Below are 115984 nucleotides of genomic sequence, written 5' to 3' on the forward strand. Positions count from 1 at the left end.
TCCTCGAGAAGGTCCAGCTCGAGCTCGACCGCTTCGGCCTCTTCATCTACAGCGCCAACGTCGTCAACAAGCAGCTCGTCGACGTGCACAAGGTGGGCGTCCACACGACCATGGCCGAGGCGGAGGCGGAGGCGCTCGATCAGAACGAGAGGGACGCGGTGGTTGCCGCGGCCAAGGCCGACCTGGCCACCAAGATGCCTTGGGTGTTGGGCCTCTTCATCGCCTCCGCGGCCGTCACCCTCGTCGTGTACGAGGCGCCGCCGGGCGTGGACAAGGGCGCTTACTACCTCGCGGTGTCGGGCGCTTTCTTCGCTGCCGTGGCCGGGATCATGGCGGCCGTCCTGGCGGCCAACTGATACCCGCGCCACACACACACACACACACACACCCACACCCACACACACACACACACACACACACACACACACACCCCGGTCACGGCCCATGGATGTCTGAGTGGATACGCCTGCGCCGTCGTCGTCGTCGGTCTGCCTGGTGCCTGCCGGTGTCGGGGAGAAGATGCAGAGTACTCCTATACTACTCCTATACTAGTACAATCAATAAAGGGGGGACAAGCAGCAGTTTGCATCGGAGTTTTAACCAACCTTGTGTGATGTGTCTCAACCGCGAAAACCATGTAAACAGATCCGGTTGCTGAGCAAGAGAGATGCAACACACGTGCCATATGTCGTTGCGTGGATGAGTGACTAGCATTTCCTCGTTCCGTTCTAAATGCTACTACCTTCATCTCAAACTACAATTCATTTTAGCTTTGTAATACATATATTTTGTTATGTATCTAGATATACACTATATTAAAATACATAGCAAAAAATAGTGTATCTAACAAAATCAAAACGAATTGTAATTTAGAACGGAGGGAGTATATAGCATCATTGACACTTTACTCAAAATTTAACCAACAATATCTATTTAACGGTTCAGTGAATAAAACTAAAACAAGTAGCGCTATGTCTACACCAACATCAAATAGTTAAATAAACTAAAAGATCGATATCATCATATATTTAATTAAAAACGGAGGTAAAATTAGATAATTGTATGCAACTGACCCACATACGTCCACTGGATCTAACTCCTACTAGCATTTCTTTCAACATTTATAATCTGGCGATCAGCGGACGATCCAAATTTGCCGACACAACTGCAAGGAATCTCTCAAAAAAAAAAGTCGCAAGGAAAAGCGAAAGCACATGCGGGGATTGCCTGGTACTGCTAGCTGGTAGGTATTCCCATTTCCTAGTTTGGACCGGACGTAACTGTCGTCGGCAAGGAATATCAGCGGTGGGCCTGCACACGTGTCAAGGCAGCATTCTGTAGATGATCTGGTCGTGGTCCGAGGACAAACGGGGATGCTGGATTCCCTCGTTCTGCGCCAACTGAATTTCTGATATTGTATTTTTTTTGAAAAATGTTCATTTTACGTCCTCCAATAATTCACTTTGTCCGTTTAATTTCCTTAAGCAACATTTAGACTCAATTTACTCCCCAACAATTTAATTAGTCCAATCTACCCTCTAATAATATTTTTTCTTTTTTATTTCTCCGCGTACGAATTGAATTTTAAGTTTAAATTTTGTGAGTGGATAGAGAACATAATTTTATATGTTAAAAAATATATTAAGAATATTTTATGGTTATTTTCATAATTTGGAAACATTTAACACGAAATTTATCAAAAAATACAATTATGCATGAAAAATATTCATGAAAAAATCATAATATATTTTTTAGCATAGGGCATCATATTATAAGTTACATTGCAAAATTTAAAATTCAAAATCGACTTGTAAGTGGAGATATAAAAAAGAAAAATCTTATTAGGGGGTAGATTGGACTATTTGAAATAGTTTGGGTAGTAGTTTAACCCTAAATTTTGTTTAGAAGATTAAGTGGACAAAGTGAATTGTTAAGAGGACTAAAATGGACATTTTACTATTTTCTTTTGCCGCTTACTATACTCCAAGTTCCAATCCATGTATAAATATAAACTGATTTGCTTCCATATAATAAAATCGAACAAGGGCTACAGTTGAGGTCAAGGAGGGGCGAATGGACCTTTTACTTTGGGCTATAGTTTTTTTAAATTATAAAGTACAACTCAGACAATGATAAAGCACGCACACTCATCTTTATGAACACGTACGCAAATCCTATTCTTATGAGCATCTTCGAAGACTGAGCTGGCAAATTTTTAAATTTGACGAAGTCATCACAAGCACCTCGTTATCAACGGGAACATTGCCTACCACTGAAAGCACAACGCCGTTAAAATCTAGAAAATTTGTTGAGTCGAACTCAGAATCTAAGATGTTAGTTATGCTTATGCTTATGCTTGTTGTTGGCGGACTGGCGGTTGGCCCATGCCAGACAAGAAGGGAACTGTGCGGCTGGTGGCATGCTCGGCTCGGGCCATTGCTAGCCGCCTAGCCCAGCTGCTTGGGTGAGTTGTGTGTCGGGCACCATGCAGCGACGCGTGAGTGAACCGGCCTAGCAACCACGCCGGGTGAGGATTTGGGCAAGGTATTCCGTGCGACCTGCGGGGCCCACGGGGCGGTGACAACATGCAGCTTAGAAAGGAGGCGGAGTCACCGATCAAGGCGGTTCCTCCAGTTTTGACTTCGATACTAAATATACACTCGACCATAAGTTCTAAAACTTACTGGTCGATCCGTCTCCCTAAAACTCCATCTCCCTCTTTTTTTTTCTCCTTCCCCTTCCCTTTCCTCTTCTCCTTCCTCTGGAGATGGCGCAGAGCGGCGGCGAGCCCCTCGGGGGGAGCAGCGGCACCCTCCCCCGGGCGAGCTCCCGGCGGAGCGGCGCGGCGCGGCGGGGCGGAAGCTGCGGCGACCTCCCTCTTTTTTTTATTTTTTTCAATTTTTGGATGCAAAAGTTTTTTACAAAAAATTTTTCCCAAACTTTTTTTTATGCAAAAGTTTTCACAAAACTTTTTTCTACAAAACTTTTTTTTGGTTTTGTATGCAACAGTTTTTTCTTCAAAAAATTTTCAATTTTTTCTCAAAACTTTCTCTTTCAAACTTTTCTCATCAAAGTTTTTCCGCACTCTCCAAATTTTTTCTTTGAAAAGTTTCTTCAGAATTTTTTTGTCAGAAAACAACAAAAAGTTATTTAAAAATGAAAAAAATGGTCAGAAGATCAACCGTACGGAGCCCCTCACTAGGTCGACCGTAAACTAGCAGGACCCAGTTTTGACTATGCCGTTGAAGTTCTGCGTGAGTTTTTTCTCGCATGGCTTTATCACAATGGTTTCTCGGAGCATCTTGAATAATTTTTCTTTACTGAATAAACTGTTAATATTAGAAAAAAAATATCGTGAAGTTCGGAACGCAGGTATGTGTGTGCCTGATGATTGAGGCAGATGCCTTGCGATTTCTAGGTTTCAGTCGTCGATCTCATGGACGATCAGGTGTTGCTTTCTTCTGCGGGTGGAAGACTCCAACGCGGCACAGTTTCGCGCCATGTCAATCCAACACAGCAACATTGGTGCCATTTCGTTCATCAGCATCAACGTGACTGAGATTCTTTCTGAATGTGCGGCTCTGACCGATCTCTAGCTGGTACCGCATGACCTTCTCCCGCCCTTCCCGAAGGTTCCGGCGACGAGTCCAGCGCCTCCCTCAAGAAGCTCGTGAAGATGTTGCTGACCATGGTATTCTTCACGCTGCTCATGGCCGTGGCGACGTTGCTAATTCGCATGTCCCCGGTTGTGTTTAGGAAAATTCCCATGTTGTGGCTGGTTATTTGTTTTGAATTTACAATGTATGTTCTGGAGTACCCTTTTCATAGTGCAGAGAAGAGCATTTTTGTTTGAGGCTTTGTTTTGTTTTGTTTTACTGGAACTTGTTCCCCGTTTTAAGGTGTCCGATTGCGGAAAAAATTTGGTGGTGACGGTATGCAAACCTGCTCCTTTGCAACCCTGGTCCAGATGCTTGCCTCCTGTCCACCAAGACCATCGTACGTAGGGCCCTGCACCTTGATCTGCTCGGCTAGCTCCTCCAGGCTCCAGGCTGCAGCCTCCGCCCTGTTCACATTTTGGGCCCCGACCCGCATCCCCATGGGGAGAATTTGCCCCATCCCCACGCCGTTCGGGTTGAGTCTCCGCGGGGATCCGCCCTCGTAGGGAAAATTGCCATCCTGATCTCCAGTAGCACGCGTTTGGTACATGGGTATAAACGATTTTTCATAGTCCGTCACTCTTAGGTCCAGGGAATAGCCGTTGCCATATTCTTCCTCGAGGTTCGCCTTAGTTCATCACACCTCTTCATCAGCTAAGGAAGCAGCTTAGAGGATTAATGTGAAGGAAGATGCTTCTGGGATCGGGAAACGCAGCCAGGGGGGAAGAGGAGGCGGAGGGCGACAGTGCGTCAAAGTTCCATCATGAGTTGGGGGGTGTTAGGAGTTATACGTGTGACTAGCAATCGAGTCGAGGTATCATAGGAGCGAGAATGAGTCACCCTCGTGGCCCAAAAAGAAAGCAAAGGAATATAGCAAGAAAAAATTTGTATTTTTCTAACCATAGATCCAAATCAAAATCCGACTGCACCATTGTGTTTTCATGATGAAATCTTCAAAACAAGATCACATTTAAATATATTTGAATAATATTTTTGGTGGAACAAATTTTTAAATGCAGAATAATTTTGTTGTGAAGTTAGAACAATTGTTTCAATCTAACAAAAGAATTATTCCGCTTTATGTGACAGATCACCTCCAGATCACGCGGGCGACCTGGATTATTTCGGAACTAGTCAGCCTCGCCATCTCCGATGCAAGAAATTCGAATTGTTAGATCCAAACAAATATAGGATCAAATATGCTGCCGCCGCGCACAAATATAGGCCCGAACTTTTTAGTTAGATCCAAATAAAAAGAAAGAAAAAGATCTTTTTTATCTCCATGAACTTTGGGATGAATCCGCGTTTTCTTCATAGATAATGAAACAGTCCGCCTGGACTCCTCGGACTCGTGATACCGAATATATCACCTTCCGGGTTGGTTTCTCTCAGTGGTTTTTCTCTTTTTTATATTTATTTTTGCTGAATCTTTAAAAAAATCATAGTAAATCATAAAAATTTATAAAATAAAAAATTCAATTTTGTTGGACTCCACATAAGTAGATCTATGCAACGAACATATGATATGATATAATTTCATAAAAAAGCTTTGTTGTACTTTTAGATATATAATTTTCTGATAATTAATTCATAGCTACAGTTCCATGGTCCAATTATGGTGCAATTTTTATGGTGGGATAATCATTATATGCTTGAGCTGTAGTAAAAATTTTATTCACTGGATTATGTATGCTAAAGCAACTGAAGAGTCTCTGATATAGCTTCGAATTTAGTTGCTCAGGCATACATGATCCAATGAGCATGTAATCTTTACTATAGCTCAAGAATATAATGATTAGCCCACCATAAAAATTTCACCATAACTGGACTACGGAACTGTAGCTATGAATTAATTACAGAAATATATATATCTAAAAGTATAATAACACTTTACTAAATTATATCATATGACATGTTCACTGCATATATCTGCTCATGTGGAGTCTAATAAAGTTGGATTTTCCATTTTATAATTTTTTTATTCACTATAATTTTTTAAAGATTCAGCTAAAATAAATATAAAAAGAGAAAAACTACTGAGGGAGATCATATTTCCGGTATCGCGAGTTAAATGAATCCAGACGGACCATTTTATTATCCAGGGAGTAAACTGGATTCGTCCCAGAGTTTAGGAGGTAAAAAAGACTTTTTCTAAAAGGAAAAAGGGTCTTAACTTCCTATGACTGATGGGCCGGGATCCGTGGGCTGAGAGGGCCTGAAAGCCCACAGCTCAGCCCATCTTCCTTGTCCGGCCGGCTTCCCGTCGCCTTCCTAACAAATCCTTTTCCTTCCCATCGCCGACTCGATCTCTCCATCCTCTCCCCGACGACTCTCCTTCCTCTCCTCCCTCCAGCTCGTCCCACCTCACCTAGGGTTTCGACTCCCAGCTCACCGCCGTCGCCATGGACGACAAGTAAGTATCCCGTCAGCTCCGTCGCCCTCATGCCTCTCCCCCTAGGGTTTCGCCGCCTCACCCTGATTCCCCTCCTCGATCCGCGTCCGCAGCTTCTTCGACGAGGACGGCGAGGCGCTCATGGACCCCGACGCGCGGGACCCGTCCCCCGAGCCGCAGCCCTACGAAGACCTCGACGACGACCTGGGCGACGACTGGGCCCGCGAGCGCTCCCCGACCCCTGCCCACGGCGGCGACGGCGGGGCGGGGTCCTCCAAGCCCCGGAAGCGCCTTCTCAAGAAGGGCGGCGGCGGCGGCGGCATGCCTGGCGACGACGGGCTGGAGGACTTTGGGTTGGAGGACGCGGACGCGGACCCCGCGGCGGAGGCGAAGAAGAGGAAGGGCTCGTCGGCGCTGAGGGACCTCGCGAGGGGCGGGGCGGGCAAGGAGAAGAAGGAGAAGAAGAGGAGGAGGGAGGACGACGGGAGGGGGAGGGACAGTGGGATGGCCAGGGAGAAGCGGGGGTCAGGAGGGAGGGGCTCTGGCGGTGGGGAGGACCAGGATGATGGAGAAAGGGAGATCCAGGAGCTCTGGGATACCATTGCGGGTGGTGACTCAGAGGTAATTTTGATTGTGAGGAATGCCTCAATTTCATCCAGCTATTTTTCACTTCTTGTTTGTTGAACTTTACTGTTTCAATGCCCTTTCCGTGCACTTATAACTCTGCTAGCTCGTTAGGAGTACCCTGAGCTTAATGTGAAGGGTTACTGGAATATTGAAATTCTGTTGACAATTGGAGAGATCACTCCCGTCTTTTGAATGAGATCATAATGCTTTACTAATGTCCATGGAATGTACTAGCTATTTTTGATCTATCAATTGACTTTCGAATTGTTGCTTCTGGTGATTGGCTGAGCTTCTCTTGATGGTGAGGTAACCATTGATTTAGTTTGTATAGCAGTGCTGTTGGTTCATCCAGATGCTATTGGTTTCTTAGGGAATCCAGATTGTTGTTCAAGTATTAGTAATGTTTATAGCCAACACTTTGTTCTCAGGATGTATTTTAGATAGCATCTCAACAGTTTTGCTTGTAGTATTTTTAAAGTGAACTTTGTAGGCTATTGAGATGTCAAAACGCGGTGCTTGGTTTTATAATGGTCTATTTATATGCCTCTCGATTAATTTTGTCAGTTAGGATTTTGCTTATCAGAGAACTGGTATAGAGCTGTTTAATAATCTGTTTGTGATATCTTATTTCTAAGGAAGATAGTATAACTGGAATGCTCTGTTGATTTCTCTTTATGGAAGATATCTTAACTTCATTTCTTAGATGACGTAGCAATTGAAGGCTTGTTTGCTAATACCTTAAGATACGGGACAAGGAGATAAAGCATCTAGTGGGTCATCATTATTAGTTTTCTTGTTTTTTTAGTCTCCGCTCTTGCATTTCTTTTTGCTGCATGGAAAATTGCTTACTCATATTGGGTTGTGTAAAAATGTTGGGTTCATATGGATTAATAAGTCAGATCGTTGTACCTTGTTAGCTGCAACACCACTTCACCAGTTTTTAATTCCTTTTAGTCTACTACTTCCATTGTCTTGGACAGACTAACACTCACAGCTGCCATTTAATCTGGTGGAGCAGGATGACCAAGAAGGCGTTAGAACTGTAGATGATGATAATTTCATTGATGACACTGGGGTTGATCCAGCTGATCGTTATGGCAGTGATAATGAGCGGCATTCTCCTGGACGTTATGCACAGGTATTATTCTTTATTGCTCAGGTGCCCCAGAGCCTTTTCTTTTGCACTCTTCTTGAAGACATTGTCATACATGTTGAATCAAATGTCCATTGGCACATTGTATCATACTTTTCTTGTGTTGCATGCCAATTGCTCTAGTGAGTATATTAACTATAAGTATATTAACTATAGGAATTGGCTGCAAGTCACCATTAACCGAAGTATGGTGTTAGAGATCCACTTCATAGTCTTTCTGGATTTTGTAGAAGCTTTAGGGATTAGTCCTATGATGAAGCTAAAACCATGATCGTGTTGGCCCCTTGTTGGGTCGACTAGGTCTGCTGATTTCTGGACCATGCCACCAGACCATCTCATGCGATGTCCAAATCAATACATGTGCTCTACAGAATACAGATGGTTATCTATGTGCTCTTCAGAATACTGATGGTTATCTTTATCTGTTATTTTCTCTAATCACTGATAATATGAATTGATTCTTTACTATAGGCTGAGGAGGGTGAGGAGGACGATGAAATTGAGCGACTCTTCAAGGGTAATAAAAAGAAGAAGAAGAATGATCGCCCACGTGCAGATATTGGTCTGATAGTGGAACAATTCATTGCTGAGTTCGAGGTAGCAGCTGAAGAAGATGCGAACTTGAATAGGCAGTCAAAACCAGCCATTAACAAACTTATGAAGCTTCCACTGCTCATAGATGTTCTCTCCAAGTAAGATATCTGGAGCCTCACCTGTATTTCCAGTGCATATTGCCATTTGTTTATAATATTCTTGTTCATCTCCGTTTCACAGGAAGAATCTTCAGCAGGAATTTCTTGATCATGGAGTTCTCACTCTTCTAAAAAATTGGCTCGAGCCATTGCCAGATGGAAGCATGCCAAACATGAATATTCGATCTGCTGTGCTTAAATTATTAACTGATGTAGGCATCTTTATTTCCTTCTACCTTTTTGCATGTAGAACATTGCTCTTGCACAAGAACCTACTTGTCTGTTGTGTATGTTTTTATGATGGCTCCTAAAAATTTGATTGTTAATGGAAGTTTTATGCCTCTTGTAGTTTCCAATTGACTTGGAGCAATATGACAGAAGAGAGCAGCTTAAGAAAAGTGGTCTGGGAAAGGTACACTTATTTTGGCTTGTGTGGTTGCTCTGATGTATTGTTTTTCAGATTATGTGTTATGTCTTTTGTGTGCTAAATCTATCTAATGATGCATGTTTAGGTCATTATGTTTTTGTCCAAATCTGATGAAGAGACTACTGCAAATAGGAAACTGGCTAAGGAGTTGGTTGACAAATGGGTAAGTCTGTGTTCACAGTGCCCATATATGTGTGCTTGTTTACTGTGAAGGGTTCTTTAGTTGGTACTTATTGTTGTAAACAAAATTCAGAGTCGTCCAATATTCAACAAGAGCACAAGATTTGAGGATATGAGGAGATATGACGATGAAAGAGCGCCTTACAGGCGGCCACAAATGAAGAAGTAAGTGCATGCAGTTATTGGCCATCTGAAGACTGTAGTCTTCTTATCCTGTATATTATTGCTGTATGTTGTATTTTTATTGGTTTTCTTTTCCTTTCATGAAGGCCTTCGTCAAGTATCTCTGGAATGGAATCTAGAGATGATGATATTGATGCTGACTTCTCACAGTAAGTCTGATAATTCATCATTTTTTTACCTTGGATGCTGGTTTTGTGACAATCTCGTAATTGTTGGATTAATCTATTTTATGCTTTGTACTTAGACGCAAGTCTGGGCAAAGTAGTTCAAGGCAGCACGCTTCAAGGCCAGAAGCCTCGCCTTTGGACTTTGTCATTCGTCCACAGTCCAAAATTGATCCTGAGCAGATACGGGCTCGTGCTAAGCAGGCTGTCCAAGATCAGCGCAGGCTGAAGGTTTTCCTTCCATCCTTAAAGCTGCTTTAGCGTTTGTCAATCCTTGTTAAATGTTGAAATAGGACCGACTGAGCGACAATTAATTGCTCTTGTTGAACATGCAGATGAACAAGAAATTGCAGCAGCTGAAAGCGCCCAAGAAGAAAAACCTTCAGGCGTCAAAGCTCAGTGTGGAAGGCCGTGGGATGATCAAATACCTGTAGGCCATCCGCTCTGGCATCCGCAGCCAGCAACTCCCCCTGCGCATGACTGATTGTGCCTGCAGGGATCACTGAGCTAGTATCACCCTACCACCAGTTGGGGGCCAATAGCTCGGCGCTCAATAATTGCTTGGATCTTTTATCCAAGTATTTTTCTTGCCTGGTAGGGGGCAGCAGATGGGCTTCAGAAACTCGATGATCTGGGCAGTATTCATTGTGGAGGGCTTATACTATGGTGTGCATGAATATAGCATTTTTCAAGGAGAGTGGTGCCTCTATACTGTATAAATGTTCTGTCAAGCTTATAAGTTAACTGGATCCGATCAGCTGTATGTTGAGTTGGATTAAATTTTTTATTTGTTTGTACTTGAAGAAACGTTATATCTTATGAAATCAAAGCATTGTGCGATAACTGGTTAATTGTGCTTAATGGTTACTGCATACGGGTCTGTAACTTGATTTTGATAGGTGATAATGGTTTCATGAGTTGTCATCTTGCTGCATGGAAGGATTAGTTGCGGCAATGTGGATTACTCAACGTTTTGCATTATTTGTGGTAATCCTAGCAGCATAGGAATATTGAAGCCTTCACCATCAAAACTCATCTCTTTTTCGCCCTTGTGCTGCCAATTGTCGAAATGAAGATCGATGATTAGGTGTGTATATCCATGGATGGACCATGTCCTGGCAGTCTTTTTCAGGCTGTACCAAGCACATTGTGATGCGGACAGGCAGATCTATCTGATCGGGATATTCTCTGTCACGTACGTCCAGGAAACGTAGTTCACGGACCAAGTCGTTAGCTGACAGCGACATGGTGGTTTGGCCATCTTTATTTGTGTTCCGTAGCGGTTAATGGAGTTGATTGTACGCAGCGCAGTGATCTCGTAGCAGTCAGTACACGAATAAAGTGACGGCGAATTTTGAGATGGACGATAGGTCCATGTGTACATCTTTCAATTGAAATTTCAAATCATATTATCCAAATTTTATGCTCTCATTTTTTTTTGCTCTCAGTGGACGCACGTAACAATTAAACGGTCGCCGTTAGAACGTTGGGATCTAGGACTAGGAGTATGAATTTCAATCTAATTCGAAATTGTTTATTTTTTCGAATTAAACTCAATGCAACACGATTAGGCTCGATCAGCTCTGCCATTTCCGCCCGCTAAGAAAAACACTAAAAATAGAGGTCATTCCCCTTCTGCGTCCTTTCCTTCCGAGGTCGCCACCGCGTCCGTCCTCCCCCCTCCGCACCACCTCCACCACGAGGCAACACGCGCCAACGATCCTCCCGAGCCGCAGAATCCCGCCCCGCGCGCTCGCACTCGGCGCGCCGCCACCCAGGTCCAGCCGGCCACGCGCCCGCGCCCTCCGCCGCCGGCCGCGCCATGCCGCGGCGGGGCGAGACGGCGGTGGTCCCCATTGACGCGGCCAGCGGCGAACGAGGAGGCCAGGAGCGGCCCAAGGGGGAGCGCCACCGGAGCCACGGCCCGGGACACCACTGCCGCCACGGCCCGCACCGGAGCCGCCCGCCGCCGCCGCCGCCGCCCGTGTTCCGCCCGTTCCGGCGGTGGTTCCCGTTCCTCGTGCCGCTCTTCATCGTCGCCAATGTCGCCCTCTTCGTCCTCACCATGTACGTCAATGACTGCCCCGCGCACGCCCGGGCCGCCGGCGCCGCGATAGGGGGATCCGTCGGCGAGAGCGCCACCGCGCAGGGTTGCTGGCTCGCGCCGGAGCTCGGCAGGTTCGCGTTCCAGTCGTTCAAGGAGAACCCCCTCGTCGGCCCCTCCTCCGCCACGTAATGCGCTATTCAAATCTGTCCAAATTTTGCATCTTTCTGCTGTTTGCTCGGTTTAGGCTATTGATTTAGATGTATGCAGTGTAACAGATTATGACGATTTTATGAAATGTACTTCCTTTATGGCCTTCCGTTTCGAAGTGTGCATTATTTTATTAAATTGCTTATATCGACGTCTTTTCAGGCAGCAATTTCTGTCACTTTTCCTTTTATCTTCCAGCGAGAATCCTTCTTTGTTCTTTTTTTAATAAATAATCCTCACAGTTTATTTGTATTGGATTTTATCCTAAACATTAAATTTTGTATTAAATGAGGTTGGAGGTTTTGAATGTGATGCTTCTGACACACTTGTTGGTCTAAACGATTCCTGATGCAATGTTCTAAACAAGAGAGAGAGAGCGAGAAGATAGTATTTTTGTAGGGTTAAATTACTAAAGTTGGTCTAAGTGGATGATTTTATTAGTCAGCTACTTGTTTCTATCTTGTTCATATTAACGAAAGAAATTTTCTTTGTTTCACTTTTATGTGGTTATGTTTGAATTACTAGCTATTGGAAGCATGGTATATGGTAGAGATCCTGACAATACCTTTTATGTATCATGGATTGAATAATCTTCTTCCTAAAATAAAATAGTTGCTCATATCCAAATCTTAGACCAGTGAGGAAGCAGTAGCAGTGATACAATAACATTGTGTACTGTTCTATAATTTTGTTAAACAGTATTGTTTGATAATGTATTTAGGATCGCTTTTCACTATTGAGATTTTTTTATTAAGCCCTCAAGTGGCAGTCCTGTTGATTTTTCTCCTGCTCATTGATATAATCTTGATAGCTTGGAGGTTCAACTAACATATTCAATTCCCCAGGCTGTTGAAAATGGGGGCACTGGAAACCAGTAAAGTTACCAAAGATCACGAAGGCTGGCGCCTCATTACATGCATTTGGTTGCATGCTGGAGTTATCCACATACTCGCTAATATGTTGAGTCTCGTATTGATTGGAATCAGGCTCGAGAAGGAATTTGGCTTCAGTAAGTGTCATTTTCTATTTTGAGGGAAACAGATTCTTAATACCCGCACACTACATTTTTATTATCTGGAGTTCATTTTGACCCCTGTACACTGAACTTCTATTATCTGGAGTCAGATGGTTCCTTCAAGGCCCTGATGATCATATAACTTGACCATTGTTGAATGATTGTCTGTTGCAGTGAGGATTGGTACACTGTATGTGATCTCTGGTGTTGGTGGCAGCTTGCTGTCATCTTTATTTATGGTGTCAAATATATCTGTTGGTGCTTCAGGTGCACTATTTGGACTATTGGGCTCCATGCTGTCAGAGCTCATAACAAATTGGACGATATATGAGAACAAGGTTGATTCTAAATATATGCAATGTTTTCACAAATTATTCCATATTCTGTGTTTCTAATTATGTTCTTGTTTTAAAAAATTCAGATCGCAGCACTCATGACTCTAGTTATGATCATTGTCATCAACTTAGCTGTTGGAATCCTTCCACATGTTGACAACTTTGCTCACCTCGGAGGATTTACATCAGGGTTCTTTCTCGGTTTTGTGTTGCTAATGCGACCGCAGTTTGGATATATTAACCAAAAGAACTCTCCTCTTGGATATCCCATGGGTGTAACTAAACGGAAGTTCAAGATATATCAAATCATACTTTTTGTTATTGCGCTAGTGATATTAATTTCTGGGTAAGTACCATACTGATCAGAAGAATGATAATGATCTAATCAGCCTTTGCACTTCAACTGTTTTTTTTTTTGCTAAACCTTATTGTTGGCAGGTTCACTGTTGGCTTGGTGTTGCTTTTTCAAGGGTTCAATGCTAGTGAACACTGTTCTTGGTGCCATTATTTGAGCTGTGTGCCTACTTCAAAGTGGAGCTGCAAAGCACCAAGTAACTATTGCATGGTAAGCCTTTTTCTGTATCTACGGATCTGATACTTTTTAACTTGTTAGTTGGGACAACTTGTGTTTAAGAGAAAACCTTAATATATATTAACACAGGATAAGCACAAATGCCAACTCTTGAGTTTTTTTTTTAACTTTATGTAAATCTCTTAGATAAAATCATGAAAATCATCAGAACTTCAACCACAAGCTGTAACAGCATATTATGATAGTGAAAATATTGCATTGATTGGTTTTCAACTAATATGCTGTTTGCAGTTTTGCTCTGCCTTTCCTGTAAGCATAATGAGAACTTTCTTAGGGAGATCATTTACTTTCAATATGATGGTCATGTTTTCATTGCAGCCATTAAGTGCTTAAATTCATGTTTCATTTTTTATTTATAGCCTCGCTGTAAGTTTACTAATATAAGCTTTTTCTGCAGTCTTCACAGCTTGGAAATCAATTAAATCTGACATGCCAAAGCACTGGAAAGGCCGCAACATATGTTCTCAGCAATCCAAACAACACGGAAGCAATTAAAAATCTTTGTGTTGGCCTTTGCAGTTAATGGTGAATGTATGTACTTTCTAACATGGAATTGATGCCAGCATATCTATGGAAAAGATGAATAGAAGCTGATGTTGACATTGAGATTCTCTGGTAATGCTTTTATGGGCGTCTTTGGTTTTTATTCTTCTTGTGCATGCTGTGTATTATGATTGTCAGTTGGCAATTATAAAAGATGGATAATTTAAGACAGTAGTTTCTGCGACAAAGATAAAGAGGTGTCAAACATAAACTTATGTTGAGACTTGAGAGAATGATGACTTGGTGGATCTCCTCATTTCTCAGAAAGAACAAAATAGAACAGTAGATGGAATATGTGTACATACTTAGATTGTTTTCCCAAATATTAGCTACAGAGAGGGAGATAGGGGCAACCATGGCAAACATAGAAGGAATTAGGAGTTAGTCCTGGTTAAAGTAAAATTGTTGCATCACATATACTGAAGAAAGATGCTTACACAAGACCCAAGCCAAGCGTCGAGTCATGAATGCTCTCTAACTCCTATGCTGTGCTATTTCTTCCTAGGTTAGCATCCCTCTTCATTGTTTCCTTCCACTTTTGACATAGATATCATTTTATATCCCTGGTTCCCCTGCTCTTGCCAATGGTTGTTCCATGGTGTCAGGGATGCATTCTTGCACTTTGATTTTATTATCTCAATCCATCAAAGATACCAAGTATTCAACTGGATGACATGGTCTGCACTCATCACTTTATATAGACTATTCATGTCTATGATTTCCTACATCATTTACATAGTAGAACTATTTATGTGTTCTTGTAACTATATGTTTATGGAGTCGAGAGATTAACCACTAGGTCCATAGTGAAATAAGTTCTGACATGGGTCCATCTTTTGGAATGATTATTTCATAAGGAAATCTCCTTTATGAGGCAACTACTAACACTGGACCAGAAAAGTTAGCGAGTGTAAACTAACCAAATTGCACATGGATAATAGTATAAAAACGGGAACAAGATACAAAGTTCCATTAATGTTTCAGCTTTCAGGTTAGGAGGGAAGTAGCATAATGTTGCAGCCTACAGTGGTGTGACTTACAGATACATAGCAGATAGGTGCCTGTCACTAATGTGCAAGAGCAAAACAGACATAGCCTACAGGACATTTATGTCAAGACCTCTAGATGTGATACATGCCATAGCTTCAACCTGTATACCGCCACTAACTGCTTGTCTTCAGCTGCTCGAAAATATAATTCACCACCTCTGCCATTGTTGCCTTCCTCCCTTCCCTGAAATTCCAGAGCTCATTCACAGCATGCCGTCCTTGAGGACTGTACTCGTTGAGCTCTCTCAGGGTAACCTTCACTGCATTGCAGACAATGTCACCATACTCAGTCCATAACTGTCTCAATTTTGGATCGTCTTCATTCACAACGTCCTGAAATCATCCAGATGCGAGGCTTTTTAAGTAAATGACTCTTCAAACAGAATCGAGAACATGCAACTGCAGATATCAATGTATATAAATTGGACAGGTACCTTTTCTTCTCCATCGACCAAAATAGTTGTAAAGGGATTCCAGGATTTGTTCTCGAGTTCCTTTTGCCAACTTGAGACCAAGCTTGCTGCTTTGCCCTCTGGGTCGTCATCCCTGTACTTCCTCTTGCATGCATGGTGGAAGGGCTTTTCATCAAGTTGTCCCATTCTTTTGATCCCTATAACTGTGCAATCGCCAATCACCATGCTCTCCAAACACTGAGCATTGTGATCATTCGGTGGAGGAAACTTTTTATACATAGCGTTTCTCATACAGTGGAATTGGAAATGTCAAAAGGAACGCGTTTACCTTGATCACTTCTTGGTGGGTCTCTTGAAGCTCATTTCTGTTCAGGTGATCTCGTTGTGTTAGGTCAACGTATGCATTTTGAAACCTTTCAGATTTTTGCTCTAGACACTCCTTCAAAATTGTAAGTAATTTATAAAGATGTTCATATTCTTCCATTCTCAAGTTTTCCCCTGCCTGTAGTTTCGTGTTCAGCAGACATATTGCAGACTCTTGTGCTTCCTTTTGCTCCAGCTGCTTCTCAAGTTGAATTACTTTTGCGTTAATGGCTTCCATCTCTTCCTAAAAAGCAGACATGTAAATGCATTCGTATGAATTGGTTGGTTTGGTCATTTGTGAAACAGCTGATGCAAACAATCTTGTTAACTGTTATATCCAAATAGAAAGAAACCTTATGTTTATCGTGAAGCATTTGAGCATTGTCACTCGCCTCGGGATTTATATCTGCCATGTCCAATGAATTGATCTTGATAACTAGCTGATTGAATCAACGCATCAGAAACAGCAAAAGCTAAAGTGTTGCATTGAGAAGGTTAGACGGAGGTGGAGAAAACACAGAAAATGGAACAGATTGTGTGACTACTTGTGGCGTAATAAGCAAATTCTGCCAATATTGGCCTTGGGTGCCTACTTTTGGTGGGTGCTGGCACAAAAAAAGAAATGCTGATGCTATAGCCTAACACATGGCGGTAAATAAAGGTGATGTTAACTGATGCTATTTTTTGTTTCCAGCTGCTCGTAAATTTAACTACGGCAGGGGACGAAGCTGGTAGCATGGCAATGCAGTGAACCGTAAAATTCTCTCTTAGAAGGAGAGAGGTGATACTATCATATGGAATTGTATAATGTATTCTTTCAGGCTTCTCCAGCTGAAGATCCATACAGAACTCTGTAATCCAGATAAAACGAGTATACCTTCTCCACTTTGCTGAAGTGCAGATCTGTTCTGCATTCCTTCAGCTCCTGGATTCTGTCCACCCGCAACTCGATCTCTCCCTTGATCGCATCCAGTTCCGCCCTCAGCTTCTCGTTCTCCCCATCGACGCCATGGTTCATCTCTGGCAGGGAATTGTCAGCTACGGCTTTTAGCTCTGCCAACAATCACAGGAACATTGCTGCAATCAGGTTCTGACAGAAGTCTCAGATCGAAATTCCATGGAATTAACCCTAAAGCGCCGTGGATCCATGGATTAACCTTTGAGCTCGCCGCGGAGCCAGCTGCTCTCCTCCTCCATCCCCTGGACCGCCCTGACCATCTCCTCGTTCTTGGCGGCCAAGAACCTCTCCCTCCTCTCGTACTCGCCGGCCACGGCGCCAAGCGTGACGGCGACGCTCGCCTCGTCCTTCTCGACGTCCTCCACGATCCTCGCCGCGGCGCCGGACTCCCTCATGAGCCTCCCGACCGCGCCGTCGCCGAGCAGGTCCTCCCCCACGGCCGCCCAGCCGAACACGCCGCCGGCGCCCTCGCTACCACCCTCACGACCGCGCCGCTGCCATTCCCTCCTCCCGGCGCCGGCGAAGTGGGCGGCCAGCGACATGGCGTCCCGGAGGCCCGCCCAGCTCTTGCCGAAGTGGAGCAGCAAGAAGTGCTGCTGGCGACGCTGGTGGTTGGTTGGCTCCTCCTGGAGCGCGGTGGTTGCGACGCCGGCGAAAAGCTGGTGAGCGTGGAAGGCGAGGGCCGTCGCGGCATCAGCGTCCTCATCGGCGGCGGCCATGGCGAGAATGCCGGTCCATGGCCAGACGAAGAGCTCGCCGGCATCGTCAGCTTCCGCATCAGCCATTAGTACGTCGTCGGTCGACATGGGAGTCTTTTGGTCGCAGAGGCTTCAACGCACTGGGGTTGGGCGGGGCTCTGCTTGATTTTATCATCTAGATTGATCAGCAGAAGAAAAAGAACCTTTACGCACTAAGAGTAGATAATGCTAGCAATGAGTTGGAAATACGCAAAACAACTGCAGGCTGCTATTCAACCAAAACAATGACAAGACACTAGTGTTTCAAGCATGTATATCCAGTGTTCATGTGACGTTACTAACGTAGACAGCATGATTTAAACAAGACACTAGTGTTTCGTAGGAAGCTTACATTCTTTCTAAGTTGCTCATTCTCAGCTTTCAGCTCTTCATTCTCCTTCCGCAGGGACTCCATCTCCTTCGCCTTCAGAAGCAACTCTAACTTGAGCCTACGGTTCTCTTCCTGCTTGAGCTCGCTCGTCTTCTGAGCCAGCTGCAACCTCAGATTCTCATTCTCGCCATAGACCTGTTCATGGCCCTTAAGCACCGGGCACGGGCTCTGAGCTGAACATCGAGAAATTTCACAAACTGCATGTCAGAAGGTTCACCTGCCTTACTGTTTGAGAAACAATTTCTTCCTAACTTGACTCATGGCATTCTGGACCTCAACTCCATCGCCCTTCAGCTTGCTGCGCTTCGCGATTGCCTTCCTCTTCCTTCGTGGCAGTTCCCCAGGCAAAACATAGTTGCCTCCGGAAATCTCCTCTGCATTTAAACATGATCAATGAAAATGCAAGGATACAAAAGGAAATGGAAAATTCTCCCCTGCTCTCTATAGTACCATAACGCAACAGGGGAGAACTCAAGTTTTCTGTAACACTGATTCATCATTCATGTCTCACAAACTAACACGAATGCAAAAATGTCACAATGCTAGGTTATTGAAGTTCAAGGATGTAATCCTTGTCCTTCATGAGAATGCTCTGAGCAGATGAGTTAATAGCTGCTGCCCTTCAGTAGTCCCCATGACGAGAATGCAGCTATGAACTTGAGATCGCTCTGCTCCTAAAAAAGTAAAAATCCCCTTTCGTCGGCACACTCCGCTTTCTCCGTCGACGAAGCAGGTATGAACTTTGCGATGAGAATGCATTTGCCGATCTCAACTTTTAGGGGGCAAATGATGGGATGGTCCAAGTAACTAAAAACCCTCGAGCGCGATGAGAAATAACAGACCAATGTGGTGTCAATCAATTTCGCGAACTAGGACTCCCGCTCATCATCGAGGTCGGCGCGACCAGCGAACCGCGGGCTGCTCCGCCTCTCGCCGCCGGCGCCCGCCTCCGCTTTCCCGCCGCCGCGAGCGACCATCTCCGCCTTCGCGCCCCTCGCCACGGCCGCGACCCTCCCGTCGCCGGACCCCATCTCCGCCTCCTCGTCCCCGGCAGCCGCGACGCCTGACCTCCCGCCGCTCACCGCCATCCCCGCCTTGCCGCCGGCACCCTCTCCCGCCCCCTCCGCCTCGTCGCCGCTGTCCGCGGCGTCGGCGTCACCAGCGGGGACGCCGTTGTTGAAGCGCAGCCACCACTCCGCCTTGGCCTCCTCCGTGACGCCGGCAGCAGCGCCGGCGCGGCCCTTGGCGATGCCCGTGGAGGCCATGTCGGCTGTCGTTGGAGCCGCGAGGAATGAGGAGGGTATTGCGTGCTTGCGAATGCGAGGGGAGCGGTTTTCTCCGGTGATCTCCCCCACGTAATGAATTGATTTTATTTTCTTGTCGCGAAAAAACAATTTGTTTTCCCGCTCTCCCCGCCCAAATATTTCGCTCAGCGCAAAAGGGTAAGAAAAAATATTGAATGAAACTAACGGTAAGAATGAAATACACGTTTTTTCTAAAAAGATATAAATATTAATACGTGTCGCACAGGAATATAAGATGCAAGTGGGTACTCAATGGTATTTTTTGGATCAACTAATTAATTACAACGGCACGCCGCTCTAGTTTATTTCTCCCTCCAAATTATTTACATAGAATATCATTCTAATTCATTTTATCAACTTTTTAATCGACTCAATGATCTAAAATATATATAACTTGCATCCCTAAATATAAGCATATCTATTATTGTGCGGATGTAAAAACTTGTATGGGCACGGATAGAAAACACACCTCATGGGTATAGAACTGAACGTATGGTTTGCAAAGAGCCAGCTTTGAAAACTTACAAGAACTCTTCCTCTGCCTTGCAAGTAACTCAACCTGCATGAACGGCCAGCTAGCCCCGACAGCCGCTTTAGATGCTTCTGCCTGCCTAGCTACAATTTCATCACTAACAAACCTAGCCCAACTAGTGCCCATTCAATTAGCATCATTGCATAGCAATTTAGCGTAGCCTTGTGCTAGCACGCAACGCATGCATGGTGCCATATATATGGTTTGCAAAGGAAGCCAGCCTTGAGAGCTTACAAGAACTCACCACATGGTTTGCAAATGCCATCGTCTCAGCCTATTTCGCTTTTCACCTTGATTACCGCGCCGTAAACAATATACTATCATTCTCAAATGTCACATGACATAGTAGGTAATGTTGTTTTAACATTTTGGCTTCCTGTAAATAAATGCGGTTTCAGGTTTTTAACATTGTTTTTATTATTTCCTAATCAAAGGGGTATTGGACGGTGGTGTTTGGTTTCAGGTTTTTAACATTGTTCTAATTTCCTAGACAAAGGGGTATTGAACTGTGGTGTTTGGATTGAACCAGTACGGTGAATTGCGTATATATTAATCTAATGTGTTGATTGTTTGGATTGAACCAGTACGGTGAATTGTGTATATTAATCTAATGTGTTGATCAGACGAGCTTGATCGAAGAATCGATGGCTACATCATCTTTATGCGTTTGGAAGCTAAAAGGACGTCTAAAACATATATAGCTGACGGAGCATAATAATTGCTCACTCCAATCATATAGATGCGTGGCACTTTGATAAAATTTGGATCAAACTTTTAAAACTTTCACTACTAATAGCTTTAAAGTTTTGGTTTGGAAATATAAAAATGACATGTGTATATTTTCTTTGGAAAGCACATTCATAAGCTCATATATTTAATAGATCTTAGAACCATATATATATCCTAATAGAAAAAAAAACAATGGTAAAAGTTATAGACCATAAACGCTCAACAACGACATGCCTCGCGTGTAGCTTCCTACCATTCCATCTACATAACATATATAATTTTATATGGGACGTTTTCCTTATGAACTAACCTGTGGAGGACCTTTTAGTCCCGGTTGGAAGCTCCAACCGAACTGAACTAAAAGGTGCCAACATCAATAGTCCCGTTTGGAGCCTCCAACAGGAACGAACATTCCCTTCGGTACCCTAAGCATTAGATCCGGAACTGGTGCCTAGGACCTAAATATGGCCGGAACAAATGCACGAGAGCAATAATGTGCCTCTCTCTAGTAGCAAGAGGGACAAGTAGGTGGTGCATCAGCACGTACATGCGTAACTAAGATCCAAGCAAGGTCAATATGGTCAATCACCGTACCTTACCTTAAAGGAGAGCTACTTGCATAACTACTTGTTCTGTCTGTACAGCCAAACACACACTAAACTAAACAGGCAAAGTCCACGAATAAGGACGTCGTCCGGACACCACTATGTGCATGCAGGCAGCAACAGTGTGTGCCTTCGTACACAAAGACAACCATGGAGCCACCACATGCACCACGACGAATACACGGCCATCACGTCCACGTCCATGCATCACGGACACCACAATGCAACCGCCTAAGAGGATATACAAAACGCATGCATAACGAGATGATATATCTTTCAAATGGTTCTAATATAAAGAGAAATTACAACGCTAGCTAGTACAAATTTTAATAAGGGCATATAGAGAAATTATTCTACCTAACCCATCAAAGGGGAATTCTATGGAGAGATATTTGCAGAGATTTGTTATACTGACTTGCTAAACTATTGCAAGTTGATCCATTTCAGACCTTGCTAAATTATTCTATTGCGAGACCGCACATGGCGAGATCTGAGACCTTATCAAAGAAAGCTTCTACAATAAATTAAAGACCATGTCAAAGAAAAAAAAAGAATGGCGAGATACGTACTACATATCATGTCACCTAGAGAGGGCTTCCTGGGCTCGACGGCGGGCGTGTGTAGCGAGAACAGAAAATGGAGCCGATTTTTGCGAGTGCCTTGTCCACATTGGCGAATGTTCTCAAGGAGTCCCTCCAACTTCAGGGCGCTCGAGGGCTTGACCTGGAACGAGCTACCAGCGGGGACACTTCCGACGAGGAGTTACCGGAGGAGCTGCGGCTCAATGTCTGCTTGGTAACCGAAGTCTTCGTGCAGATCCTTGCCACGGGGGTCGGCACCCTCGCCTTCATCTGGGCCACCGTCGTCTTGCTCGGAGGCTTCTCCACTTATCTACATAAGGCTGATTTCTGGGTAATCACGGGTATCGTCTTCGTCCAGGCTGCCAAGTAAGAACGAAGCTTCATCCCAACTCATCTTCCTAAAGTACAGTTGGTATGCAAATATTCGAAAATTTCAAGGGAAATCCTGTTTTTTCATCGTCCGAGGCCCAGGCTCGACTCACGCCCCCACGTCGTCCTGCTGGGCGACACGGGCGAGCGGCGAGGAGGGCGGCGGCGAGGCCATCAGCTCGCCCCCCTCCTTTCCCTCCTCTCCCAACCCCTTCCTTCCTTCTCCTCCTCTCTCCTTGCTGCAGCGCTGTGGACATGACCGGCGGCTTGATCCTCGCCGGAGATGGCCGGATCCGCGTGGGGGAAGGCCGGATCCGCGAGTGTGGACGCCGGATCTGCGCTTTTCCGGGCTCGAACGCCGCGGGCGCGAGGCTGCTCCGCTCGCCGGTGAGCGCGCCCGGGCTTCGCGGCGGGCCTGCTCCTCAGCGTGGCCGGTGGCTGACGCAACCAGCTTCGCGGGCGGCGCCTGGTGTCCGTCGACTGCACGGCCCAGCGGCGACGGCGGAGGTTGGCGCGGCCCGACGGGGACGGCGGTGTCCGCGGCTGGCTCGGCCCGGCTTCGCGGCGGCGCCGGTGTCCGCGGCTGGCTCTTCGCAACGGTTGCTTGGTGACGCGGCTCGGCTTCGGCTTCGGCTTCTGGCGGTGCCTGGGTTTTGCGCAGCGGTGTGTCGGCAGCGCCGTGGTGGTGTGTGCTGATGACGGTTTGCTCGGGCGTATCCCAGCGTCGCCGTGGTGGCGTCGTTGGATGCGACCGTGCAGTGGCTGACCAGCAGCACCGTGGTGATGGGGATGGTGGCGCCGGCTGTCTCTTGCACCGTGGACGATGCTGGTGAAAATCTATCCCTTTTTGGGACAGCGTGGATGGCGCCACTGATGTCATTTTCTTCCTAAAGGCAACGTCGGACCGGACCTTTTTGGGGCAGACAATTCCAGCGAAAAGCTTCCTCAGCAATGGCTGCAGCGTTTTTCTTTCTTTTCTTTTCTTTCTTTTTTCCTTTCTTCTAAAAAAAGAGAGGTCCCAGTTGATTTCTGTGGTGGCTGTGTCGACATCCCAACCCGGGCAGAGTTCGTGGAGGTTCGGTCGATATCCCAATCTGATCGGGCGGAGTTTTTTCGTTAAGGTTCTCGTCGATGTTCCAATGCAATCGACCAGAGTTCGGCCAGAGTTGAGAGAGTTTCGGTTGATATTCCCATCCAACCGGTTGTTATTGTACGTTGGAGTTATTTTTAGCGTGGCACGGCAGATGTTGATGTTCCGATCTAACCGGCCGGTATTGTTTCTTTATTATTTGCTCAGTCTAAATTCATTCTTTTTTAATATAATCGGTAGTTGCCTGGTTCCTTTAAAAAAAATGGCCCGAGGCCCAGATTACACATAGGCTCTGGGATGCCACTGTGTTGACATATTTTTATCCTTGTAGACGGTGCTGTTGGGAGCCCAAAATAGTTTTGGCAGTTTGAACTGATTAGCCTTTGGCTTGTACAATAAGCCTGAACGCGACCCTTCGACTAGGCATAATCAGTATCCACAAATTAAATATTCTGACCTTTAAACCCATTGTAAGTTTCTTGGTCTAGGGAGCAAGAAATGTACATTATAGGCACAGTGTGATGGAATTTAGACTGTATAGGCACCAAAGTGTCAAGTTCTTGCATTGAATTAAGTAGATTACAAGTTCTTGGGACTTGGAGTAATTTGCACCCACATGTCTAGTTCTTGTATTTTGGATGCAATCTGGTCTATATCACTGTAGTCCGATTTTCAACCCTCAAAATCCGATTTTCAACCCTCAAAATGGTTCTTGTATTTACCAACAAGGAAAAAAATAAGGTAAAAGTCCACCCCTCCCCCCCCCCCCCGAATTATCAGGATAGTTCGATTTTCAACCTTCAATCATAAAATCAAATAATATGATAATGTAATTGTTGAAACCATGATAAATTTAGCTCTTTGGACGGTCTTAAAGGTGGTTTTTCAGTTTTCATAAATTTTTAAAATAATATCTGATTTGATAAAAAGATTCAAAGTAATTCATTTTAAATAAAAATATGAAACTAGTACCAATTTTTTAAATGAAACCTATCTATTAGCGATCTTTTTGATCTTATTTATTCAAATTGTAAACATAAAAATATAAAAAATAGAAATAAATTTAATAAAATAACTGACAAGTAGGTACCAATAGTTAGGTTCCATTTTTGGAGAAAATGTTGGTACTATTTCTATATTTTTCTAATTTAAAATGAATTGTTTATATTTTTTAGATTAAACTTGAATTTCTTTAATGTTCACAAAATAGAAACCAGCTTTAAAACTGTAAAACCGTCTAAAGGGCCAAATTTATCCGGTTTCAACAGTTGGATGGCCACTGTCATCCATTTTGTAGTTGAAGGATAAAAATAAAACTTTTATTGAAGGGTGAAAGTTAAACTTTTTTCTAAAAGATAACCATTGATTTTCAGATCAGAGCTCTGACTTTTAAGGCTGAAGCCTAAATACAGGTCCTAAACATTATGTACTCAAGGCTGATTAGTTTGTGGTTGCATTTGCTGACTAACAGGGTCGTTGGCGTAAACTCAAACACTGAAGCAAAATTTTTTGCCCAAGTTCCGCCGGCCTTCCTAGAATTGGGAGCCGAACACTTCACACGATGGGGGAGCCGAAGGCCGTTGACGGGCGATGCATCAGGCCAAAAGATCGTGTACTACATCATGCTGGGATTTGGAAATGCAAGGGATCTCATAAGCTTTATGGCCTTGTTAACATTAGGGCTACTGCTCCTCCCGCTCGTCGCAGCATCCGCCTGCGTCGGCCTCTCCATCTTTCGCCTTGTGATCATTACGCGGCACAAATACGAAGGTGGCAGTGACGGCGGCAGCAATTCCAATGTGTTGCGTGCACTCATCTTCTTCTATGCTTTGGTGCTTGCCCAAGGCGGATTATTCCTCGTGTGGCTACGCATTCTGTCCTATCGCTTGGAAGCGAGGGATCGAGTGTGCTCACAGTATCTGTTTGAAGGCATGGACAAGAAACAACTGATTGACAAATATATCAACAGAACCTCAAGTGCATGCATCAAAACAGGGGTGTTGAACACCATCAACAGGAAACTGGTTACCTTTGCAGTAGACTTGCTCCAATCTGAGTACAGTCAAGACCGTATCTCTGGAGTCCTACTGCTGCACACGTTGACTTCCAAAGATGCCCCTAAAGCTCATAAAGCAAGAGCGCTTGCCCACATTCAATCCTCACCAGACTGTATTTCCAGGATGCTTGCTCTGCTCAGCTCAAAAAGTGCCATTGATGAAGCGAGCAAAGTACGCCTAGCACAGATTGTCGCACTGCTTGCTAGCGATTTGAGGCTAAGTGATATAGACAGAGCAACCGAGTCCATATCATCCTTGTTGGACCCCTATTTGGTGAAGATATCAACAACAGCTAACAGTGTTAGCAATGGTCAGCAGATAACAATTGAAGTTGGAAATGGCCAACAGGCAAGAAACCAGTCTCCCAACACACCCGATGGAGAAAATAGCATACCTCTGATAATTCATGGGCTGATGATTCTTGCCAAGCTTGCTGGAAATCCGGACAACTGCTCAAAAATTTACGAAACCAAGAGTCTCTTCTCCAAGATCACTGTGCCTGTTAGTAATAAGATGTATAAAGTCTTCAGCCATGATGATACCGCAATTCAAATAGCAAAACATTCACTGCAAGTTCTGAGCAAGCTTGTCAAGGGGGCAGATGAAATCAACAGAAATATACTCCAGGAGATTCATAGAACTGAATTTGAAGCGAAAAGCATCCGCCCAATCTTGCGAGATGACCAAAGGTACAATGAGCTAAAGGTTCCAGCAATAAAGATACTTACAAAGCAAGCTTTGGCTAATACCACCAGAGACACCGTTGGAGATGAAGCCATGGTTAATTTCATCAATTCCTTGATAGGATTATTCTTTAATGATCACAATGAGAGTCATCTCAGGAAAACTGCAGGGAAAGCACTGGCATTGTTGGCAATAGCTAGTACGTCGTATTGTGCGACGATCATGAATGGCAGCACAGGGACAGCTGATTCAGTTGTTCGGAAGCTCTCCGATATGCTTGCAGATAGGAGCAACAAATCATATCGAACAGCCATAGCGCAACTGTTGAGGCAATTCTGTATTGGTTGTTGTGATGATCAAAGGGAGCATCTCGCATCGGCCAAGACAATTCTGCACGAGGTAGCCCTAACATATATCTTCTGATGTTTGTCTGTTATCATAAATTAGGCTGCGCTTAGAATTCCTGCAACCAAGATTACTATATATTTTCATCTATTTACAGCCTCGGATGGTAGTATATAGTTTATCAGTTTCTCATGCAATATACACTTATTTAAAACCGAAATCAAGTTATGATGAGAATGTGTTCTGAGAAAAATCTATACTTAGCGTTCGTAATATGCATCTAGAAATTTATAAATGTATTGTTGATCCATGTTAAAGAAATTTAATTGCATTGTCTTCTAGAATGACAACATTTAATGGTCCTAAACCTAAAAGATTCTTCTTTTACATACTTTTATTCTGACATCCCAGGTGCTCAAAGTTATATGCGATGTTGATCAAGAAGTTGAAACAAATCAATCAGATTCTCCTCAGCACAACCCAAGCCGAGGCCTAGTTATCCTGCAGTTTTGCTTGCCGTGCATAGACACGTCATCATTTCCTAGCAGAAGCAACCAGGGCGGACACAACCAGCGACCAGCTACAGCGCTGCAGTATCTGTTATCCTGCCTTGGCACTTCATCGCCAGCAACCAGACACGACCACAGAGAACGCAACCGCAACACTACTCCCCAGGCGCCAGGCTCACGAAATGAAAGACGTGAAGGGCACAACCAAGGCATGGTTCAAGGAATACTATCAGCAGCACTCCAAGTTATCAACAGATTTGTCAATGTTCCCATGATTTATCATGCCGATAGGCACAACAGGAATATTCACAGTGACAATGTTCAATATCATCAGCTGGCTGATGCACCAATTGAACCTGGCAGGAGGAAAGCACTGGTAGCCTTCCTAGGCCTTGCCGTGCAGATGTGTGAAAGACTGATTGACGCAAGTGATTTCGATGCAGCAGTTTTGCAGATTCCCCTTTCCGAAGCTGAGGTCGTGGAGAAGCTCAAGGAGATAATAGAAATATGCATCAAGGATTCGGTTGGTCCTTCGATGGGAAAAGGGCCCTCAGTTGATTACCTAGTGATGATTCAGTCAGTAACAAAGTTGTGCACATGGGTTATGCGGACCAAGCCAGGCTATGTCAGATTCTTCCAGGAGAAGAATGTTGGCCATAAACTTAAAGATGCAGAGGAGACCATGAGAGGGCTCGAACTGGCTGTGCTTCTGACTTCCAGCATAGATGAGATGACCAATTACGAGACCCTTTCATCCATCGTGGGAGATGCTAGAACACTCATCCCATCCCAACATCCCAATATGCCAATGTGAGTAATGAGAAACCGCTGAGTTGTGAGGCTTCAGATATGCTACCTCCGTTTTTAAATATGTAACGTTTGCGTGGGTGGTGGTTTACTTGTTTGTGTGTGAACATTTAGCTGATTGATTGTAGTCCCCTAGTTGTACCATGCTTCTGCAAGACACTTGAGTTGGATTGCGTCTGCTCCCGTTTGCTCTGTGAAAGAACAGTTCATTGTTATGATTTTACTGCTATCCATATCGCAGATTTGATTCCGTCCAATGTTCTTGTTATTTACAATGTCACTCTAGATACATTATGCTTGAGCATAGGTTTCTCTGTGTCACGATGAAATATGTAAGTTCGAATTTGAACAAGATGGCATGGGAGGTAAAAACAGCAGACAAATGCACTGTTGAGCAGACAACTGGAGGTGGATATGGATGAAGATGCAAAATAGGAAGAGAAGAAAGCTGATGATGTATAGTATAATTGGGCTGCGCAAGGGTATTGTCCAGAATGCGATAGAGGCCTTAATACAGTATTCTGCGAGTATAATAACCCGGCCACTGACTACTGGACACTCGGGCTGGCGCACGGTGAGAACTGAGAGAATGCGAACCATGGGAATGCTGCCACAAACAAGAAATTGCTGGCACTAATATTTGGCAAAATCTCCGCAACGTGCAAAGCTGAATTAAACATTTGGATACTTAAAACCGAGGCTAGGCTATGGATCGAAGCAATCACCAAATTGATGTAACGTGCAATAAAATAAGTAAATAAGCGTTCAAATTCGGTTGAGGTGTAAACCATGGCTCTAAGCTAGGTGGTCGTTTAATTAGTATTTAGCTTGTTCATTGGTGTGTATTTGCAAGGAAAAAACAAGGAATACTTGCGTTTCATAAAATTTTCTTAAGTAAAACATAAGTATTGGAAACCAATAGAATCTTTTACTATCTTAGGAATTTGACAATAGGAAAAAATTAAAAAAACATTAGAAAAATCTCCTAGAAATTACCACATTAAACAGAAAAAAAGATAAAAAATAACCCAAATACGCCTTTATCCAGTAGAATTATTCAGAGGCTGGGCAGCTCAAAGTACTTGCATACATACACGGAACTAACACCAAGAAAAAGGATGAAACAGTGGTATTTATTTATTTAACATTTTCATAACAGAGGGAAGGTTTCATTACGACTTGATTGCTTTGTCTATAGTAGGCTACAGAGCTCCCCCTGTGTGTAGCAGCTGCTGCGTGCCGTAGTCGCCCACACTTGAGAGATTGATTAGCTCATCAGCCGGCGCTTCTTCGGCTCGAGCTGCCTGACAAACTCCCTCAGAGCCTCCTTCACCGTCGCCTTCCGCCCTTCGCCGTAGTTCCAGAGCTCGCGCGCCAGGTAACCTCCGCTGGCGTTGTGCTCGTTCATCTCGGCCACCGCGGCCACCACCGCGTCGCACACGTCGTCGCCGTGCTCGCCCCGCAGGCGCCTCAGCTTCGCGCCGTCGTCGTCCACGACTTGCTGCAACGTAGTATAACATCCCGATCAACGGTGGCTGATTACATTGCTGCTCCTCAACGAACACAAACTACACACGGTTACCTTGGTTTTGCCATCGGCGTCCTCAACAATCCTGAAAGGGTGCCAAGATGGATTCCTCACTTCATCCTGCCAAACTGAGATCAGCCCTGCCGCTCTGAACTTGTACTCATCGTCAGCATACTTCCACCGGCAAGCGTCTTCGAAAGCTTTTTCGTTAAGTTGACCCATCATCTTTATCCTGATATATGCGTGCTTGAAGGTCATCCCCATGAAAACCTGCGCCATTTGTATTGATGACTAATGTTATGGAGCAAAAAAAATCGTTCTACTAATGAAATAGGTGAAAACAATATGTGCCAAGTGCTCAGCATGCAGTCCAAGTGAGGAGGGATACCTCTATCAATTCTTTTCAAGCATCTTGTAAGGCTCTGGTTGGATCCTAAACTTTAAACTTTAGTCCTCTCTTTTAACACTGATTAGATAAAGTAAATAAGGACTAATTGCAAAACTAATTGCCTAAGTCGTGGCTAATTGTCGAGACGAACTTAGTGATACTAATTAGCCCATGATTAGCATATGTTTACTGTAGCATAATATTATCAAATCATGGCCTAATTAGGCTTAATAGATTCATCTCGCGAATTACTCTCCATTTATACAATTGGTTTTACAATTAACCTATATTTAATACTTCTAATCGGTGTCCAAATATCCGATATGACTGGACTAAACTTTAGCCATAGGGATCCAAACACCCCTAAATCCATATTGGTTTCAACATACTTTGACAACGCTGATGAGAACAACTCATGAGACAAGCTTCCCTCCAACATCTCACTCAGCTTATGCATCTTGCCGTCTATTTGAGCATCCAGTTTTGCTACTTCCTGCTCAAGTTCCTGTTCAACAATATTTTTAATTAAAGAACGGAGCCACTAGGTTTTGAAAGAAAATAGCTAATGCATAAGAAACACACACTGGACACTAGGTTTCGACGGAAAATAGCTAGTAGTGCACAAGAAACACACTGACACTGGGAATAAGGGTACCTTTGACTTGTCAACTTTCATGGCGACACCGCTTTTGTTAGTCAATGATTCATCTACCAACTTGGAGCTTGAGCACAGTAGAGCCATTTGTGTTATTCGTATGCTCTTCTCAAGCAGAGCATGTCCAGGTTCCACTGTGTCTAGTAAGCTCGCCAGTTGATGCAAGTGCATTTTCTTGACGCCAATCTGGGTTTTCAATATATCCACAGCCTTCATGGGCAGAAGGGAGATAAACTGAAGTAAATAATAGTAAAACAGAGACTTCTATATATCCATATAGCATCCTAGCAAAAAAAAATATGCATCTATATAACAGTAAATCAGAGTTGTATCAATAAATTTTATTTGAGCTTTTTTATCAATTGAGATTAGAGTTTTGAACTTCACCTTCGCAGTTTTACTTCAAATATATTGTCTATTGAAGTACGTGATGGTACGCAACGCAATAAAAGTATGAGCAACATGAGCACCACATATCTTCCTAAGATAAACCAATATTTGGTTCATTTTATTTACTCACTATAGAGGAAAGTGACAGATTTACAACACAGTTCACGATCTTACATCCTTACGGGAACCCCACGCTTTAGCTTTGAGCTCCTCATTCAACTTCATAGTAAAGTCCATCTCATCAGTATCTTGATCTGCACACAGAAAAAGAAAATCTCAAGCCGTATAGTATTCAGAATAGTGGTTCTCCTAAGCAACTTTTCTTCGGTATGAATCTTCTACAAGGAGAAAATAAAAATCGAGGGGTAAAAAACATCTCGCCCGAGACCCCGCGTCGTCCAAGGGGGCGACTCCGGCGGCGCTGCCCTCCTCGCCCAAGCGGCCTCCTCCTTCTTCCCTCCGGCTTTGCCGCCGCCGGAGCTCGCCGACGGAAGTCCGTCCGGCAGCGATGAGGGCAGCGGCGGGCGCACCCCTTCCCTTGCCTTCTCCACAAATCCTTCCGCCCCCACCTTTTTTCTTACTGGAATTTGCGGCAAAACTTGTGGCTGCCGCCGTCCCTTCTCCGGCGGCGCCCAGATCCGCCCCTGCATGCCCGGATCCATTGCCTCCCGATCGATTGGGGCCGGTCCTTGCGGATCAGCTAGGGGCGCGGCTGATTATTGTCGCCGCTGCTCTCCCTGCTGGTGCGGGCACTCACCCCCGAGCTCCCGGGCGCTGGGTCCCGAGCGCAGGCCTGCGTGGGTGTTGGGAGGGGTGGCTCCGTCTCGCTTCCTGAATGCAGGCACCGGCCGGCGGCCACGCCTGGCCGGTGAGGCTGGATCTGCATGATCTACGGTGGGAGGATGCGGATTTGTGGCGTTCTCAGTCACATCGCTCGTGCCTTCCCCTGATGCAGCCTACTTGTTCTTCGTCGGCTCGCCAGTTGTTCATCCACTTCGTCGGCGAGGGCCTGCCACTTCTTTGCGTCAGCTTGCGGCGATCCACAGGGTGAGTAGCTCTGGTAACCCAGGGATGCGGGCGGTGCAGGTTCTGTGGATCCCGAAGTTGAGCTTGCTGGTCTGCGTCAGCCCTCGGCAGCTTGTGGGATTCCCTGAGCTAAGGCAAGTTGTTGGAGTTTCACCATTGCTGCACAACGGCGTGTGGGAGGTGCCCCACCTCCACTTGGGGAGGTGCCCTACCTCTGCTTGCAGATCCAGTGAACTTCTTGGTGTCCTTGCCTCCACTCGCTGCCTTGCAGCCGCTTGTCTTCAACAGCGGTCCGACAACGAAAGCGTCGCACCTGGTGCGTGGGGAGGTCTAACCTCCGCTCGGCCTTCCATCTTGCAAGCATTTGGGATCAGCCTAAGTTTCAAGGCCTTCGCTCCCACTGGTCATGGTCCTTGATTTGTGCGGTTGTTGGCTTCATCCATGGTTCGATTTGTGCTTGCTTCTGGCGCCTCTATTTCGTCGTCGCTCTTCTTGTTGGTGGTCTCATCAAATCAAATGCCGGCGTGCTCTTTGTTGCCGACCTTCTCTCCGTCGAGGCTTCCTTCCCTTGTTGGGCGTTGGATGGCGGTAGACGGGGACCCGGATGTGCGGTGAAAGGTGCTGCCATTAACTTGAAGGGAGGTCGGTGTTTCCGGGGAAGCTTTGATTTGTGTTCTCCTTCCACCATTTGTCCTCTTTCCGTTGCGGCGGTCCCTCCTTCCTTCGGGGCTTCCTCCCCTTTTTGGATGGTGGAGGGCGGCAACGGTGAGGCATAGCTACAAGGGATGGTGGGCAGCACAAGGGTTTTTTGAAGCCGACAAGTACATTGTTTGGTCGCGGTGCTCGATAGAGAATGATGGGTTACCTTCGGCCTGTGCAAGTCTTAAGTCTTTGTTTCTTTTGGTAGATGTGTTTCATCTTTTTGTAGCCTTCTTCTTTAGTTGTTGCGTTGATCATGCAACTTCGGATGAAACTTTTTGATGCTCTTGTGTTGTGCCAGCTGCTGATGTAATTTGTGGTTTGCCATACCTTATAATAGTTGTTTAGCTTGATAGCTTGCCGGCCGTAGTTGATTAAAAAAAGAAAACAAAAATCAACATCCACTAAACTATAGTATGCTAGAGAGGATTAACAGGAAGAACATTGAAGTAAATCAGAGTGGATTTGGCGTGTATCTGAATTTTTTTTCGTACCTATTAATATAATGACGTGCCGCTCTCCCGCGTGTTTGTAAGAATTAAGGTGGATTTATCATGATTATAAGGCACAAATGAAGATCATATATCAGAGCATTAGATTCATAACACAGAACACTGGATTACGCACATAGTAGGCTACTCCTACAGGCTGCAGAGTGACTGATGGTACAAACTGCTAGCAACCTGCTCTCTTACCACCACCAACGGGATACTTAATTATTTGAAATCTTTACGGATGGCACCTGCTCATTTGCAATCCTTATTTTAGTTTCTATATTTTATCACCCCTTTATATATGAAGCTAATTATTTGTCAATTTTGTTGACGTGGCGTGCCAAGTCGGATGGCCAGTGTGGAAGAGGAATGCAATTGGACTTCCCTACCCCTACCTTATCCCCGTGCTCTATCTCCTTCTATTTGACTGGTGGGTCCCACCGATCTTCTTCCACCTGGGTCTGTCTTCTTCCTCCAGCCACCGAGTCGCACCCCTCGGCTGCCATCTCTGTCACCAAGTTGCGCTGGACATGGGAGCTGCGCCGACGCCCGATCCGTGCGCGAGGCCTTTGAGGGTGTGCTCTCCGCCGCCCATGGCCGTCGCGTGAGCATGCCCGCCCGCCCAAGCGCTGCCAGCCACCACCATGGGCAGCAGCTCCATGTCCGGTGTCCCTGCTAGCCAAGATCACGTGCAGATCTTGACACCGCAGGGATCGCGGTCGCCGAGCACGGCCATCGACATCTCGAGTCCCTTGCCGTAGCAGGCGACGACGCGTTCGAGGACGGGGATCGCGTCGGTGTGCCGGCCTAGGCTGCAGTGGATGGCGACGGCGACGTGGAGGGTCGTGGCGAACTCAAGCTCGGCGCCCTCCCCGCGGTACGCTCGGCGAACTCAAGCGTGTGCGCGGCGCCGCCGCCCTCCCTGCTCGCCGCCGCGCTGGCCTGCCGCAGCGCCCGCCCGGGGATCCGCTGCCGCGCCGCGGCCGGCATCGCCAAGGAAGCTGCGGAGAGGCCGGGCTCTTCGGGTCCGCCGGCGCCTCGCCCAAGGACACCGCCGCCTTGGCCGCCTCCGCGGCTGTCTTAGGCTGCTTGGCTGCCCTACGGCCCCTAGCGCCCCTCCCTGCCGCGGTGAGAAGCCCCTCTTCACCTTCAACTGCCGCTGCCCCTCCCTGCCTCCTTCCCCGCCGCGCGCGCGCAGGAGCGCCACTGCGCCGCCACTGGCACCATTGCCGAGCCGAGCCGCACGCCGCCGGCCATCTACGGCCCAACTCACATGCGATCGATGCGCTTGAAAGCAAATTAGAGAAAGAAGTGTGCCTTCGTGTGTTGCCGTGCGTGCGAGAAATCAACGCGAAGAAGCTTAGCTAGAGCTAGCCAGGCGACTGGCCGGGCGGCGGGCGACACCCTCCCTGCGCCGCGTGCACTCAGTCTAGGAGGTGCTCGTGACTTGCACGGGCCGTCGGAGAGAGGGAAGCGGAGGTGAGAAAAAAGAGAGCTGGAGCTAAGAAAGGCAGGGTAAAGGGGTCTTTTCACGTGTCTCTTCCATGCTGGTGTGGTGACTTTCCTTTTCTTCCGAACCAGATGGTTGCCCGGATTCATCACGTCTGCAAAATTGGTAATTTATTAATTTTGATGGCAGAGTAGTGGTAAAAATATAGAAACCAAATTAAGGATGACAAATAAGCAGATGCCATACCTAACGATGGCACATAATTAAATATCCCGCCGTCAACGGCAACAGGCTGAATGACGCCGCTACCGCGCACGCTCTGGTCGCCGAACCCACCAACCCACCTCGCCGTCTCCGCCGGCAAGGCCCGCCGCTGCAGCGGAGGAGGAAAATGCCATCAGGAGATGGTTCTTGGTAAGGTGAATGCGGTGGAGTTTGGAGCAGTGGTGTTGCTTTATAGGCCACTTCGTCTCCGTCCTCTGGCCTCCCAACCCTCCAGCTTCCTGCATTTCTTTCTCTGTTGAACGCGGTTCAGTTTTTGTGGCAGCCACAAATCTCGGAAACTGTCAGCATGTTCAAATGCTTCTAGCAGTAATTACTAGTAATTAGCTAGTGGAATAGTATTAGTAGTATTTACTAGAACTACTACTTGCTTACTGTAGAAAATTGAAATGAAAAGATGAAGTATGGGCCAAGCAGAAATAACTACCTAACTACAGTTCAAAGAACCATCAGAGTATCACATCACAAGTACATTGTTAGAGTAAACAAGAAATGCAGGATCGGTCACAGCCTAAAATATACTCAGACTGGCGATGTGATGGAAGTTTTACAGTAGCCACACCGCCGCATGCAGAGAAGGTGAAGAGGTGATGCATACAGGATATCCACGCCCTGGCGGCCTGCCCAAACAGGTACTACTCCATCTTTTTGGTTCTTTGACACCCAAACAGGTCGGTTCTAACGGCAGGAGAGGTATGGAGGAAGTTGCCACAAGTATGGTAGGTTTTTGCTGGTGCTCCGTGGCAACGGGCCATCAACACGGTGCTCCTGTAAGACCACAAGCATCCGAGAAACTGTCGAATGCCGATTGCTAAGGCGACGGTCTAAAAACAAGACTGAAAAGAAAGAATGAGAATACGCATAGAGCAGTAACTGCACATTTTACATGAAAACGATTGAGGGCACCATAGACAACATGTTTACCAACATAATCATTGTGTCAAGCTCTAAAACAACTTACCAAATATATTTGAAGTCGTGGGGAATGCTTTCTAGGACAACCAGTTTAAATTGCAATCGTTCGCTCAAACAAGAAGAAAGGCGACGTTGCCTTGGTTGGATGCAACATCTCACAAGATTACACCTCCTCGTTCATCTTCCTCGGGGGGTATGTCCCTCGAGCTATTCTATCTCTTCCATCTTCAGAGCCAGGAGAGTTTCTAGATAGTGGTTTTTCCAGGGAAACCCAGGTATCCATAACGATATTGCCGGCCCAGTTCAGTCAACCAAATTCTCAGCTTACATCAGTAGGCATCAGGGTAGCCTTATCAGAGTTTGCTCCAGCAAAAGCCATCACCACATCAAATGTGACACCTCAAACATCGCAAGAGGGCACTAAGTCAGCGGAGCCAGTCACTGGGAAATGCTATTGCACAGATTTTTTTCTAAACAAATGAACACAAGCATCATTAGACCAACATCAGGTAACTAAAGTACGGTACAAATGCTGAAAACAGACATCATGATTAACCGATTACAAGAGGAGCCAAGCTTGTCAGCACTTGCACTACTACATATGTACACCTCCAAATATACAGACACCTAAGAAGAGCACGAAAGCCACGGATTGGTACCATTCAGTTAGCAGATCACATCAGTTTTTAGGACGGAAGCGGCAACAGCACCACATGCACATATCACATATGCTTGTAATGTTGTTACACAAAGGAACGCAGAGGATACGTTTCCTATGTCAGGAGGGGATCCAGCAGCGCGGGCTCCCATAACGGTACCAATGGCGCTTATTAGCTTGGTGGTCACGCAGGCCAGGGTGCCTCAGACCCTCCTGCGCTTGGTCGTCATCTCCATCTGTCCGAACAGGTAGAGCACCTCCTTTATCGTCGCCTTCCGGCCTTTCCTGAAGTTCCAGAACTCGGGCACCAGATCCCGCTCACTTGGGTTGTACTTGTTTATCTCCATCAGTGCGGTCTTCACTGCGTTGCACACATCGTTGCCGTACTCAAACCGCAGGAGCTTCAGTTTTGCATCATCATTGTCTAGAACTTCCTGCGACAAACGAGGATGGCTATGATTTCTGAACAAATACTAACATCTATAAAGGACAAAGATATATAGAACCTTAGTTGGATAGAAAAACACACAAAATACCTTATCCTCTCCATTAACCTGAACAACCAGAAAAGGATGCCAGGATGGATTCTTTAATTCATCCTGCCAACTTGACACCAGCTCTGCAGCTTTGGTCTGGTAATCAATGTTTCTGTATTTTCTCTTACATGCATTTTGAAATGGCTTCTTGTCAAGTTCTCCCATTCTTTTGATCCCAATAGCTGTCTGCCCATTTAACTTGTCCTCCAAACCCTGAGCATCACGATGCTCAAAATTTCATCAATAAAAAACATCTTATGGACATCAACTGATGGAGAACAAGATAGGTGCATGGTAATTGCTAAACTATAAACATATATAACACATATGAAATGAGCAGTACCATAGTCAACTCTTGTTGGGCTTGCTGTAGTTCATTATCACTTTGACGGTCTTTCCTCACAAGACTTCCACTCAAATCTTCCAGGGCGTCATTCTCGTCTTCCAGCTCCTCAATCAACTTTGTCAGGTTGTCATTCTTCGCTTGCAGATCCTCATTCCGCATACTAAGGGCACCATTCTTGGCTTGCAGCTCCCCATTCCGCCTGCACATGCTGTCATTATTGGCGTGCAAGTCCTCGTTCTGCTTCACCAAGCTGACATTCTTGGCCTGCAGCTCCTCAATCTTCTTTGTCAGGCCATCATTCTTGGCTTGCAGCTCCTCACTCTGCTTCTTCAGGCCATCATTCTTGGCTTGCAGCTCCTGATTCCACTTTGTTAGGCCACCATTCTTGGCTTGCAGCTCTCCATTCCGCTTACCCATTTTGTCTATATTGGTTCTCAGCTCCTCATTGTCCTTCACCAGGTTATCATTCTTGGCTTGCAGCTCCTTATTCTGCTTCGCCATGACGTCACTCTTGGCCTGCAGCAAATCATTCTGCTTTCTCATTCCATCATTGTTGCATTGCATCTCCTCATTCTGCTTCCTCAGGCACTGCATCTCTTTCGCCTTAAGAGCCAGCTCAGCTCTCAGCTTCTGATTCGCCTCACAGTATCCAAGCTCTTTCACATCCTCATCTAATTCAGCCTTCAGGTCTTCAATCTCCTTTAAAATCCTCTGATAATCATCGTATGCCACCTTATGTTCTGCCCATGGGTGACAAAAATTAAAACCATGGCATGAAGAAGAGCGTTAAATATTGAAGCACGTTTTCATACCTCCAGTCCCATCCAGTTTTATCAAATTTTTGGACATAACTGCTGCTTTCATCTTTCCAATACCAGATTCTGTCCCAAGATCCTGATCTGCTGCCGCTGCAAAAACAAAGAATGTATTTCCCTTCAGCAAGATTGCCCACCACAGGTACAGCAAGGTGAGTGATAAATCACATTCTGTTCATGTGAACATTACACATCACGGTTGAACACAAACAAATATATAGTGAAAGGAATGAGAGAACGAGATAACTGAACACAAAATGATTTCCAACCCAAAAAAAAGACTAAACAATAAGATGTGTCAACAAAACTGATGATCCAAGCAACCAATTAGAGTTGACATAGTGTGGCAGCCTGCAGAAACTCTGCATGTTGTATTTTGACTAACTGTCAGTTGATTTCACTAAAAATTTGCCTTAATTCATGTTGCATCACGTCAATATACTCTATTCCTACAAGTCCCCAAGACGACTCAGATAGTTAGATTATTGCGCTTGAAGACCGAAAAGCTTGTGCCTCCAACTAAGAGTATACGAACCTCACCCAAGGTCGCAGCTTGTGGGGAAATGAAGGAAAGAAATTAGTAACCTGGTACTCGAAATGCATTACAGATCAGACTAGGTATCCAACTACAAGTAGTAGATAAACTAAACTGAAGGGAAATAGTACTAGGATATCAAGGGCTCAAGGCGCCCTAGCAAACAAAAAGGAAATAGGATAGGTAAAAGAGGAGGGAAATCGTGGCTTCTCACCACCACCACCACCACCACCAGCAGCACTTCGATCGACGCCATGGCGCATGGGCGACCCGCCGGATTCTCCCGTCTTGTCGCTTCCGCCGGCGGGGGCCATGGTTACGGCGGCGGAAGAAGAGGGCGGTGATGAAAAAGGGGGGCTTTTTTATCTTTCTTGCCTCGTTTCCTAACGGCTGGAGAATCTCCTGGAGAGGGGGTTTTGTGAGCCTCAGGCCTCAGCCCTCAGCCCTCAGCCCTCAGCCTCTTGACCTCCCACAATAATATTTCAGCTGCCTACTAGTAAACCAAAAGAATTACAGTTTCCACTGTGTGACACGGTCTACCTCCACAATCATCGTGTCAAACTCTATTTGTGATCGTGCCCTCTCGTGAGAACATTTTCTAAGGATAACCAATTTGAAATGGATTATTTACTCACACGAAAAAAGTAGAAAAATGCCTGCACTGAAATGACTGGATGTAACATCGAGTCCCTATAGTCGCAGTTCACAGGAGTACGTTCATCTTCCTCGAAAGTCCTCTCGAGCCATTTCATCTCTTCGATCTTCTGAGCCAGAAGTCCAGAAAGAGTTTTTAGGTAGTGGTTTTCTAGAGAAACGCAGGTATCCATAACGTTATTGTGGAGATACCCCAAAGCATCAGTACGTTTCAGGGGGGAATGCTCAGCTGATCAGCTCACATCAGTACAAGGCCAACACTTGTAGTGCTACATATGTACACCTGCACAATATACACACACCTAAGAAGAGCACGAACAGGTTTGGTATTATTCAGTTCACCGATCACATCAGTTTTAATGATGCAAGCGGCAACAGCACCACAGGCACACATCAGAGACACTAGTAATGGATGGAACACAGGATACATCTCCAATGCCAGGAGGGGATCAAGCAGCACAGGTCTCCCACAATGGCACCGACGGCGCGCATATGGCGCGCGCACACGACTACTGATTGGCTAGGTGCGGTCACGGAGCCCAGGGCGCCTCTTCAACCCCTCCTGCGCTTGGTGGTTGTCTCCATCTGCCTGAACAGGTACTTCAGCACCTCCTTCATCGTCGCCTTCCGGCCTTTACTGAAGTTCCAGAGCTCGGACACCACATACCGCCCACTGGGGTTGTACTCGTTTATCTCCATCAGCGCAGTCTTCACCGCGTTGCACACGTCATCGCCATACTCAATCCACAGGTACTTCAGTTTTGCATCATCGTCATCTAGAACTTCCTGCAAAGAGCAAGGATGGTATTATTTCCGAACAAATACTAGTGTCTCTGTAAAGATAACCCAATATTCAGCTAGAGCAACACAGTAAATACCTTATCTTCTCCATTAACCTGGACAACCTTAAAAGGATGCCAGGATGGCTTCTTCAATTCCTCCTGCCAACTTGAGACCAGCTCTGCTGCTTTGGCTAGGTAATCATCGTTTCCGTATTTCCTCTTGCATGCATTTTGAAACGGCTTTTCATCGAGTTCTCCCATCCTTTTGACCCCAATAGCTGTCCGCCCATTTAGCTCGTCCTCCAAACCCTGATCATTGTGATAATCATTTCATCAATGAAAAACAACTTAAGAAAATCAACTTGTAGAGAACATATCAGGTGCATTGTAATTGCTAAATGAACATATAGTACAGAGAAAATGAGCAGTACCAAAATCAATTCTTTTCGGGCTTGTTGCAACTCGTCGTTACTTTCACGCTCTTTCCTCACAAGATCTCCACTCAAATCTTCCAGACGCTTCTTCTCATGCTCTAATCTTTCACTCAGCTTCTCCATCTTCTCGTGAATATCCCCATCATCATCTCCCTCCAAATGTTTCATTACTTGGAGTGTACCATTCAACCGTGCAACTTCAAGCTCAAGTTGCTGCTTCTCAAGCAGCTCCTTTTCCAGTTGGAGCATCCTTGCAAATACATCTTCCTTTTCCCTCTGAAGTTATTAAGATGTATCAATTCTCATCACCAGAACCTACAGTGACCATCTAGAAAACAACATATATAAACTAAGAAAGGGTCAAACCTTCTGGTCATCCAATAACTTCAGAACATCTTCATCAGCCCTCTGCTGCTCTATACTGGCTAACTCAAGTTCACTATTATCATCTTTCGCCTGCACAGTTCCAGTGTTAAACTTAAAGTAATTATATAAGATATTGCAGTCTGCAACTATCACACCAATATGCTCAAACTTCCATCATTAGTTTTATGAATCCAGCAAGCTATGGAGCATGCACTTAGGACATAGAATGAAAACTGGTGTTCGGTGAAAAATGACATAGAATTTGGATGATAAAATACTTCATAACAACATATCCCTTGTCAGAGTGAAAGTAATGATGATGTATAATTTTAAACAACCTGTACAAATCTCAAATGGAACATATAAAACAGCAACTTTAAAATCCATGTTTTCATGACAATGACAACGCTGAAATAAAAGAATGTTTGCCACCCTGCAAGTCCAGATTAGTGCACCCTATGCATGTTATTTCAGAAGAGGTTGCATGTGCATAGATTATTGCTTCACTTGTATAGTTGTTCAGTTTACCTTCTGCCTCTCATCATCGAGTGTCTTCCTGTCGTTAGCATTCTCAGCTGACAGCTTTTCAAGTTGCTTAGCTCGTGAATTCAGTTCTCTCCTCTTATTATCTAATTCTTGCCTCAAGTTTTCATTTTCTTGGAAAATTCGCAGAGCATTTTCACGAGCCCTGCGATGAAGATTGCGCATTTCTGAAAACGAGGATATAAAATGTATTAGATAAATCAATTTCTAACAGAGAAAAAAATGCTTTGTTAATTTCGTAGTGCAAAGAAATTAAAGCTAAGCAATCAAAGTTAGCAATTGAGGGAGATTTGTTCATACGTGTAAGCAATGTTCATCTCATCAGGTAAGCTGTAGTTTTACAGATAAATATAATGTTAAAGCATATAAGAAAGGAATGGAGTAACTTCATGCATAATGGTATTACTATCAGAAAAAGGCCCTGCATTCATCTAACCAACCCATACCATCGTATATTCATATCTCTACATAATCCACCGATATAAAAGTATTAAAAAAAACTAATTTCAGAACTACATGCAAAATATCTAATATGCAATAGTACAAGATAGAATTAAGATCCATGGATCTGCTCCAGTACACATAAGTTACACAGCCACGACTAGACATGTCACGCATGCAGGCAAATCTAACCCATCAAGTAAGCCAAAGGAACGGAAGCAAAATTGCACAGATTACCTTCATTGTATGCCTCATGTAGCTTCCTGTTGTCCTCCTCAAGCCGTGAGATGGAGAGTTCTGTCGCATTCTTCTTTGTCTCCAAATCATGCAAGTATCGGTTCTTTTCCTCAATCTGAGATGCCAGTCTCGCCACCATCTCCCCTGACTTCTCTGACTCAGTCTTGGAGACCTCATCTATTGTTTTCAGGATGGTATGCTTCCTCAAGAACCTTCCCACCACAGTTCCTCCATTGTAATCCCCCTCTCGGGCAACCCACCCGTAAACCTTGACCTCACATTCACCTCCCTCCCCTTCTGCAGCACCCATACCACTACTACTTATCTCAAATTCCTTCTTCCCCAGCCTATTCACGCTGAAATGGTTCTCAAGCGTAAGCGCATCATTAAATCCACTCCAATCATTGGTAAACCTCACAATTGCAAAGGTTCCGATGCTGTCCATCCCATCAACAAACAAAGGCACAACCTCAACAAAACTAAACATGGCTACTCTACCAGCAAACTCCTCAGCATTGAACCCTGAACCGGCTGCAAGAACACAAGCCCATGGCCAAGCATACCTCTCAACCTCCAGCGGCAGCACCCCATTCTCTGCCGGCACAGAACTGGATCTGGCAGGAGCAGCATTGGCTTTGGCCTCCCCGGTGGCACTTCCACTGCCATTGGAGTTAGCAGGGGCGGGTTTAATGGCACCGAGGATGCCAGTGATGCCAACAAGGTCCTCCGCGAAGGACGGATCGGTGCGGACAAAGCGGGCGAAGGCGCGGTGAGACGCGCGCTCGCGGCCGTGGCGGCGGTGCTTGCTGGAGACGCCGATGCCGTCGGCATGCTGGAGGAGGTCCTTGATCTTGTACCCCTGCTTCTTCTTGCCAGGGCAGAAGGGGCAGCGGAAGGTGCCGTCCGGGTTTCGCACCCGGTGCTTGCCGGACGTGAGGAGGCCGAACGACTGCTCCTCGTAGTCGCTCTCCGCGTCCGAGTCGTCCGAGTCAGGGTCGTCGTCGGAGTCCTCGGCGTTGGGGCCCGCTATTCCGGCGGCCTCCGCCGCAGCCTCGGCCTCGGCCTCCTCGTAGGGATCGATGTAGTCGTCCATGTCAAGATCCATCCCCGGAGCTCAGGGATTCGACACAGAGAACTCTTGGACACAAATACAGCGATTCTTCATCGAATCTTTAAAGGAACAACGCGATTTTTCTCCCAAATGTACCTCGATCCAAACATGCAAAGGAGGAGCGGAAAGGACTCACCTTTTCCCCCGAACCGGAGCACAATCTCTGCAAAATGGCAGCGAGACTGGATGGGATTGGGCCGAGAAACCCCCCGTCCTATATCAAGTCCGCGGTGAAATCGCGTTCTCACGCACCAGGATTGAACGCAACGACGCCGCCCTCGCAGGATTTTATGGTGGCACGGCGGAATCGGCGAGAAAGGCAAGAGGCAAGGATTAACACCAGCATTCCATTCCAGTTCCAGTCCTGGGGTTTTTGGGTGCGCACGGCGGCACGGGAGACGGGGAGAGATGCCAGTGGTGCGGGGTGAGAGGATGACACGTGGGGTCCAGTTCAACCCGTCGACGGTGCCCGGGACCACGTGGCAGGCGCTCTGACACTTTGACTCCTTGGGGAGGCGTTACGTGGGCCCGAGTTCATGCGGCTCTTTAACTTTAGGTTATCTCAAGATGCTTTTGTCGTGTGCCTGCTGAAATCACCTCTATCCATATTAAAAATTATTTGGAAATGGTTTAATTTGATTAATGAATTGATGATGGAATAGAAGTTTTTTCCCGTTTTTATGGAGCGTCTGATTCGTTGACAGAAGAGTCTGATACTGTGATACTGATATTATGAGGAAATTTGCTGCAGAAGATACAGCAAAAGATTTCGTTTTATCTACCCATTGAATCTATGGTTAAAATCCTAAAAGGTAAGGTATGTAGATTTTCTCCCTTCTCTAGTTTCTAGAGGATGGAAGTCACGCTTAGTAGCGTAAAAGAGTATCTATTCTATACTATAAAAATTAAAATAATTAAAATTCTTTTACATTAAGATAATTAGACCTACCGTACTCACAAACCCCACTTGCCAGCGCGGAAGGTTTGACAGAAGGTGTGGAGATCCATGATTTTGATATTTCTAAAATATTTATGCTGAAATGCTAATTTTTTTGTTACTCACCTCCCGCGCTTACCCACCCCTTGTACCCCCACATATTACTTTGCTCGCATAACCTCAGCATACCGGTTTGTTTGCTTCCGTAACGCCCACAATTGTCCTTCAATATCCTTCTCCTTCCATGCATGAGAAATACAATTTTCCATAACATTCTTCTCCAATTGTGTTGGCACATTTCATTTTTGATCGATTGATTGATTTCTCACTTCTCAGGCGTGGTTTCCTTGTCTGATGGCTACCAAAAATGTCCAATTAGTTGCACATTTCCTTTTTCTATTAAACGTCCTCTCTGATTGCGTTGGCACATTCTATTTTTTGATAGGCCTCTTCTCCGATTATATTGGCAAATTCCATTTTTTTTTTGATTGATTGATTTCTCTGGCGTGGTTTCTATGTCTGATGACTACAAAAGATGGTGGTATATTCCTTTCTTTCCATCAGACGTCCTGCCATTACACCCTATACGTCCTGTCGCCTCCGGCCACTCCTCCCCACGGCGACCACGCCGCGCCACCACGACGTGCAGTAGTTCAGTCGTCGCCGCCGGCCAATCGTTCTCGTGAGGATCCGGACGTCCGCCACTACTGACGTCCAACGCTCCTACGGCCACCGCCTGCGCCCAAGATCCACTGCGTCTGACGGCCACCGCTCCGCGTCCGACGTTCAGCACGCCCGATGGCTACCACTTCGACGGCCACCACGTCGCCCCGACATCCACCGCGCCTGACGGCCACTGCTCCGGATATCCACCGGTCCCGAAGACCACCGCTCCGACGGCCACCGGTCCCGACGACCAAAGCTCCGACGGCCACCACGCCGCTCCCGACCTCCATCGTTCCGACGGCCACCGCATCTGACGGACACTGCTCTGGACGGCCACCGCTCCCAACGGCGACCACGCCGCGCCTGACGTCCATTGCTCCCGACATTCGCTGCGCCGAACAGCAGATCGGTCTCATGATCTGCCGGACGGCCGCCACGCCAGACCAGGCGACGTCTCGCTACGTTGAGGTTAGACATCGGCCGATCGGTCCGGTGAGGCACTGGACGACGGTAAGCACGCCGTTGCACTGTTTGTTTGCTACGTTGTTACATTAGCCGCCGGGCTGTGAATGTTCGGTGTCGTGGAAGTTCCGGACATCAGGCGTCGTCTGTCTCTCCGTCACGATACGCTAAGGTACGTAGTTTGTTGCTTTGTGAAATATCATCCGTTTGTGTGAATTAATATTTAATTTATTTATTGGAGTTAAATTTAATTCAACAGCTCACTGGAGGAAAAAAATGGATGGTCGAGAGATATTGCGAATACATGCAAAATTCGTAAAAGAACGAGCAATCCGTGATGAGTCTTCCATATAATGGTAATAAGCATTGTGTTTTTCTTCTTCCACCGTTAATGTATCTTGTATCAACTTAATGTGATTCCGCTGAAGGAAATAATGATCCGAGGGAGCTAAAACGCCAAAGAGCAAGGGAAAAGTATGCAAGCATGCTGAGAAAAAGGCTAAGTTGAATGCTAAGAAGAGAAAAAATTACTATCGGAGAAATACTGAGAGAGAAGCTCCTAGCATGATTGTGGAGACGCTAGATAAAATTTGATATTTAACACTGCAAAATTCAGTGTATATGAGTGATGATGATAACTGAAACTACAATGCATATGGGTGTGTCAACAGATGGAAGCAATGTTGTTGTAAACGCAGCAGGTATTCAGTTGTAATCTATTTGGTAATTTTTTTTGGCTATGTTATCTGCTGACCTTCTTTTCGAATGGCTTTCTATCCGTGACCATTGGAGCAACAAGAACTCCTATCACAGATTTGTGCGTCACTTTTTTTTAGCAATGGGATGGTATTTACTGTATAATAATTTGCACATCGATATACATACGGGTGAACCAGGAATAGATGATCTTGATGACAGCTGGCTGCATCACAGTTATTCTTATGCAAGTATTGTAAGGGATGATATCGATACTGCAGACGCCTTATCTGGTATGAGTTTACCGGTATCTGTGTTGGTTATCATCATTATAATATAATAATTACGATTTCAATTTCCATCCAGCTACCAATCCCGAACCATCTCCTTTAGAGCGTTGGAAGGATAAAAATAGGGAGAGGTAATCAAAAAGTACCATGGGATGACAGATGAGTAGAACGTTGATCGGAATCTATTATACTATAAGGATACAAAATAATTGAAAGTCTCTCCCACCTAAAATATTTCCGTATACCCTCAGGCCCACTTATCAGCTCGGAAGATGCAAAAGTTTTGCGATGTTGATGCAAACAACACTTTCTAAAATGTTCCTCCCTTTTCTGCGCTACTTTTTTTCACTAACCAATTTATCTTACCCACCCGTGTACCCACCAACATCAATTTTTGTTTCCCTACAGCAACTCCAATATGAGTGCAAGTCAAATCTCATTGATTACCTCTTTACTTGCTGTCACATTTTCCTTTCCAAACGAAACAGCCTTCTGGTTCCGCAGCCTCCTTGATTACTTTTTCCAACTTCAATAATTTTTTTATTTCCTTTCTTTTGATTTTGAAGGGGCGTTTTGCATGCTGCATCCATCCTTTTTCCCGCATGGACAGTCGTTCTCCTCCCGACAATATTACTAATGAATAAGTAGGTCATAAGAGGAGCAGAGTGAACCCCAACGCCTACAGTAAACAATACATATCTTTAAGTTGTGGAGATTCAAACCTATTGGGATTCATATAAACCTTCTCATTCTTTTGCTTATGGTAAAGGCAATGAAAATATTGACCCAACCGAGCAGCTTCGTCAAAAGAGACGAGAAAATTATCATCATAGGAAGGCTAAACCTAAAGTGTCAATCTCCTCCGAATCTAATTGTAATGGTGAGGCATTTTTTTAAAATAAAAATCATTTGGGTAGGCTAAATACAAAGCATTGATCTCCTCCGAACCTCTGCGGCTTGCCGTAATCAACTACCAGGCAATGTTGGTTGCTTGGCAACACCGCATATCTCTGAGTCCACAAACATTGAACAAATGAGGATTAAAATCGACGAATTGACCTAGACGTACCGTGGCTATTTTATGACTGCAAACAGGAGTACCTTGCATGAGCTGATTAGGCGTGTTTGTGTTCCAAGATGCAATGATCATGGTACTGACAATAAGTAAATGTGCCAAGTGAATTTTAAGCTCTTAATTGTCACGAAGATCATGGTTGGTAAAATGCATGATGATAAACAGTATTGTCATTAGGTGTTCAGTTTGTTAATTGTGCTGCATGATGAATATTAGCACGTGTGTGTCGCACGTGCGCTCTACTACTAGTAGTTAAATAAGCTTGGATATAAACCAACTTAATTGAAAAAAACAGCACACTGCACACAACTATGAGCACGAGCAAATAATTCTTGTGTTTATATGCATGATAAAGGTAATAGGTAAATAAGCTTGTGTAACATTTAAGTAAGATTGCACACAAACTTATTGGTATTATTTCTATATTCTACTATTACTCTGTACATGATAAAAAATTAAAAAGTAAATAAGATACATGATAAAAGGTAACAATTAAATAAAATTCCATACAAACCAACTGTCATGACTGTACTTTGAACATCATAAACATGTAAAATCAAATAAGATTTAACACGAACAAACCGTCAATTCATATTTTCTATTATTACTCTGTACAAGAGAAAAAGAAAATATTAAATAAATTGTATACCAAGGATCATTTCTACATGCAAGATAGAAAGGTAATAGTTAAATAAGCTTATATGCATAACATCTGGCATTTCATTTGTAAATTTAATAAAAAAAACACACAGACAGAGAGCTTAGTATGGGTAAATAATCCATGTTTTCAACGCACCGGTTAGTGCTTAACATGTGGTCTCAACATTTTTGCAAGCAAAATAGAAAATAACAAGAAATCTGTTTTTTTTTCATACCCATAGATCTTGATCCTCGATGTGGTTCATCTTGGATAGTTGCCACGGCATCTTCTACTCTGAGAACCTCCAACAAGATTATGATTCTAGCAACTATGCTCGAGTCCTAAGGCTTAGAGACATGCTTGGGGTTCCATGGGCGTTGGGTGGTGATGGTGGTGAAGTGCCGAGACAAGGCATGGTTAGCTGCAGATCTATGCTCAGCACGGTTCACGATTTATAGTAATACCGATGAGGTGATGATAACAACATGAAGTAGTATCCATAGTTCAAAGACAATCGCTCGAAGAGCAATGCAAGGAAGTACATTGATTCGATGATCGGGCAGGGCGAAGGGAGGGGGAGCGGTGTGCAACCATATTGGATTGAGGACGATAAACATGGTGATGATAAAAAGGGATGGCAGTGTATGGAATGGTGATAAGAGGAGGGCGCTTCGGCCGCCGGAGAGCGGCGGAAAGGAAGTATAGGTTGGTTCGACGTAGATGACAAAGGTCAATTGTAGTGTAGTGGTTGGGATAAAACGAGGATGATAATATGGCATGTGGCTGTCTTAGGGTTGAGGGTGATAGGGACGGCGGGCGGCGGCGCATAGGGCGGTGCAAGAGGAGGATGCTCGAGCGGTTAGGTTTTGATTGTTGCAAAATCTTAGATGGTCAAGATTAAATCAACAGTCGAGATCCTTTATTTAGATTTACAAAGAATGGAAATACTCTTGAAAGAACATCGAACGGTTCAAGTTGGTGCCAATTCTGCAGTGCCTCGGACATCCAGGCACTAGCAAAATAAAAAAAAATGAAGATTAAAACGTACTTTCTGTTATTGAATTTTTTCTCTACGGGACGAAACACAACCCCGAAAATTTACATCGTGTCACACGGTAGTAGTTCACGGTTCACTGCACAGGTGCTGCAACAAATACGCCTCGACCGGAGCAAAATTTAGCACGCTCCGACCGATGGACCGAGACCACGTATGGACGCGCGCTCACCAGACGGGCAGCAGGTAGCAGAACTCGGCGTCGTACGGCTCGACCTCCACCATCTTGGCCGCCGGCGCCGGCGTCGCCGCGCCCCTGCCGCTGCCGCTGCCGCTGCTGGCGCCCAGGACCTCCCTGATGGCCCGCCTGAGCGGGCCCGACGCCCGGGGCAGCTGGCTGTGCACCCACTCCAGCAGCGACGCGGCGTCGTCGGCGAAGTCCCGCATGTGCCAGTGCAGCAGCTTGGGCACCACGACGGCGGCGCGCTGCCTCCGGCCGGCGACGCGCACCGTCGACTCCAGGTACTCCACCTTGGCGCGCTCCAGCTCGTTCGACACGTCCTCCGCCGTGTACACGCGCAGCTGCGGCGCGACACAGCCCAGCGCACGTGAGGTCAGTTTGGGAAGAAAGGAAACGCCGGCAGGAGCTGACGGTGACACGTCACGTACCGCCGGCGAGGAGCGGCTGCCTCTGCATAGCGCGAAGACGACGTTGGGTTCAGGGTACCCGAGTCCGTACGTGCGCAGCAGATCCCTCTGTCCTTCGTCCACGATCCCCTTATCATCATCATCAAGCTACCCTTGTTCAGGTTAAGGGTTTAATGACAGGGAACGATGTTTGTATTCTACAAGAGTTTATGGTTGAATCGTGTAAGCTAATCTTGCATACATACCTGCTTGCCTGCGGGAGAGTGCCTCAGGATGAGGTGCTCGATCGACACAACATTCAGCACTGTTCCTCCGACGTTCACTGAAGCCTGAACAATGTCAGTTTTTTAGAAACAAACACAATGTCAGTTTCTGTTAACAATGTTGCATAAAGATAACGGAGTTCGATCTGAAGCATCAAATTTTGTCAATGGAAAGAACACTGTACCTGATTCAGCAGCGCAAGAAGCTTCTCTGGAGATGGGGGTAAACCGTGCTGAAGAAACGCCTGAAATCATGCCGGAAGAATTTCATGTCCTGAATTAGCATTGATTTCGAGCAATTGTTCGTTCATCAAGCTGTGCCTGAGAAGGAATAATTGAAGGGTAGTTACAGTACATGCATCACGCAGAAGTTGTAGATGTTGATCCAGAAAGCCAGCTTCTGCTTGTTCGTCAGAAGGCTCGGGTCGGCGGTGCCAAGCTTTTGCATCAATCCTCTGTCAGAACGCAGAAGCCAAACAGATGCTATCAGGCCTGAAGGTTCCCCTGATCATTGAACAGCACGCACAGATGGGGAGCTCACCTCAAGTTCTTGATGTCGACAAGGCACAGCGAGATGCGGCTGACGTCGACGGACGCCCTCGTGAACTCGACGAACCTCCTTTGGCACCCGGCAGCGGCCTCCTTCTCCGCGCCATGGCCGGCGGCTTTCGCCGACGCCCTCCGGTTCTTGAGCGGGCTCATCGCGGCGGCGCCGTGCACGGCGACCCTGGGCACGAGGCTCCTGGGCCCGATGCAGGAGATGTTGAGCTTCGACGTGCCGCTCAGCTCCAGCTCCCCCACATCCGCCGCCTTGTTCAGCTTGTGGAAGATGGCCACCATCAGCCTGATCAGCTCCTCCGAGAGCTTGTTCGGGCTGTTCAGGCAGACCTTCCTCTCCGGAGGCGCCGGCGTGGTCTCCGACGATCTGCAGTGGCTGCTTCTCCTGGCGTGCTCCGCTTCATCTCCTGATCAGAACATCAAGATGATCATGTGGCACATCAGCAAAATGAATCCCGTACGAATGATGAACTCTGGATTCGCAGATGTTTCGCTGAACATTTCGTACCTTTGGCGGAGGCGGATCCAACAGAAGCCTTGCTCTCGCATTCGAGAGCTTCGTCGCTGCCTGGGCACGGCAGCTTGGGCAGCTGCTGGGCGCCCTGGAGCTCCCTCCTGGACACGGAGTGCCTCGGCTGGAGGTTCTGCGGCCAGCTCTGCTGCTGCTGGATGCACTTGTCCGTCCACTTCTGCTCCCGGCGCAGGCGCAGCCGCAGGTCCTCGACCTTCTTCTCCAGGCAGAATATCTCGTCCTCCACCATTGCTAGCTCCCCGAGCAGACCCCTAACCTACACCAATGCATATAAAGCAAGTAAAAATTCAGGTCAGCAGTATGTTCAGTAAGACTTTCAATGTGGTAAAAGCTAAAAGGATTACAATTGCAGATCAACAATGGTGAGGTTGTACTGACGCTCTTGTTGTGCCATCTGCCATGCAGACCATTGATCATCAGTCAGTCAGGTAATGCAGGTACAATAATGCAGGATCCAAGGAAACCAGATCTGGAAGATTAGAGGTAGTGATTGTCCGCGGGCAACTCGGGGTCGCGACGCTCCAGATCAGGCACAGTACTTCTGCGTCCTTGGTTCAGAAGTCAGAGCCAGGTGTCATCGGATGAGACATGGAGTGAGGCAGGAATCCAAAGGACATCCTGTTTCTGCACCTGGCGGTGCTCACCCGTACGGGGATCCCTGAGATCTTCAGCCCGTGGTGGGATCGAAGTGACCGTGAACCTTGTTATTACGACGACGACGACGACGACGAAATGTTACCGCGGGGGATTTATCTGGATGCAGTTGCAGACACGCCGCGGGCCTCGGTCCGAGGGTGACAGCGTCACGTGTGTAATCTTCAGATGAGCTGCGGTGAAGTGAAGTGAAATGCTATGATGGCAATTCCTCTGCGACTGCAGACTGCAGTGATGGTACGCTGGCAATCATGTTTGTTCTCCGTCGTTTCAGACTTGAGACTGAACAGTCTCAGCTTTTAAGGAAGCACACTGCTAACATATGCAGAGAACCCTATTGTACCATTGTTGTAGAATCTAAACTATCAACGGGTAGTAAGGTAACATGAAAGAAGAAGATGTCGGAAACTGCAAAGCAGAATTTGGTCGAACAATACTTGTGCAGAAATTAGTTCAGTCTACGGATTGCAAATTTGCAATTGCAATCCATGAGCTCGCACTTTCAGACACTCATACTGACGGAACTGAACATTTAGCATCCGCATGCAGGCATGAAACAGAGATGATCGGATGACCGGAAGTTTGAGCGGAGGGTGGCTGCTTACGTTGGTTGGAACGAGCGTGGAGAGGCAGCAATGGCAGACGACGCGCCCCTGCAGCGAGCACTGGAGAACCCTGCCCAGCCTCTGCTCCTTCTCGAGCACCGTCTCCAGCTCCGACACCTACAGCGCCACCCAGCACACCGTCAGTCAGTTCGTCAGGCAAACCTCCAGCGCCCAACGCGGTTGATCATCTATCCACGGCGTGGCGCGTTCCGCGGCGGCGGCCTGACCTCGAACTCGAGCTCGAGGCGCTTCTCGCGCTGCTCGTCCCGGTCCATGAGGAAGTACATGAGCTTCATCTTGCACCGGCGCACACGCGGCCTTCTTAAACCCGCGCCCGCGCCCGGCCACCCCCGCCGCCGGTGGTGCAGCGAGGAGGAGTAACTGCTGGCGCCGCCGCCGGCGGCGGCGGGGCGTAATGGCGTCGGCGAGCTCATTTGTGTGGTCCCTCGGTCTCTCTCTCTCCCGGCGCGAGGCAGGAAAAAGGAGGAGACTGAGGGCGACGCGGCACGCAGCTGCTGTGCCGGGAGAGCCCCGGGCGGAGGGGTTGCCGCCGCTTTCGGGGCAGGCAGGGAGGGAGTGGCTCAGAGGAGGCGCGGGAGGGAGGCAACGGTGGCGAGAGAGGAGGGGGGACGCGTCGGCGCCGCGTCACGCTTCCCGTGGGCGCAACGGAAATGGCTGGCCCATGCAACGCATGACCGGCTTAAATTCACCAGCGGTTGACGCAAGCGGCGGCAACGCTCGGTGGAGAGCCTGGATGGAGCTGCTGACCGAGGGAGACGGTCTGTTACCGAGGAGGCTTTGATGAGGCTCTCTTCCCTCAGTTGCTTTTTTTTCGAAGAAACTTCCCTCAGTTGTTTTGAGAACTACCGGATCACTATTTTAGTCAAAACATGAACCTTGAATGTGGTTATGTGGAAGTTCGAATTTCCTTCATCGGAAAAAGGAGTTTGATCATTGATGGAGTGCCTATCGATCTTCTGCAACCTGCAATGGCTTCTTTTTTTTTTTGAGGGGGGGGGGGGGGGAATAATTTTTTTGATGGGGGGCAGTGGCTTGTTTTCCTTCTGGATTGTCGAAAAACTTGATCGTAAAAAAAATGAAGGTTCAGAAAAGCTCATATGTTTGGCGATCTGGATTTTTAGTGGGACGGATTATTAGGTTTGGATATCAAAACTCTATCTCGGGGTTGACTGGATGGGGTTGATGGCAGTGTTTCTCATCGAGCTCTGTGAGCAGTTCTGAAGTTGTGATCAATAATCAAGATTCCACAATCTAACGGGGATGGTTTTTTAGATTGTTACAATCTAGCGATATTAAGGCAAAAGCTGTTTGTTTGTTGAGCCGTTAGGCCATTCTCAGGGGAGTTTTGTTCTCATTAAATAGAGTATCATGTCTCATTTTCTTTGATGAAATGAGAGAGATGAAAATACCGAATATGGCAAGAATTACCGCAGAGAAAGATGAAATTAGTTTCATCCAGACGAAATCCTACTGCTTTTAAGAAAATTTGTATCTTGTATGTAGTTTAGAGAAGAACAAAATATGAATCTCACCGGAGTGTTTGCGAGGTGCAAGTCCAAGAAAACTCTTAAGGGAAACGAAGGGGCTGGCATAAGAAAGTCCGGTGGAAAGGAAGAGAGCACCTCGAAGGTATTCTATTTGATTTTCCCATAAGTCCTTTTTCCCTCCTGATTTTTTCCCAATGATGCTGAAAATGTAAGGCGTATTTTGGCTTCCCAAAAGCCCTATCAATGAAATTCAGGTCGGGATACCCCCAACGTCAAACCATCGGTTTGATCGGTCGATACGCGAACATAAACGCATCATTCCATCCTGGTACAAATCTGATGCTGTGTCCCAATCATCGAACACATGGCAAAGAATCCATTAGCGTCACATGCTCGTGGAATGACGACGAATGCCGTACCACTGATTGGCTACCTCCGTGAAGTAGCTGACCAGTTGCATTCACAGGCCCGGCTGATCAGAGCTGATAAACACAAAAGACACAGATGATCCAAACAGATCCAGTACCACTGGCCAGATCGTTTGGCCAGAGTGCCGGCATCCACTCATCATGAGAGCGGGGAGCACAAGGTTTGCCAAGCTCAGTGGATAATGTAATCGAAATAAAGAAAAACCGAGCGTAAGTCACAGAACTGGTGTTATGTGCCTCACCACGAAAAAGGGGCTAACCAAAAACCATTATTGGTATGTTCAGAGGTAAACATTATTAGCAAGCTCAAGCGCAAAATTAGTAGCGTACATAGCACGGATAACAAGTCTGTTCCTCTTTAGCAGATCTCCACGTCCGGGGTGGGAGGGTGGGACATTTTAGGCGGACTTCACGGTGGCCGAGTTGATGATGTCGATGAACTCAGGCTGCAGACAAGATAGGGGAGAAGAAACAGTCAGCAACTAGGGTTGTTGACAAGGCCAAACACTGTCATCTTGTTCTATCTTTGGTTTATAAGGGAACAGGACATCAGCTGTCTTCCTGGATTTTTCGTTACCTTCAAAGAAGCACCACCGACGAGGAAACCATCAACATCAGGCTTTGCCGCCAGCTCTTTGCAGTTTGCACCAGTCACAGAGCCTGTAGCAAGAAGACCGTGATTAATCATGTACCAAGATGAGTTAGCAGCTGGTGCATATTTATAGGGCAACTGATCAAGAAGTGTATACCTCCGTAGATGATCCTGGTAGAGTCGGCAACCTCAGGGCTGACATTGGTCCTTAGCCAATCCCTCAGGGACGCATGCACCTGCAAAGATAATGCAAATCTGAGTGTTTGTGCAAAGAAAAGGATAATGCACTGTATTAGGTAAGGTTATTTGTAATCGCAAGATTATAGCCCAGTGTTGAAACAAAGTATGAACTTGTAGAGAGTTGTGAGTATTAAGAAAGAGATTTACTTCCTGAGCCTGATCTGGGGTGGCAACTTTTCCGGTTCCAATGGCCCAGACTGGTTCGTAGGCAAGAACCACGTTGCTCCAGTCGTTGATCTTCTCTGTAAAATAAACAGCATTTCAGCCTTAATTAGTATAAAGCAAGATGAGAGGCAAAGTGTTTATCATAAGATATATGGCTATCTTCAAACAATCTTAAAGTTCTATGCTGGGAGCTAGATGTAGAAGTATTCGAATATGGCATCATTATTATCACAAAAAACAATAACAGTGAAGAGCATAAAAAAAAGAGATTATGCACAATCACAGGACTGAATGTAACTGTTAAGTACCAGCAATTGCTTTTGTTTGTGCAGCAACAACATCCATGGTCGATCCAGCTTCCCTCTGCTCAAGGGTCTCACCAACGCATGCAATAACCTTTAGTCCCTGAGACAGTGCATAGGCAACTTTGTCTCCAACAAACTGGCATCCAAACAGAAGAGCAAACCATTAGATGTGAACATTCTTAGGACCTCAGTGGTTATGGTGTGCAAAAAGTGTCTGCAGTACATCAACACCCAAATACGTTGCAAATTCGTGTCTAATGGAAGGATTAATAAAGAAGAATAACTGAACAAGTCTCAGCTCAGTAAGAGTAACATAGTCCCAATCGTCAATATGCATGTAGCACAACCACAAAGCAAATGACACGGAAGATATGTTGAATAACATGCGACCCTGGAGCATACCTCATTTGATTCTCCCAACAGAGCTCTCCTTTCAGAGTGTCCAAGAATGACCCAGGGAACGCCAAGGTTGACGAGCATCTCAGCACTGCATTAATAATGGCTTGCTTATCAACCAATAGAAAAATTGGATAAGGAATGCACCGAAGCGCAACCTACAAACTGCTGAATAAGGTTACATATGCAAACTCCTTGACATAGCATAAACAGTATGAAAATAACTAAAATTGAGTGGAAGGTGACTTCAAAAGACTATGCATAATGATCAAAAGAACATAAGCTTATGCTTGTGTAAATGCTGCATGAATTTGCATTTTGGATTCGACATCAGTCCTTCCTCGCAAAAGCCATTACAACATATGGGGTGGTCAGCCAGGAGAGAAATGAAGACTAACCTGACTTCACCAGTGAAAGCACCACCCTTCTTCACCCAGCAGTTCTGAGCAGCAACTTGGAACTCTGGGCGCAGCTGGCTCTTGACCACAGGAAGGAACACATAAGGAGGACTGACAACGACCTCTGCAATTCAACAATTCCAAATTGCTAAGTACATCATACAATTAAATTCCTCAGTATTGCTACAAATCTGCGATGATCAAGTGTCACTCCTAAAAGGCAAGAGTCCATACCAACAACATCTGGAGAGGGAACCTGTCCTTCATTCAGAGTTTTGACAATCTTGTCAACCTGATCAGTGGTTCCGTTCTGCACACAGCAAGATCAACCACTCAATGACCAGTTAACAAGCAATTCACTAGATATACATGTCTATTGCATGAGAAATTAGGAAAGCAACAGGCTCTTTCACTGCCAACCATGATTTACAAAAGAAGCCCCAATCTAAGCCTCAAACCCACCATCACAAGCACATCTATAATTTACCGAGCTCCAACACAAGAACATCAAGGTTCGAGTCACTCTAATAAGCATTGCATGATCCTATAACGATCCAGCGAGAAATATACAGTTTGGGGCTAATTCGTGTCTCATGTGAATGGATCTCCAGAAGTTGGCAGATCGAGCTTCTAGAGCGCCCCTGGCAACATGCATCACACAAAACTCTGTACCTGAACAGGGTTTTACGATTTGTTCTGCGCTGGAAGCACAGGAGGGGGGATTGCAAGAAACACGCAAGGCACTTCCAGCTAGGTCGAAACATACAAAGACCATCAACATCACGCTATCTGATGCCGTACGAGGATGACCGAATCAATTGTCCTCCTGACCGGATCTTGAAAGGTAGAACCTGGAGGCAACACATCCCAGTCTTCCCAACCAAGAGCCCACAAAAAAAAGAACATTCTTACGGCGATCTATATCGAGATCAATAGAACCCACCAGTAATTTCCGTCTTCTAATCCCAACAATCGCTATCTTAAGCGCAAACAGAACACCGACGGATCAGGGAAAAAACCAAACTTTCAAATCCGAGCCACGCCGAGAAAAAACAGGCATGCCAAAGGAGGGAGGAGAAATTACGCATTTCCAGTTGCCACCGACGAAGAACTTGCGGCCCATCTCGGCGAGCTAGATTGGGTTCGGGTGGGAGGCAGCGAGAGGGAGGGGGAGCTTCTAGATCGGATTTCGCTTCTTGGGGAGGAAGACAAGAGGGGCAGGATAATATAAAGGCGGGGCGCCGTGTGTCGCCTCTCTGATGTGACCGTGTGAATAAAGTGATCACATGAGGCCGGGGCGGCCGGACTGACAATGACAGGTGGACCCCAGTGCCACCATCGAATTTCTGGGGTTTCCTCCTCAAAAAATGTATCTACATCTTTAGGCAAAAGCTAAAATAGTTATGTGTACCAAGGAAGCTTACTCGAATCTTTGCTAATCAGGGCTCGTATGATTGCTTCCAAAGCTGATGCTACATTCTCACTAAATATAGCTAGAAGTATCCCGATTCGCCTCTATCTCTTTAAATAAAAAAGGCAAATGATTGAGACAATTCTTTGAGCAAGAGGTTAAAAAGAAATGGCATGTTCATGTTAACCTACGACAAAATAACCGATTTTATTCATGAACTATTGCTTTAGGCTCAATTTCGTCCATCCACCATAAAAACATCCGGAACTATCCAAACCGGCTCAATTTTGCCCATTCGCTGACGTGGCTCATCACATTGGCTTCTCGTGTCACCTGCCCAGTCAGCTAGTGCTTCAATTCAATTGAATAGATCATTTTATTCCTACTTTCTTTTCATATTAGAGCAGCAGTATCTTTTTTCTCCTTCTCCTCCCCATAGCGGCTGCACAGAAGCAGTAGCTCGACGCCTGAACCAGACAACCTGCTAATGAATGTGCATGGTCGTGTGTATCCAGCATGCAGCATGAATGGGTCTCTCTCATAAACCATCACCAAACTTGCATCGAAAATGACATGAGTTCAAAAACTTGCTAGCTTACCAGGTTTTAGCAGTTTGTTTTGCAATGGACGGAAAAGAAAGCAAGAGCGGACTACAGAGCAGCTGAGGCATGCGTACGTACGTACGTACCCAGCCGAGCATGACGCCACTCTTGTGGTTGTGCCCCGTGCCGGATCCCTTGCCGAGCTCAAGAGTCGACGCGTGCCCGGCGCGTCGGCAGCATGTCTGGTTGGAGTGTCGAGTTAGCTTTGCAGCCGTCATGGGAAGGAGAAGAAGACGAGGGATTGTGCAACTCTAATATGTAAAGGAAATATGGGCAAAATGGTCTATTCAATTAAATTGAAACCCTAGCTGACTGGGTAAGTGACGAGGAAATCCAGCATGGCAAGCCACGTCAGCGAATGGACGAAATTGAGCCGATTTAGATAGTTCGAGATCAATTTGGACGTTTTTATAGCGGAGGGATGAAATTGAGCTGAGCATGGTAGTTCACGGACGAAATCAGCTATTCTAGCTTGATCTGTTGCGTCCATAATCAGCTGGGAGTCTCGATTCTCGATTCCGGGAGTCATCCAACTTTTGAATTTTCTAAAATCGAATCTTTAAAATTCAAAATAAGTGGAAACAAACAGGGCCCTAGCGGTGGCCTGGCTAGGATGGCCACACGGGACGCGGCTGCAGACGATCCCCATGAGTGCGGGTGATACTGTGGGCACCTGGCAGTCTGGCACTATGGCACAGCTGCGCGGAACAACGGGCGGCGAAGCCGCCGGCGGGACGGATCGCGACTCGCGACGAGTGCGTCAGCGTGGCCGCTGCTGAATCGATGCGCATCCCCCCGGATTCCGCTTTCCGGCTTTGCCCTTGCTGCCTTTCTCGTTGGAAGTTTCCTCGGCTCGAATCGGCCCACTCGCTCCGGAACCGGGCCAGGTCCCCCTTCTCAGCAGACTCGGCCCGTTTAGAGACCCAGCGAAATGGTTGCGAGTTGATAGCTCAGATGTACAACGCGGCCCATTGCGTGTGCCTTTGAGTTGCGTGCTGTGACTCGACTTGATATCTCTCGATCCAATTTCTTTTCATTCGAGTATGAGCGCTATTGTCGAACGTCTCAAGTCGGGTATGAACCCTATTGTCAAATCTCAAGGCAGAGGCCCAGGGTAGACCAACGTTATGCTTGGGGCATATGCTCCCGCTTAATTTTGTATTTGGTATTTTGTATCCAGAAAAAAAAATTATTTCTTTGCAGCCATGCAAAGTGATATCCTCATGTTAATTTCGTTATTCGGACGCGCATCGAATCATAAATTTTGAATCGTATTGAAGGAATCGCGTAGTAAAGGCAATGTAAGTTGAGACCACTTACGTTTGTTTTCGAGATCTCGTATGGCATGATGCGTAGTCAAAATATTTCGCGATTTGGCCTGAAGCATTTCCGCGATACCTTTTTTTTTACTGATGTTTAACGTGCGTACCCAATATCCGAGTTACTCCCACGAGAGTTATTATCTGTTGCAATCATAAATCACGTAGTTTTTGCTCACTCCAGCTTTGATGGGCCCACGCTAGGCTGACCAACCCAGGAAATTATTTGGATGATATTAACTCTGCTAACACAATGATCAAGTGGTTGATAGGAAATTAAAGGAGGGGTCACCCAGAATTCTTCTAGAAGCATTATTAGCAGTGAGCACATATCTCATCACTGACCACCAACTCTCTTCGCCATTGGCGCCTCGACCTTTACAGGATGCGTTCGACGTGATGGGTACATCCGCACTCGCTAGCAGCAGGGTTAGGCTAGGCATCTTGTACTGTTGTCGATGTTTTTTTCTAGAACCCGATTGCAATTGGTCTTGAAAACATAAACATATGACCTCGTCGTCCTTCCTACCCTAACCACGAAACTTAAAGACGACTAGACGACCGAGCTGATGAGCCAGCCCTCTTTGTCATTGTTTTTGTTGGTGGCCTCTTTTTTTCTGCCTGTTCTGCAGAAAAGGAGTTAGTGGCAGCTTTCGTCAAGGTTGGCGAGACCGGCCAAGTAGCTTATGTCCTTCCTTGGTTAGCACGTGAATAGCAGCTTGATACGTTTTAGTTCCATCGAAAGCTTCTCGTATTTCATTCTCAAGATCCAAATGGGGGTTCGTTTCTTGGCTAACTGGACCCGTGTGTGGACGACAATAGTGGCATGTTCTCTCTCGCCGTGTCCTTCTCATAATATGCCAGTGGCCTGCTGTCTACTTTAGAGTGTATTTAGCACGGCTTCGACAGGCTTCGGCTCTTACGCTATTCAGATATTGTTCATCACTGTAGCGTGAAGCTGGTGAAAAAAATTTTACCTTCACCGGCTTCACCTCTCTCTTAGTTACTTTACGTTCCGGCTTCTCGCTACGGTCTAAACAGCGCCGTACAGTGGCAATCACTGTAGCAAAAAGGCTGAAACCGAGGACCGGTTGAGCCCTACCAAAAGGCCTTAAATTTATTAAATCACCCAGTCATCCACAATCCACATGTCATTTAAAATTAGGCTAATAATCCCTATCATCAAGACACCAACCGTGCACTGAACTTTTCGCAAAGAAAAGAAAAAAAACCATGATCTGAACTGAAGAAAGAAGGTTCTCCGTGCCGGGGCGAGTCATCGCCCTTCGTGGCACGCAGTGCGATCTCCGGTGGCTGCTGGTCCCTGAGACGGGGGGGTGAAGGGTGACGGTTCAGTAGTTCAGACCTCAGACTCCAACCACGCCGTCGTGTTTCTGCCCTTTTCACGCCAGAGGCCTCCACGAGTCGAGTCACCGGCCGTTTCGTCAGCTGCCAGGCGAATTTCCTTCAGATAAATGTCGACTAATTATAACGAAGGTTCATCGCGTCCTTGGCTTGGTGACGGCGACACATCCATACATCGACATACATCTCTAGAGAGTCTAGTCTCTCGCGTCGACGTTTATCTGAAATTCCGAGTTCAATCGTTCAAGATCTCACAACATCGATGACTGATCTTTCAAAAAAAAAAAACAAAAACAATCGATGACCAGATTAGGGGATGACGTTGCGTCCGGAAATTGGATGAGGCAACGATATCTTCACAAAATTCTGTACTGTTTTTTTTTCTGCAACTTGCTCCACGGCGAAGAAAATCACTGACACGACTGTGCAGTAACTAATTACGGTAAAACTTGATGTGAAACTCAATAGGTTGCCTAACTTGTCTGTAAGACTTCCTGCCCTGCAAATTCTGGCAAAGTAAATTATTGCCAGAATTCACGTGAATTATTACTGTACTTTGTTGATGCAAATAAGCACAGAACTTTGTGAAGCTTCTTGTTGTATCTCTTTTTCCGGCCACCAGTAATTCTTCCACACGGGCCGGGCCGGGCCGGGCACACTCGAATGTAGGGCCCACTCGCAGTGACCACGCACCAAACGAAGCCGGGCGTATCCGCGCTGCCCCCTCGGCGGGACCCACTGGGCAGCGGGCGAACCACCCCTCCTCTCTCCGCCTCGCCGCGACGATAAGCACGCGCCATCGCGTCCCACCACGAAGCCGCCATCCGCCATGAGCTAGCCTCCCCATCACGCAATTTGCAGAAGAAAAAAAAGGGGGGAAAAAGAAGAAATTAGAAAGGGTGCAGACCGGCCTGCACGAATCGTCTCGAGCCTCTTCGGCGAAGTTATAAATAACCCCCGCCGCGGCTAGGGTTGAGGATTTTCTTCCTCTTCGCTTCGCTTCGCTTCTCGCGAATCGGCAGGAGGGGGCAGGCCGAATCGGGTCGACTAGAGGGGTTCGCGGCGCGGGATCTGCGCGCGCGGGCTGGCAGCGGGCGTGATCCGGGAGTGGTGGGGGTTTTTGGCGGGCGGCGGCGGTGACGGACCCCGGCCCTCGGGCGGCTGACTCTGCGGCGAGGCTGGGGCGCGGGGGCGGGCGATCGGGCCACTGGAGCTGCGCCCACTGGCTGCGGGCCATGGCCGGGATCGACGCCGGCGAGGGGGCGGCGGCCGCCGCGCCGCCGCCGGAGATGACGCCGGAGCAGCGTATCCAGCAGGTGCGTCGCGTCTCACCGTCCGCCCCCACCTCCCTCGTGCGCGATCCTCAACCCCCTCCTCTGCCCCGCGCGGCGGTGGTTGCTTGCCGTGTGCTGTCGCCCTCTGGGTTCTCATCTCGTGATTGGTTGGAAATATGCCTTTTATTTTCCGGTATAGTCGATTGGTTGGAATTGGTTCGGCGGGTGGTTTGGGATTTTGGCGGTCGATGGGCCGTGGCACCCGTTGCTGTCCGTTGATGATGGTGGTGCTTGCGAGCTGCGATTCGCTTTGCTGGTGAGACAATTGGTGTGTTTGCTGTGACGGAAACTGGTGTAGGGAGTTTGGGAGTAGGTCCTTTTTTTTAGGCTATATTAGGTGACGCTTATTGCAAAAAATTGAGATTGGGTTTTCTAAGGAATGTGTATTTTTCAGACTAAGCGTGTGACACTCTGGTGTTATATTTCCCTACTAGTGCCTTTTAAGAATGTGTCAGGTTTTCTTTCACTCCTAAGATAGGCCTTTTGTAATTTGCTAATCGTGTGGCATCGCCCTCTCGCTGCAGAAGCTCATTCTCTATGGGGTACCCGAAGAGCAACTGCAAGAGCACCAAGAAGGCTTACTCATGTACGTAGAGAAGCACAAGGAGCAGATACCTGATATAGTGAGTCTCATCTTGTCAGCAGGCACTGATATTTTGGAGGCCCGAAAGCCCTCCAAGAAGGAAGCAAGCAGCAGCAGCAGTGGCGACGCGTACAGTGAGAGTTTGTCTTGGTTGCAGTGGTTGATGTTCAACTATGAGCCAGAAGCGATGCTTGATGACCTGGAGCATTCCTCTGCAGGAGAGCGTGCTGTCTGTGGGTCAGTCTGGGGTCAGAGTGACCTTGCTTATCGCTGCCGGACTTGCGAAAATGACTCCACATGCGCGATCTGTGTCCCGTGCTTCCAGAATGGTAATCATAAGGATCATGATTACTCCATCATGTATACAGGGGGTGGATGTTGTGACTGTGGAGATGCTACCGCCTGGAAGCGTGAAGGGTTCTGCTCAAAGCACAAAGGGGCTGATCAGATTAAGCCTCTTCCAGAGGAGCTTGCACAATCTGTAGGACCTGTGCTGGATGTGCTTTTGCAGTTCTGGAAGGAGAGGATATGCCTCGTGGAACCACCCCCTGCAAAGGGTGATGGTAGTAGCTCGTGCAAGAGGGTTGCTGAAGAGTTGACAATGTCTATTGCTAACATGATGCTTGAGTTCTGCACTTGCAGTGAAAGTCTTCTTAGTTTTCTGTCCCTAAGGATTCGTGAGTGCCAAGATCTGTTGGATGCACTAATAAGGTCGGAAAGGTTGCTTGACAAGAAGGTTGCTAAAAAATTGCATGAGTTGCTATTGAAGCTGATCAGTGACCCTGCTTTTAAGTATGAGTTTGCCAAGGTTTTTATACGCTACTACCCTGTCACATTTGGTGAAGTTATCAAAGGTGGCAATGATTCGCTACTAGAGGAGTATCCATTGATGTCAACTTTCTCTGTGCAAATATTCACGGTGCCTACACTGACTCCAAGGCTTGTGCGTGACCCTGAGGTTAATTTGTTGGGTGTTCTTCTTGGATGCTTGACAGATCTGTTTGTTTCTTGCATCGGTGAGGATGGTCGTTTACAGGTACGCTCGTGTCTTCTCTTTATAACTTGAAGAGTTTGATGTTTATGCTGAACTATTTTCTGGTATGATGGTACATCTTCTTGGATTTGGTTGTAAATGTTTGGCTGACCATAGTACCTTACGCTATTCCGTCAATGATGTTATAGCGATATGGCATCTGCTGTGCTTGCCTAGTATCTTAAATTGCTTAGAAGAAAAAAAAACCAGTAGAATTTTCACTTTGATATCTGGGAATGGTTTCTGTTATTTTCTTTTGAGATGTGGACTGTGGAGTCCAAAAATATTTATGAATAAGATGCTTCACTGTTAGTCTTATGCCATTGCATATTCCAACTCTATGCATCTTGACTCATAAAATGCATCTTTATTTATGGTCATGGGAGACTCTTTTCACCTTGTTATTTGCAGACAAACAAATGGGGAAATTTATTTGACGCTTCTATTCGATTGTTGGATGATACACACTATGTCCTAAGTCATGAGGAAGTTTCTAAGTATGTTGCTTATGAGAGGCCTGATCTAACAAGGTCATGGATTAAGCTCTTATCACTTGTGCAAGGAATGGATCCTCAGAAGAGAGTGACAAGTATTCATGCTGAAGATGAGAATGAGCATCTATCTGCGCCTTTCGTGCTGGGGCACTATTTTGGAATTGTCCAGAATCTTCTGATAAAGGGATCATTTTCTCCTCCTGATCAACATGAATCAACTGATGTTACTGTTTGCTCCACTGCGATAAAAGGCATGGAAAGTGCTGAAAATCAGCGGCATGCAAAAGTTGGAAGGGTCTCCCAGGAGAGCTCAGTATCCAATTTAAGCTGCAGAGACAGTTCCTTGACTTGTGGATTGCCATCACCTGCTGTCTGGTTAATGCTTCAATGCCTGAAAGCTATTGAAAGTTGGTTGGAACCTGACATAGCTCTGAGGAGCAAGCTGTCATCCCTTGATGCTAGCAGCAGTGATTCTCGTAATTTTATGGCTTCGCTTGAAGATTGGACTTCTGATAAGGGAACCAGTTCAAATACAAAGATTGGCGTGATGGGTGTCAAGATAAATGAAGGATCACAACCAGATGGTATTGCAGACTATCATGGCACATCTAGTTCTCCTATTCAAGATCATTGCGACAGGATGCAGATTGACCAAGAAGGGATACCTCCAGCTAGTAATAGGACAGGCAAGGGGAAGATGCTTGACAGCAGCAACACTACAGATATACGACTGCACGATGAGAATGCCATTACTTATACTCTGACTGATGGCAGCCTTTTGTATGCTCATCCTGATTCAAGAATCGAGGAACTAGGGATACTCAACACAAGAGGTTGGCCTCACGTCATCTTTGACGTCAGTTCACAGGAAACTTCTTTCCATATCCCTTTGCACCGTATGCTTTCATTGCTATTGCGGAAGGCAATGAAGAGATGTTTTGGAGAGGATGCCAGGCCAGATGAACATTCAGTAGTGCAATCCTGTGAGTTCTTTTCTCATGTACTCAGAGGTTGTGAGCCTTATGGGTTTGCTTCAATTGTGATGGAGCATCCACTGAGAGTCAGAGTATTTTGCGCACAAGTGCGTGCTGGAATGTGGCGTAAGAATGGTGATGCAGCTATACTGAGTGCTGAGTGGTACCGCTCTGTGCAACGGTAATTTCATATCGATCACATGTTGATTCACTATTTAAACAAAGGTGCTAAGTTTATCTTGTTACCTCTATTTCCAGGCTTGAACAAGGTCTGGAGTCAGATCTGTTTCTTCTTCAATGCTGTGCTGCACTATCTTCTCCAGAGTTCTTTGTGCGGACAATTCAAGAGCGATTTGGTTTGTCCAGTTATACATCTTTGGATCTTGCTGAACAGAATGAGTAAGCCCTAAGATGCTTGTCAACCTTTTTTTTTCTTTCTCGTATTGCTTCTTCAATTTCTGGCACTACCTTACGTACACGTAGGTTTGTGGGTTCGGTGCAGTCACTTCTATTTCTGCCAGTACCTACTAATAAAGTTAAGCTGGTGAAAAAAAGTTAAAATGACTATTCCAACCTGTCTTCCATGGTGACTTTCTCTGTGACTACGTTTTGCTCATTTTATCTTCTGGTGCTACACGCTGTTCTTCCGTCAGTACATTTTATCTGTTATCAGGAATAAGGAAAAACCGCAGCCATTTTCATTTCTTTGTGCCTTTTATTGGCAAGAAACTATGATACCATTTACTCCGTTCTGTTATTGATCAGTCCTACTTGTTTATGTGAAAGCCCAAAATTATAGGTCCATTGATAGCAGCTACTCCCTTTTTGTATGGAGTCCCAGAATCCGTGCCATTGGACTTACTAAAGTTTGATAGTCAATTTTTTTAAAGCATCCTGGTAAGCTATATGAAATTGCTTTGTATAACTTTATTAGTAGCAATTGACAAAGTTAGGAAAGTGGCGGTCAAGGTCACATGTTGGAGACCATAAGAAGTCAAAAAGCACTATTCATAAAAAGAAAGGAGAGATGATCTTTTTAGTTCTATCCAAATTTATCGAAAGTAACAAGGTTTGTTAGGCATTGAGTTAAAACTCAAAACTACCTGTGTTCAATTTGGGCTCCACAATCCATGAGATCCATTCATGGCCTAAGGAAATATTATCTCCATCCTTGCTTTTACCTTCTCCATTGTCCTCACTATATTCCTCGGTTATTCAGACTAATTGCTTACTGAAAATTTTCTCAAAAAATTGAAGATCTGTGTTATGTGACGTGTAGGTTCTGACAGTATGTTTTTTTCAGGTACGAATCAGTTCTAATGCAAGAAATGCTAACTTTTCTTATACAATTGGTTAAAGAACGCCGATTTTGTGGGCTTTCCACAGCCGACAACTTGAAGAGGGAATTGATTTATAAGTTAGCTATTGGAGATGCCACTCATAGCCAGATTGTCAAGTCTCTTCCTCGCGATCTTTCATCAAGTGACCAACTTCAAAATGTTCTGGATTCGCTGGCAGTTTATTCTAATCCATGTGGCATGAAGCAGGTATTAGTCCATTAATTTCTGTAACATATTCTGCAAATTATTTTAAAATGCAAGATTAACATAGAAACTTATCACAGGGTAAGTATGTACTTAGCAAATCCTGCTGGAAGGAATTGGACTTGTATCATCCGCGCTGGAATTCGAGGGAATTGCAAATTGCCGAAGAGAGATATTACCGTTTCTGCAAAATTTCTGCTCTTAATGCCCAGCTACCTAGGTGGACTCATGTTTTTAGCCCACTGAGCAGTATTTCTAACATTGCAACCTCAAAGGCTGTCCTTCAGATTGTTCGTGCTGTTCTCTTTTATGCTGTTTACAGTGAGGCATCATCCGCATCACGCGCCCCTGATAATGTTCTTGTGACGGGTTTGCATCTGCTTTGGTTGGCGCTTGATATATGTGAATCAGAAAGACAAGTACATGCCAACCAGTATGGCATGGATGTGGTGCAGCATGATGATGAATCCTGGGTTGTTCTGTCATCGTACGCAGAAGATGCTTTTCCCATATTGACTTACTCTACTGAAGTAGTTTCCCCAGAATCTGACAAAGTAAAGAAAGAAAGCTTGTTGACCCTGCTTGTTTCGTTAATGCACAAATACAAAGAAGAGAATGATGCCACCTTCTCTGGATCCAAGTACTGTAATATCCCATCTCTAATTGAGAGCCTATTAAAGAAATTTGCCAAGTTAAGTAAGGAGTGCATGTTTACATTAAGACAATTGGCACCACATATAGTCCCATCTACACCAGACAGTTCCAGTATCAAAGAAAGCCTAGGAACTTCTTCAGATTCCATGGAGAAGAAAGCAAAAGCACGTCAACGCCAAGCTGCAATTATGGTAAACTATTTAATTTTGAATTTCGTATATAGTTTAATTACATGTTCAACATGTCTCAAATCCCACCTTTATTTAAGTGTGTGGTTGTCTTTGTTGAATTAGCTTTCGAAAAATAGACAACTTTTTCAATTTTCTTTAATCTAAAATACTAGTATGTCTACACGCTACACTTTGCCCTTGCATAGGTTGTGACGTTACTTGACTTTGGCCTTTTTTTATAACTTACATTAACCACAGTTTTCTTCTATTGGACCCTACTTATTTTAGGCAAAGATGAGGGCAGAGCAGTCCAAATTTGCTGAAAGTATGAAGTCATCAGAAAATGAGGGGCATGACGTTCCAATGTTAGAGACAGATGTGTCCAGTTCAAATGGTGTTGTCTCTGAGGAGTCAGTACCAGTTTGCTCCCTGTGCCGGGACTCAGATTCCAAAAGCCCTCTATGCTATTTGATTCTTCTTCAGGTAATCATTGTTGACCTGACATTATCTAGTGTTACCTGATAGGTCTTAAAGTAGCAACTGTCCTTTCTGCAGTATATTGACATGTTGATATGACTTAAGCTTTCTTATGTGTTCTATAATTCAGAAATCCCGGCTTGCAACTTTTGTTGAGATGGGTAATCCATCCTGGGATAACCCAATTCAAGCAAACAAGACATCTGGATCAGTCAAAAAGGAAGATTCAACTGATTCCTCTGTCTCTGGTTCTTCAACTTCTGAGGAACTTGTCCATGATGCAACAGTAGAGCCATCTTTTGATTTAGACAGCATGGAAGTTGATGCCTTTCTCGATTTTTCAAATGAGCAACATCCACTGATTCGATATATATCGTCTTTCCCAAGTGGGCATTGCAACAGCAATGCAGATGAAACCATCACGCTTGAGGCAATTGAAGCTGATATTTACAACTCTATTTTAGATGATCTATTTGTATCCAGTAATGCATACATTCAGAATGCTGAGCAAACGTCGCCATCAGCTGCTTCAAATATCACATTTGATTCCAAGAAAACAAGAAGCCCCAAGCGTTCTGTGCTGGGAACATATGTTAGTTGTCTATCAGCAAAACACCGCCATTCTTCTCTCTATGATGTACCTTCCAAATCTTCTGCCTCTGTTAGTACAAGAAACAGATTTGGCCCTATCAATTGTGATGGCATCCACATTTCTTCTTGCGGCCATGCTGTACATCAGGAATGTCATGATCGATATTTGTTTTCCTTGAAACAAAGGTATGCTGGGTGTTCCCCTTCAGATCTCTTTTGTTTGATTGTAACTAGCTCTAGGCAGGAAATGAATTTCACAGTTGCGCCGTTTGGGTTGGTGTTGTGTTTTAATGGTGAACTTGCAGTTATAGGAGTACAAATGTACACAATCGTCAAATTATAACCTTTGGATGATACATCTAATTTATGGGCAATCCATCATTTGGCCATCCAATAGGTCCCAGTTGATGGTTTGCCATTGCTTGAGTCAGATTTTGCTCCAGCATCTAAATTTCCCCACTGCATGCTGTTGCTGGGTGGCATGGTTTGATTTTTCTTTGAAACTTAAAATCATGATGGTATGGAGTGGCAAATCATGAATTAGAAAGTTCTCTGATGTTATATGGTGGATTTATTGTTCAGTGATCTTTCATCAGTCTAATAGGATACAAGTTAAGTGTTCGGGACTTGAAATAAACTATACAACTTGTTGTTTAGGAGCCTACATGAGTTAATAGATAACGCTTGCTGTGCACATTCTGTTGATTGATGTTTGCAGAAACTTATAATTATGTTTCCTTACAGATATGTCCGAAGACTTGGTTTTGAAGGTGGTCATATTGTTGATCCCGATCTGGTATGTTTATTGTGTTTAAAACTTGTCCTATCTTTGTTGATCCTGTGCTTACACATTGCTTTGAGCAGGGAGAGTTGCTTTGTCCTGTATGTCGCAGATTTGCAAATTCCATTCTTCCAGCATCACCTGATTTCTCTAGTAAAACAATGAAGGTGAAACCATTTGTTGAAACCTTGACACCTGAGGTAGTTACAACATCACATGCAAAAACAAGTAACTTACAGTTTCCTCGTGCACTATCACTTCTTGAAAGTGCTGGAAAAATTGTTGGACAAAGCAAGTTTCTTAAAGCTTTATCTGGGAAGCTTAATGACACTACAGAGCCAGCCTTAGAACCTTCTCTTCGAAGATTGGCTATGCTTTACTATTATCGTGGTCCCAGCGGTTTTTCAGCATCTGAAAGGAAAAGGCTCAATCCATCTTTATTTCTCTGGGATACACTAAGGTACTCTGTGGTATCTACAGAAATCGCTTCTCGTGGTAGGATGCTAAGCCAGTCTATCGAGCCAAAGTCCTGCTTGGAATCTTTGCGTGGTGAACTTAATTCATCAAGTGGATTCATATTGTCACTATTGTTCCGTGTTGCGCACTCTGCACGAAATTTGAATCGTCTTGAGGTTCTTCTGAGATTCGAAGGCATTCAACTATTAGCAGGGTCTATTTGCTCCTGCATTTCTGGTTATAAAGACGTTCTTAATGCTACTAAGCGAAAAGGTATATAGTGGGCCCTTTCCCACTACCTATTTTAAGCGTGTTTCCCTTCATGTGACCTTCCCATGTTTTGAAGTGTCATATTAATCCCACTTCCATTAGGAATCATGAGCGTTCTATTTCTTTCAGCTTGGAATTTACAACATTTACAGTTTATAAAATAGTCGAAATAGTCGAATTCATGGATTCTTATAAGTGATTTGATGAGTAATATGTTGGCTCTTAATTGTTAGTGTTTCTATCGTAGAACAGGTTATGTTTCCTTTTTTTCGCGGTGTTACTATTATCTTGTTTTCTTTATTGTGTTGATTATTTGCTACTGTTTCTGTTGTAGAATCTGTACAGATTTTCTCTTTGATTTGTTACTATTGCCTTTTTTTTGCTTTACTGTGCTGATTTGTATACTATGAACCAATTTTGTTATTTTAGTTTTTCTCTTATTTATGATCCTATTTTGCTTTGCTCATGAGAGCCCTGTGTGTTGTATTTTTGCATTTTCTTTGTGTTGGTGATTGTTAGCTTTATACCTGTTATCTAACTGAATCCTGAGTTGATGTAACATTCATAGTAAAGAATTCCAGTCGAGGCATATTTGCATTGATTTGAAGTAATCAATAAACCTTCTGACCTCGACTGGGCTGAAGTTGTAAAATCATGGCATCTTCTTGATGCATCTTCTGTCCTGGGTTCGAACCAGCCTCTCTGCAGAATTTCTTAGGATTTTTGCAAGGGTAAGGCTGTCTAGGAATTCTCTTCCCCAGACCCGATCTTGTGTTGGAGCTTTCGCACTGCGTACGCCCTTCTTGATGTAGTAAAGAAAAAAGTGCTCGATTAAAGAGATCCTTTTATTTTTTGCTTTGCAGAAAGAAATTCTAAGCATTTAATATCCAGTGCTCAGTAAATAAAACTAAATCAAAAGGGTGTGCACCAGGTGGTGTAGGTTGTGTGCCTTTCAAGAAAGCTCCATTACATGTCAAAGCCGAAGTGGAGCTAAATGAAGTCATTTTTCTTCAACTACTAATGTGGTCATCTTAAAATGCTAGCATTAGATGTCTGATATACAAGGAAAATGTCAAGAGGTATTATTTGGTTTTAATGATCTGAAAAAACCAAAATGTCATATCAGCTTGTGCAATGAACTTCTAAAATTGGTTTTGGTGGCCTGGACGCAAAATGAATTATTTTATTGCTCACGCACATATCTCTAAATCAGTTATGGTATATATATTTAGGTACTAATTCTCACATTTTTCATCTTCAACAGGCTCTTTGCCACCTATGGTTGATCCAGGTGAGGGGGGGCCCCTCTTCCCTGATGTCCAGTTTTGGAAACAATGCGCTGATCCAGTCCTGGCTCAAGATCCGTTTTCTTCTTTGATGTCAACACTTTTCTGTCTACCTGTTCAGTTTCTATCATCTGCTGAATTCTTCATCCCTTTCGTCCATCTGTTTTATGTTGTTTGTGCCATTCAGGTACGCTGTTTTGCATTGCTTTCTCTTGGGATTTGCAGTTAATATGTTGTATTTGATTTAAAGCATGCTACTGTATGAATTTTCCTGTAGGCCATGATAACATGCTACGGAGAGGAAACATTTGACCGATCTAGCTTCAGTGACTGCCTTCTTAATGATGTTTGCAAGACAATGTCAGGATATGATATTGCCCGAGAGTATTTTGTATCCAAATATATCGACCCATCTTGTCATCCAAAAGATATGGTCCGTAAATTGACGTATCCTTATCTTCGAAGATGTGCATTGCTTTGGGAGCTGCTAAGATCGTCTGCAACATCACCCTTATATGACAATTCCAATATTTGGGAAGGATCACATCTTTACTTGAGTAATAGCATGCAAGATGGAAGTTCTTCACTGACAGTGGAGCTGAATGGAATAGGAGAATTGGAAAACCTGTTTCAGATTCCATCACTGGACCTGATTCTCCAAGATGTCTCTGTACATATGCTGGCCTTAAAATGGTCTCAGCATTTCTGTGAAGATTACAGTTCCCGCAAATATAGAGGGACACTCTTTTCTACCCCTGCAGTTCCATTTAGGCTGATGCAGCTGCCACCTGTCTACCAAGTTCTCCTAGAAAGGTTTGTTTTGAATCTTCTAAGCTGGAATGAGGTTTTGCATGAGCTGTGCCTTAATGGGTTAAGCTTTTTCACCCTTTCTGGAGCTAATGGCTTGTCATTTTTTTTGGACCAGATATATCAAGATGCAATGCCCCGATTGTGGCATAGTGCCTGATGAACCAGCATTGTGTTTGCTTTGTGGCAAACTATGTTCACCTAGTTGGAAACCATGCTGCAGGTGTAGCACTTTGCCTTTTACAGTTCCAATTAACCTTGTTCTGGTTCTGATGTAATTTATCAAATGATAAATCCTAATTTTTGTTTATTCTTTGTAGGACTGGTAAATGCCTGAATCATGCGTCGCAATGTGGTGCTGGTGTTGGCATATTTCTCTTAGTGAGGGTATGTATTAGCTTGTTACTTGTCATCACACCAAATTGTTATGGCCAGTGTACTTTCCTCTGTTCCTTCTGAGATAAAGCTGCTTTCCTATTTTCACGGATGTGCTGTGCAGAAAACAACGATCCTGTTGCAGCGATCTGCTCGTCTTGCCTTTTGGCCATCTCCCTACCTCGACATGTTTGGTGAGGAGGTATTGACTAGTTTCCTATGCTTTGTTGTTTTTTTGGACTTAGGCATGTTTGTTATGATCACTGAATTTTCGTCCTGCTGATGGTCCCAATTGTGAGCTGTTTTCATTTTGATATTATCCTCATGTTTCTCCATTGAACATCTCAACAATGAAATATAAACATGCTTCATTTTTCTGGAGAAATTACAATAGCAATATGAAAGTGATTTCAAATGGCTTGATGCCGTGCTTAATCATCTTAGACTTTAGATGGATTGATGTGGTGAATCTTGTTGCTTCTAAAAATTTTGATTTGCCTGGGCAATCTCATGGACCATACTGCTGTAGGTCTGAAAAGGTGTATTGATGCTCTTTTCTGATTTCTGTCGATAAGCATGGATTATTTGAGGTTAATGTTTCTGGTAGTTTATGCCTAGCTCGTAGGGCAAAGCCACTGTTAAGTGGGGGTAACTGATATTTGTCCTTGCATAAGGCATACTGCAAGGTCGGGAGGGCAAAATCCTGCGCATGAAATTTTGCAATGATGTAAAGTGGTGTTTTCTTTTTCTTGCCTAGAAGTGAACTTATTCCCCTTCCCTTCGGGCTTGCTGGTTCAATGCAGGATCATGAAATGCAGAGAGGAAAGCCTTTATATTTAAGTCAAGAAAGATACACAGCCCTGACATATCTGGTAATGGGTTTACACCCTTTCCTCTATGCTTTCTCGACATGATGTCATTAAGAATTCTTTTTTTTTAAATGGGATACATGCCCTTTTTTATGTAATAGGTGGCATCTCATAGCCTTGATCGAACTTCTGAAGTCCTTCGGCAAACGACTATCAGCTTTTACGGATCTGATTGAGCGCAATTTCCAAGAAAGGTTTGGATTATATTTATATGTTTGGCATGTTGGATTCTAGAGCATGGAAAGATTGGCAGCTTTGCTCATTCATTGGTCATAATGGTTGGTTTAGGTGACAAACAAAATTTTATTAGTTAGCAAGGGGCGTTTTTGTACGGTGGCATGTAGTCATTGTTTACTTCTCTTAGTGGGCGTGCACAAGTCTATTAGAACATAGATAGGCACGGAGGGAGTAATATTATCATGTGTACTAGATCCACAGAACAATTAAGCTGCTGGCAGATCACCCAGCGGCAAACTAGTTTGTTTTGTCATGTCCAGTTCAAGGATTGAGAGGGGGCCAATAAGAGTGTGGATTAGATAATAAGACAATTAAATGGTGAAATAGGGCATTGCTTCACCTTGGCCTTGGAGAAGCTTTGCAATTGTCTTAACAATTAATGTACATGGTTATATTGCACTGATCAGTACTGGCCATTCTCTGGCATGCTGTCTTGAATTGCAACCGCAGTACATGATAATCTCCAGTGAATCATCACTGATCAGTGATCACACCTTAAGCAGCACAAATTTCACATTGCAACGTGATACTTGGTTTACTGTTGATTTGTCATCTGCCCTGTCAGGGTTGGTTTATTGTTGATTTGTTATCTGCCTTGTCAGGGTCTTGTGGATGTGCATATCATGGGGAACTCAGTGCAACTTGGTGTTCATATTTTCCGGTGGTAACAAAAGTGCTACCTCATAAGGTTAAAACTACAAGCTTATTCTATTACTGGGTGTAACCTGGCTATGCCTTTGTTTTCGCTTCTGATTACCTGTCACTCTTCCAGATGGTGTGGATACTGCAGGCTTGCCACCGGTCTGTGCTTCGGCGCCCTGCTGCCCTCTCATGCTGAATGTACAGTTGTTTTAGCATGCTTCTTTTCTCCAAATGGATGATAGGTAGGCCTGGTGACCTGAAATATTTGATGATCGACTGCATGATCTGTCTGTACAGTGTATAACACCGCATCGGTGCAGTTTCCGATTATGAAAAATGCGGCATGCAAGTGCCATTTGGTCGCCGTTATGTGCTGTGTTGCTTTGTTATTTGTTTGTTGAATCTCTCGAGCTGAAACACAGGAATACGGGATCCTATCACAGTATTTTGTTGCGGCATCAGCACTCGCATAAGCCTTGTTGCAACTAACCGTGTGCAAAGCTGGTAGACAGTCCCTGGGTACCCGATCGACCCGTCCGCAGCCTCACCAAGCTTGCCTGTAATCTCGACGTCTCATAACTGACGTAGTTTATTACCAAAGAGATTCAGATGAATGAGTATCTCCTCTCCGTTAGGACAAAGCTAGAGGATGTCTTCCCTCCGGATAGAATCTATTTTCCATATAAATTTCATTTCCCAAACAAAGCATTTCATAAGTTACCACTCTGTTTTTAACGAGTAGTAATGCTTTTACAAAACAAAGCATTTCATAAAACTACACATCTGGTTACTGGTGTAACATCCCGAAATTTTATCGAAATGTTATAAGTTGAAAATTTGTGAATTTTAATTTTTTTATGCAAGTGCTAATAGCTAGAATAACCTAAGGTTGGCATCTCATCTCCCTCAAATTCCTAGCAATTTAACCCAATATAAATAAGGATAATATTGTTAGTATGAAACATTTGGAGTTATTTGGAATTTGTTCCCAGAATTGCTTGTTTAAGTTAGTTGAATTTATTTTGTTTGGATTTATTTTGATTGTGTAAATTTGGTGAAATTTAAATTGAAGTGTGCCCTTCAATTTAAATTTAAAGGCTAACCTCACTAACCACCCCCTCAGCCCAACCCAACCAACCCGGGCAGGCCAAAAGCCAGTGGCCGAGCCGGCCCAACGCACCCAGCACGGCGCAGCCCAACCCAACGCCGCCTCACCGCACATCCTTCTCACTTCCCTTCGCCCGAGCCGCTGACAAGCGGGAACGACTTGTCAGCTTTACCATCTTCCTCCAGGAATGCCTCTCCCACTCCCCACTTGCGCACGTCTTCCCACCCGCGTTGCCCCACCTCCGCTCGTGACAAGGCCGCCCAACGGTCGCGCCGTAGCAGCCCTACGTCACCCACACGACTCGCTCGACCACCTGCGCGCCCCCGAAACCTTAGACCCTCGCGCGCAGCCGCGCGATAGTAGCCACGTACCCCCCTCGTGCGTGCCAAGCCCCGCCGGCCAAATTCTCGACGTCCGTGCCGCCCAAACCCAAGAGCACCCCTATAAGAACCCCCAATCGGCGGGCGCCGTAACCCTAGCGCCCTATTAGGGTTTCCCTCTGCTCCACCGCCACCACCGAGAGGGAGAAGAGGAGAAAGCGAAGAAGGTAGAGGAGAAGAAGGAAGGGAGGAGCACCGCCGGAGTTCTTCCCCGCGTCTGCGCCTGAACGCCTTCACCGTTGTTGCCGCGCTGCACGGCACTGCTTTGACCCGCCGGCCACGACTCACCACCGCTTCACGCCCCATCTCTCTCGAGCTAGCCGGTAGGTCGCCGCCGTCCATCACCCTCCTGCCGCCGGCCGCCACATCGATGAGCCCTCCCTTAGCGTGCCTAGGACCACCCATCCCTTCTTTTTTTTGCAGGAGCCACATCGTCTCTGCCCGTTCCTTCGCTGCAGCCCGACGCGACCGCGGCCCGACTACGCCGGAGCACCGCGAGCGTCGTGGCCGTGTTGCGGCCTTGGCCGAAGCCGAGTGCCTGTGCACGCGCACGCCACCTCCGTCCCAAAGGCCCTGTCTTTTTGCACCGCCCTTGCCGAGCCGAGCTGCTCCGCCCTGACCCCACCACCGAGCCCTTGGCTCGTGCGCCACCCCGTTGCTGGCCGTGTCGTGTACTAGGATCTCTGGTGCCCGCACGCACGCGCTCACGCCCTGCACGATCGAAAGGCCCTACCTTGAGCCCACACCAAGCCGCCCTGCCTCGGCCAGACGCGCGGCCGCCTCGCCTTGACCTTGCCGCCGCCGCGCCGTGGCCACGCCACGGCCATGGTGACCGCGCACGTCCCTGCAACGTCGCGATGTGGTGCACGCGGGTGCCTCTACGGCATTTGGCCGAGCACCTCGTGGGCGCCCATGCCACACACGCGCCTAGGAACACACGCACACACACGAGTAGTGACCACACCCGATCCGGGCGTTGCCACACCGGATCCGGTCTGCGATCGATACACGGGACCCACGTGGGTCCCAGCGATAGGAAAATGCCGATGCGTGGGGCCGCTCTGCCAGTGAAAGAGGAGCAGTAGGAAGAGAGACGGGCCGGACCAGGCCAGAAGACAAGCAGCCCACCTCAAAGACGATCCATCCTGTCCCCTTCCCCCCCCCCCCCCTCCCGCCCCTGAGCCAGCCTATTTCGACCGAGCTGGCCTGCAAAGCCGTAGGCTGAGCTGATACCCAAGCTAGCCAGCGAGCCGAGCTGTGTTAGGCCTAGCTAAGACAGCCCAACACTTTGAGCCCAAGAGCTTGAGCCCTCTTCCTTTTCCTTTTGTTTTAACCCCAACCAGACCCATGGGTCCCACCTGTCGGTGAGATCCATTGGCTGACCTATAGCCCCGCGAGACCCTTGACCAGTTGACTGGTCAGCGTTGATGTCAGCAAGGTCCACTGCTGACATCAGCCAGATCTGACCCAGTGACGTCATGCTGACTACTAAGTGTTTTTCTTTTCCAATATTCTTTTATTAATCTCAAAAATATTTTTTTAGAAAATTCATAATAAATCAACCGGACCTCCAAAAATTATGAAACCAGTTTCATATTTTTTCTAAAATCATAAACTACCTATTAGAGTATGTTTTGATGTGATTTGGTTTTTATTTGGTTACTCTTATGCATTTTTGCACTTTGACCCTGTATCTACACGTATTTGCGAAAAGGATCCGTCGATGAAGAGCTAATTGACGGCCAGGACTAGCAGGGGAGCTGAGAAGACTACAAAGAGAACTTAGATTCACGCCTATCTACAATCTAATTACCTATTAGGCATTGCTTGTTAGATATGCTACGTTTTACATTCTATTATGATGAGCTGAACTTGCATAGACCGTTTATTTACCTAAATTTCTTGTAAACCTATGCACTTGATATATATGAGATGTCTTGCTATGTTTGCATGTGTATGTGTGGGAATGGATGGATAGTCTTGGCGTGAGTAGGGAACCATTTCTGAGGAGTTGGTGAATAGGGCATTTAGCAGGGAGCGAGCGAACTTAATTTGATCTTCAAATCGAGGGCTAGGAGTGTACATCTTGGCACACTCTATGGAGCACTTGTGGCAGGTGCATCTTTTATAGATACTTGGTCGAGGAGTTGGAGCACCCGTAATGGGTGCAGTAGCGGACCGCTGCGGTGGATACACACGTGACGAAGATGCTCGCTCCGGCATATGAGGACCGATTGAGGGTAACAATGATTAGTGGGACTATGTTAAGCGTGCACACTACTTACCTATTATGCGGGTGGGCCCGGTGCGGGGCTAGCAAGTACGGTACCAAGCCGATAGGAGGATCGAGTATTGGTGCAGGGGGAGGAGGTGCTGACCTCATATCCCTCCGAGATGCAAGGGAGGCTTCACAGTTCCGAGGCGACCTCTTGCGGGAGAATGCGCCCAAGACCCAGGAAAGCCGGATGGTACCAAGCCTACTATTTCTGTTTCAGTAGACCAGTATCTCGTCTAGTTGGCTGATCCCCCACTGGCTTCGATTCGAGTGGGTTCAGGTGTACAACCCCTGCAGGGTGAAAACTATACGTATAGCCGTGTCCTCGGTCATGGATAACCCTACTCTTCTTCTATTCTTATTAGATAGTGTTATTCATATTTTCTACCTCCCTCTAGTGATGACTTCCTGCTTGGGGCAGTTGAAGTGCGAGGAGTGGGAGTCCTCGCACCGACTTGATGGTTTTGGAAGGTGTTTGTTGGACCGAAAGTCCGGGATGCCGGAATGGCTCGAGTTCGAAGTTTGGAAGATGATATACTTGATGATACGCATGCATAGGAAACTCCAGCTTATCTCTTAAATTTTGTTATACCTTTAGTATAGTCCACTTAAAACTTGCATACGGATGGTGACGTGGACCTATCTTATTCTCTAGTGATAGCTTGGTACGATACATGATCCGACCCGGAGTTCGACTCCGATGGTACGACTGAAGCCCATGTTACGCTTGAGTTTTTCTGTGGTGGAGATTCTAGAAGATTAAGGATGGGCCAGAAGTCTAGCTACCATTTTGCGCTTTCTATTTGAACACTTTAGCCCAAGAGGCTCCTAATGGACCTTATACTGCAGATTGTATAGATTTATGTAATAATTAAATTTATATTTGATCTTATTGCGGTGTATGACTGTGATATTATCTCTGAAATGAGTTTTGTATGTGATAGCGTTCGATCCAGCGATTATCACGATGATACCGTTCACGTAGTAAAGGTTTTGTATCTCCTCAAATCAGCTGATGGGCAAATAGCTAGAACGAAATGGTGAAAGAACTATTCCAATCAGCAAGATGGTCACACAGGAGATGTACCTACCTGGTCTTTATGCACCAGCAAGTTCTTCAATGCAGCATTGCAGCTATAGGACGGGAATACGGTAGGATGCTCAGCATGTGTGGGAAACTGGGGATGAACCAGTTGCCAACTTGCCATTGTACCTGTTTTCAGCACATCGACTGATCCGTTACAGGTTCCTCAACTAACTGCATTGTGTAGCACTCAGCCAAAAAAGGCCACACAATCAGTTTTCTACTAGCAAATTAGTTTTCTTGGTGATGTATCGGCAAATGCCTGTTCGTTGTAATCTGATAAAAAAAAAGAACGCGCAAACCACACATCATCAGCAAACAACTTTTTATCAGAACAACATGCGCCAGAACTCTGAAGCCAATATTCAGTGAGCGAATCATGTCCAATTCAGCTGCATCAAAGCATGCAGCATCCGATTGGTGCCATCTTAACTGCCGAGATGATCCGATGAACACCCTTGCGCGCTTGGCGATTCGGAAGGATGTGCGGAGCGCAGGGACACCCAGCAACGGCACGGTTCATCAGGCGCGAGCCGAGATGGAGCAACGCGCCGCCGTTCCGTCGGGGTCGGGGACGGGGATGGGGACGGATGAGGAAACGGCCGTGCCGCGCGCGCGGACGGCATCCAAGCCCGCCCGGGAAAGCGACGTGGTCAAGACGAGCTTCTGCATGGCCTCGGCGGTGCCGTGGTTGAGGGCGGCGGCGCGGCGACCTTCCCAGGTCCGCCAGGGCGGGTCGCCTGGAGGCCACGAGGCGCGTGCCGCGCAGAGGACGAAGACGCGGCCACCATTGGCGTACTGGGTCAAGATTTGAGGGCGGAGAGATCGCTGCGGCCTGCGGGCAAACTCCAGGACCACGGCAAAGTAGCATCCGCCGGCGACGCCGCGTACATCGGAGCCCCGGCGCGCCATCGACAAGAAGAAGACAGACGGGGGGCTATATGTAAAAGTACGAGAACCTATATGCAAAATATCGGATCATGATTATTAATCGCGATTCAAATTAGGAACCTATATGCAAATTATCGGATCGCGATTCGTAAATACTGGACAGAGGCAGGAGCATATCTGTAAAATATTCAGGCCGGCGACCTGACGGCCTCGCAGCCACCGCCGGCGCCCCGTCCGCCAACCCGTCCCGGAAATGCCTTCTACAAGAGTTTCCCGGACTCCGGCTTCAACTGGATGCAGCCTCGTGGCGGCGCTGCGGCACCACAAGTCCACAAGACCACAACCAACTGAAGAGGCAGAGAAGAACGAGAAGAAAGACCGCCGCCCATGGCCGGGTTTCAGCGTTGCTTGAGCGTTGAGCCCAACAATAAGGTGGCCTTCGACGCCACCAGCCGGAGGGTTGACTCTGGAGAGCATCTCCTCGCTGCTCTTTCCATGAACTCTGGGTCGAACTCGGGTGCAGCGCCGACCGCGACCAGCGCGTCGAGTAGTCGGCCTCCTGTGCGGCTCCGCCTGCGGCAGCGCGGGGGACGGATCGGAGGCCATCTTCTCGCCATAGACGCAGTCTCCTAGCGAGGACGCCCGGATGGTCGAGCCGTCGAGCGGCACCTGCTTTGCCGACGCCGATGTGGGCATTCTCGGCGCGCAAGTTCTGGCAGGGTGGCGGCTGCGAGCTTGGTGAGGACGAGCCGCAGCTCCAGGAGAGGATACGCCGCCGGTGGCCTCGCATAGTCGCATGCATCGCAGGACAACTCGCAACAGCCCTGGCCCGTGGACTTTTCTGTCTCCCGTTAGGCTCACCGCTCAAGCTCCCGTTCGTCAGTGCGTGCACTCCTCCTGACGGGAGGAAGCTCTAGCAGCACTCGTGCTACTGACTACTGACAGAGCAAAAGGATCCATGTCGATGATACGACCAGAATACGGTAGGATGCTCAGCATGCGTGGGAAAAACTGGGGATGAACCAGTTGCCAACTAGCCATTGTACCTGTTCTCAGCCAGCACATCGAATGATCCGTGACAGGAATCCAGGATGCTCAACTCACTGAAATCGTCTAGCATTCAGCCAAAAAAAGACACGTAATCTGGTTGCTACTGGCAAATTTGTTTTCCTGATGAAGTATCAGCAAATGCTCGTTTGGCAGAGCTGCAGTCTGCAGAGGTGAACTCCCAGGCAACGGCGCGACGTTTCGGCGGCGGCCCAGTTCCGCCACGGCTGGTCGCCCTGGAGGCCGAGGCGCGTGTCGCAGCACAGGACAGGTCAGGCGCCGCCGATGCCCCAGAAGCAGGCGGCCAGACTGCCGGAGCCCTACAGCAGCGGCGTCGAGGCCGGGAAAACGACCATGTCAGCTTGCTATCCTACCGAATCCAGGCCGTATGTGCCCGATCTGACGGCTTCCTGGGAACCAAGGAGTGGTCGGTAAGTGAGATACCGTCCACCCCCGACCCTGGTGCGCGCGGCCTCTGCTCCGTGCCTCGCCAGTCGCCATGCCCGAGCGCCCCGGCGTCCCCGCCGCTACTCGACGTGCTCCTGACCGGCCTCCTGCTCAACCGACTCAACGACGTCGCCAGCGCTCCATCGGGCCGGCAAGACGAAGCGAAAACGAGAAGCCAGAGGAGGGTCTATATGTAAAGTATTGAGGGCCTATTTGTAAATAGGGGGCATACTGCAGAGTAGAGGCCTTTTTTAAAACTACCGAATAAAAGTAGGGGCTGATCTGTAAAACCCCAAATCCGGCGACACGACGTCTGCGCAGTCCCCGGCGGCGCCGCGGCGGCCCGTCCGCCAACCCCGTCGCCACGAATTTCCCCCAACCATCGCCGGCAGTGTCTTCCTCGAGAGGTTGATCCTGGGCCGAATCCAATCCAGCTCGTGCTTGTCTTTGTGGACGCGGCGAACTGCACCGACCAGGGCGTCCGCCTCCTACGCGGCTCCGCCTACGGACGGCATTCCGGCCTCGAGTGCGCCGACGGCAGTGATGATCTTGCCATTGAAGCAGCTTCCAGCTCTGGGAAGTCCCGGATGACCCAGCGGCACCTTGCCGCGGCCGATGTCCCCGCGCCAGTACCTGTGTTTCATGGCGTTGAGCCTGTTCTCGGCGCGCACGCTCCGGCGTTCTGGAGCTTGGTGAGAGCGATCCCAGGCTCCAGGTCATCGATGGAGGTCTCTGGTTATTTGTCTCTCATGATACTGCTTCTGGTTGCATCAATAGCCATTACCACCCTAAGTGCCTGTCAAGTTTCAGAAAATTCAGACATGGAGTATTCAGAATGTAGTAGTATCTTCTACAGAATCCCTTTGGTGAGTGCTGTGTTTGATAGTTGTTACCACCTGCAATATTGGGTGCTGTAATTATTGAGTATGATTACCAGGGTGTTTTAACAAGAATGTCAGTATTGTTCAGCAAACAAATCAGATAATGTTTGGCGCATGCCTTTTTCCCATAATATTGATGTGAGTTGTTCTAATGTCATAACTAGTTATATTAGGTGCACTGATGTTACCATTTTAGTTCCAGTGAAGATTCAAAATATTAAACAAATAGATCACTTTCTCCATTTGCCTCAGTTTCAATTTTTTGGAACTACACTTACATGATCATGGTGGAAAATGTTTTGCTTAGCTTCATTCAGAATTTCGAATGTGATCAGAAAAATGTAATGCCATAATTATAATAGAATAAGAAGACAGCCAAATATATGTTCAGAGTTCAGAGCATGTAGTGGTAGATTCCTGTAGAATGTTCTGATATGATAACTGCTTACATTGATTAATTGAAGTGAGCTGCTCTGATGTTGATTGGTATAACGAGTTATATCAGGAGCAAAGTGCCAAGATTTGAAATATTAAACCTAGAATGATTATATACTTTTTCCCTTTTTATGGAGATGTTTTGAATTGTACTTGCATGATCATGGTGCGCCGCTGTCCTGTTTAGTTCCAGAAAATTCCAATGCAACCCGAAAACATTATGGCATAATTTAGTGGAGGACAACCAAATTATTGGAGTTTAGAGAGTAACAAAAAAATTCATGTCAAGAGACGAGCAGTCGAGCACACAAGATGGATGTAGATAGATATAGATGGATGGTTACAACACCAGGGACATCAAGCAGGCCACACACATTCACCACAGATCAGAGCATGGCCTGCCTGCCACAGATCAGAGTACCAAACGACACACTGCTAGAGCACCCCACAGGTGCCCGGCCGGGGAGGGAAGGACACGACGGCGACATCTCAGTACCATCATTATTGTTCTCCTTCAGTACCAGCTACTAGCAGCACGCGCAACACTGTTATTAAGCGTGCATGCCACACATACTTTCAGACAAACGAACGACGAATACACAAACACTGCTATACTAGCTTCGTCCTTCCGAGATCTCGTCCGGTCCGGCCATGGCCATGAGCTCCTCACTTGCCGCAGGTGCAGGGGTTGCAGGTGCAGTTGTCGCCGCACTTGCAGCCATTCTCGGCTCCGGCGCCGGCCTCGAACCCGCCCTCGGCGTGCCTGCGCGTAAGAGAAACATCATCAATTTTTTTTTTCAGTTCAGAAGTCGAGTTGCAGAGCAATTTTGGCCTGTTCGCTACCAGGAGCTACGTATGCCGTCTCGGACTTTTCAATACAGGACAAGTAAACATGACATCATTTTTTGTTGGATTTTTTTTTGGGGGGCCTTGGCGCGGGGAAAAGAAGCAGCTGCTTGTTTTGTTTCATGAGGGACACAAACTGCTTTTGTCGTAGCGTAGTGCTTCCTTCTCGCTGCTGATGGTGACTGGAATTTGTTGTACCACTATGCAGACAGTACTAAAACCATATAAGCTACCAGAAGTTAGTACTACTTCCTACACAACCGATCACCTACCACAAACGCACAAGGCAGAACCGTAAAAATAGTACGGCTAACAATTCTGCACCATAGAAACTGCTGGCTATTATTGGCAAACGTAAGAGGATGGTGGATCAGATCACCACCTCGTCAAAACGATCTATGCGCCGGAAGCTGAACAGTACATGGTACAGATGGGAGGGAGGGACATACCCCTTGTTGGTCGGTGCAACGCCCATGATGACAGTCTGGGTGGTGGTGGTGCCCTGCTCAGCCGTGTCCGGGTACATCTTGCACCTGCAGATGATACAAGCGGCATGTCAGGATCATCAGAATCTCTCCGATTTGAGGAGCACAAACTGCTGCATGCATATAATTTCAGACAGGAATTTACATGAAGGAACATGAGAAAAACCTCTTGTTTTTTTCTTAAAAAAAAGGGGGAGGCAAAATCTCCCAGCTCTATCCTCTCTAATCAAAGATCCACCCACACAGAAGGTTCTCCCCCAAAAGAAAAACATTTCCATGCAAGCTATCTGCTGCGTCTGCATGCACGCCCTGCAAAAACCCTCAAGGAAGGGGAACAGATCGAGCCATGGCGCCGCACAGGTAGATCAAAGAACCCAGCATCACAAGAGACCATCCGTCATCCTAGAGCGGCATCAGGAGCGGAGGCGAGCCCCCATCCCCCAGCACCTTCAACAAGGGGACAAACGATATCCACACCAAGAACAACTGAACGATCTGACGAACCCATGCATGCATACGGGAGATGGGAGATGTTCGTCAGAGAGATCTGAGGAGCTTACCCTCCGCAGCCGGAGCCGCACTTGCAGCCGGAGCCGCACCCGCAGTTGCCTCCGCAGCACGACATCCTCTCGGAGATTCAGAGGCCGAACACGAGCAGATCGAGAGAGAGGTCAAGTCACACAACGGCGAGCGAGATGCGACGGCGATGCGATGCCCATGCCCCGGCGGGGAGGCCGCATTTATAGGCCCGGCGGGCGGCCACCTGGCCGTCCACGCGGCGCCCCCTGACGTGGGCCCCTGCCTCGGGCCGCGGGTCCGGCTCGCGTTGTGGAAGTTACGCTCCTGCCCCTGGTGGTTGATTGCACGGCTCCCGGTGCGGGCGTGGCCGTCCGTCCACGGGACGCGGACACATGCGGTTGGGAATCACACGTACCGGATGCCTGCCAGTGCCGCGGTAGGATCCAGAATTCCGGCGTGGCCTCTGCTGCGCGGCTTGCGTTGGAGCAAGATTAATATACAGCAGGCTGCTGGCTGCGAAGGGTTTTCACTCACTCGTACAATAGTGATCTTCATTATTAATATATAGTTCACTTATCTCTTTTATAAAAAAATTTATTTCTTTTACGTCGAAGCTGGCCTTTTAGCCGGCTATAAGTTTATAGCTCACTTTTTCTCTCTTCTCTCTTCTTCGCATAGCATTCAGTCTGCTTACATCTTGTTACTGTTACCATAGCTAACATTACCAGATATTTGTGAATTAGTAGAAAGTAAATGCAAAATCGACTCCACGATGATCCATGGAGGATCTCATTGTCTGGATCTGATGCGGTGATTTCTCCGTGAGTGGTTGAATTTTCACGGTGGTCACCTGCAACAAAGCCGTGGCAAGAATTTTGCGACATTGTTGGTGCCGAAGGGCCAGGAGCTTTCACGAAAGAGAAGAATCGGAATACCGTGATGCTCGTTGATGTTTCGGGCCGGTCCTATCCACCTCTCTCTCTCTCTCTCGACCGGCCACTATTTTTTCAAAGTTAATGGACCTAAATAATTGGCAGCACAACTATATAAAGATAGGGTGTGCAAGTGCATGGATCATGGATGGATAAAAGCATGCTCCTATGTAGCATCTACCAAAGGTTCTTTAGCCCTTGCTATTTTTGTGGTCTTACAATGCACGAGAGCATTAAAAATAAAATATTGTACGGCAAGTATCTTCGTGGTCCTTTTTCTTCTCTCTGTTTCCGAACGTAATTATCAGAGTCTGTCTCCTCCTCACCGTACTTGCATGATATTTCTTCTCTACCAATACATGCCGAGCAGCGTTCTTGCCGGCAGCTTCTGAAAAAAAGGTGTTATTTACGAAAAGAGATTCTTTTACGATATTTGTTCATTTCACAAATCAAAATAGTTTCCTCTTCAAAAACGATGTAAAGTTTGGAATCCTGAGCAACATTCAAAAGCTGCGGATAGGATAATATCTGCGTTGCTGGTGAGGACAGTGACACGAATCTGTAAAAGCAGGCCAAAGGAACCTTTGTGTGTCTGGACATCACCGCTTTACCTGACCCTAGTTAGTAGTTAGTTACCTTACCCCAACGCCAAAAAGATGGATAGGCTCCAAATTCACTCTGCACCCAGCTAGCCATTCAGTTGGGATGGATGAAACGCGTGTAAAAACGAGGTCCATAAAATATCTCGGCTTGGCGCACGACGTGGCCGGTCGGCCCTGGACCTGGCCCCCCTCGATCAGTTTGGATAAGGACGCCATGTGTGCGTCACAGTAAAATCACACGGCGGTTAGCGAGTAGCAGCAGCAAATGATACTGAAGCACACTGCTTACGGCACTGTTAAAATTGTTGATTAGACTAGAGCCTGTAGGGCCCCGTTTAGATGCATTGTAAATGTTATAATTTTTACTCTCTCTCCATCACATCAATTTTGGGACATATGCATGGAGCAGTAAATGTATGTAAAAAAAATAACTAATTGCACAGTTTAATTGTACATCACGAGACGAATCTTTTAAGCCTAGTTAGACCATGATTAGATAAAATTTGTCAAATACAAACGGAAACGCAAAAGGTTCCAAATGTTATACAAACTTGCGATCTAAACGAGGCCTAGGTGGCGTGCATGTACATATGCCCTAATAAACTGCACGCAAACATGTCGCTGTCGGGTGAGATTCCAGAACATGAAAAGAAAACCCTACCTGACCATGCACGCAGCATTGACTTGTGAATTCCTGGTCTAGGAGACTAGGACAGAAAAAAACATAGTTCCTAGCTGCATGCATCGTTGCATCGTGTTCTCTCAAAAAAAAATCAACAAATGAAAAGAAATTACATAAAAGTTGATCATATGATTCTCAGCTTAATCAGAAATTCGGTGCCCTACGAATGAAATGTCATTCTCTTTTTTCTTTAAACCGGGTGGCATTAGTTTTATTGATAGAAAAGTTTACATGCATTTCTTATAAAGACATCCATGATAAAAGCAAAAGTACATCCAAATCCTTGTAAGACTATCCCGGTCATCTTCAACGCCGACCACCGGAGCCGCCGCTGGACGCGCCATCCCTAGAAGAGAGGAATGCCGAAGCTGCAAGTTGAAGCCGATTCCCAACTCGACGAAGGAACATCCGAAGAAGCGACGTATACTTTTAATGCTACAACAGTCGGCGCACCAAATAAGTCAATCCACACTTGAAACGTTGAACGTCTGACCAATCCGTCGCCAAGAGAAAGGAGATACGGCGCCTCAAGAACTGCTGGCGGCCTCCAAGCAATCAGCAACGGATAGACTCCAAAAGGAAGACTCCAACCTGATTTTTCAAGGTGGAAGTAAGCATATCTTATAGCTCCATACCCAGAAGACGCGACGTCGCCGCCACAATCGCCAGAGATGCTCTGGAGGGATGAAAGAACTGGTCGTCCGGATCCTAGGCCGCCAGAATAAGCTTGTCTTCACGTTGCCGTCGACGAAGCAAAGGACCTGACTCTGATCTAACTAAAACAGAAAAGAGTATGTATGTACACCGGCCATCGATCTCGCGGCTCCTCTCCACCCCTGGCACCGGAACGGTCGCCGGACGCGAGTAAGAGCCGGCGAGATCGACGTCGGGAACTGAATCACTTCACCGTCCTTTCGAACTGTAGCAAGGGGAACGAAGAATCGAGAGACGCCGCAAATGTCACTCTCTTAGAAAAAGAAAAAGCAACAGGCCGGGCGTTGCCATTTGCGCCATCTTTTCCATCACCTGTAGCAGTCGCGTAGCACACGGGTAGGCATGTGCCTGCCTAGAGATGCCATCAAGGGTTTATCCATTCAATTTGCTATCGTTTCCCTGTTGGGTTTCAGCGAGAACACCAATGTCAAGCGTGTCACGCTCGCGGAAGATTTGCGCTAGCTGCGCATCGTATCATACCGCCCCTGCCAAAGTCGGTGGCGAGAAAAAAAAAAGAGTCTTCCAATTCTTCATCATCGAGTTCTAGCCGACCATGTGTGCCGTCTCTGCTGCAGCGTGTGTGGGCGTCACCTTCTTGGGCACCATGATTCAAGGCTCTGGAATCATCCTGAATTCGTGATGGTCTGTCAGGTGTTAGTGACGTGCATGGAAGAGAATGGTTTGGGTTGCCTTCTCTTTTTTTTCTACGAAATTCAGTGGATTGGAGGGACATCTCTAGCTCTATATAGAAATCACACACCAAAAAGGTGCCGAGGGAGCGTGACCACGTCACTGGTATTTTTCGGCCGTCGGATCGGCCGGGTGGACGGTTTAGATTGTGCGAGTCATGAATATTTTGCAAAAAGCTCTCAGACTTTAGCGAAATCAACCGTGGTTCGCCCTCCTCTCTTAGATAATTTTACGAAAAAATCCACAACTTTGCTCTAAATCAACCCGCAATCCAACCTTCCCGGTTAAGGAAAATTTGCAAAGAAAATCTTAAATTTTCGTAAAATCAACCCGCCATTCTGGTCCTCTCTCAGGAATTATTTTAGAAAAAATTTCTCGGATCTTAGTTAAATCAAACGACAACCCGTTCCATCAGTTACTTCTACACGAGCAACATTATACGTACAATTTGAACACCAAAATACATTAAAACCAAAAGTTGTTCAATATAGAATTTGATAAAAAATTCAAAAACTACAAGTTCATTATAGAGCAAACCTTAAATTCAAAACGCTTTCGCAATTCGTTTATACCGCATACGATCCATCGTACCTACAATATGGACACCAAAACATTATGAAATTAAAAGTGTTCAATACAAAGGTTGCTCAGAATTTCAAAATCTACAGCTTCATTATATAGTACAATTTTAAATTTAAAGCTCTTTTACAATTCATCCGCATAAATATTTCTACCTACGATTTGGACACCGAAACGCCTTTTACGTCAAAAGGTTTTGAATACAAAAAATGCTCAAAATTTCAAAAGCTAAAGCTTTGACACACAATAAACTTTTAAAATAAATGATAATAAAAATACTATAACCAAAAATACTAAATATAATAAAAAAAGATAGTTCCATTTCTATAAAAATAATATTCTAGTTAAATAGTAGCGTCACAATAATAGAGAGTCCAAAATATATACCAAGTAAAATAATAAGCCGCAGACCATAAAATCAACATATATAATAATTACTACTATATGTATAAATTAAAGTCTGTATCAACTACAATTACCTTTGCGTGGCAAAACCGCACGACTTTCTAGTTTATTTGGAAATGCGCACTGGATAACTGAAGAAAGTTCGAGCTCTTGGAAGGACTCATTCGTCAACCCAGTTCCGACTTCCAAGTTCAGAGTTCAGACTGGTCAATGCAAAGTGTTCAGGGAACAGGGACGTGGATTTCCCTAGATGCTTCTCTTCACTTCGAAGTTAGAATAAATTGGAAGAGGATGCTTTTGCCTTGTGAATGCATAAAGTTGAGTTATGGAGGTACAAATATTGTGAAAATTTGAACATAATTACTGTTTTCTCATTTTTTAGGGGTGCATTAGCACCCCCTAATGACTATGCAGCTTCGCCCCTTATGTACGGTGAGTCATCCACGTACAGACAACACCAGGGATATGTTACTACACCATTTTTTTTTCTTTTTGCGTGCGTCCGTGAAAAGGATAACGAGCGTCGGACCAAGCGTGTTTTCATCTTGGGGGAACAACTGGATCATGTGTCTGCAAGGTTGTGATTTATTACCCGAACCCATGAGCACACTAGCAGGCTCAATTGCGCAGCCTTGTGCTTTGGGCCCATCAGTCTTACCACCAGTAAAGAAAGCCCACATGACTTATGGAATGCCAAACCCAGCCCAGCTTGGTGTATCAGCCCAGTAAAGCCTACACGGCTCCAGTCTGCTAGTAGTATTTCCCAACACGTTCATTCCCTTCGTGGCACTAGACATCAGATGATCTCAGTTGCTGAGAGTGGCTCTGATCACCGACAGTACCTGGATGTTAGAGAATGTAATTAAACTCCGCAATATGCATCTGCAAATATCACCGGCAGTTTGAGCAGGCTAGAGCTTTGTAAGCTTGTAGAATCGATTCATGAACTGCAAATTTTTCGCCTTTGCCGGCCTGACAAATAATCTTCCTTTACAAGATTACACATGAAAGTAGTAGAGCAAAAGCATTTCCTCATCCATTCATTTATACTAGTAACCAACAGGCAAGACTTTCCAGCACATGAATTGAATTCCTAACACCTAACAACAATGACCTCCAGAGTATGTTTGTTTTCCTCAACCGACACAAAAGAAATTTGTAATATCTACATCAGAATGATTCCATGCCTTCGCACAATATCCTACCCCCCCCCCCCAACCCCCCAAAAAAAAACTAGCTACACTCAACACTCTGCAAGCTGAAGAACGAGTTCAGTCAGAAGCTTGTCAAACACAAAGTCTGCCACCTTGTTCCCCATATGATCAGCATCTCTCTCTAAATTCATCCAGTGGTCGCTCTTTGCTAGATCCTTTGACAAAATGGTGTCGACTTGGATGCTGGACCATGGTCGTTCATCCAGGCGGTAGCTCACTCTAGACCACAATTCCTTCAGGACACGGTGTCCCACAGGTTTTGGTCTGCCCGAAGATGAGAACCAGGAGAATTTGGACTTGGCAACAGAATATTTCTTGTAGATGTCGAGCAGTGCCTCGTTTGTCAAATCAAACAGAAGCAACTGATCAGCAGACATATCAGTGAAGTCAAATGATGCTGCTGCAGCCTCGTAGTGTTGGCAATCCTCTTCTTGGAGAGCTGCGATGTTCTGTGAGTACCATTCATCAAACAATATTTCATTGTAGAAGCTCGATTTCTTGAATATATCCTTCACATAGTTAAACTCAACTTGGTGGCTTGGATCTACTTGGAAACCACTCAGATCATCAAAGTCACTTTCTTGTACAATTGTAGTGTCAGATGAAACATCAGCATCATTTAAATGGAGAATTCTTGGCTTCAGAGATGTATCTGCAAGAGGCAAAAACCAAGAAAATATTATAATTTTTTTAAGTAGTGATTGAAGCAAGAGTAGCGCAAAAATAAATTCGAGAGCTAAGATGTGTTAATTTCACTGATGATATTGACTCTAAGTTAATATTTGGATCATGAGTATGTTTCTGAATACTAAATTAAACCTCACCATCCAGCGGTGTATGTTTCACCGGACAAGCAGCAGCAGCTGAGAAGGCCATGTCAAGAACAGATACTGGACTTTCAGATTCTTGCTCGAAGCTTAGACTTATGTCAGCTTCGAATTCGTGACTGTGATCAGAAACACAAGAAGTACCTTTTGTTGACTTTGGAAAGTGGGATGAGTGCATTTGGTTGTCATGAAAAGCTGGTGTTTGTTCTTCTGCAATTTTGGCGTCTTCTGAAAGTAGAGCAGTGCATGAATCTGCTTGGGCTGAAGAGTGGATCTGAGCATCATTACAAGTTTCTGCATGTTCTTCCAGGATGTCAACTTCTTCTGACATCGAATGGGCAGCAAGAAAATCGACTTCAGCTGACGAGGGAACCTGGTCATTATTACCACAAGTTGCTGCCTGTTCTTCTGAAGTATCAACAACTTCTGAAGGTGAAGGAACAATACAGGAGTCTTCTTCAGCTGATACTGCAACATCAAATTTTTTGCCATTGATGCATTCTTCAAGTAAAGCAGGTTTTTCGGAGTCACCAGCAACCACATCACCAGAACTATCATCCATAGCAACGTTTGCATCTGCATCGATGTCAGTTTTCTCTTGAGCATGTGGTGTCAAGGCATCTTCTGCAGTTACAAGATTTTCATCTTGTTTACCCAAACCCTGTGATCGGAACTCAACTTCAGAAGCTCTTTGCAATGAAGTCGTAACACTTGGGACATCTAGAGAATGATCCCTAGTAGACTTAGAGCTTGTCAGTATTCTTTTGGATTCACTACTTGAAATGGCATCAAGTAAGCGAGAGTAATTTTCCAAAGATTCACTGAGGGAACGTGAACGCCGAAAACCTTGACTTACATGCCTCTTTGCAGCAGGACCAATATAAGGTTTCAGACCATCCCTATCATAGGTAGCAGAGGCTGATCGGGGGAGACCTTCACTGACTACATCTCCAGACACCTTCTTTCCATAAGGGACCTTGTGAAGAATCCCATCCATTGAAATGCTACGGTGGCTCTTTCGCTTCACACGGCTGTCATCTCTTTTTAGGAGCAGTGAAGAACTTAAATCACTATCACAACCATCTGGGATGCTAGATGTAGAATGGCGCAAGTTTATGTCCATAGCATTTTGCATTGACAATTTAGTACTATGTGAAGAGCCATCACCACTGGAAGTGGATTCACCGTCAAGAACATATTCGTTGCTTTCCAGATAGTGTATTGAAATGGTACGCAGAAGCTTTGGTGCAACAGGAAGTATCTTTTCTTTCTGACCTTCCTTTCCATATAACTTCCTTAGAATCAAGGACCTCAAACTAGCCTTACCAGAATTCTTTTTTGATGCCTTCTGTTTTTTTGTAACCTGGAATAGAAGAAACGAAAGGAATAAGGTAAGTCACCTTCAAATGAATTAGTTCTCTGTTTAGGACTGTGCGTAGTTTTGAGAAGGTACTTCTATAAACTGCTTGTATTAAACACTATATGGCTATCCGTCCTGAAATATAAGGCATTGAAGGGTTCAAAATTTATACTCCAATGTAAGGCATTTTGGAACTTTTAGATAAAATTAAAGGAAATCATTTAATGTTCCTTGACTTCGACAAGTTGTTTAATAGGGAAAATGAGGGTCCTACCTTCGAGTTGGACGACTCATTTGATGATACCAACAGACGCTTTGTGAGGAGGATTCAGGAGGCAGAGATCGGGGAGGCTCTGAAGAGGATGAAGGGAGGTAAAGCATTGGGTCCCGATGGCATCCCCATTGAGGTGTGGAGATGCCTGGGCGAGAGGGCGGTAGTATGGTTATCTAAACTTTTTAACCTAATTTTCCAGTCAAACAAGATGCCGGAGGAATGGAGGAGAAGTATATTAGTACCGATCTTCAAGAACAAGGGAGATGTTCAAAGTTGTACTAACTACCGAGGGATTAAGCTGATGAGCCATACGATGAAGTTTTGGGAGAGGGTTATCGAGCATCGCCTAAGAAGATTGACAAGGGTGACCCAAAACCAGTTTGGGTTCATGCCTGGGAGGTCGACCATGGAGGCGATTTTCTTAGTACGACAGTTGATGGAGAGATATAGAGAGGAGAAGAAGGACTTACACATGGTCTTTATTGACCTAGAGAAGGCGTATGACAAAGTACCGAGAGACGTCATGTGGTGGGCCTTGGAAAAACACAACGTCCCAACTAAGTATATTACCCTCATCAAGGATATGTACAAGGATGCGATGACTTGTGTTCGAACATGTGATGGCGATACCAGTGACTTTCCAATTAAAATAGGACTACATCAGGGGTCAACATTGAGCCCTTATCTATTTGCTTTGGTGATGTATGAGGTCACAAGGGACATACAGGGTGATATCCCTTGGTGTATGCTCTTTGCTGATGATGTGGTGCTAGTTGACGAGAGTAGGGCAGGGGTTAATATGAAGTTAGAGCTGTGGAGACACACGTTAGAGTCGAGGGGGTTCAGACTGAGTAGGACCAAGACCGAGTATATGATGCGCGACTTTAGCCCGACTAGGCATGAGGATGGGGACGTTAACCTCGAAGGTCAAGTGGTGGCCAAGAAGGATATTTTCCGGTATTTAGGATCAATGCTTCAGAAAGATGGAGACATTGATGAAGATGTTAGACATAGAATTTCAGCTGGTTGGTTGAAGTGGCGGCAGGCTTCGGGCGTCCTCTGTGACAAGAAGGTGCCACAGAGGCTAAAAGGTAAGTTCTATAGGACGGCGATTCGCCCGGCGATGTTATACAGTGCTGAATGTTGGCCTACAAAAAGGTGACATGTCCAGCAACTGAGTGTAGCAGAGATGCGTATGCTGCGTTGGTTCTGCGGGTATACAAGAAGGGATAGAGTCCGGAATGAAGAGATTCGAGATAGGGTTGGGGTGGCACCTATCGAGGAGAAGTTGATTCAACATCGGTTGAGATGGTTTGGACATGTACAACGGAGGCCTCCCGAGGCGCCGGTGCGTAGTGGAGTTTTAAAGCGGGGCGATAATGTAAAGAGAGGTAGAGGTAGACCTAGACTAACTTGGGACGAGACGATTAAGAGAGACCTTAAGGAGTGGAATATCGCTAAGGAATTAGCTATGGATAGGAGCGCTTGGAGATTAGCAATTAACGTACCTGAACCGTGACCTTTGTTACTTTTTGTTTAACCCCTAACTCTTCCTTTGGCTTGTGCTCTTTTTGTGTTTCTTATTCTTGTTTTCTGTGGGTTTCATCTCTACCCTACCCCAACTTGCTTGGGACAAAAAGCTAAGTTGTTGTTGTTGTATTTAATGTTCCTTGACTCTTAGCTGCATACTTACATTTCTATTTCTTCCTCCCCTGCTTAATTTTAGGAACAACTTTAATTATGGTAGGAAAACTAAGACCTCTTAGAGGGTAGATGCGTCTTTTGTTCTCTCCCTTAATATGTTTTAAAATTGCTAGAATGCCTTATATTACAGGATGGAGGGAGTATATACAAAGAAGTGTATACTAATACCCACACTACAGCTCCGCAATAAATGCTTACGAATAGTATCTAATTTACATAAAGCAGACAAAGTTTCAGAAAAACTAGTAGTAATTTGAACTAAAAGGGAAAAAAAGGAGGAGGATAATGCAGTGCTCAACCATCAAGCAACAAAATAGGGCGTGAAGATGGCTTATAATTGAAGACAGACCAGGAGATCATAGAAAATGAAAAAAGTACTATTAAAAAACAGTTTGAAAGTAAGGATGGGCTATTAGACATACTTCAGTATTTTTCTCATCATCCATGATGCCGCTGTCTTCATTTTTCAATGGAGCATAGGAGCTTCGGCATTTACTTCCTGCATCACAAGAGAAATGGTTTAATATGGATTCATGAGCACAGTTTCTACTATTATTGTTCATGCACACTATTTCAAAGTGTAGTTTTGGTTTAGTCCACGCAAGGACAAATAAATATCAGTACACTGAAAAAGCCAAATAATAACCAGTTATATTTACATTGCATCATTAGATGTGCAAGTTGTCTTGATGATCAAACAGAAACAGCTTCAAATACATGAATTTTCAATTGCACTCCACTACCTTATGCTAATATACCATTTCATTTCACAAATATCGAACAAAGAAGGACTCAGTAACTTACCGCCACTGCTTTTCCCCTGACCGTGTTTCTTGTCAGATAGCATCTTCGTGGACCGCAGGCGACGGCGAAATCCAAAGAACTGAAGAATACCCCATCGGTACCCATGTAATTCCTTGCTATAGAACGCGGAATCCTGGTGGTGCAACAGCTGGGCCATTTTGGTGTTTGTCCGCCAGCAACGAAGAAGGGTGGTTCCTTATGAACACCACCCTTAAGAAATAAGGGACAGTCCTTCAGCTTTGCTCAACTTGCCCACCTGTCATGAACAGACTGTCCACTGATTAACAACCTCGCAGATAACACACCTAATGTCTTTCCAACTCTAAACAAATCATTGCCTCCAGACCAGACCAAAAGGCGTGCAGAACAAACTTAATACAGGAAAAGATGGTCTCCAACCAAACCCACAAAATTAGCAAGCTAAAGTAAGACAATAATGCTGAGAAAATGCGTAAAGTAGGATAGAAAATTTATTTCCACCATAATCCATGAACGTGCAAATAAAAGCCAACTTAACAGGGCCTTTTCTACTTTTTTTCTAGACTAATGAACTTGCTGACATAACACTCATCTTCCTGAAAACACGCAGGCAGAAATCCACCAACTGCAATGGAGGCATTTATGATGAGACCCATTATAAGATATCTTTCCATATCCGTGTCAGTTAGTGCATCCCTTGCTCATGAATAATCAGATTAGCATCTCCATTGCTAATCAATAATCATATGATTATAGAAGAACGAAAGGTATACACCACCCAGATGAAGAAGAAAATGTGATGTCAAGGACTTTGTTTTTAACATATATACTATAACTTCGGCCAAACATCCTCAGTGCAACAGAAACAAGGAGTTCGCTTTTCAAAAAAAGAAAAGGAGTTCGAGGAAACTTCTAATGAGGAAAAACAATCAACTACGTACGGTGGAAATTTCAGTCATGTGTTAAGCAACATGTTCTGCTAGGATTTCTTCAATATTTTATTCCAATATAAAGGGAAGCGGATACATTTCTCATGACCTAACAAAAAAAATTGTCAATCTACAAATTACTGACAAATTGAAAAATGAGAGACAATATAGCATCACGAGGCTTCTAAAGAATTAAGTCCATTGAAACCGGTGCTAAGGTACAGAATTTCTTTCAACTTCCAGGGGCAAATTGGCCACTGTAAATTAAAGGGCGGCATTTTGTAACTTTACTGACCAACATAATCACAGCTCACACCCTCAATCAATCAAATCATGTACTGACAGAAATCCATCTTTAGAAAAAACAAGTTCAAGGGGGAGGAAAAGGCACCAGGATGATTGCTCAATGCTTTCCAAGAGCGAGAAAATACATCAGAAGCAATTACATGACTCCACATGTAACTCGAACCATGAAAAGGTAAAAATAAGAAATCACCTTTTAGCCCCACTTCTCCAACAGGATCCGTAAAATGTGACAAGATTACTAATTAGTTGTTACTGTCCCGTCAGGCTTAGAACTCGAAAACAACAATAAATAGAAGGGCATAATCCTGATGAACATACAAACAAAATGAACAAGCCGTAAGCAAACTTCAGTCGGCAGAGCCCAAACGGGATGACATCACTAAACATGCTCTCTTACCGATCCAAACAAAAAAGACGAAGAGAAAAGGCATCTCTTTTCGTCTCAGCAAAATCAGCGAGGAAGAAAACGCAACCAAAAGCACGGATGAACAAAACGCGTTCTGAAGAACACGGATGGAAATAAAAATACCTCCAGACTCGTGAATCAACACTTACAGCGTTCGCAGCTTCCCATCTCCTCACCATCGACCAAACGAACAGAAACGTATGGACGCCTTCCCACGAACAGATTAAGCGCGCCCGCAGAGCAGCGCCGCCATGGCGCCCAGAACTCGCGAAACACGCAGCAAAAAAAAAAAGACCCAAAGATTTCCTTTTTCTCCTCCGAAACTGACCTGGGGTTCATACGACGGCGGCGACGCCTGCAGCCGCAAATCCGGTAGGTTTTGAACCAAGGATCGGAGACTTTGGGAGTTCTGGAAGGAGGAGTTGGTGATGAACGAAACGGGAATGAATGAGAATGGAAAGAAACGGGTGGATCCGGGAAGCGAGGGGGAGGAAATGAGAGGGGGGTTTCCGTTAAATTCTGGTCCGTGGCGGCCCCTGCCCGGATGGCGGGTGTTGGTAGTTGAAAACTTCCGCCGCTTGGACAGTTAGGTTTTTTCTTTCTTTTTTACGAGGGTCGGTTTATTTTGTTATTATTTTTGCATATAGGTTATTTGTTTGTTATTTCTTTTTTTGTTTACTTTCTCTACAGCAATAGGGTCGGTCATAACATATTGCCAAAGACGGGAAGAAGCGGACACAGAGAAGACAGGAGTAGACGAGCCAGGTGAAGAAGAGAGAAATCTAATCTAAGAGTTGATCTTTAATTATTTATAAATGCTACTTTCAGCCACTTGAAGAATAATTTCAACTTATGTTTGCTGCCTTATATATGTGTTTACTAAGTGTGGCTTGTTCACATAAATTCGCGTAAACGATGCATACAAATCCGGAAGTCATGCGAGAAGCGTCATAACAATTTTAAAAGTTAGTTAATGAATTATAATAGAAGCGTACTCACTAATCTTCACATTCTTTTAATATGAACTCATGAACGCATATGATTGAAATTTGTCGCTCTCTGGGGAGACTAGAAAGTATCTATTTACCCTAGCATCTTAGCTTAGGTGACTAAACCTACACTTGTACAGCTGAGAATTAAATTCAAAGATGAGAATATGGGATGGCTGTCGTTGTCAACTGACTGGCGAGCAAACTAAGGACACCAGCAAACGCATAGATCAAGGCAAGGAATACGGTGAAAGTACATAGAACCGCGTTGTCGTCCGGCCAAACGGCTTTATTGCCCGACTTTGGAGTGATAAAAATCATCTGCTTTTGTGTTCCAAAGCCTCATGTTCCTCCTTGAATTCAGACTCCTTTTCGTAGACTTCACTGTGCGTACTACTCGTTGGCATCGTGGTGGGCCATCGGAGAAAGTTCGGTGTGAATTTGACCCCTCCAAAGATTTTTCCCAGTTAAATATTCATTGGATAATGATTTTAAAATTTTGAATTGTACAAAGCATATGGATCTGGCTGAGTCGACCTGGTCAATGCCTGAGTCCAGCAAGCAGCAGTTTCAATCAGACCTGGCATGATTTTTGGCTGATTCTTACTGGCTGCGAGGCTACCATTGGAGTGTCAAAGCTAGGACCTCACCATGGAAACAAAATTAAAAAAAAATCAACAGTGGTAGGAAAGGATAAACTTGGGTGGTCTTGTGCTGACCTGTTCTATATCCCTTGCTTCCTCCACATAAAATGCATTATATTCCGGACTCTCTAGAGTGTGTCAATTCACAAATTTTTCATGTGAATATCAAATCATATCAAGGTACAATCACGCTTTATTCTGAGGTAAAATTACCTACGAAAAGATTAAAAAAAATGGTACCTCCACAAACCAACTTCTCGTGAAATTCTTGTGAAATGGAAGAAAAAGCTTCAGTCTTCTTCGCACAACCGAACTCCCATGACCATGAGAGCGTGATCCAAGCATGTCTAACTTCTCATGTTAAATTCTCGGAATATTCTCATGCGAAGGCAGCTTGGAGATCTCTGCCACACTGATGTCATAAGGAATTCACACTTACCCATGACTAACTTGTGGGTTATGATCGATTTGCATGCTGCAGCATCTTTGGGCACCGGCTGCTACTGCCAGTGATGGAGCATAACAGAAATATAATGCAAAAGTCAACCTTGGAATGGCTACAGATATTCTAGAGTCATGTCTTGCTCAAGCTGACCTTTTCAGTGTGTCAAGCGTACTCTCAGATGAAAAATGACCGGATCAACCGGTCAGCTCGGTCAAACTCCGACGATCCTTCATCTTATGACCTAAAGAAAATTACAAAAAATAAGGAAAAAAATCCTAAGATCATGTGGCTGTGGATTCGTTGAGATGACCTGAAGTGTCAAACGGAGCATGGAAAACTTCTAGTACAGATGTCGGAGCTGAAAGGCTGCCGCTAGAGACACTGTAATTGACTGGTCACTGCTCTTCTAGCTCGCTTGTCGCTTGTTGGAGTAGCTGACAATACAAACAGTACGGGTCAGTGGTCGCAGGAGACCGGCGACAAGGGAGCACGCTGTGAAAGCGATGGTCAGCAAGAAAGTTTCCGGTCTAATTGGCGTGCTGCCACCAAACATCTTAGGTCTTACGCAATTCGTTTGTATGGGCATATTCCTTCATAGAACATCCTATGTTCATATATTAGTCTCTACCAAACGATGTCGTAAAAGAATGCTTTATTTCACAGATTATCTTTTCTCTTGAAAAGAGATCTGCAGTGCGCATCATGTTTGGTAGAGAACTAAGGAATAGTATTGCAACAGTCTTGTGGCAAGAACATTGCCCAGCCATCATGTTTGGTATATGACATGTGGACCAAGTGACTAAGAAGTTAACAGTCTAATTTATGGAAGCAACCAAACACTAGAGAAACTATGTCTGGTGCCAACCTTAGGCATCAATCCAAATAGGCCCTCAGAGTTTTTCTTTAGGTCCTCTGTTAGTAATTGGCCCCATGAAGGCCCAGTCTGGAAGTAAAAAAAAAAAAGCGTGGCCTGCAGATTACCTAGATTGAAAAAAAAATGTGAGCAGTTGAAAAAAAAATCTATGTTTGGTTTTAGTGGCGAGGATAGCAAGCCCAAAAGTAGATGTCATTGGTACTTCACATGATAGCTGTGCCATCCAGGAATCAAACATCACCGGAACAACAAAGTCAAGCATCAGGATCAAGTTTTTGATGACATATATGCAGGATGATAGGACAGCAACAGCAAGCGTCAATAGGAAGTTATTTTGCATTTACTTCTGCTTGGACAAATAGGGGCGAAAAAGAAGATGACAGCAGATGAACCTTCGATTGTATTACGACAGGAGCACATGACATTTCGAAAGAATACCAAAGGAAAAATTTAACATCCACCTTTCGGATTAGAAATTTCAGACTTCACGATCAAGGTTCAACTGGTACAAAGGCACGATTAGTACAAATGTTTGCATGAATTTCATGACTTGGAACTTCTGAAGGCTGGGATGTAGGAAATGTTGAACCGTGACAGGCCAGCCGCAATCACCACCTCTTCACAGGAACGGAGGGAGAATCACCCAGCGGCGAGGATACTTGGGCCTCCCATCCTTGCCATCAAACAGCTGCAGAATAAGCAACGTCAGTAAAGCTATGACACCTGTGTGGTATTGGTCAGTAAAGCTATGTCAGGGAAGAACAAAACTTGCCTTCTTCAAGCGGCTGTGCTTGCCTAGCGCCCAGTTGGTCATGATGCTTGCTGCCACGACAAGGAAGATGTAGCCTGCCACAGTCTGTGTGGCAATGTTGAACCCGATCCACTGGTAGATCTCGGTGGTGTAGTTGGCGCAGGTCACAATGTTGAACAAGAAACCACGGGGGATCTGGTAACCACCGCTGCCGCTCGGGCTTCTGAGGTTCCTCAGCAGGATGTGGCAGTAGAAGTTTGCGATCTGGCAGATGATTCCGAAGCCAAACCCAATCTTCATCTGCAGATCACTCACTGGGGTGTAGAGCGGGTGGTTGCAGTAGTAAGCGATGTAAGCGCCGAAGGTCCAGTAGTAAGCGCAGTTCCTGAAGACATTTGACAAAGGTGATGTAGCATGGCTGAAACGGTGCACGAAGAACGTCTCCATGATCCTCTTGAAGTAGTGGAAGCACCAGTAGTACATGGCATAGGTCTGGACAGGGTGGATGACCCGTTCTCCCTCATACCCGAAGAATTTATAGACGGGCAGATAATAGAACATGGGGTAGATGATAAGAGGACCCAAGTACTCAAAGAAGAACAGCGTGCTGTAGTAGACTTGCGGGCCTAAATCTTTGAAGACTACCGTGAGTGAACCAGAACCCTTCTCACAGTATTCTGACAGGCTGGCCTTCGGATTGAGAACTACTGGCTTTCCACTTTTTCCAGGCTGAAGAGGGAGGGTGAGCCGCTGCCTAGAAGGATAATACTTCTTAGCTGCATTATGCAGAGATAAGCAGTTAGCAAGTCATACATCATAAAGAGAAAAGTTGCACATCACAAGGAGAAATATGTTCCGGGAGAAAGCAAAATGAGACTAATGCATGATTAAATATTTTCATCCAACCAGATTGACACAAAACATTTTACTAGATGCAAACTCTAATATTGTTCTACCAATTAGTGGCACAAGCTTGAAGTTAAAATAGCATTAGTTTGGATCCAATAAAATACACTACACTTAGCTTTGCAGTAACCAGATTTTAGCAATCTTGCAATGATTACTAGACCCACTTAGAAGATATCAGTTGCTCACATCTCAGTCACCTATTCTGGGTTATATACCTTTGGTAGAGCATCATGGAGCTACTTTAGAATATGTACACAAGGTGCAAAATTTGCATGCCAATTTGGAAAGTGTTCGTCATTCCAAATTCGACCAAAATCTGGAAGCAAATTAGCCCTATGCTTCAAGTCTAAATTGAGGGCAGAGCACCACACCACTGCAAGTTGTCATATTGCAACTCAACAATCCATGTTAGAAGCATTCAATGCATTTAAACTGCACTGCTTAACCATACAAGATGATATACTCTAGTGTCACCCAATCACATGGCAGCATGCCAGCAAACCTGCTTTAGTGATCCAACATGAGTCATGACTCATGAACAATAAGTGCCTGAGCTCACCACCTCAGTATAATATTATGGAAGTAAGTGGACTAACATGCAGATCTACTTACTAGTCTGCAGAGTGTACAACTGAAGAAGATGGTGCCTATGAATGTGACAATAACTACCATAAAAGCATAAGATGCCTCCTAAAATTCTTATAACAGATGCAGCTAAATATGATATTTCAAGAAGTGAACATGGCAATGCTATGCTCATCGACGATTGAGCAGAAGGTTAACAAACAGAAATTAGAATCCTGACAGCACTTTAGCTTGAAAAACAGAAAACAATATATATAGTAGGAATGTAGAGCCTACACTACACATACTTCCTGGTTCTGTCAACCAATAGCAAGAAATTTATATTAACCCCTGGTGCACAAACATAATTAGGAGCATTTGTGCAAACTACAAAGTACATACTTTCCTTAAACTTTTGACATAAGCAACCATGCTTACATACTTTGGATTAAACAGTTCTGAACATAATGAACATCGACTGAATGCTGTACAGATGCTATTTCTAAAGACAGTTGAAAAGCCGTCCCAGAACCAACTTCTACAAAACTGCTCAACAACACTTGTGTTCCCATCTAATTTGTCCCTTAAGATTTCTTTTCCATTGCTCAAGGCTCACAAAAAGAGTGCGTTTTTAGAAAAAAAAGAAAAAAAAATCAAAGGGTGTGAGTTGATGCTGATGGCCAACTCCCTCCTACCTAAACAGATCCTAACGACCTGCAGCACCAAAACCCCAAAAAGAATCCCTACCAAATCTGGGCAACCAAGGAAAGCGACCAATAAAAATGATCCATGGTTGACTAGAGGTATTGACATGCAGTCGTGTGGATTGGATTGCAAGTACTAGATACGGTTGCAGCATTAGTATTGACCCAGTTGTTTGCTAGGTTAGCCTCTTCAACCCTATGAACGCTATGTTTCCTTTCAAGGCTAGAATCAAGAACTAACACACAAACCGCATACAAAGGCGCCCATATACTATTGTACAGCACCCCCCCCCCCCCCCGCCCCTGCCCTGTTCACAGAGAATTCCGGAAAGCATGATAAACCTGCTACCTCATAGAAGCATCAGCACCAACCTACTGGGCATCCAATCAAGCAATCGCTGAAGATTAGAATTTGTTAAAGAAGCTTGCAGAATGAACTTGCATGATGTTTTTTTTTGGGAAAAAAAGGCAACAATACGATTTATAATAACATGATCGATGAGCCTCTAGAATCGAAGGCTACATATCGAATTGTTAGCAAAGCAGCCGTGAATCATTTTTTTTTAACAATCACCACAACAGCACTCACTATTGCAAGAGCATAAAGGTACTTCCACGTGACCCTGCAAAGATTACTAGCTCAACTAAAGCAGTTAGAGCACATAGATTCCTACGTACTTGGCAAAGACACTGGCACGCAGCAAACAGCTCATGCTCGCTCACAACTCGAGAACACGCAGATTTCTTCCTCAAAACGAAACATTGCAGCGCACAAATGGAGCACAGGAACTGCAGCAAGTGCGAACAAGTTGCGAAATTTGAGCAAGCAAGCGAATCCACTTACTCCTGGCGTGGATGGCCTCCTGCAGATCCGCGACCTTGGCCTGCACAAACGGACCGAGAAGCCAATCAAAATTCCAAGCCTTTCCGCGAGATCTTAAAGCCCAAAGAGTTAACAAAACCTCCCCCAGGAAGCCCGCGGGGTGGAACCCAGTCCCCCGGCCCAAATCAAGAGGCGGCGGCGGGAGGGGAGCGGAAGCGGGAGCAGGAGCAGGGGCAGGAGAACGTACCGATTCCTTGAGGTCGATGCCGCCCTTGACGACCTCCCGGCCGCTCCGGGACACGACGGTGACCTTCATCCCGCCCGCCCCGCGCTGCAGCAGCGAGGCAACGGTGTGGCGGTGTGGCCGAGGAGGAGAAGTGAAGAGGAAGAGGCGACGGGGCGGTGAGGGAGCGGACGGAGGGAGGTGGCGTATTTGATCCCGCGGCGGCGGGGCTGCGGGGGCTTGGTGGGCCCGCGTGCAGGTGGGGGAGTTGGACCCACCCGGAGTTATGTGGCTCAACTTCTTGATGTGGACCGGGTCCATACGTCTCTGAACAGTGTACTAGTATTTTTTTTTTCAAAATTAGTGTACGAAGTTGGAGTCATAAACCGGTGCAAAGCATGTGAGTCGAATTCTGGTTCAAATTCAAGCTGATGATACAGGTCAGATACTAGCGTTTTTTGCTTTGGTAAAATTCGGTGGATTCGTGCAGCGCCACTGCAGTTGGAAGTTGGAACGTTCTCTTGAGACGCAGATTTTTTGTGTGAAATTCGAGGCAGATTCCGTTGGAATCATCATCAGCCTCGTGGTCCACACCACGGCCATGGTCAGATGTCAGCCGGCGCATGGACCCGGTGCACGGACGCTGGAGCAGCAGGCCAGGCCAGCGGCGGCGAGCGGAGTAAAGAGGCCCGCAGGCTGCCGCAGTTGGTTGGGGAGTAGCGCGGGCGGCCCAACGGCCCCCCCAACGCCGCGCGACCCCGACCCCGAGTCCCCGACCCCGACCGTCCGTCCGTCCCACACCCCGAGCGCGCACGCTCTTGCCGTGCCGCTTCGTCGACCCCATCCTTGCCGGCCGGCCGCCGTCCACCCGCCACCTCCGCACCAGCACCTTCCCTGCACGGATGCTCGTACGCTGTGTCATGGTCCGTCTCCGACGTACGCCGGCGCGGCGGGCCCGCGCCGCTCCGAGTCCTCCGGCGCGCCGTCGTCGCTCCCTCCGATCTAGCTTAGCTGCCGTCGATTGGATCAATTGCTTTGCTAGTTTGGTGATATTCAAATGTGTATTTGTTCCAAACCGTTTCAACTAACGTATTCCTTACGAATAGGGCTGGAGTTAAGGGGCCATGTTAATCATATTTTTCGACTTATTACAAAACTAATAACGTCTGTACGCCTCACTCACGTGCCATAGTTCCGCTCTGCCAAAAGTTTGGCTTTGCCCATTCATGCCAAACACTTGTTCCCCCTGTAACGCACGAAATTCGCCCCAATCGTGAACCAGACAACACATCTTAAAGCTCGAATTTGGCAATTGACAAATATTTCTAAGGTAAACGATGTTCAAATGAACTGGTAGGATGGATGTGCAAAAGATTTCTAAGGTAAAAGCGAACTCGAGCTGTTTGATTTTTTTAATTCAAAGATCAATCACCCAAATTATGCTCATGTTTGCGGTTGATGAAGTGTTCATAATAATGGACTTCGACTCCGAGTAAACACGTGGAGGTTAGAATTACAAGACATGCAAATTTCCCCCGAATTCAACCCAGTTTCAGCCCACTCGTTGTACATTGGAGTATCTTCCCTAAACCTCCTCCACTCGTTCAAGTTCAACCGGTGAAGCGGCGCGTTCTTCCAACTTCCGAGCCCTAACGACACAGTTCGCGCACAGCTGGGCGCTGGTCTGGTCCTTGATTCGTGCCACCACCACGGACCGAGGCAGCGGATCCGACCGGCTCCGGCGGGGTCTGGAGAAGCGAGGGCGGCGACCAAACGGGACCTTGGAGGTAGCGCCGGCGGCGACGAGGTACTCTCGTCCGCCGGAGATGGGGAAGCGGGGATTTGCGCGCGCGCGCCACGTGGCGTTCTTCGATGCCATGGCCACCGAGCTCCCCGACGACTACGCCCCGCAGGAGGTCAACCACCTCACCCTCGGCTACTTCGCCGTCGGCGGCCTCTCGCTCCTTCGGGAGCTCGACCGGGTAAGATCCGGCGGCCCGCTCCGCCGCGACGCGTCTTCTATCGATCCGCTCCAGCAATTACGCAGAAGTTTAGATGTTCGGAACTTTATTCTTCCAGTGATTTTTGATGTTCTGGATGCGCCTGCGTGCAAAGATTGGATCTTGATTACACTTGGCAGGGGCATCCTGCGGTTGTTTTGATTGCAGTTAGTAACTTAAATGCAAAATAGCTTAGATCTAGGCAGCAGCGTATCTCTCCTCCTGAACATATCATTTTCTTGGAAAGTAGCTTTTAGATGGTAGGCTGGTTAGGAAGGCAGCACCTAGTACAAGGAGGTAGAAGAGGAACATCCAAATCTTGTGATAGAAAGAAAGATGAAAGAACTGTAGCTCTCTCTGTCATTAAATTCCATTAAATTGGGACAATGAGTGCAATTGAGTAGTATTAAATAAATTAGTTGAAGAATTCGTACTGGTAAGCACAAGTAATATTCATAATGATAAATGCTGGAGCGTGGAGGTGGCAAGTATGAAGATAGCGATAAATGCAGAAGGTTGCCAGTATGGAGATAGCGGAATACCACTTAGATGGACGGATGAATGACCGGGTGGACTTTTCAATGATTCTGAAGGCTTCTATGAGTGACACTAACATCTGATCTGTTAGATAATTAGTTTATTCAAGGTGCTTATGGCCTTTCAGGTGAACGAGACTGGGGGATACTGTACAAATCTTCTTGACATGTACATGCATATGTTCACTGTGATCTGTTTCATGGGAAATACATGTGTGGCATTTCTGTCTAAAGGAAATAGGGAGCCTACGTGGCATTGATGCTGTAGCAGCAAGGTGGCACAAGTTCCCTTAACGCCGATATTGTAGTCTAAATTTTCTGTCTTCTAGGTAGCAGTCAGTTGAGTTGCTGTGAGCAGTTGGGTGCTGCCTAGATAGTTACCGACTAAATTTATCCTAGTCAATTTTGATTGCTTATTATGTGAACTTTGTGAAGTATGCCTCAGATTTGGCATAGTATGCTGAAGGAGTGAAATGTATCCTGTAATACTATTTCGCTAGCTTTACTTGTAAGTAAGAAGCAATGCAATAAACTGACTAACGGAGATGTCGTGTATCTGTTTTTTCCTCCCTCTAGGTTAACAAGGATGAAATAGCCAAATGGGTTTTGTCTTTTCAAGTTCATCCTGAGGCACATGGTGATGAGGATAATGGTAAGTTTCCTTGATAATGTTTTAGAAAAACTACCACAATATCTAAATTACCTATTTCAGCTGTAATATGTTATGTAAGAATTTATATGTTTCTAGGTTCATTTTATGGATTCTGTGGTTCTAGATCAACTCAATTTCCTTTGCCTAATGTGAAGGTATGAGTGGCTAATGGTTGTACATTTTCACATTTGTATCTTGATATTATTTTTTTTGTTAAATTTTGAAGATGCTCTGTTGCAGGACCCTTGCCACAACGGTAGTCATCTTGCAAGCACTTATTCTGCCCTTGCTATCCTGAAGATTGTAGGCTACGATCTAGCAAATATTGATAGCAAGGCACTTTTATTGTCTATGAAAAAGCTCCAACAACCAGATGGAAGGTAGGTATTTAGCTTTGGTCTCCCATCTCATAGTTATTAGACTTGTAATTGGCGCATAAAATATCTATCCTTCCACATCTGCTTACATTATCAAGAGAATAGCTTCACCCACCTTACATTCTCTTTTATGATTTTTTTAATATCCTGCAGTTGGTTCACATCCCTGATTGTTTGAGTTTGAGGAACATATATGCTTGCTACCTTTTTCATATGCTGCACTCAACTTTTCTATGCACTAAATCATGTTCTCTTGTTGAAACATACTTCACATTAGTTAATGCCACCTTTTTCGTCTTTGTACTTTTGGCCTTAGCAATGCTTTTCAGACAGAATGTTAAGATGGTATGTTCTGAGTAAATGCATGCATTCTATAGATGGTTCTTGTCTGTGCATGTGATCTTACTTATCTGTGAGCTTTTGGTTGGTTGTTAGTTAGCGTAGTAGGCCTCTGTTTTATGAACACATATCTTTTGTAGTACATTGGTTTACTTGACAAGCATCTTTCTGTAGCTTCATGCCTACTCATATTGGGGCGGAAACGGACCTGCGCTTTGTATACTGTGCAGGTGAGGAGCACTGTCCTTTGTTTACGTTAGTTTGAATCGTCTGTTGATATAACTTAGCACATATGATTGTCTTTTCAGCTGCAATCTGCTCAATGCTAGATGACTGGACAGGAATGGACAAGTTAAAGGCAAAAGAATACATTTTTAACTGCCAGGTTGATTTTTAAAAGTTTAGAATGTACCGCATTTTATTGAGATTGCAAAGGCCATTCAACTACAATGCCTAATTCTTATTGCTATCATATGCAGTCATATGATGGAGGCTTTGGCATGGTTCCTGGTTCCGAATCTCATGGTAAGCAATTTCATTGACATTTCGATGTGTTGCTTTACCTACTTTGTTTGTCAGTAACATTTGGTAGTTACCATTTGATTATGTGGCAACTGAGTTTAATATTTGCTTGCTACTTTGCAATGGACTTTTGGTTCTCATTGTTTGTCTTCGTGTTAGTGAGTCAGGTGGAGGAACTTTTTGTGCTGTTGCGGCTCTCCATCTAATGGGCTTTGTTCAAGTCGATTTGGCATCCAACTTAAGAGATTCTGCATCTATTGACATACGCATGCTCCTTGAGTGGTGTCTTCAGGTTGAAATTGTGCCCAATCACATCTTCATCTCTGCAATTATATGTCAAAGATTCACTCTTATGTGATTATAGCTATAAGATATTTCTTATCTACCATGTAAACATGCCATTTTTTCTTTTGCCCATGGCTGAGAAAGAAATTGAAATAGAAAAATGGCAAAAGAAAGCAATGGAACGTTAATAAGAACTGCATTTCCTTTACAACTGTTGTAGCTTACAAAGTGATTGCACTATTATTGTGCAGAGGCAAGTGACTGATGGAGGATTCCAAGGGAGAAGAAACAAGCCCAGTGATACCTGCTATGCTTTTTGGTAAGTTTATTTCTCCCATCTGTGTACTAGCTGTCTGAGAAGCAACAAGAACCATAGCTAATTTTCTTGCTTCCATTTCACTTCACAGGGTTGGTGGTGTCCTAAAGATCATTGGCGCTTACCATTTGATCGATCATTGTGCTCTTCGGGAATTTTTGCTGACCTGCCAGTCACCTGTAATGACTAATACCTCTTCTATCTTCTGTCAACTAAGTTACATTCTCAAATTGGTCATGTTTTCTTTTTTTTTCTTCCTGACTGGATCTGTCTTTGATGGCACTACAGTATGGAGGCTTTACAAAATTTCCATACAATCGGATCCCAGACATCTACCATTCTTACTACGGCCTGGCTGCCCTTTCCTTGTTGGAAGAGGAAGGACTTGAACCCCTCTGCGTTGAACTAGGGATCCTCTTGGCTGCATTGTAGAAATTTGTATTTCTAGCGGATCTGATTAGTCTACAGTGTTTTGGAAAGACAAGTCTTGTAATATAGTACCACATACAGGCTATACAGCTGAAAGCGGAGGAAGTAATTTACAGATGAAGTTGGTATGTTTTTTCAGTGTGCTTTGGATGGGCAGATCATGTAATATTAGTTTGGGTGTTCTAAATATGTGTGATTGTTTGGCTGTAGAGGAGCGTCATGGATATGCTAACTGAAACTGTCATCTTCCCAGTTGGTTGCGCTAATTGTTGACAGTTGAGTTAGCTGAACGGTTTTATTATCACTTGGAAAGGTACTATGTTCAATGTTTCTGGTGCATGTGTTTGGCATAACTGTATGACTTGCAAGTACTGACGTCAACAGCTCTGTGTAGCATTTTTTCATGACAACTTTATGTTTCAGTTACAACCTAGACATCTGCACGCTCTTCATTTTTCTTCCAGAACTCAGGCAAAAAAAAAAAATTAAAACATTCAGCTGGAGCTCTGGATCAAAACAACTACACTGTTTTGATCACGGGGTTACCATGACTTGATTTATAAAGATTGATGACTGCCCATGGAGGATAATAAAAGACGTATTTTTTCTTGAAGAGCTGAAAAGAGGAAGGAAAAAGAAAGGGCATGTTCATTGTACTGCTACTACACTTGTGTGACAGGTTTTGTTTGCTGCTTCACACGGACGGAATTGGCGCAGGCGGCGGGCGGGCAGTTACGCAGCTGCAGCGGCAATCCTCCGCCCACCCGTTCACCTGTCCTCCACGGCTCCACCCACCCCGATCCGATCCCCAATTGAATTCCAATTCAATCCAACCAGTTGTTGGCCCGCCGCTGCCAGATTGAATCGAATTCCCGTCCGTGCAGCCCACCGCCAAGCCGCCGAGGCTTATTTTACGCCGTCTGACGTGATGCGAGCGGCGTGCTACTAAGTAGCCAGTTAGCCAAAACCCACCCATCTCGGCGTCTCGTTCCTCCTCGCTGCGGCTCCGGCGATGGCGGGCGTTGGCTCGGCGCTGCGGCGGCTCTACCTATCGGTCTACAACTGGGTTGTCTTCGTCGGATGGTCCGTGCCCCGCCCGCCTGCTGCTCTTCCTCTTTGTTCCGGGTGGATATTTCCCGTCTTGCTTCTTTGCCCGCTTCTTGGATTGATTCGGGACGTTTGTTGGATCTCGTGGTTTTGCAGGGCGCAGGTGCTGTATTACGCCGTCCTGGTGCTGCGGAAGAGCGGGCACGAGGCCGTCTACGCCGCTGTCGAGCGGCCGCTGCAGTTCGCGCAGACGGCCGCAATCATGGAGGTATGTCGTTTTCTCTTTGTTTATTTATCGTTCCTCCTCCATTTTTATCTAGTGGTGTACTTCAGTTTTTGCTACCACTGTAAAAGCTGTGAGCTTGGCGCAATTGGAGGTTTTTGTTTAGCTCATTAGTTGTACTCTAGGCCTATCCAGGATTATTGGCTTACTGCTGTGAAGTTTGGGTACGGACACGAGTAAAATTCGTTAGAGTTCTAGGCAGAAACTGCAAATCAACGAAACTGATATGTATACAAATACCGCGGTGATTCAACTTCAGTGATTTGTTTTTGCTGTGCTAGATGAACTGTGTGAAATTTCTTCTAGTTCCGTAGTTCACGAATCAGTGTTTCTTTCCTTCTCCCTCATTTTCATTTAATGGTCCTATTCATTTTTTTTGCTCTGTCACAGTAAAGCTATAAACTTAGCACAAATTGCATATTTTTGTTCAGCTCATTAGTTGTAGTCAGGATCTACCCTAATAAGATTTACCACTTGAAGTTTGGGTAAAGATACAAGCAAAATTCTCTCCTTGTGGTTCTGAGTAGAAGAACTGAAAATCCACATAGCTATTATCCATAGTTACTTCAGTTACTAGGGGCTGTAGCAAAATTCCGAGGTGATTCAGCTTCCTGTATATTCTTTTGCTGTGCTAGGTGAACTCTGTGTGAAATTTCTAGTATTGTCGTAGTTCAAGATTCAGTGTTCTTTTGCTTAATGTGGATTTGCTGCTATGCATAGTAACTTCAGTTACTAGGTGTTGTAGCAAAATACTGCGGTGATTCAACGCCAGTTATATTCTTTTGCTATGCTAGGTGAACTTTGTGTGAAATTTCTTATAGTGTCGTAGTTCAAGATTCAATGTTCTTTTGCTTAATTTCTTGCCACATGAAGATTTTGAGGTACTAAACTCTTTGTGTTTCCCTGGTTGCAACAATGATGGTGGATTGGTGGGACAGATTCTGCACGGACTTGTAGGTACGAATTTTTTCTTTCTGCTTGACTGATATTAGTATATACCTCTTTTTCCTGGTAGTCTTCTCAAAAAGTGGACCTGATCCTAGATCTTGAACACATCGGAGACTTGACTTTCATTTTTCAAACAGTGTCCTAGGATTATTAGATCTATATGAAAATGATGTTTTCTTCACTCATGTGGTATTTGTTCATTTTTTGTCAGTGTTGTGATAAGGTTGTCTTCTTTTTAGGGTTGGTGAGGTCTCCGGTGTCTGCTACTCTTCCACAAATTGGATCCAGGTTGTTCCTTACATGGGGCATCTTGTGGAGTTTTCCTGAGGTATTGTCCACTAGCAAGTGTTCATATTTCTTACATGACATCCTTTCTGTAGGAATATATAATGACCTTGTTTTGCAGACCCGATCCCACATTCTTGTTACCACCCTGGTCATAAGCTGGTCGATCACAGAGGTACTTATTTCTTGATGTGATTCTTCAAAGTACTCACTTGAAACTCCTAGAACTCAGAATGTCGCGCTTAAGTACATGATACTAAAACCTAAATACTAGCACCTTATTTTCTGCATTTCAGAGTAACCTTATGAGAAACTGTTTTTTACCGCAGATCATTAGATACTCTTTTTTTGGGATGAAGGAGGCACTTGGATTTACACCTTCATGGCTCCTATGGCTGAGGTTGGTACTCGTCAAGAAAAAATGTATCTCACAATTTGCTCTAAATTTAGAGATTATTTACTATATTATCAATAAATTTCTTTAAAAGTGTCATGTTTAATTTTTGTGCTATTGATTGCTTGCAGGTATAGCACCTTTATGGTGTTGTATCCTACTGGTATCTCGAGCGAGGTTGGCCTGATTTGGATTGCCTTGCCATACATAAAGGTAAGTGGGGAAAAAAAACATAAAGAGCTCAATGTTGTTCATCTTGTAACAGTCATTTTAACTGCTCATTTTATTGGTGACTGATTTCAGGCATCGGAGAAATATTGCTTTAGATTGCCGAACAGATGGAATTTCTCGTATGATTACTACTTTACATCCATTCTTGCCCTCATGATCTATATTCCAGGTAACCCTTCCCTTCTTAGCTAGCTTGTTCCTTTTTGCTATTAATATTCTAGGGAAATAGGGTCTTACAAGAAGGTGCATTGTTTCACTTTGGTTGCAGGAAGCCCGCACATGTTCACCTACATGCTCTCTCAGCGCAAGAAAGCTCTATCGAAGGCTAAAACTGCGTAATGCTGCTAAGAGCTTGGTAACCGAATGCATTGCGTGATGTCGCAATGTGCCTCAACTCTTTCAGTAGAAGTTAGTGATTGGGGATTGTTAGAATAGAACTATTCTCATGAATTGTTCGATCAATACATGTTGTACCAAGGAATGTATCAGGTGCTGCATGTTTGAACTATTGTTGTTTCAAAATCGGCCATAATTCACAGGGTGAATTTCCATGTTGATTTGATGCCTTTGTTGATCCCTCATACATCTGATACAAATATCTGTTGTTGTACTTGAAATGCCATGGTGATTTGATGCCCTTTTTCCAATTAATGCTAATCTCTCATACATCCGCCAGATGTGCTGTTGTACTGTGTCAATCGGATTTGAGTTTTAGACAACAATACATGATTGTTTATATATGCATGATTGATGCTGACAGCCAATAGCACATAAATGTATTATATTTTCTTTAATCCCTTCCTATTCTCAACATGCTCAAAGCAAGTATCCAAATAGTGGAAGGCTAACGGATTGTTTCAACAAACTAATTAAAAATGATTGATTAGCCCTGAGGCCGCTGTATTTTCGGCTCTACCTACATGCACGTGATTGACTGCAACCGATTAACAACCTTGCTAGCATGGTATGAGTGCATACATGTTTTCCACGGAATGAGTATGGATGCATACTTACTTCAAAAAACAAAATGAGTATACGGGCATATATACACTCATCCGAGTGTATGGGCTCAGGGAATTACATAGTCCTTATCAACCTAGTAACCCTTTTTGGAGTGTACACATAATCCGTACTACTAATGTAAACTAGACCCTACGACTACTCCGATCCACCGATATGTTCTACTGCCGAAACTTCTCCGATGCCTGCTCCTTCAACGTACTCTCGTGCGATCTGCACATGGGACGCAAAAGGGTGCTGTTAGAACTTGAACGATCTCCGCATGTATGAACTGGATCGATCGTATTAGAATGTCCTTTTAGAACCAAAAAGAAACAAGAAGACAGAAAGCAGAGCATGCATGATCCAATGGTGAGGTACTGAGGATGACAGGATCAGCGCAGAACATGCATGGGAGGGTGGTGCGGTAAATCCTTGGGGATTCAGAGGAGGTATGGGTACATACTTGTTCACCGATCGAGGAGTTCCAGGTTCACAGATGCACGAGCAGAAGGAAGGGCAGCTCCGGGAAGTAGAAGAGTGGACGGTGGTGTACCCGCCCCACGGAAGAGAGCGCACATGACGAGTACGACGGATGGTAAGAGACTCTAAATCTAGACTATAATTAAAGAGTCGGACTCCAATTTTATTCAATTTTAAACTGAATATATATAAGGGTTAATTTTAAGCTAAACATACATATTAAACTCTTCATATATTATACCTAATCTAATTTTTTAATCGAATTTGAACTTTTTTGCGAACATACCTGGGCACGTATTTTAGACATCTGCACACTCTTCACCTTTTGTTTTAGAATTCAGGTTAAAAAATCAGCTGGAGCTCTGCATCAAACAAAACAACTCGAAAATATAAATTTTCTTGGACAGCAGAAACAGAGAATACAAAGGGCATGGTCATTATTTTTTAAAAAAAAACCCAAGGGCGTGTCTATGGCACCGACTGCATTTGCTGGTCACACGGGCGGAATTGGCGAGCGCGGCGAGCAGGCAGAGTTATGCAGCTGCAGCGGCAATAACTGCCACCCCTACTGCCCACCTACCTCATCCGATCCCAATTGCCGAATCAATCCGGGCAGTTGTTGGCCTGCTGCTGCAAGACTCGGATCCAATCCGACTCCGAGGCCCGCCTAAGATGCCAAGAGTATTTGACGGCATCTGATGCGCGTGGTTACTCCGTGTGCTAGCCAACTCAGGACCCCGGTCACAGCCACCCTCGGCGTTTTCTTCCTCTCGGCGGCTCCGGACATTTTCTTGCCTTGTGCGGCTCCGGCGATGGCGGGCGTCGGCTCGGCGCTGCGACAGATCTATCTCTCGGTCTATAACTGGGTCGTCTTCGCTAGATGGTCCGTCGCCCCGCCTACTCGCTGCTCTTCTTCTCGGTTCCTGATGGATCTTTGCCGTCTTGCTTCGTTGTCCGCTTTTGAAAAGCCATTTAGGCTCGTTTAGTGAATTTTGGTGTATTAATGATATATGTTTATAGAAACTAATGCTACTCGTAAGAATGTGAGCAGTAACTACAGATAATACCTGAACAATTGAAAAGGATATGATAAAAAAAGAATGAAAGTTGCAAGGCGAAGGTTCATGGAATTTTAATTACTTTACTTTTTAAATTTGAGAATAAAAATAACGTACTATCAAGAGAAACATAAAATATACTCGTTTTACGTAGAAAAATATGCTCAAGATGATCTAGAAAACTATGAGAGACACTTTTGCATTTTGCACTCACACAACATATGTGATATTTTGTTTAGAGTGTTTCTGCAGAAAAGTCCAGAGTTTCCGAAGATTTTTTCGGAGTCTCCAGACATGCGATTTCTACGGAGTGTCCGGAGTTCATATATGTGAGTCTCCGCACATCTGGAGTGGGGCTCCTCTGCGTTGAACTGGGGTTCCTCTCTGCTGCGTTACAGAAAGTTGCATTTCTAGCGAATCTGATTAATCTGCAGTCTTTTGGAAAGACAGGTCTTGAAATATAGTACAACATGCAGGCTATACAGCTGAAAGCCGAGGAAGTAATTTACAGATGAAATTTGTCTGTTTTATCAGTGTGCTTTGGATGGGAAGATCATGTAATATAGTTTGGGGGTTCTAAAGATGTGTGATAGTTTGGTTGTAGAGGAGCGCCATGGACATGCTAACTGAAACTGTCATCTTCCCAGTTGGTTGAGCTAATTGTTGACAGTTGAGTTAGCTGAACGGTTTTATTATCACTTGGAAAGCTACTAGTATGTTTG

The 115984-nt window shown here is 45.4% G+C and overlaps 16 protein-coding genes across 24 annotated transcripts in view; 6 read left to right on the plus strand and 10 right to left on the minus strand.

Annotated features, from left to right (window-relative positions):
* Positions 1–356, plus strand: part of LOC112892813 (flotillin-like protein 1) — a 759-nt gene extending 403 nt beyond the window's left edge. Inside the window, exon 1 of the mRNA XM_025959922.1 lies at positions 1–356. This exon is cut by the window's left edge and continues 403 nt beyond it. Within this exon, the coding sequence (XP_025815707.1) occupies positions 1–356 (356 nt within the window).
* Positions 357–5929: 5573 nt separating this feature from the next.
* LOC112895113 (protein IWS1 homolog 1) lies at positions 5930–10325 on the plus strand. The gene is made up of 11 exons (XM_025962992.1): positions 5930–6069; positions 6162–6669; positions 7694–7813; positions 8300–8520; positions 8603–8732; positions 8870–8932; positions 9033–9110; positions 9201–9292; positions 9397–9459; positions 9555–9705; positions 9810–10325. The coding sequence occupies exons 1-11, from the start codon at positions 6059–6061 to the stop codon at positions 9906–9908; spliced, it is 1536 nt and encodes a 511-aa protein (XP_025818777.1). The 5' UTR covers positions 5930–6058; the 3' UTR covers positions 9909–10325.
* Positions 10326–11123: 798 nt separating this feature from the next.
* On the plus strand, positions 11124–14424 carry LOC112894269 (RHOMBOID-like protein 1). Its single transcript, XM_025961917.1, has 6 exons — positions 11124–11706; positions 12574–12737; positions 12918–13081; positions 13165–13424; positions 13517–13643; positions 14068–14424. Exons 1-6 carry the CDS (start codon positions 11297–11299, stop codon positions 14191–14193), a joined length of 1251 nt encoding a protein of 416 aa, XP_025817702.1. The 5' UTR covers positions 11124–11296; the 3' UTR covers positions 14194–14424.
* Positions 14425–15210: 786 nt separating this feature from the next.
* On the minus strand, positions 15211–17802 carry LOC112892814 (factor of DNA methylation 5-like). The gene is made up of 6 exons (XM_025959923.1): positions 17196–17802; positions 16916–17091; positions 16392–16478; positions 16004–16282; positions 15697–15912; positions 15211–15595 (listed from the first exon to the last, which is right to left on the minus strand). Exons 1-6 carry the CDS (start codon positions 17800–17802, stop codon positions 15377–15379), a joined length of 1584 nt encoding a protein of 527 aa, XP_025815708.1. The 3' UTR covers positions 15211–15376.
* A 97-nt stretch (positions 17803–17899) lies between these two features.
* LOC112892815 lies at positions 17900–22065 on the minus strand. Its single transcript, XM_025959924.1, has 4 exons — positions 21864–22065; positions 18376–18498; positions 18086–18297; positions 17900–17959 (listed from the first exon to the last, which is right to left on the minus strand). Exons 1-4 carry the CDS (start codon positions 21871–21873, stop codon positions 17900–17902), a joined length of 405 nt encoding a protein of 134 aa, XP_025815709.1. The 5' UTR covers positions 21874–22065.
* Positions 21924–27970, plus strand: LOC112892818. Its single transcript, XM_025959930.1, has 3 exons — positions 21924–22241; positions 24806–26474; positions 26832–27970. Exons 1-3 carry the CDS (start codon positions 21931–21933, stop codon positions 27741–27743), a joined length of 2892 nt encoding a protein of 963 aa, XP_025815715.1. The 5' UTR covers positions 21924–21930; the 3' UTR covers positions 27744–27970.
* Positions 27971–29003: 1033 nt separating this feature from the next.
* On the minus strand, positions 29004–33906 carry LOC112892819. Its single transcript, XM_025959931.1, has 5 exons — positions 33798–33906; positions 30872–30951; positions 30308–30541; positions 29319–29534; positions 29004–29237 (listed from the first exon to the last, which is right to left on the minus strand). The coding sequence occupies exons 1-5, from the start codon at positions 33904–33906 to the stop codon at positions 29004–29006; spliced, it is 873 nt and encodes a 290-aa protein (XP_025815716.1).
* Positions 33907–36012: 2106 nt separating this feature from the next.
* LOC112893748 (factor of DNA methylation 1-like) lies at positions 36013–38851 on the minus strand. Of its 2 annotated transcripts, none has more exons than XM_025961214.1 (5): positions 38668–38851; positions 37916–38011; positions 37101–37843; positions 36758–36970; positions 36013–36655 (listed from the first exon to the last, which is right to left on the minus strand). In XM_025961214.1, the coding sequence occupies exons 1-5, from the start codon at positions 38765–38767 to the stop codon at positions 36425–36427; spliced, it is 1383 nt and encodes a 460-aa protein (XP_025816999.1). In that variant the 5' UTR covers positions 38768–38851; the 3' UTR covers positions 36013–36424. The 2 variants fall into 2 exon arrangements, with proteins under 2 accessions (XP_025816999.1, XP_025817000.1); XM_025961215.1 differs by having other exon boundaries at positions 38674–38846.
* A 445-nt stretch (positions 38852–39296) lies between these two features.
* On the minus strand, positions 39297–43409 carry LOC112893746 (factor of DNA methylation 1-like). 2 transcript variants are annotated; one of them, XM_025961213.1, is made up of 7 exons: positions 43158–43409; positions 41911–43047; positions 41218–41399; positions 40690–40779; positions 40321–40599; positions 39986–40198; positions 39297–39893 (listed from the first exon to the last, which is right to left on the minus strand). In XM_025961213.1, exons 2-7 carry the CDS (start codon positions 43013–43015, stop codon positions 39660–39662), a joined length of 2103 nt encoding a protein of 700 aa, XP_025816998.1. In that variant the 5' UTR covers positions 43016–43047; positions 43158–43409; the 3' UTR covers positions 39297–39659. The 2 variants fall into 2 exon arrangements, with proteins under 2 accessions (XP_025816998.1, XP_025816997.1); XM_025961212.1 differs by having other exon boundaries at positions 41911–43409.
* A 5275-nt stretch (positions 43410–48684) lies between these two features.
* On the minus strand, positions 48685–52696 carry LOC112894659. The gene is made up of 9 exons (XM_025962433.1): positions 52269–52696; positions 52042–52158; positions 50759–51038; positions 50234–50657; positions 50048–50147; positions 49878–49937; positions 49675–49758; positions 49451–49558; positions 48685–49363 (listed from the first exon to the last, which is right to left on the minus strand). The coding sequence occupies exons 1-9, from the start codon at positions 52473–52475 to the stop codon at positions 49010–49012; spliced, it is 1734 nt and encodes a 577-aa protein (XP_025818218.1). The 5' UTR covers positions 52476–52696; the 3' UTR covers positions 48685–49009.
* Positions 52697–54139: 1443 nt separating this feature from the next.
* On the minus strand, positions 54140–57314 carry LOC112895729 (triosephosphate isomerase, cytosolic). The gene is made up of 9 exons (XM_025963725.1): positions 57158–57314; positions 56308–56383; positions 56074–56197; positions 55682–55766; positions 55283–55415; positions 54957–55051; positions 54727–54805; positions 54555–54637; positions 54140–54423 (listed from the first exon to the last, which is right to left on the minus strand). The coding sequence occupies exons 1-9, from the start codon at positions 57194–57196 to the stop codon at positions 54376–54378; spliced, it is 762 nt and encodes a 253-aa protein (XP_025819510.1). The 5' UTR covers positions 57197–57314; the 3' UTR covers positions 54140–54375.
* A 4289-nt stretch (positions 57315–61603) lies between these two features.
* LOC112893421 (E3 ubiquitin-protein ligase PRT6) lies at positions 61604–74716 on the plus strand. Its single transcript, XM_025960739.1, has 19 exons — positions 61604–62086; positions 62629–63723; positions 64132–65369; positions 65447–65587; positions 66492–66735; positions 66813–67577; positions 67845–68039; positions 68164–68810; positions 69369–69420; positions 69489–70134; positions 71396–71604; positions 71695–72230; positions 72343–72447; positions 72545–72611; positions 72724–72801; positions 73403–73471; positions 73570–73662; positions 74308–74393; positions 74478–74716. The coding sequence occupies exons 1-17, from the start codon at positions 62006–62008 to the stop codon at positions 73642–73644; spliced, it is 6243 nt and encodes a 2080-aa protein (XP_025816524.1). The 5' UTR covers positions 61604–62005; the 3' UTR covers positions 73645–73662; positions 74308–74393; positions 74478–74716.
* An 8478-nt stretch (positions 74717–83194) lies between these two features.
* On the minus strand, positions 83195–84945 carry LOC112894558 (metallothionein-like protein 2A). Its single transcript, XM_025962307.1, has 3 exons — positions 84787–84945; positions 84191–84274; positions 83195–83658 (listed from the first exon to the last, which is right to left on the minus strand). Exons 1-3 carry the CDS (start codon positions 84849–84851, stop codon positions 83562–83564), a joined length of 246 nt encoding a protein of 81 aa, XP_025818092.1. The 5' UTR covers positions 84852–84945; the 3' UTR covers positions 83195–83561.
* Positions 84946–90360: 5415 nt separating this feature from the next.
* LOC112895984 lies at positions 90361–97689 on the minus strand. Of its 7 annotated transcripts, XM_025964018.1 has the most exons (6): positions 97481–97672; positions 96937–97051; positions 95533–95788; positions 95151–95227; positions 91388–92753; positions 90361–91215 (listed from the first exon to the last, which is right to left on the minus strand). In XM_025964018.1, the coding sequence occupies exons 3-6, from the start codon at positions 95687–95689 to the stop codon at positions 90593–90595; spliced, it is 2223 nt and encodes a 740-aa protein (XP_025819803.1). In that variant the 5' UTR covers positions 95690–95788; positions 96937–97051; positions 97481–97672; the 3' UTR covers positions 90361–90592. The 7 variants fall into 7 exon arrangements, with proteins under 7 accessions (XP_025819803.1, XP_025819802.1, XP_025819804.1 ...); XM_025964017.1 differs by lacking the exon at positions 96937–97051 and having other exon boundaries at positions 97481–97689; XM_025964019.1 differs by having other exon boundaries at positions 91535–92753; positions 96937–97675.
* Positions 97690–100481: 2792 nt separating this feature from the next.
* LOC112895985 (very-long-chain enoyl-CoA reductase) lies at positions 100482–104268 on the minus strand. Its single transcript, XM_025964020.1, has 4 exons — positions 104103–104268; positions 103877–103916; positions 100877–101631; positions 100482–100792 (listed from the first exon to the last, which is right to left on the minus strand). Exons 1-4 carry the CDS (start codon positions 104169–104171, stop codon positions 100724–100726), a joined length of 933 nt encoding a protein of 310 aa, XP_025819805.1. The 5' UTR covers positions 104172–104268; the 3' UTR covers positions 100482–100723.
* A 1396-nt stretch (positions 104269–105664) lies between these two features.
* LOC112892820 (geranylgeranyl transferase type-1 subunit beta-like) lies at positions 105665–113373 on the plus strand. The gene is given in 21 exon segments (XM_025959932.1): positions 105665–106060; positions 107191–107266; positions 107363–107421; positions 107507–107646; positions 108157–108212; positions 108291–108367; positions 108462–108507; positions 108672–108796; positions 109041–109108; positions 109197–109284; positions 109394–109533; positions 110488–110533; positions 110535–110617; positions 110738–110849; positions 111803–111821; positions 112052–112140; positions 112219–112272; positions 112427–112497; positions 112623–112704; positions 112795–112891; positions 112991–113373. Coding segments are annotated over 21 exon segments (1755 nt in total). The 5' UTR covers positions 105665–105904; the 3' UTR covers positions 113062–113373.
* The last annotated feature ends 2611 nt before the right edge of the window (positions 113374–115984 follow it).

Source organism: Panicum hallii, chromosome 5, assembly GCF_002211085.1.
Source record: "Panicum hallii strain FIL2 chromosome 5, PHallii_v3.1, whole genome shotgun sequence".
In the NCBI taxonomy this organism is placed as follows: Eukaryota; Viridiplantae; Streptophyta; class Magnoliopsida; order Poales; family Poaceae; genus Panicum; species Panicum hallii.

Coding starts and splice junctions, on each gene's coding strand:
- LOC112895113 (XM_025962992.1), top strand. Junction 7,814..8,299: donor CTCCTGGACGTTATGCACAG/GTATTATTCTTT, acceptor TCTTTACTATAG/GCTGAGGAGGGTGAGGAGGA. Junction 8,521..8,602: donor CTCATAGATGTTCTCTCCAA/GTAAGATATCTG, acceptor TCCGTTTCACAG/GAAGAATCTTCAGCAGGAAT.
- LOC112894269 (XM_025961917.1), top strand. CDS start 11,297: ATGCCGCGGCGGGGCGAGACGGCGGTGGTCCCCATTGACGCGGCCAGC. Junction 11,707..12,573: donor GTCGGCCCCTCCTCCGCCAC/GTAATGCGCTAT, acceptor TCAATTCCCCAG/GCTGTTGAAAATGGGGGCAC. Junction 13,644..14,067: donor CACCAAGTAACTATTGCATG/GTAAGCCTTTTT, acceptor CTTTTTCTGCAG/TCTTCACAGCTTGGAAATCA.
- LOC112892814 (XM_025959923.1), bottom strand. CDS start 17,802: ATGTCGACCGACGACGTACTAATGGCTGATGCGGAAGCTGACGATGCC. Junction 17,092..17,195: donor GCTCCGCGGCGAGCTCAAAG/GTTAATCCATGG, acceptor GATTGTTGGCAG/AGCTAAAAGCCGTAGCTGAC. Junction 16,479..16,915: donor ACTTCAGCAAAGTGGAGAAG/GTATACTCGTTT, acceptor TGATTCAATCAG/CTAGTTATCAAGATCAATTC.
- LOC112892815 (XM_025959924.1), bottom strand. Junction 18,298..18,375: donor CCAGAATGCCATGAGTCAAG/TTAGGAAGAAAT, acceptor CTCGATGTTCAG/CTCAGAGCCCGTGCCCGGTG. Junction 17,960..18,085: donor ATGAGCAACTTAGAAAGAAT/GTAAGCTTCCTA, acceptor GTTGAATAGCAG/CCTGCAGTTGTTTTGCGTAT.
- LOC112892818 (XM_025959930.1), top strand. CDS start 21,931: ATGGAGCCGATTTTTGCGAGTGCCTTGTCCACATTGGCGAATGTTCTC. Junction 22,242..24,805: donor GTCTTCGTCCAGGCTGCCAA/GTAAGAACGAAG, acceptor GCTGACTAACAG/GGTCGTTGGCGTAAACTCAA. Junction 26,475..26,831: donor CCAAGACAATTCTGCACGAG/GTAGCCCTAACA, acceptor CTGACATCCCAG/GTGCTCAAAGTTATATGCGA.
- LOC112892819 (XM_025959931.1), bottom strand. CDS start 33,906: ATGCCGGCCGCGGCGCGGCAGCGGATCCCCGGGCGGGCGCTGCGGCAG. Junction 30,542..30,871: donor CGTGGGGTTCCCGTAAGGAT/GTAAGATCGTGA, acceptor TATTTACTTCAG/TTTATCTCCCTTCTGCCCAT. Junction 29,238..29,318: donor ACGCCGATGGCAAAACCAAG/GTAACCGTGTGT, acceptor ACTACGTTGCAG/CAAGTCGTGGACGACGACGG.
- LOC112893748 (XM_025961214.1), bottom strand. CDS start 38,767: ATGGCCCCCGCCGGCGGAAGCGACAAGACGGGAGAATCCGGCGGGTCG. Junction 38,012..38,667: donor TGGTGGTGGTGGTGGTGGTG/GTGAGAAGCCAC, acceptor TTGTTTTTGCAG/CGGCAGCAGATCAGGATCTT. Junction 36,971..37,100: donor CCCAACAAGAGTTGACTATG/GTACTGCTCATT, acceptor CGTGATGCTCAG/GGTTTGGAGGACAAGTTAAA.
- LOC112893746 (XM_025961213.1), bottom strand. CDS start 43,015: ATGGATCTTGACATGGACGACTACATCGATCCCTACGAGGAGGCCGAG. Junction 40,780..41,217: donor TCGATGATGAGAGGCAGAAG/GTAAACTGAACA, acceptor GGAACTGTGCAG/GCGAAAGATGATAATAGTGA. Junction 40,199..40,320: donor CCCGAAAAGAATTGATTTTG/GTACTGCTCATT, acceptor CACAATGATCAG/GGTTTGGAGGACGAGCTAAA.
- LOC112894659 (XM_025962433.1), bottom strand. CDS start 52,475: ATGAGCTCGCCGACGCCATTACGCCCCGCCGCCGCCGGCGGCGGCGCC. Junction 50,658..50,758: donor TGGATCCGCCTCCGCCAAAG/GTACGAAATGTT, acceptor TGTTCTGATCAG/GAGATGAAGCGGAGCACGCC. Junction 49,364..49,450: donor GCAGCCGCTCCTCGCCGGCG/GTACGTGACGTG, acceptor GTCGCGCCGCAG/CTGCGCGTGTACACGGCGGA.
- LOC112895729 (XM_025963725.1), bottom strand. CDS start 57,196: ATGGGCCGCAAGTTCTTCGTCGGTGGCAACTGGAAATGC. Junction 56,384..57,157: donor TCGGTGGCAACTGGAAATGC/GTAATTTCTCCT, acceptor TGCTGTGTGCAG/AACGGAACCACTGATCAGGT. Junction 54,424..54,554: donor TCGGTGGTGCTTCTTTGAAG/GTAACGAAAAAT, acceptor TCTTGTCTGCAG/CCTGAGTTCATCGACATCAT.
- LOC112893421 (XM_025960739.1), top strand. CDS start 62,006: ATGGCCGGGATCGACGCCGGCGAGGGGGCGGCGGCCGCCGCGCCGCCG. Junction 68,040..68,163: donor GCTATTTGATTCTTCTTCAG/GTAATCATTGTT, acceptor TCTATAATTCAG/AAATCCCGGCTTGCAACTTT. Junction 71,605..71,694: donor ATGTTGTTTGTGCCATTCAG/GTACGCTGTTTT, acceptor ATTTTCCTGTAG/GCCATGATAACATGCTACGG.
- LOC112894558 (XM_025962307.1), bottom strand. CDS start 84,851: ATGTCGTGCTGCGGAGGCAACTGCGGGTGCGGCTCCGGCTGCAAGTGC. Junction 84,275..84,786: donor TGCGGCTCCGGCTGCGGAGG/GTAAGCTCCTCA, acceptor TATCATCTGCAG/GTGCAAGATGTACCCGGACA. Junction 83,659..84,190: donor GTTGCACCGACCAACAAGGG/GTATGTCCCTCC, acceptor TCTTACGCGCAG/GCACGCCGAGGGCGGGTTCG.
- LOC112895984 (XM_025964017.1), bottom strand. CDS start 95,689: ATGGCCCAGCTGTTGCACCACCAGGATTCCGCGTTCTATAGCAAGGAA. Junction 92,754..95,150: donor ATGATGAGAAAAATACTGAA/GTATGTCTAATA, acceptor CTTCTATTCCAG/GTTACAAAAAAACAGAAGGC. Junction 91,216..91,387: donor GAAACATACACCGCTGGATG/GTGAGGTTTAAT, acceptor TGCCTCTTGCAG/ATACATCTCTGAAGCCAAGA.
- LOC112895985 (XM_025964020.1), bottom strand. CDS start 104,171: ATGAAGGTCACCGTCGTGTCCCGGAGCGGCCGGGAGGTCGTCAAGGGC. Junction 101,632..103,876: donor GGAGGCCATCCACGCCAGGA/GTAAGTGGATTC, acceptor TGCATAATGCAG/CTAAGAAGTATTATCCTTCT. Junction 100,793..100,876: donor AGCACAGCCGCTTGAAGAAG/GCAAGTTTTGTT, acceptor CTTATTCTGCAG/CTGTTTGATGGCAAGGATGG.